The sequence below is a fragment of the Lynx rufus genome, unplaced genomic scaffold (genome assembly GCF_022079265.1).
Source record: "Lynx rufus isolate CCGP_SWC_20201006 ecotype Redwood Valley unplaced genomic scaffold, mLynRuf1.p SCAF_7, whole genome shotgun sequence".
NCBI classification, from domain to species: domain Eukaryota; kingdom Metazoa; phylum Chordata; class Mammalia; order Carnivora; family Felidae; genus Lynx; species Lynx rufus.
Window position 1 is genome coordinate 122,674,506 of NW_025814889.1, and position 144,179 is coordinate 122,818,684.

At 39.1% G+C, this 144,179-nt stretch overlaps 1 protein-coding gene across 3 annotated transcripts; it reads right to left on the reverse strand.

Annotated features, from left to right (window-relative positions):
• Positions 1-33,591: 33,591 nt before the first annotated feature.
• Positions 33,592-104,518, reverse strand: IGF1 (insulin like growth factor 1). 3 transcript variants are annotated; one of them, XM_047067124.1, is made up of 4 exons: positions 104,453-104,515; positions 99,673-99,829; positions 49,065-49,246; positions 33,592-33,651 (listed from the first exon to the last, which is right to left on the reverse strand). In XM_047067124.1, exons 1-4 carry the CDS (start codon positions 104,513-104,515, stop codon positions 33,592-33,594), a joined length of 462 nt encoding a protein of 153 aa, XP_046923080.1. The 3 variants fall into 3 exon arrangements, with proteins under 3 accessions (XP_046923080.1, XP_046923081.1, XP_046923082.1); XM_047067125.1 differs by lacking the exon at positions 104,453-104,515 and adding an exon at positions 102,521-102,535; XM_047067126.1 differs by lacking the exon at positions 33,592-33,651 and adding an exon at positions 47,396-47,557 and having other exon boundaries at positions 104,453-104,518.
• Between the last annotated feature and the right edge of the window lie 39,661 nt (positions 104,519-144,179).

A 144,179-nucleotide genomic window follows, 5' to 3' on the forward strand; every position in this document is an offset into this window, starting at 1 on the left:
ATGATGGAGATGTAAGAAGTTCATGAAGGGTCTTCCATACCAGATTGGGGAGTTTGGTTTTGATTTTATGGGTGATAGAGGTGGCTCCTACAAGCTCACATTTTTCTTTAGGTCTCACTAAACGGTGGTGGTAGAAAACAAGACCAAATCTGGTTTGGACACACTTTGTGTTGGGGGAAGGGATGTTCTCCTGGAAGCTTGTCTACATGAAGTGGCTCAGCTATGCCTTCAGGATGGCTGCACTTTCCCAGTACATGGGCACTGAGTATTCCTGTTAGCTTATTCAGAGATGCATCAGGCACCTATCTTGTGGCCATTGTTGAAAAATCCCTGTTTGTACCCCAGGTGGATTCTGAGCCTCAAGGAGACAAGACAGCAAGGAGATTGGTAGTGGGGGTTACACATTTTAGCCTCCATTAAGCTCAGAGGTTAGAGGTATAAGCTTCACCCAAGTCCCTGAGGTTCATGAGTAGAAATAAATGTGTGGATTATGGTACATTTAGAACACAGAGGAGTAGTTTTGGGGTGGATCAAATAGTATAGAAGCGGGAGAAAGTATAGGACAACAGCCAGTCACCATCCCAATCTGAGGTCCTGGGACCTTAGTGGTCACCTTGATCAAGATAGAATGAGATATTTTATGGGTACAGATGTTAAGGGAAAGGAAAGGAGGTCAGAAGTCCAGTACAGGAACCACCTGAGGGCCCTACCTAGTCATGCAGACCTCGGTGAAATCTCCTCCTCTTCTAGTCTCCTCAAATTTCCCCTTTCTCTCTTCTGTCTTCTCCATCTTTTCTCCTCTTCATTAACCCTCTGCATCCTCATTACCCACAGGGCTCCCAGGAACAACCAACAAAGCCCACCAGACTCAAGTTTTAAATGAGCCCAGGAGTCACACCCTTTGTTGAATCTTAGAGCTGAGAAAAATGTGGACAATTTTTGGTCCAACTCATTTAATTTGTGAAAGAAGAAAAGTGACTACCCAGAGAGGAGAAGATCACACAGATAGTCAGTGGTAGAAGTAAGGCAGATCACTGGGGTTTTATGTAAATTCTACACTTGAAACTAGTATTATACTGTATATTATCCAATTGAAATTGAGATAAAAACTTGAAAAAGAAACAAAACAAAACAAACAAACAAACAAACAAAAGACAGACCCACGTCTTTTGACTTTCTGAACCTGTGTCTACTGTACTAAGCTGTTATCACAATGGTGAATTCTTAGATTTTGCAAGCTTTTAGTGGGAAATTTTACATTCATCATGTGTGGTTCCTACAGCCATTTTATAAGGAGGCTACAACAATTAGTTCCTCATGTTTGTCAAGTCAACTGAAGAAGAAAACTACTTTGTTTAAAAACACAAGTTTTACCAGAAAGGAAGTACAAATTTACAAAATAGGGAATTTCAGGTTCATATAATTTTAGGTCAAGTGATCAGATTTTTTCATATAGTAGATTCTAGAATTATATCTTGACATCATTATTTAGAGTCCCAGAACCACTACCCTGGGACAGGGAAAGACTTTCATGGTTCTGTGGCTGAGCGCAGGAAAGGACATTATGTGGTTGATTACATTACTTTGGTCCTTTGACCTTTGTCTTGCTTCTTTTTCAAGTCTACTGAGCTTGTCTGCTGCTGCTGTCACAGTAGGATGTGGGAAATGAAATAATTGCTTCTCTACAAAGCAACACAGTGGTGCCTTTAGCTGTGGCCTTTTGGGACCTGGGAAGCCAATGTGGTGTCTGACTCAGTGCCTCATACATAGCAGGCACTCAGGTTATTTGCTGCACCAAGCTGAGATGATATCTGAAGCTTCACTGGATTACTATCAGGGCAACCTTGGACAAGTCATTTCCATTCTCCACGCTCACTCTTTGCTCCTACAAAACAGTAGATAAGAACCAGACACTTTCTGATGTTCCTTCTCACTCAGAGATTATATATACATATTGGCATCTCTTTCAAAAATCCCAGAAATTTGGACCAGGAATGACTTTGAAGGTCAATTAGCCCAACCCATACCATGTTCAAGGCAGAGCCAGACTATTCAAAGAAGTGAAGATTTGGCAACTTTGTGGTTTGTGTAATAGTGAAAGTCAGCCAAAAAGAACAATTCAGATTAAAAATTATTTGAGGGCCAGAATTACTCTAGTTTGCTCAATATCCATCAAGTCAATGAGAAATAGTTGAGTCGCTGCTTTGGTTTTCTTCCTTGTTTTACACTAATGTATAACTTATATATGGTAAAATGCACAAGTATTAAATGGACAGCTTGGTGAATTTTTACATACGTATCCATCCATGCAACTACTTCCCACATCAAAATATAGAACATTTCAACACCATGGGAAAGCTCTTTCATGCCTTTTTCCAGTTGTTGTCCTCTCTTAAGGAATTAGAGATCTAATTTCTACCACCACAGTCTGGTTTGGCCTGGTTTTGAACTTTATCTGAATTGAATCACACAGTATATAACCTATTATGTCTGACTTTCACTCAACATTACATCTGAGATTTATCTGTGTTGTTTCACGTGTCAGGAGGTTGTTTTATTTTCACTTGCGTGTATGAACTATATGACTATATCACATTGTATGACAATCATACAACTTAAGGATTTACTAGTGCAGAACATTAGCCACAGCCCAGGAGAAAAAGTCAGAAGATTCTAATCTTAATTTTACCACTAAACAGCTTTATAAACTTCTCTCTGCTCCCATTTTCCTCATTTGCTAATGAAGAGGTTGGGTTAAAGAATCACTAATAATTTTTCTAATTCTGAGGTTCCACAAATAGTATATGAATCACAGACTCATAAGGAATTGGAAGGTAGTCATAATCATATATCGGACTCATATCGAGAACTCGTATCAAAGAACCCATATCAAGAATGTGTAAGGGACGCCTATAAATCAATAAGCAAAAAAGAGACAACCCAACTAAAAACAGGAAATATGCTTACATACTTTGCGTGTGTGTGTGTGTGTGTGTTACTGTTGTTATGATGGAGGAGAAATTTGTTGAGTGGGAAATCTTGGGGTTCTATGACCATGTAATGAATGTATTCAGACACTCAAAACCATTTGGTCATTTACATGCCATTGAAGCTGATTTTTTTAAAAAAGTATCCTTTTGTACTGTTTTCTGTAAGGGAGGTACCATATTTAAATGAATGCATGAAATGTATATAAAAGGGCTTCATAAACTGTAAAGCTCTCTGAAAATGAAAAGCATTATTATTATTCCAGACATAATATGAATGCAGTTGACATCAACCTCCATTCATCCCAGTTGCAGGTGTAACAACCAACAAGGGTATTTTCCTTTGTTCCTTTGCCATGGCCATGGGAAAGTTTCTGAACCCAATACACAAATAACAGCTGTGATTTTAATTGAGACTTTTGAGTGGATAAGCAAGGTGTACACTGAACACATAGCAACAGATAGACTTTCACTTGTGCAGCCACATTATTATTTCCTCAGACTTTGAAAAGGGAAAGTTTTAACAGACCTCTTGGAAGTGACCCTTGTTTTTCCCCCCACCTGTTCGCAGTTACTGTCACAGAATGCGTCATCTCTCTCCCACGCACACAGTGGGAAAACAACTTTGCCATCCAGAGCAAAGAGAGTATTTTGCTGCGTCAGGGATATGAGAGTCTGCATATGGTTCACTATCCATTTCCCAATTAGGCTCCCTCCCTAGGCGCTGGAGTTTCCTGCCTGGAGAGCCTGCCTGGGATCCTTATCATTTCAGCAGAAATAAGTCATCATGAGAGGCCACTGCAAACCAGAATTTTGCCAGAATGCTTGTGGTCTCTGCCTTGCCCTTTTAAAAGATTTTGCAACTCTGTTCTCGCCTTAGAAGGGTGAGAAATTGTCCCAACAATGTAATCAACCCAGATTGGTCAACCAAAGGGAATTTGCTTGTTCGCTCACATTTGCTGCCTGTATCTTCTTGGATGAGGATATCCCCATGGCCCTGCCCCTTGACTAGGGTGACTAACTACTGGGTATTCTCTTTGGCATGGATGTGTTTTGGAATTTGTATTTATTTGCCCATTAATGTTTCCTCTATGATGGACTTAGCAGCTCTATAGTAACACACACACACACACACACACACACGCACACACACTAATAGCTGTAGACTGAAAAACATTTCAGAGTCCAGAAAACCTAGGTTTGAATCTTGGATTTGTCACCACACCTGGATTACCCTCAGTTGCTTCGTCTCTAAAATGGGGATGAAAATACCTTTCTTGTCCTCAGGATTTTTGTGAAGTCAGGAGAGGCAATGCTTGTACCCCTTCCTAGAGAGGTCTGGCCCACAGTAATTGCCTCATAAACAGTGGGTGAAATGATTATTCCATAGGTTGTGCAACTGGGACAGATTACCCAGTAGTGCAGGGAGGTGGCCAGCCCAAGTTTTGCAGTAAGTTAATGGCAGACTTAGGACAAAAGCTAAGGAAGGCCCAGAGCTGTTTTCCACTATGGAGCAAATCGGGCCATGTCCATGAATTGCTTCCGCAGATTTTGGGAGGAGGCATAATGAAACAAAAGAAAATGAAACAAAACACTTCAATGAAGTGAATTATTAAGCTTTGATGATTTCTTAAATTGAGTGGACTATGGTTGGCTGGCATGAAAGGGAGGTTTTTATTTTTATTTTTGTTTTTGAAATACTAGCCTCTCTTTATGTTTCAGCATTTTTTCCCTATTCAGCCAGAAGCATCTATATTGCTTTGAGGAGAGTTAGGATTGTTAGATAAAGAAAGCAAAAAGAAAGAAATTAACAAAATATGTTCATGCAGCCTACTACAGAAGCATAGATTTGAATGCCAAATCAAAGCTTTTTATTTGTAAGATGGAGGTTTTGTAGAGAAAAAAAACAAAAAACAAAAAACAAAACCTTGAGAATCCAAAGGAAAGGTCCTTAAGGAAGCAAGCTATAGAATCTATGACATCAAATTAGGTGACAAAGAAAATAAAGAGCCAGATTATTGCACCTCCTCTTTGGGCTAGCAAGTGGTGGTTGTCTGGCTAGAAAAGGGAGAGGAGAAGGGGTAAGATGAGTGTTGGGGTGAGCAGGTCTGACCTGAGGGGGCCACATGTAGGGGAGTTGGTGAGCATTGAGGGACAGGGCATGCCTTGCAGACTGTGCTTTCCCATTAAGCGGAGGGTTGTGTTAGCTGTTTCATCCTTTTTTTGTTGAGGACCTTCTGTAAACAGCTGCCTATATGTCATATGTGGGCTATCAGCAGAAGTGAAACCCTACAATGTCTCAAGATTTTGCTAAGCTCCATAAGAGCTACCTATATTTCTCATTTGGTGGCCAATGACACTAACAAATAACACAGCCACAGTTCTCTGAAGATGGGTGGAAATGTAGAGAGTAAGCCCCTAACACTCATCCTGGGTCACCAGCCATCTTCATTACTTAGGTTTAATGTTAATTTTAGAAGTTAACAGAGCATAGTGATTAAGAGTGTGTGCCTAATATCCTGGTTCTCTCCCCTTATTAGATGGGAATTTTTGAGAAAATTTACCAGACTCTCAACCCATTGGTTTCCTTGTCTGCCAGATGTCATAATCACAATGTCTGCTACATAGGTTTGCAGTGGTTAAATGAATTAATACACATGAAGGACCCACTCAGAATAATACCTGATACATAAAAGAGTCCACTAATTATTAGCTCCAGTTGTTCTTAGTATTTCTGTTCAGTCACACCAAGGCAAATGTGTGTGTGTGTGCATGTGTGTGTGTGGTGTGTCAGAGCTAACAAACTGACAGGTTTTTTTTTTTTACCGTAACCAAAAGGGAAGTTACATTTTCAGTGTGTCAACTTTCTAGGGTTACCGTTTGATTTTCTATTCATTTGTTTATATGTGCCTTCAAAAACTATTTACTGAGCCCCTTCTTTCTGACTGACAGGTACTGTGCAAGGTGGTGAAGATACAATGACATAAGAGAGACATATTTCCACCCTCATGTAGTTTGCAACCCCAAATAGTCTTTTCACATAGCTTCTTTCCCTTTATCTGATCTGGGGACACAGGACAATCTCCTGAGCATACTCCATAGTGCTGGCAATCTGGGGTCCTGTAGCAGGCCATAAAATGCATGGTATATGGGTTTAATAATGTCAAGGGAAATTTTCAGTTAATCCCTTGGACTGTGGGTACACTCAGGATTCAAAGGCCAGACCAAAATGGCATGAAGAGAAACAGAGAACTGGTAATTATCTGGTGAATTTGGGTCATGTGGAAAGCCAAACCAAATTACTTTAGCCAAGGAAAAAATTATTTTTTTTTTCTCTTCAGATGAATTGGTAGTTTTGGTAAGATCTTGCAGGGGTCTCCCTTCCCCTCTTTGCTTTATTCCAACAGATATTTCCTAGAAACCAGCAAATTGTGGGAAAGATATGAAGACAAGGACTTTGAGGGAAATGACAGCTGTCCATTATGGGGTGTTATTTTGGGAGCCCTGGTCTTTCCAGTGCATATACGGAAAATTGAAGCAAGGTTCTCAGTCATACTAAGTTGGCAGTGCTATCAAAAGCCAGTCAACTTTTAGGTGCTCTAATTTTGGACTAAATCCGACAACTTCTCTTGATTTGTGAAACAAATGTTTTGAGTTAGCTTTCTTTTAGTTCTAAATTGTATCATGCATTTGTATTTCTAAGGCAAAAGCAAATGCAGGGGATATACTTTAATTTTTATGTTTTGAGTCATTTATTATCCTTTTAATCGATTTCAATGCATTCCCCATCCAGGAAACGGTAATGGAAATTGCCTACTTCAACATGTAATCTATAAAATCTTGTTAAATAGTGTAATGAGAATTTGTCACTTTGTCACCTAGCTGACCTTTTCCAACCCTGAGACCCAAAGTGAAGTGACACCTTCCCCAATTCCGATGAAATGCCCACATATTTTAACTGTGTTCTTACCAAGAAAACCCTTCAGCCAAAATTTCAGCTAGTCCAAGTCAATTTTTAAGCAAAGTGCATAACCAGAAATTGGCACAAACATTTGTGTATCATCCTTTCCATATTCAAAAGCTGTCTGAGACTCATTTGATTAAGCATAAAAATAACTCTGCGAATGTCATTAGAAAGACTGATGAACATTCCATGTCTGGTCCCTTGAATTTGTATTCTGAAGATGCATTATTAAGTCACTGCTAAATAGTTTCTCTTGTAAGAACCTGATCATGCTCTCTAGAGTCTGAAGGAATTATTTCTATATTGAGTTTAGGAGGCTTAATTTTTCTATTTCCATTCAACAGAAAGGAAACAGCTGGTAAATTAGGGAAGGCCGTTACAGTTTATTTGGCTACGTAATCTCCTCTGGCTTCTTTGGTTAATAGAGCATCTTTATTCCAGCCGGGGCCCCCTCCCTGCCAAATCCCTTCATTAAACTGAGTTGTGATTAGAAAAGAATAAATGGCATTTTATTTTATATGTGGCTCCTTCCAAGCTTCATACTCCTCTTTAAGTTTTCCTCTTACACTACTTTTCCTTGGCCTTAAGCATTTCTTATCCCTGGCAGCTCTTCAACAGAGGATGTGCAAAGTTCTTGTCCAGTCTTATAGACTACTACTAAATGTAGCATCTCCTTGTCCCCTCCTTGGACTCAACTGTTATTCATTAATTTATTCATTCCACAAACAATTCTTACACACAAAATGGCCTTATGTACTTTAGACTCAAGCAGTCATCTGTGAGGATAACTTATTGGTGCAGACGTGGAAGTCCTCTTTCACTTGCTCAGATTCGTTTCTCTATCAGGTGGGGCAGTGGTGTGCTTCTTTCCAGAGTCAGGAAAGACCAAAGTATACCTTGCATGTATTAGAGTGTGTTCCAAATGTGGACAGATGTAGACTTGAAAAAATATCACTTGAGTTTGTCAAGAATGGAGTTTTAGGAGATAGCCTGAAGATGGCGGTATAGGAAGATCCTGAACTCCCCTCCCACAGACACAACAAAAGGACACCTACCTATGTGATGATTCCCTCTGAAAAACCAGCATCCTCACAACAGAAGATAGAAGGGCCATATGGAGATAAGGAGAGGCAGAGATGCAGTCTTGCTAAAAAAAACAAAAACAAAAAAAAAACCCACCTCTGGTGTGATGACCCACAATTGTGAAGGATCTCATAAATATGGAGCTTATCACTGAGGAGCCAAGGGTTTGTGCTCCACACCAAAACATCTGGCTTTGAAACCCAATAGGGCTTATGTTAAGGAGAACCAGAGGGTTGTCAGGAATGAACATTCTACTTTTAAATGAACATTCTACATTCTGAGTTCACATGCAGACTCATTCACCTTGGGACCTAGTGAAAAGGCAGCAGTTTGAAAAACACCTAGACCATGTGACAAAGGGATTAATTTGCTAATGTTAAAGCATCTGTTAGAAGGGCAGGAGCTTGTTAGAACTCTGGGGACTGAGGCACTGGCAGGTGCCATTTTTATATTTTCCCTCTAACCTGCTAGCATCATAGGGCAGGGAAGGGTGTTATTCCCATGGCCCTGCCAAAGCCACATATGTAGACCACACAGGGTATGCCCCTGGAGCACCTAGGTATGGTGGCCAGAGGGGATTCTCTTTCTGGGCCCCATGGATCTGAAACAATCAGAGGGACAGTTCCTGGTAGGTTGCCACTCCAGGGCGCCGCACATACAGCAGACCAAAACATATCCTTGTCTTCCTGTGAAAAAGGCCTATCTACTTGTCCTGGACCTTCAGCCTGAGGGGCAGACTCTAGGCTTACTACACATCTAGAGGCTCTTAAGGAACATAGACCAGAGGATACCATTTTTGTACTTTCTCTTGGCCTCACAGCAGCTCATCAGTACCTCCCGGAAAGGAGCTCATACACTTGTCTGGAGCCCTGATTTTTGCAACGTTGCCAAGGGGATACCCCCAGGTCACCTGGTTTGAAAGCCAGCAGGATTTACAATTGCAACCCCACAGGACTGTGTATGTTTACACATTTTTAAAGCTGCTTTCTGATGTTCTAGCTTCCAATCAGCCTAAAACTAGGTGGTGACCGAGATCCCTCCCTCTGGAACATTTGACACATCTCAACAATAGGGTTCTATCAAGAATAAATCAGGCTGCTTGGACAATAACAAAGGCTCAAGAGACAACCAAGAGCTAGGGCAAGGTTAAATAATGTTCATCTTCTATACAAGGTTACTACTTCAAGACTGGGAGAGATGTTTCACCTAATACATAAAAACAAACACTGAGAGTCAAGCAAAATGAGGTAACAGAGGAATATGTTGCACATGCATGATGAAAGAACAAAATAAAACTCCAGAAAAAGCCTTAATAAAATATAGATAAGTAATTTACTTGGTAAAGAGCTCAAATGGACATAAATATGCTCTCTGAACTTGAACTTGAACTTGAATATGCTCACTGAACTTAGACATAAATATGCTCACTGAATGGATGAACACAGAGTTTCAACAAAGAGAAAGTATAAGAAAGTACCAAACAGAAGTCACAGAACTGAAGAATACAATAATTATATAAAAAGCAGCAAGGGAAAAACAACTTGTTAGGTATAAGGGAACCCCCATAAGACTGTCAGCAGATTTCTCAGCAGAAACTTTGCAGGCCAGAAAGGAATGGCATGATATATTCAAAGTGCTGGAAAGAAAATACTTCCAACTAAGAATATTCTACCTGGCAAAGTGATCATTCAGAATTGAAGAAGAGATAAAGAGTTTTCCAGCTAAGTAAGAGCTAAGGGAGTTCATCACCTACTAAACTGCCTTTAGAAGAAATTATATAGTAAAGTTAATGGATCAATCAATTATAAAGCTAGTATGAAGGTTAAAAGATGAAATTAGAAAAATAACTATAGCTACAATACTTAAGAGATACATAAAATAAAATGTGACATCAAAAACATAAAACATAGAGGGTGGGAAGTAAAAATGTAGAGTTTTAGAATGCATTCAAATTTAATGCACTATCTATCTATCTATCTATCTATGCCTTGTGGTAACCATAAAAAAAAACCTATTGTAGATACACAGAAGGTAATGAGAAAGGAATCTAAGCGTAACACTATAGAAAAACCACAAGGAAAGAAAGCAAGAGAAAAAGAGAAGAACTATAACACAACTAGAAAATTAACAAAATGGCAGTAAGTAGTACATACCTACAATAATTATTTTAAATATAAATGGATGAAACTCTCCAATCAAAAGACATAGGGACGGAACTGTAAAAAAAAAAAACAAAAAAAAAACCCAAAGATCTATATGTGTACTGTCTACAGGAGATTCACTTCAGATGTAAGGACATGCAGAGACTGACAGTGAAGGAATGGAAAAAGATATTTCATGCAAATGGAAACCAAAGGGGACTGGAATAACTGTAGTTATATCAGACAAAATAGACTTTAAAACAAAGACTGTAATATAAGACAAAGATAGACATTACATAATGATAAAGGGGTCAATCCAACAAGAAGATAAAATTTACAAATTTTTATGCACTCAACATGAGAGCACCTAAATATATAAAGCAAATATTAACAGACTTAAAGGGGAAAATTGACAGTGATACAATAATAGGGGACTTTAATACCCAATTGACACCAATGGATAGGTTATTCAGATAGAAAATCAATGTCAGCCCTGAATGACACATTAGACAAGATGGACTTAATAGATATATGCAGAGCATTTTATCCAAAATCAGCAGAATATAACATTCTTCTCAAGTGCACATGGAACATTCTCCAGGATTGAACATGTATTAGGCCACAAAATAAGTCTCAAAAAATTTAAGAAGATTGAAATCATATCACACATTGTTTCTGACTACAATAGTAGGAAACTTACAAGAATAAAATGGAAAAAAACCCACAAATACATGGAGGTTAAACATGTGACTGAATAACCAATGGGTCAAAGAAGAAATCAAAGGAGAAATAAAGAGAAATAAAAATACCTTGAGACAATGAAAATGGAAATACAAGATACTAAAATCTGTGGGATGCAGCAAAAGCAGTTCTAAGAGGGAAGTTTATGGTGATACAGGCCTACCTCAAGAAACAAGAAAAATCTCAGATAAACAATTTAACTTTACACATAAAGGAACTAGAAAAAGAGGAAAAGTTAGTAGAAGGAAATAATAAATAAAGAGCAGAAATAAATTTAACGGAGACTAAAGAGATAATAGAAAAGATCAATGAAAGTAAGTTGTTTCTTTGAAAAGATAAACAAAATAGACTAATCTTTAGCTTGACTCATGAAGAAAAAAAAGTGCAAGGGTTCAAATAAATAAAATCAGAACTGAAAGAGGAGATGTTACAACTGATACCAAAGAAATACAAAGAATCTATAAACAAGTATATGATAACACATTGGACAACCTAGAAGAAATGGGTAAATTCTTAGAAACGTGGCACAAAAAAACAGACACATAGACCAATGGAATCAAATAGAAACCCCAGAATTAGACCCACAAATGTATGGCCAACTAATCTTTGACAAAGCAGGAAAGAACATCCAATGGAAAAAAGACAGTCTCTTTAACAAATGGTGCTGGGAGAACTGGACAGCAACATGCAGAAGATTGAAACTAGACCACTTTCTCACACCATTCACAAAAATAAACTCAAAATGGATAAAGGACCTGAATGTGAGACAGGAAACCATCAAAACCCTAGAGGAGAGCGCAGGAAAAGACCTCTCTGACCTCAGCCGTAGCAATTTCTTACTTGACACATCCCCAAAGGCAAGGGAATTAAAAGAAAAAATGAACTACTGGGACCTTATGAATATAAAAAGCTTCTGCACAGCAAAGGAAACAACCAACAAAACTAAAAGGCAACCAACGGAATGGGAAAAGATATTTGCAAATGACATATCGGACAAAGGGCTAGTATCCAAAATCTATAAAGAGCTCACCAAACTCCACACCCGAAAAACAAATAACCCAGTGAAGAAATGGGCAGAAAACATGAATAGACACTTCTCTAAAGAAGACATCTAGATGGCCAACAGGCACATGAAAAGATGCTCAACGTCGCTCCTCATCAGGGAAATACAAATCAAAACCACACTCAGATATCACCTCACGCCAGTCAGAGTGGCCAAAATGAACAAATCAGGAGACTATAGATGCTGGAGAGGATGTGAAGAAATGGGAACCCTCTTGCACTGTTGGTGGGAATGCAAATTGGTGCAGCCACTCTGGAAAACAGAATTAAAATAGACCTACCCTATGACCCAGCAATAGCACTGCTAGGAATTTACCCAAGGGATACAGGAGTACTGATGCATAGGGGCACTTGTACCCCAATGTTTATAGCAGCACTCTCAACAGTAGCCAAATTGTGGAAAGAGCCTAAATGTCCATCAACTGATGAATGTATAAAGAAATTGTGGTTTATATACACAATGGAGTACTACGTGGCAATGAGAAAGAATGAAATATGGCCCTTTGTAGCAACATGGATGGAATTGGAGAGTGTGATGCTAAGTGAAATAAGCCATACAGAGAAAGACAGATACCATATGGTTTCACTCTTCTGTGGATCCTGAGAAACTTAACAGGAACCCATGGGGGAGGGGAAGGAAAAAAAAAGAGGTTAGAGTGGGAGAGAGCCAAAGCATAAGAGACTGTTAAAAACTGAGAACAAACTGAGGGTTGATGGGGGGTGGGAGGGAGGGGAGGGTGGGTGATGGGTATTGAGGAGGACACCTTTTGGGATGAGCACTGGGTGTTGTATGGAAACCAATTTGACAATAAATTTCATATATTGGGAAAAAAATCCAGTAAAAAGCAAAAAATAAAATAAGATAGATAAATTCCTAGAAACGTATAGTCTTCCAAACTCATTTTATATGGCCAGAATTATCCTGATGCCAAAAGCAGAAAAAACATATCACAAAAACAAATTACAGACCAATATCCCTGATGCATATAGATGCACCACCACTCCCCCCCTCAACACAACAAAATATTACAAATGAAATTCAGCAATGCATTAAGAGGATCATTCATTACGATCAAGTGGGAGTTATTCCAGAGATGTCAGATGGTCCAACATTCACAAATCAATCAATGTGACATACAACATTAATGCAATAAAGGGTAAAAAACCAAATCATCATCTCAATGGATGTAGAAAGTCAGCATCCATTTATGATAAAAACTTTCAATGAAATGAATATACCGGAAATGTAACTAAACATAGTAAAGGTCACAAATGACAAGCCCAAAGCTAACATCAAACTCAACAGTGCAAAAACATTCAGCATTTGATCAGGAACAAGACAAAGATGCCCTCTCTCACCAGTTTTATTCAACCACTTTTATTCAAGTAGTAGCTGGAACAATTAGAATCTTAGGAGAAAGAAATGAAAGGTATTTAAATTGAAAAGGAAGAAGTAAAACTGTCACTATTTGTAGATGACATGATTTTACATACGGTTGACCTTCAACAATGCAGCATCTAAGGATGCTGACCCTCTGCACAGTTGAAAATCTGTGTATAACTTTTGACTCCCCCCAAATTTGACTTAATTCCTAATAGTCTAATGTTGACCAGAAGCCTTTCCAATAACATAGTTGATTAGCACATATTTTGTGTATGTATTGTATTACTGTATTCTTACAATAAAATAAGCTACAGAAAATGAACATGTTATTAAGAAAATCATAAGGAAAAGAAAATATATTTATAGTACTGTACTATATTGAGAAAAATCCATGTATAAGTGGATGCACAGAGTTCAAACCAATTTTGCTCAAGGGTCAACTGTATAGAAAATCCTAAAGCTCCACTAAAAACTTTTGAGCTAATAAACAAATTCAGTAAAGTTGCAGGGTACAAAATCAATATACAAAAATCTGTTGTGTTTTTATACACTAATAACAAACTATCAGAGAAATTAAAACAATTCCATTTATAATTGCAACAAAAAGAATAAAATACCTAGGAATAAATTTAACCAAGGAGGTGAAAAACCTATACACTGAAAACTGACATTGATAAAAGAAATTGAAGAAGACACAAATAAATGAAAAGATATTCCATGCCCATGGATTGGAAAAATTAATAGTTAAAATGTCCATATTATCCAAAGCAACCTACAGATTCAATGCAATCCTTATCAAAATTCCAATGACTTTTTTCACAGAAATATAACAAACATAAAATTTGTATGGAACCACAAAAGATCCCAAAAGACAAAGCAATCTTTATAAACAACAAAGCTGGAGGCATCACACTTTCTAATTTCAGACTATATTACAAAACTATAGTAATCAAAACAGTGTGGTGTTGGCATAAAAACAGACATATTTATCAATAGAACAGAACAGAAAGCCCAGAAATAAATGGATACATATATGGTCAATTAATTTATGACAAAGGAAGCAAAAATATTCAATGGGGAAAGGGCAATCCCTTCAATGAACAGTGTTGGAAAAACTAAACAGCCACATGCAAAGCATGAAACTATATCACTATCTTAAATCACACATAAAAATTAACTCAAAATGGATTAACAATTTCAGTGTAAGACATGAAACCATAATACTACAAGAAAACATAGGAGATAAATTCTTTGACATCAGTCTTAGAGATAATTTTTTGTATTTGACTCCCAAGGCATGGGCAACAAAAGCAAAAAATAAACAAATGGGAGCACACAAACTATAAAGCTTCTGCACAGTGAAGGAAATCATCAACAAAATCAAAAGGCAGCCTACTGAATGGAAGAAGGTATTTGCAAATCATATGTCCAATAAGGGGCTAATATCCAAAATATATAAAGAGCTTATACAATTCAATAACAAAACAAACCAACAATCTGATTAAGAAATAGGCAGAGGATTGATTAGACAGACACATGAAAAGATGCTCAACATCACTAATCATCAGAGAAATTCCAATCAAAACCACAATGAGATATCACCTCAGACCTGTTAGAATGGCTATTATCAAAAAGAAAAAAATAACAAGTGTTGGCAATGGTGTGGAGAAAAGGAAACCCTTGTGCACTGTTGGTGGCAATGTAAATTGGTATAGCCACTATGGAAAATAGTATGAAATTCCTTCAAAAAAATTAAAAATTGAAATATTATATGATTCAGCAATTCCATTCTGGGGTATTTATCTTAAAAAATGAAAACACTAATTTGAAAATATATATTCACTCCTACATTCATTGCAGCGTTATTTAGAATAGACAAGATATGGAGCCAACCTAAGTGCCCCTGGGTGAATGAATGGATAAAGAAGATGTAATGTATATATAATGGAATACTGTTCAGTCATACAAAAGAATGAAATCCTGCCATTTGTGACAGCATGGATGGACCTTGAGGGTATTATGTTAAGTGAAATATGCAAGACAGAGGAAGAGAAATACTGTATGATTTCACTTATATGTGGAATCTAAAAAGGAAAACACATGAACAAACAAAACTCATAGATACAGTGAACTCACTGGTGATTACCAGAGACGAGGGGGTTAGGGAATATGCAAAATGGATAAAGGGGATCTATAACCAAGCATACAAAAGGTACACACTTCAGTTATAAAATAAATAAGTCATGGGGATTTCATGTACAGCAGGGTTACTATAGTCAATAGTATTATATATTGCAAAGGTGCTGAAAGTGTATATTTTAAAAATCCTCATCACAAGAAAAACATTTTTTGGTAACTTTACATAATGACAGATGGTAACTAGACTTATTGTGGTGATGATTTTGCAATGTATATAAATATTGAATTAATATGTTGCACACCTCAAACTAATATGTTATATATCAATTACACTTCAATTTTAAAAATGGACACTTTAGAGTTCCAGTGTCTGAGAGTGCTGAACCAATTCGGGTAGAGCTTGAGGATTCTTTTTTTTTTTTTTCCTTTTTTTTTCTTTTTTTTTTTTTTTTAATTTTTTTTTTCAACGTTTTATTTATTTTTGGGACAGAGAGAGACAGAGCATGAACGGGGGAGGGGCAGAGAGAGAGGGAGACACAGAATCGGAAACAGGCTCCAGGCTCTGAGCCATCAGCCCAGAGCCTGACGCGGGGCTCGAACTCACGGACCGCGAGATCGTGACCTGGCTGAAGTCGGACGCTTAACCGACTGCGCCACCCAGGCGCCCCGAGCTTGAGGATTCTTATATGCAGCTGGCTTTTGCCCCACTGATGTGCAGGCCTAGAGTAATATCAGTAGTTATGGAACAGGAGGACATACTGGAGAAGCACCAGGAAGGCAGAATGCGAGGGCTTGATGGCTAAGGTGGCTCCAGGAATGAAGGAAAGAAGGATCAAAGATAACTCACTTATACCTATTGTTTCTCAGTTCATTCACAAAAACAAAAAGAATACTGCTCATTTAATTAACGGAGAAGCTTTCAGAACAGTTTTTTTTTTCTTTCAGAACAGCATTAACGAAGGAGCACCGAACAGTATTCTTCAAATGATTCTTTGATTTCAGAAAATAAATGCCTGATAGATTGCACACTTTTTGCTTAACTGTATGTTTACTGAAAGTTGAATGAAAGGAAAGCTTAATGCTATACATTTTCTCTGGTATATTTAACCTACAGTCACAAATGATTATATTGGCATATATTCTCAACTTCAAATAGACATTCTCTGCTAATACATTTCTCTACTAAGGTTGTCCTCCTACCTGCCACAAAAAATGTATTTTATACCTTTTGCTCCCACCTCAAACTTTGACCTCCTCCACTCCCCACATTGCCCTCACTTTTTTTTCATTATATGTGTTTCAGTTGTACAGCATTATAATTCAACCTCTGTTTACACTACAAAGTGATAACCCCAAGTCTATTTATCACCCATCACCCTGCAGTTGGCCCCCTTTGCCCCTTTGCCCACCCCCAACCCCTTTCCCTCTGATAAGCACTGGTCTGTTCTGTGTATGTATGAGTTTTGTTTGCTTACATGTTTGGATTTGGTTTTGGTTTTAGATTCCATACCATATGAGTGAAGTCATATGGTGTTTTTCTTCTTCTGACTTAACTCATTTAGCATAATACTCTTAAGTTCCATCCATGTTGTTGTAAATGGAAAGATTTCATTCTTTTTATGGTTACCTTGAATCCTCCTACTTCACAGGGAATGTAGACGTCATCAGACATGCACAACCCATTTCTTTTGCTACCGGATTTATAAACCTACCTGCAGTCGCACTGCTTTCTTCCCTTTTGCTACCCTTCAGGAAGTATCCCTTCTCTTATCAAATAACTTTTTTTTTCTGCAGGGGTCTGGATCTTATCCCTTCTAATCTTTTCAAGGAGTTTGTTCTTCAAGTTGTTCCTTTTCTCTATTTTAATCTTTGATCTTCACCTTTTTTACTGGGTCATTTCTCTTAACATACATACCTTCTCTAGTATCTTCCATTAAAAATAACTCTGGGGCCCACATTCCCATTGTGTCTCTGACACCTTCTTGATCAAAAGCTCTCTATATCTTTTTCTTCATTTCCTGACCTCTCATTAATTCTTTATTTTTGCCTTAATGTGTTGCTCTCTCTTGTCCAAAAATTAGTCAAGAAAAGCCACCAATATCTGCTATGATGCAAAAGTAGCCTGCTAAACATTTTATCACCTTTCAATGTAGTGGAACACTGATAGTCTCCTTGTAACATTTTGTTGACCTCACTCAGTGCACCTCAGTGTTCTGGCTCTCTATATTTGTGACTGAAGCTTCTCAGAACCCCCTTCCTTTACCCAAACTGAGTAATGTAGTTCTTTGGGGTTTAGTCCTGGGCCCTCCACTCTTCTCCATACTCTCTCCTTAGGTGTTCTTACCCATTTTCTTTTTCTAAATTGTCTTCCTTTTTTCCTCCCTCCTTCCCCCACCTCTCTTCCTATCTCCTTTTTTCCTATCTATCTATCTATCTATCTATCTAACATCTGTCTCCATAGAAAATGCACTGTTTTGTTTTCTATTGCATATATTATAGGCTACTTTAGATATAATTATAAATCTTAAAATTTTTTTAATGTTTATTTTTGGGAGAGAGAGAGAGAGAGAGCAGGGGAGGGGCAGAAAGAGAGGGAGACACAGGATCCTAAGCAGGCTCCAGGCTCCAGGGTGTCAGCACAGAGCCTGAAGTGGGGCTTGAACTCATGAACCACTAGATCATGACCTGAGCTGAAGTCAGATGCTTAACTGACTCAGCCATCCAGGTGCCCCTTGATATCATTCTAAATCTTTCTTTGGACACCTAATCATATAGTTTATAGAGATATAACCCATTTTTCAAAACGACATGGTAGTGTTCATTACTATGAATATATTCACAATTATTTAATCATTACCCCCCACCCCGGTCAACATTGATATTATTTACAGGTTTTTACTTTAATAAATAGTGGTGCATCAGATATCCTTGTGCTTTTCCCCATGCATACACTTGTGAGGACTTCTCTAGGGTAGTAAGTAGAATTGATAGAGGATATGGGCATTTTAAATTTTACTAATTACTGCCCACTCACCCTCCAATGAACTAGAATATACATCCACAAGTAGAATATGAGAATATGTTTTTCCACACTCTTGTCAATACTTGATATCACTAAACCTTAGAACTTTTACCAATATTATGAGTAAAAAATTCCATTTCACTGTGGCTTAGATTTTAATTTTTCTCACTATAAATGGGAGTGAGCACTCTTTTTCATATGACTATCAGCCATTTGTATGTTCACTTCCACAAGTTCTCTGTTCATATCTTTGCCTGATTTTATACTGGGTTATTTTTATTTTTATGTTGATTTATAGGAATTATGTGTAGATTCTGGGCAGTTTCTTCTGTTATGTATGTTCACGCTACTTAATATTCCTAAGCTCACTTTAGTCAATAGGTAATCATGAATACCTAATAGAGTTATTTTAAGGATTAATTGAGATAAGATATTTAAAGCCCTTCTTCCAATACCTGGCACATAGAATTCCTCAAGAAATGGTTGCTGCTGCTATTGTTTATATTTTAATTGTTTTTATTTTATATGTTTATAATAAATAATATATTATTATTGTTTATATATCTTATTATTATATTTTATTATTGTTTATTATATTTTTTCATCACAAAATCCTACCACATTTTCCTCAGGCCCCAGCTCAAGTTTTCATTCATTTATTCATACATCTCATGAATCTTTATTGAGGACCTTATATGTATCAGAAACTGTTGTAGGTGCTGGAGATACATCACTGAGGTCAACCAACAGTAAGCAAGCCAATACATAAGCATATGTATAATATAGAGCCAGTGGGAAGTGCTATGGGGCAGGGTAAGGGGATCAAAAGGCCAAGACAGGGTATGCTATTTTAGATCGAGGCCAGGGATGGCATCTTTTCTTTTTCAGTGAAAACTGTGTGAAGTAGGAAGATCCATGGGAATACCTGGGAGAAAGAGAAAGTACTTTGTTCATGTATTTGTTTATTTCCCATCTCACTCTTACTGTAATATACGACTATACTATACTATTACTATCATATAATGTTTTTTTCATGACTATATTCCCAGAATGGTACCTCTCACACATTAGAACTCAATGAATTCCTATGAGATGAAAGCCAAATCCCTGCCTTCAGAGAATCTACAATATGGTTGATGGACAAGTGTTACATAGAGGAAAAATAAACTAATGATGGATTAGTAGAGAATTAGATTCCTAATGAATGTATTGCTAATGAGGGGTTCAGGAGTTTAAAAGAGTGAAAAATCCAGGAAAATCCTGGCTTGAAATAGGCTAGAGAGACAGAATTTTAACATGGGCCACATGTTAAATGATGGCTAGCCTTTGGATATTTGGAAAAGAAGGGGGACACTTTCCAGGTAGGGTGAATGGTTTATGCAAAGGTGGGATACATGTCAAAAGTTTAGTTGTAGTAGATATTGGGAAAATTTAAGATATCAGATTGGACATTTGAGACATCAGTATGTAGTCACTGAGGTTTTTGAGAAGATATGCTAACTAGGATTTTTAGAATTTTATGTAAAATAGATTGGAGATGGGAGAACTTATAGGCAGTCATTGCAACTGTTCAGAAGGCAGTAGGTGTTGCACTATGGTGATGTCTTTGGTGATAGACAGAAAGAGAGATATGAAAGATGTTTGAATAAAGATCTCAGGGGGATTTTGTTTTGGACTAAATATTCATTGGATGGTAAAATGTGTTGCTAAGGACAACTCCAAGGTTCTTAACTTGGTTGACTGAGTGATGGTGCCATAGAAAAAAGTTCCAAATGGTAAATTCCTTTCAGGGGTAGGGGCTGAGAGAGGAAAGTGGGTAGAAGTCAAAGTGATGGAAGATATCCAAGTGGAAATTTCCAGTAAGACTTCAGATGACTAAGGGATTTAGAGAATGTAGTCTCGTTCCAAATATTTTTTTTCTTTTTGCCTATATAGAAAGTGTTTACTTTATGTGTTTCCCTGTGGCTCTGTTGATTACATTCTTATGTGTGGTTTGAAGCTCCTCTGCTTCAAACCTGTATTTGTTTTGGGCATGGTTGGAGTAGGGTGCTAATGAGCCCAAGGTCATGGGTTTGATCCCCAGAAGGGCCAGTTAGTTTCATGGAGAGGAAAACTGTGTTGTATGGTTCACAGACTTCACCCCTAATGCTGTCTACTTGTCTCTAAACTATGTAGCATTGGTCCCAAGGCAGGGGACATGAGAAAGTATGAGTGATTATGTGCAATTCATTAAAACTACTGGAAGAGTGGCTTCATGTGGGTTTATCTGGGTTGCTTCTTCAAGAAATTTTGTTTGCCTTTCTTCAGAGATCATATTTTCAGAGACAACGTCATGACCAAATGCACATGGAACAGTATTGTTTATGGCCACCCACATCTGTTTTACCACATTTATTTACTTCTCAGGTAAAAGGCAGTATGATGATCCAAGAATGTGTTGTTCAGTGCAAGTGTCTTCTTGGAAGTATTTGAATATTATCAGTCTGACTTTGGGAATTGGCTTACTAATATTGTACAAATAAACCCTGGAGAACATGAATGTGCCCAAAAGACTCTCTAAGCAAACCTTTTACTGACATATTTTCCTTATCTTATCAGGCTGCTCTAGCTTGCTGCATACTCTTACTGGGAAATACAAGTCTACACTCAGAATTCTTGCGAAATGATCATACGTGGATGCAGCATAGAATGTGCTGTGTTTAAATTTTTTTTTTCAACGTTTATTTATTTTTGGGACAGAGAGAGACAGAGCATGAACGGGGGAGGGGCAGAGAGAGAGGGAGACACAGAATCGGAAACAGGCTCCAGGCTCTGAGCCATCAGCCCAGAGCCCGACGCGGGGCTGGAACTCACGGACCGCGAGATCGTGACCTGGCTGAAGTCGGACGCTTAACCGACTGCGCCACCCAGGCGCCCCTAGAATGTGCTGTGTTTAAAAGAGTGACGGTGTTCATAGAACAACCTTTGGACAAACCCACAGAAGGCATCTTCTACATAAGTACAGAGTTGCCAAGATTTGCTGGGATAGCATCTGAAGTCTGCTTTTGTGGATACTGCATTTTCAAAAATCAATCCTAGAGGTTCTCAAATTGCTTTTCCAGTTGACTGATACACCCCTGGGTCCTGCAAGAGCAACCCAAAGAAGATTTGGAATAATGTTACACACATATTGAAAGATTCAAACTAAATCCTCAGTTTAAGAAGCACTTGAAAATAGGTTCACTTTTCTTTCAGGGACTCTTGTGTTTGCCACGTCAGGGATATTTCTATTTGACATTATGGAAAATTTGAAAGGCTGAGTGGTAAGAGACTAGACCATCAAATATTATTTAACAGGTTGCCAAAAATTACAGTGATGACTTAGAAGAATACGGCATGGAACAAATATGACTAAAAGTAAAAGGTAGAATAACTGAAGTTATATGCTGATGAATTCAGGAAAACTGATTAAAAAGTTATTGGTATTTAGGTTGTGCATAATGAAACACAAGGGACTTATTTGCATTGTTTTCTTGAACTTATAGTAAAAGAGTAGTTATTTTGATATTATATAGGGACAGCCTGAAAATACCATATAAGCTCTTAAAAATCATTATATGGAAAGTTTGTACCTCTGATGGCTGGGCTGGGCCAGGATGAATAAAAAGAAAGGATCAGTGACACAGCAAGAAAATGCTGGGCTCACATTTGTGATGCCAGGATTTTTAGGTTCAAACAGTTCTTTTCACTTGATTTTGCTGTCAGAATCAAATTAAGGAAAAAAGTGGTCACTTGGTCAGTGTCAGAAAAGTTGAGGCCTTGAACCAGAGCGTACATAGGAAAGGGTTTGACAAGCCAATGGAGAGAGTTCTACCTTGGGTATCTTAGGTCTTTAATTACCTCTCTCTCATGACTAATAAGAACAATGGAAGTAGAGATAATGAAGGAAATCGTACAAAAGTTAGGAATCACACTAAACAAGAGCTGATGAGCAGACCAATGCAGAACTGTGCCAGTGTTTTAATCTAGCCATAGAGAAATTGAAAAGATGAAAAGAAAAAATTAATACAAAGTGATGAGTTTCCATAAAGGTTAATTTATTAAATTTAAGAAACTTCTCTTTATTCTGAGATTATATCCATGATATTTAAATGCATTCCCTTGTAATTACAGAAAGATTCTTTTTAAATGTCCTTACTATGGTCAAATATATTTTTCTACCTTATGTCAATTTATACATTTATTTTTGGAAATTGCACTATTTTGAGAAATCTAGAAGTTTAGGGACTTGCATGATAATGTTCAATCCTCAAATACTAATATTAGGTAGACTATATTATTATTATTATTATTATTATTAATTTTTACAAAAGAGGAAACCGAGACTCACAGAAGTTGTTTTAATTTGTCCAAAGCAGCCAACTAGAAATGTCAGAACCACAACACAAACCCACATGTGCCTGATTTCGGTGCTCATGCTTCTTACCACCATGTTATCCCTGTGGGTATGAGTTAGGGTCCAGTGAGGGGAGCAGAAACCATTCTAGGTATTGTAAACAGAGGGTATTTAATACAGGTGATGGAAGAAATGAGTATCCAAGTAAGAAAGGGGAGTCAACCCAGAGATCAACATCAGGAAGTCACTACCATCATTGCAGACAGGAGGTGGTGCTCCCATCTAAGAAAAACCATCTGGGTGGGTCTAGGTCCCCTCTGGGCACAGGGTGCTACTCAGGGTGGGAGCAGGAACCATGGAGTACTTGCCATCAGTGCCAAAGATGCTACTTGAAACAGAGAGAGAAAATGGGGAAAACACCCCGGCTTCTTCCTTCCTCCTGCCTTGCTTCTTTTGTCACAGTGCCTCTTATTAGGCAAACCTAGTCAGCAACCAGGGAACACAGGGACAGGGAAATGTTCCTTGTGAAATAGCGAATGAAGGGAATGTTGGGAAATGGGTATGAGCGCAAACAGATAAACATTCTAGTGTAAAATATGTACCTTTTACTGTGGCTGTGAGGTCTAGAGATACCAGGAGAAACTTTTCAATATTAACAGTGTAAGAGAATTTATTTGGCATAGGAAGGGGATGGGAATGTTTCCATTCCCAAATGACCTTTAAAGCAGAGAGAGGCAAAAGAAATAAGAAGAGTATTTTGGTCTTGGGGTAACCCTGCCTTTGGGTATTTTAGGTTCTACGAGGGTGGCTGAAGTAGAAGTTCTGGGCCAAATAAAGTGGCAGAGCACAACCCTGGGTATGGTTTCTGCTTCTGATACTGTTGTCTCCTTCCTTCTTTACAGGAACAATTACTTTCTCCTCACTCTCTCTCAGAGATTTGAGGTTGGGAAGGACAGTCCCATAGTTGTTGGGTGGAATGATAGATTCAACCATAGTACTTATATAGAGACTTGCCATGAATAGAGATGATGACCACCCCACACCCCACTCCCCATTTCCATTTGGAGAGAGACTGTTACTACTGTTCCCTGAGAAAGAGGTTGGGAGCTAAGTAGGAGCCACTGAATTAAATAAACAAAGTAGAGCTAGGAAATTATAGGACAGTTACTCCATTTTTAACTTTCCTGGTAGTAGTCATTAAAAAGAGAAACCTCCTTTCTAGGCCACATTTCCTACCTTGCTTGAAATCCAAGGTCGAATTTTACTTCGGATGTGCTGCTGCAATTGTCTCAAATCCAATTTACATCTGTTTCTGTTTTTACTGATTGCTTTATTCTTTTCAAAATCATCTCATCCCATCACAGGGTGAAGGAAAGAACATTCAGAAACCAGATGTTATATTAACCATAACCATTATCCTTTATTGGATCCCAGAGAGATTTAATCTCTATCTATAAACAGGTGAGGAAGACACCAGCTTTCAGCTCAGCATTTATACTTTAAAGATGCCTCACTGAGAAGAGGGCAAACCCAGGGAGGATCCTAATTGGTATGTATAGCCCAGTGGTTCAGTTCTGTCAAACCCAAAGCTCCCCTTTATGGAACAAATATTTTATGATATACCCTTTAATGCCCCAAAGAGAAATTCATAGATAATGCTGACATATACAACTTCAACAAAAAACAAAATGTTGCCTGAACCATAATATAAAGGAGAACTAAAATGAAAATAGTTTATAATAGAATAACATGCATTACAAGATAGAAATGCTCAGGCACAACTCTATTAGAACACATAATGAAGTGGTCAGATGTTTACACTTATGTGGAGAATCATGAATGTGACAGCTGCAAGCAGACTGATCCGCTCAGAGAATGGAGACATTCAAATAGCACAATTAGCATTGTCATCAATGATGTTTTTTTTTTTTTCTAAAATAGTGGCAACACTGGGTAAAGTTCCAAATGAAATAAAGTACCACCTTCCTCTTAATTTACATGGTAATTACATTCCTGGAAAAAATCAGCTTATATTAAAGTTATGCAAAAATACTTTGAGCTTATGAATAAATTGGAGTTACAGTCTAGGCTTACGTGATTACAAATAGGTTTGTCATCTATGTGAAATGTCTGGAGTGCTAACCCCTGTCCAGCTAAATGCCAATAATGCCTTCCTCAATCATCATGACTGACAACCCCAAATGTCCTTACATGTTTCCAAAATGCCATTTGGGGCTAGCATTATACCCACTGGGAAGCCCTAGAGTGGTATAATTAAGGCCCTTTTGAAGGGCAGGGATATAAGAACATGTGTCTCATGAAACTCACCCCTTGAATCCACATTCTATGTCTATGAAGCCCCAATTCAACCATGTCCCTGGAGACCACACTGGCTGTGATAAGCTGTCAAGAGAACAATAGGCATATTGTTGCCAAAGTTCTTGGCGAGATTCTTCATCATCAGCTTCTAGTTTTACTTATGTGGGAATGGTTCATTTCTGGACTGTATAAGGACCTAAGTCATACCTCCTCATTGAGGAATCCCGAGATTGGCTTACCATGGGATGTTACAATCACTATATGAGGGACTATCAGGAAGTGACACTGCAGTGTGAATGAGCAGAGAAATGGCGACAGGTAGGGTTGAAGGCCCAGTTAGATATGTTGGTTATTGAGCAAAAATGCTTACTTATGTTCAGAATATAATATTCATAAATTATCACTCAAAGGTGCAATTAACTATATTTTTTCCTATAGCATGTAAAACCAAACTTTAACAAGAATGTATCTGTCAGTATATGGAACTGACCTTGGGTCTGGATTGAGGCATGAATGGCAAAATAGTAAAAACGCAGGTTTTGATGTCCTCAGTTCCAGATGCAAGCCCACCCTGCCTGTGACCTTCAGTAAGTTAAATAATGTCTTTGAGTTTCCATTTCTTCATGTGTAAAATAGGGTTCATAACAGTGCCTGACTCAGAATTTTTATAAGGACTAATGAGATAATAGAGGTAAACCACTTGGCATAGTGACTGACCCATAGTAAGTGCTCAGCAAATATTAATATTATTAATCAACAGTATTACCACTCTTACAGATCTTACAGGAAAGCAAAAATGTCATTTTAAAAAAGCAGCTGCAATTTTGCTCAGACGACCTTGAAGGAAGACAAAATTCCTCTTAGGGACAGAATTGCTCTTTTGTTTAGGAAAAATCACCTTTGGGGCATATTCAGTAATAAAAAGTGAGCAGGCCCTCCTCCCACTCCCACCAGGGGTGAAGCTGTGACGGGGAAGATTGCTCTGCATGAGAATGAAATAGAATGTCCTTGAAAGTTCTTTCTAAGGGAGAGTTTGAAGGATTGGATAGAAAGTAATTCCAGGCAGAGTTTGCTGAGGAGAGGAAGGGGTCTTACTAAAATGACAAGAGACACTTGAGCAGCCAGAGATTCCTTAATGGATTTTAGTGACAGTGATGTTTGACATTGGCAGCAGATTTCTGCCCCATGCTTAATTGCCTCCCACTTCATCATCCCCAGAGCCTTCAGTGAAAGGCGGTACCCACATTAGCCTAGTGTGAAGGAAGGGAGAAAAGTATTGTCTAGGGGGGAAGGTGGAGAGAAACAATGCGGTTAGAAGCTCATGGCCACTGGAAGCAAGATGCTGAGCACAAATAGGACAAGGAGGCCTGGAAAATGTCAGTGTCAAAGGAGAGCCGCAGAAACTCTGAGGGAGTCACAGAGTAACGGTGAGCTGCACGTGGGAAAATAATAAACTGGTATTGCTAGGAGTTTCTTAAAATAAGTACGAGACTCCTGAGCCTTTTAGACATTTAGGTAACTTTCCAAATAGTTCATGGGAGGTTTAAGAAAAGGCAAATAGAATGAAATGCTTTCATATAACAAGAGGGAAATTACTGATCTTTCCACTTTGTGCTTCCACAAATACTGCTATGAGTTTGATATTCAGTAAAGAGTTAGAAAAATTTATTGAAATAAAAACCCAATGCTGAGAGACCACATTCTCATGGAACCACACAATATTGGGAGTGTATTGAATGCTACTTGTAGGTGTGTCCTACATGATAGAAAATCTTTTCCCAGACCATTTGTGTCATGGATTATAACTCACTGTTGGGTTACAGTGAGTGGGGTCAGTTACTTAAACCTGCTTTATTGTTAATGCATATATTGTACAATTCATACATCTTTTACATAGTTTGTACAAGTTCTTTGAAACATTTATTGTTAAATATAATCTGTAAATTCTATAAGATATCTCCATCCTGGTATATGATTAGTTTTATTTTTCTGGGTAAATTTTTTTATTTGTTGCAGTGATTTAATTAATAAAAATGTTACATAACAATAGAATTCTTAAGGAATGACACATTACACCAACATTGTCCAAAAGAATTAATTAATCAAACATGATTCATTTTAATGTAATTACTAAAGAAAGATATATCATTTTATTATGACGCTCTAGCCATACATTTTTCCAAATATGGTTACTTAACAGTAAGTGTAAGATAACGATTCAGTTAGTTACAGTTTTAGAAGTCATTAGGATTGATATCCTCTGCCATAAGTGAATAATGATTTCAAATGCAATCAGAATTAATTTAATAAAAAATGCCTTTGAACTAAGACAGATATAATGAATGACCAATCATTATTTTCTTGTTCCAAAGTAGCAGGGAAAAATTCAGTGTCTGTAAGTGTCTTTATCACACCTGGTTTGTAGGTGTGAAAAAACAAACAAACATATGAATCAAAACACATGATATAATCCCAGTTCTCATAGTTCATTAACTCTCTTAGTAACAAGAGATCTGACATGGTACTTGGGGCCTTTATGTAAACTGAATACAAGCTGCATGGTGTTTGAAAGTTTTTAATATTTTGAATAGACATTTTAATGATACACAGACACAGATAAGAGATGTGAGTAGACAGTTTGAGGTTGCAGACTCCCTCCTGCAGTGTGTTTAGCAGCAGGTACAAGATAAATATCCAAACAAAATCAGATTAAGAGATTCACAGAAGTGACTTTGCACTGGGTAGGTAAAGGGGGCCAGTGGGTGGCTTGGAAGGGATTTTGAGTTTTGTTTTTATTTTTCCTACTTTTACATCAGTGTAGTTTGGGTAAAAGAAAATTAATATAATGTTTACTTTTAGGCTACAGTAGGCCTGGGCAATTAAAAAAAAGGGCAGATTCTAAGTCTTATGAAAGGTCATTTTGAAGGTGACAGGTGATTCAGCAAGGACTAAGTAGGAGAAACTATCTCCATCTTAAATCACATTTCAATTGGGCAGTAACATTTGGACTTTTGTGTTCTCCATTTTCAAATGAAAAAAAATTTTTTTCCCTTCAAAACCTTATCAATGACAGCTGAAGAATGGGGAGAAAGAAGGCCCATGTTTAAGATCAATGTGTAACCATAAATTAAGAGGGAACATGAGGAGTATTTATTTTTAAAGAGGTCCCTTTAATTCCAGGGTTTCAGCCTGGTCACCCCTTTATAAAATTTTGAGGGAGATACTAAATGAATGACTGGGAGGAATAGAAACAGTTTCAAAAACTCCCTGGGCCTCTGTCTTATCTATGAGAGGTTTCCCCAAAAAAGTATTGTTCCAGATAGGACTTGGTTATTTCAGTTGGTATCTTTATCCTGTACCATATGCACTTAAAGCTTCAGACAGTCTTCTCATATCCTTTTTTTTAAATAGAAATCACACACACAAAAAATACCTATGTATCAGTTTCTAATACCTAATAGGAAAGTCTTTTAGAATATTAAAATAGCAATAAGCAAATATGTACTATAAGATTAAACACTAGCATTGAAAACAAACAAACCAAAAACAAAGAATCAACTAAATTTTCTTCTTGTTTTTGCCCCCTCATATTCTGAACTTCATGATCATTGCAGGCAAGGGGCATAAAGAATTCTTGTATTAAAAAATCAGATTTATCTTTTGAAAATATTGTTGGGAAAGCACAGGTGATTTGAGTGGGAATGTTCTTTCTTATGAAAAGAGCCAAACAGGATCTGTCTCTAATAAATTAGTATACTCTTTTAAGATTAAAAATAGCAAAAACATTTTAAATAGTCTGATTATAGTTTCAACAAGTCAAACATACACTTCTATCTAGCCTATAGTTTTAAAGAGTCTATGTGGGTTTAACTTATCATCCCTCATTCCAATATAAAAAAAGAAAAGAAGAACCAAGTCATTTTTGAACATTAAGATATTCATAAAGACTGTATAAAGTAAAAAACAAAACAAAACAAAACAAAAAAACCCAAAACAAAAAAATCTTCACAGATTGTTAGCCATCTCTTTCAACGATTTCTCATAAATTCTTCTCTTTCCTTATCAGTAGATAACCCCCATCTCATAAGGAAATACTTTCCAACACTTCCCAATGAGATCAGTGATTGCTTTTTATGAGAGCTACTGCTCTTTGAGATGTTTAGATGAAGGGAGAATATCTTCTATAAACCAGTAAATGCCAAAGAATGACTTAAGGGGGATATGGCAGAAGCTATTTTTAGCAGATTTAATCTATGCATTTTTTCTCTTTGTTTTTATTTTCTCCACTTGCTGAATATCCGTTTTTAGAGCAGAGAGCACAAAAATCAATAAGTAACTTTATCATCTTTTGTTCTGCCAGTTGCCTGTAAGGTCCTCCCCGCCCTCCATTTATACTCTATGCTCTTGATTAAGGTATTTAGATTGGATAATATATTGCTAATTTTTCTGAGTTTGAGAGCCAGCAGAATAATGGAGGTTTCTAACTTAAGAAAAATGCCATCTTCTGCCTCCACACCCCCAAACTCACAATTTGGTGAACAGTACGCTACTTGTGAGTGATAAAAAGTTGAAAGGTGGTGGTGACTAGATCTAATGCTATTTTATTAAGCCATCTATCTATAGAATTGTTGTTTTCATACTTTAAAAAAATATGTCTATGCTTTCTTTTTTTTCTTTTTTTTCTCTTTTTTTTTTTTTTTTTTTAGTCAAGTACTTTCTTAAAGAAACAATAGCACCACATTGGCATAGCTGGCCAAACAATAAATGGGAAAGCAAAATGTGCTACATCTTCCATTCAAGCAGTCTCCCAAGTGCATAAACTAGTAACAGAAACCCTGGAGCCACAGTGCATGAGATGGTTTCATCTACATAAACATTGACATTCCAAGGAGGGGATGGATTCTCAAGGGAGGCCAGGCTTTTTTTTTTTTTTTTCAATAAGATTTTCCAAGGAAGTGATTTCTTCTGAGTATTCCATTGGACTCTTAGGATGAGCGTGTGTGTGTGTGTGTGTGTGTGTGTGTGTGTGTGTATACATACATGCACATGCATGTGTGTATGGAGGAGTGGGTATTGCAAATTTTTCTCTTATCTCTAGAAGAGTAGATTCTGATGTAAAGATACATTAACTTTTTCAGTGGAGCCTCCTCATCTTAAAGTCTTCAAAAGATACTGTTCTATTATTTGGGGAATTAGGAACAGAGATTTGATGTAGGTAATTCAGTATTGTCAGTTAAACTAGAACTAAGTCTGTTATTACCAATATTGACAGCTTTTTCATAAACATTTTGAAATTGCCTCATTTGAGAAATCAAAAGCAAAGCTTATAAAAGTTTTGACTTGTGAAATTTCAGGTGCTCCTTTCTATCAATCCTGTGTCATTCTGCTGTAGAGTATGGCATCAACTGACTTTTGAAGTTTTACATTGATTTGTCTTCTAGTTTTATTTCATTTTAAAATAAGATAGTTGAGTTAGTATAATTAGTTAATTTTTAATTCATTGATTTATGATATAAAGGAGAGGATTATATGTTGGAAAAATTAAGAAAGATAATATGACTTTGCACATTTAAGCTTTCCTCACTGGGGTATTTTTGGCTGTGAATAGAATTATTAAGTGAATCAAATAAGTCATAGACACTCTTAGAATTACCATATTCAACTGTGTCTGGAAACTCATAGGTCTGCAGAGGATTACAGGTAAAGTTTTGCTGGGAAACAGTAATTTTAGAAGGTATACATAAAGAACATGAAATAAAAACCAGAAGTGCCATTTTGGGAAGAGGGGTCAAGCACCTAATTCCATAGAACACATCTGTCTGGAAAATAGATGAAGGGCAAAAATGAGTTACAGTTTCTTTTACATTTGTCTGTAGTGATCAGAACATTGCTCAGCATGACAGAGGTGCTCAATTCAAATAATGCTGAGGGTCTGAGGGTTTAAACACTTTTTGGCTGAGCAGGGGTACCTGCTCTATAGGCCTTCTTTTGGGTATGTTTGAAGATCCAGGAAGTCAGACTTTTTCTGGTCTCTCAACCCTGAGGTGAACCAGTGGGATGAAAACTAAAGATGTTATTTTTGTTTTCTATGTACACTTTCTAAGAATAAAAGGGATACAATTTGCATGAAGTAATCAAGCCTGGTTGCTTTTCACCAAAAAGTTTGAAGGCAGATAAAAAGATCTAAATGATGGATGATTCATTGTTCTAATAAGAAAATCTTGATAAGTAGATGGGAAACATTTTCTAGGCCACCATGGGCCTGTCCTCTCTGTTGGATTTTCTTGATATCAATTTTCAGTTGAATGGATAAGATGCACCCACAGCGGGTCAGGGGTCACTTCTGTAAGCAGACATGAAGGAAAATTTCTAGTTTTGAAGGAAAATTTTGCCTCTCAACTAGCAACTCTAGTCAAGTATATTTTAACATAAATTAAAAAAATATATATGTATAAGTAAATACAGCTAAGGAAAAGCACAAATTTATTAAAGTAATTTTGTGATTTTTAAAAATTAGATATTATTTAAATATTTGAAATCTTAACTATTTGAAACCATTTTTTTAGATTGCCCAAAGAGAAAGAATAACTATATTGTTCAAAATGAATAAAGTATCATTTATAATATTGCAAAAAGTATTACCACATTACTAGTAACTGCCCGGAAGAGTCAGATGGAGTAGTTGCTGTTTCACTGGTGGAAATCTTTTTTTTTTTTTCCTTTTCCTGTCTCTCTTTTCACTTTGTATTCATAAATCCAAACGCAGAATTCAGATCAAATGTAAATCAGACATTTCTAAGTTATTTTGAAAAGTGTTTTAAAGGAGATGGAGCTGTTAGCTTTTAACAACTAGATAGTTGGATAGTTCATTGGATAGCTTCATTGACAAGAATGAGCATGTCAGGAGCATTTGGCTAATCAATTTTCTAGCTATATTGCGGATGGGCTGTTTATAGAATTCCTGGCATCCCAGCAACTCAAGGGCTCTGACCGTGTGCCCTCATAGCAACCCAGGAGAAAATCTGGAGCTTTATCTTTTTAATCCTCATACCACCCCTGTGAGGTAGGTAGATGGCATATTGCCCCCATTTTGTAGATGAGGAAACTGAGGCACAGAGAGGTGAAGTGACTTGCCCAAAGTCACACAGCGGTGAGTCCAAGACAGAGTTGGCAGATGTTTGTTTCTTCAGTGAGAAATAGAAACCAGGACGTTAAATTCCTAGCCTTCTGCGTTTTCCACTCCTCTCTAGACTCACCAATCAAATTTGCATCAGCGGACTTTGTGTCTTAAGTTTCTCTTGGAAGGCATAATTGCAGGAATTTTGCCTTCTTTCCCAAATGGATGGATTTTTAGTACCCTTCCCCTTTGTGTCATTTTTGGCTCCAGGCTTCTTTTGTTTTGCTTTCACCTTTTACCGTTTTGGCCAGACTCTTTCATATAACAAACTACAAAATAGCACCATTGTACTAAAAAACAGAGTTTTACATACTGTTTGTGATATATCTTGTATTCTTGATATGCTAAATTTACATAGTGCTCTATATGGAAAAAATAAAAAGAGAGAAATTACTAATCAGGTTGCATACTAACTCATCATTTGAAAGAAGTGTTGAGAGTTTGAGACTTTCTATGCTTAAAACATATGCCTAAAAATGATTGGCCTCAAAACTGCAACTACTTGCATTTTTTTAGCAAGATGTGGAAAAATAAAGCTTTGTGTCTAAAATAAATGCATCCAACTTATATTTGGTACAAATGCCACAGATGGAATCTTTTGGGTTAAAATCTTTTGGGTGTGCTACTTGACTGCTTGTTACTGCTCTTGAGGAGGCCAAATTTGGCAAATATAAAGATGATGAGGTGGGAGAGGGGTGAAGATAGACAAACAAGATTATCAGACACTGTAAAACAAACGGCCTGTGTTGCGTAGAAAGAAGTGCAAATAAAAAAAAATTAATAAACCACTTAGACAAGGCTGCTGAATGAATGGCTCCAGCAGCCAAGACTCAGAGACAAATTTAGTGCAACTGGATCTATACAACGCCCATGCATTTGTGGCTCTTGAGAGGCAGGGACTAAGAAATATATATATATATATATTTCTTTTTTTCTCTATAGAACATTATTGTTAAAGGATCAACAGCAATCTACCAACTCCAGGACCATTTTTGCAAGGTGCAAAGCTTTTAACAATCACTCTTAAAGACAATGTTGGAATGTTTACTTGCGTATTTCATTGGGGGGAAATGCCCATCTTTTGAAATGTCATCAAACTTATTTTTTGGTAGGTCTTCTGGTGTTTATCAGGTAACTCATACAGAGCAAAGGATCCTGCCGGTGGCATGTCATTCTTCACAATTCAGAACGGTCTTCCTACATTCTGTAGTTCTTGTTTCCCGCACTCCCTCTACTTGCGTTCTTCAAATGTACTTCCTAAAAATAAAGGAGAAAAAGTGACATTAACTTGAAGTTTTATGTACCCTACCCATCTATTTGTAACATGGGGTCTCAACCTTTCCTATTTTATGCCTCATCAGTCAATCTCATAGAGAGCTTGGGTCTGTTTTTTTTTTTCCTAAGAAAGAAGTGGATAAGCCTTTAGTTTTTAGTTTAGTCGAACCTCACTCAGGCTACTTTTATGTGCCCTTGGTGTCATGAGGACCACAAATTGCTTTATGAACACACAGAAATATGTTTCTATTCAACTGCTGCCATCACAGATTCGTTGACAGGTAGGAAATTCTGAAAAATTGAGAATTCTGGCCTGTGGCATCTTTCCCCGGTGAAAGAAAAAAAAAATTTAAAAAGGAACACGTTCTGGGGTCATCCTCTATTGTTTTATTGCCTTTTGTTCTATTTTAATTATTGTAAAAAGGAGACATTTCTTTTTCATTTTTATTTTTTTCTTCTTTGGACAGAGGGAAAGTTTTAGAAGTAGAAGATTGGGAGGTTTTATCATTGATTTAGAATCTATCAAATCACAGACATACTGAGCTGGGTTCAAATCTTGGCTCTTCCATGTTTAGTTATGTGTGAACTTGTGCAAATGGCAGTCTTTTGTGTCTCAATTTCATCTATAAACTGGCATAATAATAGTTCCTACCTGTAGGATTAAGAATTAAAGAATTAGGGGGGTGGGAGGGAGGGGAGGGTGGGTGATGGGCATTGAGGAGGGCACCTGTTGGGATGAGCACTGGGTATTGTATGGAAACCAATTTGACAATAAATTTCATATTAAAAAAAGAATTAAAGAATTAGTATTAGTATATAAGTAGACTTATAATAGTTCTGGCACATGGTAAGCACCATGTAAGTATCAGCTATTATTATTATTATTATTATTATTATTATTTACTCATTATTATTATTTTTTCATCTTCATTGGAAAGTCACCTTCCTGGACTAAAAACCCTGGTTCCTTGCTTTGGTGCTACCATTCACTTATTAGCAAACAATGCTGTTATCCAAGGAATATTGAGTTTTGCTTAAAATAGAAGCCCTAGAGAGACATGTTTGTCTGTTCACTGTTATATCCGTATGTCCAAAATATGCTTGGAATATTGCAGTTGCTCAATAAATAGCTAGAGAATTAATTAAATGGATGACCATAATGGACCCTGTAATAATGTGAAGAATGAAGTCATTATGCTTTTCCTATGGTTATTATTTTATCCATGAATATATTTAAATAGCAAAGTTTATTTAGACAAATCAGATGTGAATTAAATCCAGGAAGAAATGGCATTTGCATGCATAAACATAAGGTGCTTCTCCTCTTGGTTTCACCTCTAGCCAGGAGGACCTTAGAGGAGAACATAATGAATAGTTATTGGTACAAAGTGAGGTCAAGAATCCGCAGTATCCCTTTTCCCCAGAACATGCTTTCATCATGACCCAAAACAAGACTGCTTATTATGATGTCTGGAATCTCCAAATTCTTCCTCCTGGCTAAGGTAATGACCTCTCAATCCAATCATTCTTAGGAACTTAGAGGTCATTGTAAGGACCTTGGAGATTGCTCAGACCTGAGACCTGCAGAGTGTGAGAAGCTGGAACAAAATTAACTACAGTCTCTGGAAATAATATCTATTGGCTAAGGCCCATAGAGATTGGTAATTTTTCTTACACATATTTTCCAGCTCTACCTGGAACATTAGAGTTATCACCAAGTCCTTCAAAAAAACTAGTTAGCACTTTTTAGTTGGTGGTCAATATCCTGTACTGACTGAATAGAAGGAAGATAGCGTCATTGTATAAATATGTTTATTAAAATAACTAGCTCAGTGGCCATCGAAAAAAGCTTGTGGGAGGAAGTTTGGCATTTGTACAGGATAGCTTGAAATGCCATCTGTTTAAAATCCTGGCACTTTCCCCCAAATATCATACAACTTTACCAAGTCCATTTAATGTTCATATGTTGCTGTACAAAACATCTACTGTTAAGCTACCAGTAAGTTTGTATTTCTAATCTTACATGTTATTCTGCTTGCTTAGGAATTCTCCTGACAAATGGAAGAAAGACAAATGGGGCTACAGAGTAGGATCACTACTGTCCCAAACTCCTTGAAACATTTCTGTTCAATACTCAGTGGACCCTGCTGATGGTAGGTGGCTCCCAAAATGGCGATTATTAAGGATACCACTTCTCTACCAAACTGCTAGCCAAATAACAGGTCTAGAAATATACTAATTTGAGTTTGCCTTTTTTTCTGTTTAACAGGCATACCAGCTTGGAAAAGGTTTTTAAGAATCTGGATAATGCCCACATAGGAAAATGCTCAAGAATGAAACAGTAACAAATTAAAAGAAAGCCAAAGGAGGTGCTTAATCTCGAATCTTTCTTTCAAACCAAATTAATCCCAGATTTACAGAACAAAAAAATTCAGGTATCTTCTATATTTCCCTCTTCAGATTCATGAAGGCCACAGCAAAAAGGATTGAGTTTAGATTGGTCAATCATATAGAGCTTATCCTTTTCCCCAACAGAAAGATTCTTTTTCTTTTCTCTCAAAGTGGAGGTGTAAAGTGTCAGTCTGAGCACAGGGATACTCTGGCCCATTTCTTCTGGGTCTGTTTCGGCATTGCAGCAAAACCATGAGCAGAAACTCACTTGAGTAGAGCAGACATTGCTCCAAGTAGCATGGTTCCCATGCACAAACGCGTAAGGTGGAGGCCATTCAAAACCAGCTGGGATGTTGTCTGGTTTGCATTTGGCTCTCTTCCCAGGTTCTCACATGTGACTTCTTTGTTGCAGACAATGATGGTGACAAAACAAAAGCACTCAGGGATTTGGTCTCAGTCACATCTGTTGCTTTGCTCATTGTCTTAATTTAATTATGCTGGCCACCCTTGACAATGGGCAGCAAGTGGAGGCATGTTAGAAGCAGCCGGAGCTGGCACCCACTTTCAATGCACTTCTTGAGGGTTATGAAACTGTCCCACATTCAGCCAAGCAAAAACTTTTCACTTCAACAGCTTGTCCAAGACAAACAAACCAGCTGAAACTGTTTCTAGTATGCAACTAGACAGATTTTTGAAAGGAAAACAGTAGTGAGTAAATACTGTTTCCTATTGACACCAGGGAAGGTAAGATTATTTAAAAAAAAAAAAAAAAGTTGGTCCTCTAGCTCACTCAGGTTGGTTGAGGAAATTTATCACTCTGAAGGAAACCAACTCATCAGGGAATAGGTTTCAAGGTCCTAATATGCGATATACATTCTAACACATTATGTACCATGCACAGATATTTAGGAAGCAGAAAAATGCCCTGAAATGTTGCATGACATTCACATTCTCCCATTGTCTCTTGGCTCTTATCCTAGCTCCTAACTTTATAAAGGAAAACAATCCACAAACTTTTTGATTAAAAAGATCACTGAGAGCTAATAACAATGGCAGTAACAGTAACCTTGATTAACATTTGCAGACACATTATACTTTACACAGTGATCTCTAGTAAGGTGATATTATTTGCTTCAGTCCATTTATAATCTGAGGCTTGCTAACATTTGGTGACTTGCTTGAGGTCACATAAGAACAAATTGATAGACCTAGGATTAATAAGAAAACAATTTATTATTTAAATAAGATAATTTTATCACTTAGGGGCTGGGCACTATATTATGTATGTTAATTGCATATATTTTTCTTAATTCTTCTAGTTCTCTTGGGGATGGACACTATGTCTTGCCCATTTTACCATGAAGGAATCTGAATCTTAGAAAACTTGCCTAATTTTTTATAAGGAAGATGTGACCATGGTTGGGATTTGTACCAGTTCCCTCTGATTCTGGAGCTCATCAGTTAGCCACTCTACCATATTGCTTCCCCAAAAGATAAAACAATATTGGGTGTTTCAAAATCCAAATCTCTTTCCAATGACAATAACTGACAATGTTATGAGCTGCCCATGATCCCAGATGGTGGTAGATTCTTGTTTAAAGGGTAAGGCAAGACTCTAAACTCAGGGGTAGGGTGCCCTCCCTGACCACAAGTGTGAGTTGGGCCCCATGTCTATTATTATTGATAGAAATCTAGTAGCACAATATTCAATTAGTAAGAGTGAACCTTGTGGATATTATAAGCCCTTTTTTTGCTGCCTATCTTTATGAGATTTTGCCTGAGAAACAGTATCTAAAAGAAGGATGATAATAGTCTCTTTAAATTTCAGAAAGGAAGTAGTGATGTTTTCAATAGACTGTTTCCATCTCAACTACTCCAAACAAGTAAGTATTGTATGACATAAAGTCTAAGAAAAGCCTGGAGCCCTATAAAAAAAATGCTGGGAAGTTATTGTCCAGCATGGAATATCAGCAGCTATTGTATAGCATAAAGTCATAATTCAGCATTGACCTTTTGTTAAAAAGGGCAAAATGAGGAAAAAAGATCATATAATTGGAAAGATCACCCACATATCAGCTCTTTACCTGTTGAAAAAAACATGTTATAGCTATTTTGCTGGTTTGGCCTGGAGACACATGAAATTGTGGAGAGTGGTTTAAATATTTCAGTATCAACTTTGATATCTCTTTACTTCAGGGAATCACAAGTTCAAATTCCATGAGAGTTGGGTCAGCCTTTCATCTCTGGGAGCCAAGAGAGTAAGTGTCATGCAATCTACTCAGCGCTTTGGGGTGTGACTTTTAAAACCAAAGGACAAAGGTGCACATTCTGAGAGGCTGGTAGGATGGGTGCCTCTCTAGCAAAGTGAAAGGTATATAGACTGGACACAATGTCAGTCTGTTCAGACTATTATTTTTTTTTGGAAGTTACCTCATCCTACTTTTTCTGTGGTTATGATGGTAATGGCCATTTTTCCAATATTACCCTTTCCTCTAGCCATGGGGAATGGCCCAGAGCTGGCACCTCACCCAATGCCAAGACTGAGTTTGGTGGGGATAGAAGGTCACCCATTCCTGAGAAACACGAGATTCCTTTGTTGGCAAACTTTCGGTTCAAGGACTCCCTAGTGACTTTTCTGAACTTTTCCTTAGCCTGTATGGCAGTATAGGACACTTCCACCCAATGTTCTCTCTCCCTCCCCTTCTCCTTCACTTGGGGTCAGACTTGCATTGTGTTCTGAGGGCTTGCCCAGGCTTCCTCGTTCCTCCCCTATTTCCTTTCACACTGGTATTTTTCCTAATGAAATCCTACTCTTTTAGCCTAGTCTCATCTTGGTTTCCCCAAAGACCTAGGCTTACATACCTGGTATAGATCCCATCTCCCCACGTAGGAATTAAGGGACCTTTGACAATCACTATATTGCTCTCTCCTTCTCAGTTTCCTCTTCTGTAAAACGAAAGAGTGGGGTAAAGGCACCCACCTCATAATGTTGTTATGAGTGCATGTGTTTACCCTTACACATTTACCTGGCATAGTTGTGTGTGAGAAAGCCTACTATTTCAAGGGCCCTTGATTTTGATCTATTCTGTGAACTCATTTATTAGCAACATCAGTCTGCTCAGGCTTCTTTGCTATCAGAGTTTACTCTGCCTCTATCTTTGTTGGAGTATTGATGTGCTACAGAGTAATGTATGTGTTTGTTTCCCCACTGAAAAGTAAGCTCCTTGAGCACAAGTAGCGTGTCTCCTTCATCTCCCTACCCTCCCCATAGACATGGTGCTTTGAGCAAACATAGCAAACCAGGAAATTCTTGCTAAATTGTTTAAATTTTTCTGAAGAAGTAGCACAATAGAGTTCAGGCCAATAGCAACCCTTGCATGGCGTCCTACTTTTACTGTCCTCTTCACAAGGACAAAGAGCACAGAGCCCCTCCTGTCTTGCAACTCACAATTAGTAGGTTGTGGTACAAGAAATATCAATGGAAAAATGCAGAAAAGAGAGGGTGGTACATGGTTAACACAATGGAGTCCATTTTGAGTATAGATTCTGGTCTGGCCACTTGTTAGAGCAAGACTTTGGCAAGACTTTTAGCCTTACTCAGCCCAGGTTTTTACATCTATATAATGGGGATAATTTTAGTATTTACCCTACAGGCTAATGGTGAAGATTTACTGAAATAATTCACTATAAACCTTACCACAGGGCTTGTGCTTAATAAATACCAGGTGTTCTCACTGCCCACCCCCCATTTTTATAGTTATTGTTGTCAAAGAGCATCCCATGGCAGGGTGCTGTCCTTTCCCTGGCTGGAGAAAGGGAATCTACTTATTGGGTGCTCAGAGCTCCCTTGAGTGCTGGGATAGCAGATGTATACCTCTTTTTTTTTAGTGACTGGTGCATCCCTAGGAATCCCCGGGATTTAGGGAATTTATATTTGTCCCATAATTATTCACAGATTATCCTGATTTAGCAACTTTCTTACTCTTCAAAAGATACCACCTGACTCCATTTAAATATTTCTGTCTGTGATGTAAGAAATCACTACCAAAATTGTTTAAAAGCCTGGGAAAGAAATAAAAGGAAAAAAAAAGGCACTGAAGGGTATTTTCCCTCATTGGCAAGAGGTATTTACGTTGCCTTTAATAGTCTTGAAGGATGTTGTAAAACACTTCAGGGTTCAGTCTGCTTAGACTGTTGATTTTATGGGCAGCTTGTTTAGTTAGCTGTTTGTGTTTGTGTTACATTTTTAAATTAAAAAAAAAAAAGATTAAGCACACTATCTTTCCCAGAAGGAGTTGATTTTGGAATTGCTGAAAGGTTCAAATGTTGTGGTATTTTAAAAAGTGAAACACCAGATTCTAGCAATTTCACTGATATGTGCTAAAGATTCAGCACATTTTTACCTAAAAACTGGATTTGATTATTTTTTTCTCTCAAGCCTCCAAAATGCCATTGTTTCATCTGACATACAACTTATGCAGGGGTACTTACAGTGTTGTATGCAGTGATTTATCTTACAATGTTCTGAGGCCCAGGGTTGTACCTTTCAGTGTCATTTCAACACCATAGTGAAGAGTTCACAGAATCGGTAGGAAAGGGTGTTGTCCTCCTCCACTCATTCTTTGTGTGTGTGACACATCTGGGCAGAACACTCAAATGTTGTGTTCTAAATTTTCCTCCTCACTGAGTTGAGAGAAATTTTGGAAGTTTGGAAGGCTTGTCTGAACTTTTAGGATGAACAAAATAACACTATGACAAGTTAAAGTGATTTGCATCTGTTTGAGGTTGATGGGAGCCTTTCAGCATATAAAAGTAAACACACATGGTGCCAGACGGAGCTTTTCCAGGACAAAAACATGGCACAAGAACAATCATGAGTGTATAGTTTTTAGAAATCAGAATTGCTTCATTGTGCCATCATCACTTTTACCTCCATCCTAATATTCGTTTGAAGAAGGAAGCATGTCATTATTTACAGAAGGACAAGCCAGAGCATCCACTAGTGGCCTAAGTCAACCAATACTGACAAAGTAACAGTATGATGCTATATATTTATTGATTCATTTATACTTTTCTTATTTTCTAGTCCTGCAATGCCTCATGAAACTACTCAAGCATGCCACACTCACACCATGACATGAATATTGCATACCCTCCAAGTCTACAACAGTCCAACTGATTAGAAATTCTTGTCCAACCCTCAACCTGCCGTGGTCTTGAACCTAATCATTCGAAATTTTTGTTTTGCCATAACTGTGATCTATGGCTAAGAAAAGAGCACATCATATTTTCACAGATGGCAGAGATGGTTGGTCTTTGATTGCTTGACCTCCTGGAGCTGGCCAGACAGAAAGCCCCAGGCAAGCATTTATATATTTTACACAGAATTATATTAAAACTTTTGACATATGAATCCCATCTTGGAAGCCTGGGCCACTTGGTCAGTTTGGGTTTGATGTAAAATCTCTTGGTCCCTCATTGGGAACTTAGGTATTATTTTACCAGACAGAGGAGTTGCCATCATGTGCAGCCTTTCATAGGTCTTACTCTTAACATCCTACCTTCTTACAGAAATTCTGATCCTACCAGTTAGAGGAGCCAAGGAGGATGGTAGAAATGATTGCCACCTTCTTTCTAGACTGACAGTGACACATGCCTACTCAAATAAATGTATGTTCCTTTATTTGATCCAATGGGAACAAATGTGTATGCCCAAGTGAATTGAGGAGGTTAGACGTTTATGGTTACAGAAGGGGAACATGGTAGAAAAAGGCACTTAATAGTTTTTGCGAATACCCCCAATCTCTAATAGAAATAGGGGAAGAGAATGCTGGAACGAAGACAGGCTGGATGCAATGACTTTTGTGCTAAGTCAAGAATTGGACCTGAAAATTTCTATAGTTGCAAATTGGTTCTGTATGAAAGTTTCTGTTTTCTGATTTATAGAGTCACTCTCTTTCTCTATAGATCAGATTGGAAGTAGTTGAAATCCTTCCACCCTTAGGTACAACAGAAAGGTTGGGTTAGGTACAACATTCCTGCCCCCTCAGTAATGTTTCCTTTATTTCCTGAAAAATATTTAACTTAGTACTAAACCTGGGCCTTTGAGAAGACAAAGGGATAATGTGATTTCTCCTGAACGATGATTAGTTTTCCATAAGAATGTGCCTTCAGTGAAAGAAAAGCAAAGAAACTGCATTTATCTATACTTTTGGAAAGTGATTCACCCTAAATTCCTAGTGATTGAAACAATGCTAGAACACAAAACTATACAAACACACACGCACACACGCACGCACGCACGCACGCGAAGAAGGTAGAGAAAAGAATCCCTTTCTTCTCAAAGCTATTTTCTGTAGTTAATTACAGATTGTAAATTACCAGCAAGGGCATTTAAAATTAAAATTAGTTGGTTGTACCAATAAGCATTCTTATTTCTATCAAACTTCTATCAAACTTCCACTTTTTCAAAAGAGTTAGTTTCCTGACCAAAGGTCTTAAAACTGTAACCACATTAGTTAATAAAATAAAGCTAGGAATTTTCCAAAATGTTTTCTAGCTTTTGTTACTTATCTAGCAGTAGCCCATCAGATCTGTAATTGAGCTTCTAGTATATGGTGAGAACTTTCCTGGCTGCTCTCAAGAAGTATCAGATATGGACTCACAGGCCCATTGTCCCACATCGCACATAATTTCCCTGCTGTTCTCAATTTCTATTTCTCTCTTTTTGAGTTTAAATATAAGTCTGTCTTTCTAAGCAATCTCTTTTGGTTGGTGGATAAAAGTGAGGTAGCACTAAAGGCATAACAGAGCCCCATTAAAGATGAACCCCAATGTCAGGGAAAGGTGCTCAAATTTCAGTTAACACCCTGAGGATGGAGAAGCTGATTTTGACCTGGAAGTTTGGTAGCCATTGAGGAACATTTGCTAACCTCACCCGCTCCTTTAAAAATGGATTTGTCTTGCTTATTAGGTCAGTAAATACTGTCACTGATTTTCAAAGAAATCTGGTAGCTGGGCTTTCATTCATTTTGATGAGCATACAACCTGAGGAATTCTTCACTGAAAGAAAAGCCAAGAAACTCTATTTACCTATAATTTTGGAAAATGATTTACCCTAAATTCCTAACCTCATAAAAGGGCATTCTGCTGCTGCTTCACCTAAAACAGTTTATCTTCTTATTGCTACCAAAGGCTTCCACTTTAACTTCAAACTATCAACTTTGCCCTTGGATTAAAAGTCAACTCCATGTTACCTAGTAAATAGTGCAAAAGCCCTATTCCTTTCACATAGACAAGTAAAAAGAATAGACTTCATCTTTCCCCATGGATGTTAATATACTTAAGAAACTGCAAAATGTATTACTTAAGAAAACATTATTTCTTGGTGGTGGTTGGTGGGAGGGAGGTGGTCAAGGGGTGACGGGAGGGAGAAGGGTCTCTTTGAGGACTCTTTTTTTTTTTTTTGCTTCTTTTTCCACCCTTACATCCTAACAGCACGCACATTCGAAGCTGTATGAGCTTTTGTTTGTTTTCAAGAGATGTTTGAAAGAAGATCAAATGCCTGTGAAAGGCACTGGATCGGCAGCCCTAGAAACTGAAATGTCCCGGAAGCTGTGTGAGCCCGGAAATATCCCACATTTCTATTTACTTTGGCAATTTTACTTAAAACTAGTAAGAGCTGGAGTTCATGCTACAATTAAATTTTCCTCAGGCACCATGAAATGAAAACACATATTACATTTGATTTTAACTGGTTGAGAAAAATGGTGGTTTTTTGAAAGTTCATTCTGTGACCTTGAAGTAAAAGTTAGCAGTTCCTCACATGGGAGAGCTGAGCTTCCATTTAAGTTGGAATTATTCATAGCACTGGTGTTCTCTGGGTTGGAAGGGCACTTAGATCACTGAATTCCCTTCTATCATCTGCTTGGAACCCTACAATTCAGAAGTGCTGAAAATTCACCAGAAAATGCTGGCAAAGTTGGCCTCGAAGGTTTTGGTGATACAAGACTCATTTCCACATGAAGAGATCTGTTTCTTTTTCAGATGGCTCGAATTTTCAGAACTAGGTAAAATAATATTAACTAAAACTCTAATAGTGATTACTATGTGCCAGGTACCATTTTAAGCAATATAAAAGTTTGTGCACACACATTCACATACATAATCTCAATAAATTCTCACAACTGTAGGAGACAGATTCAATCAGCACCATCATTTGACAGATGAGTAAAATAAGGCACAGGTAAATGACATGATTTGCCCAAAGCCACACCACCAGTAAGTGAGAATCAGGATTTGAACCCAGGCAGTGTTCTTAGCCAGGTATTCTTAACTACTATGTTTTATTGCCTCTTCAGTCCTTATAACTCTCCTTCATGCCTAGTACAGAGGATGGCACATTGTAGGTGCTCAATAAAAATATTTTTCAACAAATTTATTTCAGGATCATGATTCCTTATATCTTCCCATTTGTTTTACACACAGTCAATTTGCCCTAAGAGAAACAGTAGAATTTTAAATGATGATCAATACTCTGCCTTCTTCAAGAAAGCAGCAAGGAGAGAGATAGGTACATAACATTCACTATAAAGTACTACTCAGACAGTTGCCACCTTTAGCAGTAGGTCCATGAATGATTTCAATTTAAGCTATAGAGGGAAGTTCTAAACAGGCAAGACTTGGGTCAGTGCAACTCTTTGCTCTCCTTTTTTTCCTGTGTCTTTGCCCTGCTATCCTATGCCAGGACAAGAGGAGTCATTTCATCTCAGCAATGCTACTCATTTTTATGGTCTTTCTCTTCCACTATTAAGCTGCATATAACAATTATTTGTCCGTCTATTTCATCCATCCATCCATCTAGCATTATATGCCATGGGTCACTAGGTGCTTAGTATTGATACTAGAAAGGAGGAGATGGAAAGACTACACTAGATGCTTCCTGTTTACCTCGTTCATATTATTCAGAAATCACATGTTAGGAATTCAAGATGATTGCTTTAGAGTTGATAAAACCCATTCTAAGAATAAGTGTATTATAAGCCATAGTGTGAGAGTTAAGCATTCTTTAACTAGAAAGTTCTATTCCTTTTTTTTTCTTTTAAAGTCTTTGCCTTACTTCTTTTGAATGAAGTTTATCATAGAGGATAATTAATAGCTTATCCAAAGCCTTGAGTCATAATTGACATTTACTCAGTCAACAGTGAAATAGGGAAGAGAAAATCTCTAAGGAACATTTCCATAGGACACAAATCATTAATTCTTCTGAGGAACTTGAAGAGCCATCTGTGTTTGCAGGCTACTCTCAGGTGGTAGTCACAGTAAATATTGGCTTATGCCTGAGGCTGGTTCCAAAGCATGGATGTCTTAGCAGAAGAACTCAGCATCTCCTGAATAAGGTGGCTGGCTAGATGGGCTTAGGCACCAGCCTAGCTTTTGTCATTTCAGATCAGCCAGCTTTTTGTAACCACAGCAGAAGTGGCTTGGCTCCCATTTGGGGCTTTGACATGCTTCTGACTGGACATTTTCCTCCTGGGCTAAGTCTTGGGCATGGCCTTATATGTTTTGTTATGTTATGTTATGTTATGTTATGTTATGTTATGTTATGTTATGTTATGTTATATTTATTATATAATCCTGGGTTTTCACTGGACCATAGAGGAAGAATGATCCTGAAGTAGAAATACAGCAGGGACATGAAGGACCAGGCAGAAAGTTTCCTTTATACCATGACATCTTCAAAGTAGGTTACTTGGATGAAATGCTTCACTTCTTGGTTTAGTCATCTTCTTACCCAAAGTCTCATTATTTGCTTGACTGACCACTTTTCTCTTATACCCTCTCTCAGCATTTATAATTCACAATTTGGATGATCTGGAGACTTTTTGCTTTATATCTATTAAGACTCTAACCCTACTAATTAAATCAGAGACGCTGAAGGAGAAGATTTACAAGACCTAAATTCTGTGATTCTACTTAGCTCTTTTTACCCTCAGGGAAATCCAACCCCTTGCTCTCATTCATGTTCTTCCTTCTGGTGGAAAAATATTGAATTAATGGAAGATTTCATCTGCCTATTTCTGCCCCATATTTTCCTTTTGGAATTCTTTCTTAGTCCATGTTGATTATGTGCTCTTCTCTGATGGCCAGAAGGAGGGCAGCTTAGAACTCAAGTACATCTTTACCCTTTTGTGGATCTCTGTATCGTTGTCTTTAAAATGAAAGGATTGAACCAACGAACTTCAGCTCTAAAGTAACACGGTCCTAGGGTTTCCATGGAACAGAAACTCATAGGATTTCATATATGAAAACCTAGATTTGTGCGTGTGTTTGTGTGTGTATGTGCGTGTGTGTGACAGAGACAGATAGACATACACACAGGTTTATAGGAGATAGAATCAGAAGGCAGTGATCAGACATGAGGAATCTGTTCTGGGCTGAATTGTGTCTCTCCTCAGCCATTCATATGTTAAAGTCCTGACTCCCAGTACCTAGAGTCCTGACTCCCAATACCTAAACTGTTTCCTATTTGGAGATCCGGTATTTACAGAGGTAATTTAGTTAAAATGAGGTCAACACCTTCACCTGGACTTTCAGCTTCCAGAAATGTGTGAACATATCTGTTGCCTAAGCCACCCAGTCTGTGGCGATTGTTATGGCAGCCCAAGCAGACCAATACATCTTTTATATCTGATTCCAAAGTGCAAAAAAAGAAAAGGTTCAATGACTCCTCTTGCAGGTTACCCCACAGGCCTCATAGGCCTTTAAGCAAATACTGGATGCCCTTTGGCCTCAACCTGGACTTGACTAAGAAATGCAGCCTCCAATGACACTGCAGGAAAGAAAATCTGGGAACTTCTATGACACAATTCAGTCTTGCTGAGAATTTTGGGCTAATATTTAACTCTGGACATATATTGACATGGGCAATTCTTCTATAATAGCTTCACACAAGATTTTAAAATACATGGAAAAGCCTTGAATTTTGTCTTAATTCTTTAACTCTCATTTGTTTTTGGGGGGAGGGGAATGTAGTGTCTTATTTGCCTTTTTTATAATTTTTGTTCTTTTTTCATTCTTGCCACTGTCTTTCTTTGGACTTCCTTGAGCATTACGTTTTTCTTTTCCATTGTCTCCATGTTTGTTATCCACATTCTACAACAGGTTACTTCTCTTCCTTCCATCACATTCATTATCTAGCTCCACCAGGCCTACTGTTCTTCATTCCTCTATAGCACTTCCCACTTTTCTTTATCGCTGTCTGCTTCTCTCTCATCGTCCTTGCCTCTGTCTGCTTAGTCCTTCTCTCCTCCATTTTCCTTTTTTGCCTCTGTGTTCAGTTTCTAGCTCCAGTCTCCCTTCTCTGCTCTTTCTTCTTTCCTTTCATCTGCTGACTTGCTTCCGTCCCCACCTTCTGCTCCCCTCCTGGGTGTTTCTTTGGCCCACCTTTCCTTCTCCTCTGAGACTTCGTTTTCTTGGTGGTAGATGGGGGATGATACTGTAAACATCACAAAAATAATTGCATTGAGAACAGGTGGTTCCCTTGGTGTCCCAGAAGACAGAGCCTTTGAGTCAGCCCAGAATGCCCGGGATCCATGTGGCACAGGAGACAGCACTGGTGCTGGAGGGATGTCTAGGCCTCAGTCACAAGAACCAAGCTTCTAGAACTTTGGGACTGATCTCTAATCCCCGCCCCCTCCCCAACTAGAAATTGAGAGGCACTGAGCCACCTAGGAAGAGAAAGAATTAACCTGTCTTTGTCCCCGCAAGCACACTTCTCAGCCACATTCTCCTGAGTTACTTCTGTGGTGCTTCCTCCCTGACTCACCCATTGGCTACTGTGTTCTCTCTGCACCAGACTGTGCCCAGTCCCTCTCCATCATTCAAGCTGGCTCCCTGGGGTCACATCTCTGCTAAGCTCCCTGGTCCTCCTCCAGGCTCAGCTGCAGTTTAGGACCAGGAAGCAGTAAATGTGTCATCGTGAACTTCTTGGTTTCTCTTCTTATGCTTTCTGCACAATGCTAGTTTGGCCTCCAAAGAGTAAAACCGCAGTTTTTTTTGTTTGGGTTTTTGGTTTTTGGTTTTTTAAATAGTACCCCCAAGGAGACCCTAATGAGAGCTTTTCTTTCCTTACTCACCCATCCTCACTTTATTTTTTTCTCCTTCACCTACCACCTGCTCTTTAGTTCTCATTCTTTCTACTTAGTTACTAGAATTTAATCACTTCTACTCATTTCTTCACCCATTCAACAAAATTTATCAAGTGGCTAATGTGTATTAGATGATTTATGTTGCTTTGGATGGCATAAATAGTACCTCTGAGGTTTGTTTGAAGTCTAGTTCATAGAAAAAGACATCTACAGATTTTGATCATTAGAAATTTCTAGGTGTTCTGAGAACCAAACAGAAATTTCTGTTTTTAATATATTTTTCTTTAATCAGGTTTGCCACTGAATGTGAGTTTCAAATACTTCCCATTTTAGCACAGTTTTTTTCTTTGCACCTTTGCAGAATACCAGGACTTGTAAAGTTATGTGCTTTGTTATTAATTTTAATTATGACAGACGCTAACACTTGTCCCACAGTTACTTTGTGCAGAACGTGAAAAGAATTGCATGTGTATTTATTAATTCTTAAAACGACCTGATGCAGTAGGTATTGTATCAGTTTTACCGATGAAACTAACACTTGGATAGGTTATGTTATTTGGCCACGGGCTCTCAGCTGGTGACTGGTGAAGCTAGGACTTCAGTTTTATCTGATACCAAAGCTCACATTTAGTGACTGTTCTCCATTGTCTTCCAGTATCAGACTGTCCAGAGCGGTGAAAAGGAGACTTTGCAATGTGGAGTGACCAAAGGGATGGACATCTGAGGTGAGAATGGTGGTTTTTTGACACCTGAAGCCAGGAGACTATGGGACATAGTTTCTGTTTAGTCTACCCACAGGCATAAGATACCTCAGTCTCTTGAGGATGTTGGATCCCTCCCCACCAGCTGGCTTACCTTTTGAGCCTTGGGCATGTCAGTGTGGCGCTGAGCACGGACTGAGCGGGCAGACTTGGCAGGCTTGAGGGGTGCACAGTACATCTCTAGCCGCCTCAGATCACAGCTCCGGAAGCAGCACTCATCCACGATGCCTGTCTGAGGTGCCCTCCGACTGCTGGAGCCATACCCCGTGGGCTTGTCTGTACAAATCAAACAGAGGGGCCTGGCTTTAGAGGGGAATCAGCTATCTTCACAGTTCCACCCAGCCCCTGGAGCCTCTCCTCTCCCCACACCTGGTCAACCTACACACCTCAACCTCTTCCTGAAGCTTCCCCAACAATTCCTGATCCCACAGATTCTTCTGGATCACAGTGTGTCTCTAGACTCTGCATTACACTCCTTAGCACTAACTCATGCACCATGCAGTTTATTTTTGTTAATTCTCAAGTTCTCAGAAGCCTGTAGTCAAGGATCTTATCTATGCCCAAACCCAGTCTTTCCTTATATATTCCCTTAGTTTGGAGGCTGCTAGGAATATTAATTAAAGGAAGATCATGTTTCAAGTTTTCTTCATCTTTTTAGCAAATTTGCATAGTTTTTATGCACAGGATGGCTCAAGTGTTTACTCTTTTGCTTAACTGCTTCCATTGTAACATCAAATTGAGTTTCAAAGGGCTCCTCATTTTACTGATGTTGCTTAAGGTCATTCATGCAGTAAGGGATGGAGCCAGGGCTCAAACTCAGATCTATTCCCTGCAAAGTTCAAGTTCCTCAGACAGCCCAGGAGATCTGTTGAGTAGCTATGGACAAGACACTTAAGCCTCCTGGGGCCTAGTTTACCCATTTGTAAAGTAGGTTTAATATATTCCTTATAAGGTTCTTTAAGGATTACGTGAAAAAATGCACTAAAGGTGCTTAGAACACCCCCTGACATATAGCAGGTCCTAAATAAATATTGGTTCACCTTCTCTGAGTATCCTTTTCCAGGATCTTATATGGTCTCTGAAGAAACAGCTTTTGTATTAACTGCATCCAGAAGCCTTGGAACTTGGAATTGGTAGCAATATTAGTGTTACAGGGCTTCCTCTCCTTTCACCCTAGAGAGACCAGAGCAATCAATTCTGTTTTCTTATAGAATAACTACTACACTGAGACAGAATGAACTAAGTGGCCATCTTTCATGTGATTCTAATTGCCCAGAGGGCATATGATGAATCAAATTTCTTTTGATATTTACAAATCAATTAGACCTCTTTACTTGGCAAGTAGGTTTTGGTTTAGTTTTATTTTGTTTTGTTTTGATTTGGACACACTTTTCCTGGCTCTACAACTAAAAGAGAGGGCAAAACAAGCTTACAGGAACTTAAAATGTACCTGAATTCTTTGTAAACTGTTTGTCACAGTAGAACTTCTGTTAAATCAAATATTGCTTATATACCAATAGATAAAACAGACAAAAGTGAAACTGTTCTGGCTTGGGCAAAGGCAGGGGGACAGGATCTTGGCTTTCTCTCCTCCCAAGGGAGGTAGGGGGCCTGGGTCTTCTGCACTGATATCCAGGCTTCATGGAAGAAAATTTGTGAACCACTGATCCAGAAGAATCCAACTCATCAATCTAGCATTTATTTGATCTTTATTCCTGACAGAGAAGATAATGTTATATTTTAAATAAAAAGTCTTAGGTTTGTATCATAATGACACCATTCTTCAGAATGGAGTTTTGAAAGTCAAAATCCTCATGTATATTTTGAACTCCCTCGTTAGGGAAGATCAGACCCATGGTAATGGCCTGCTACCAAACTAGTCTGGCTGCCTTGCTGCTTGAAGGGCCAACCATTCATGGCATCCTCTACAAACCCAAATGTTTTCCTGATGTTTGGCATAGGAGCCTGGGGATGCTTCCTCCCTGTAAGGCAGGTTTATTGTCATACTTAGGGCAGCTGGGGGGTAGTAACTCAGTGAGGGTTCATTTGTGGTCTCTTTGGGTGGGGTCTGCTTTCTTGCTTAGGGGCAAACCCTGTGGGCGCCTCATGGTTGAGAGGTTTGGGAGGGACCAGTCAGCTGGCCCCACATGAGGCCTCAGCAGTGCTTTCACTTGCCATTGGAGGATCTACCAGTGCAGAAGACTTGTTCTTCTTGCCAGCCGGGCCCTGGCAAGCTGAGACTTGACCAGTCCCTTGGGCAATGTAAACAATATTTTTTGTTTTTTGTTTTTATAATCTTTTCCTGGGAGTATAAATTAGAGGAAAGACACAAATGAGCTTACATGGTTCTTTGTAATTCACAAAGGACTTCTACATACTTCTTGCTAAGTGGTTATTTCAAGAGATTGAAGGGGTCAGCCAGTTGAGAGTAGCTGATACACTTTGGTTTTTCTCTTAGGGTGAAGGAGAAAGTGACTCAGCCTACTTGAGGTATCCCTGGTGTCCATCACGGGTAATGATTGCTCTTTGTCAAAAGTATACATTTCTTAATGAGACATAATTGGGATTCGTTTGTTGCATAATATAGAATAGTAATCTGATGCTTGGAGGTAGGGTGGTAAAGGTGATTCCAAAAACCTTCAAACTTGGCTAATTCAGAAACAACTGATTTCAAAATTCATCCTTGTGGGTTGAATATGGAGAGGGATAGGCTTTGCAATGCCTGGACCTCTTTAGCATTTCCATTTCACGCATCTCTAATATAATGTTCCTTCTAGAGGAAGACACCAACCTTAATCTTGGGAAGGCAGAAAACACTGTATGTATTGCATACTCCCTTCTTGGAGATTCTCAATAGCCATGAAACTCACCACAGTTCTATTTCCTCTTATGAAATAGAAAGTAATCATCAACATAGCAAAAATAATAACACATACTGGGCATGTGCTTTGTCACCTCTCTTAGCTGATCTCAGAGTTTGACATGGCTCAGTTCTATAAAATAGCTGTGCTTCTAGGTCAATGAATTTAGGAACAGAAATTTAGGACTTTTCTGTAATGCTCCATAAAGAAAATTGACCATATGTCCATATTTGTTTGGCTTTTTTTTTAAATGTTGTTGAAATGGTGGTATAAAAACTTGGATTTTTACCATAAATGTAACTACTGGTTGTCTTTAGCTACCATAATTCTAGAGAGATGATTTTCTTTGACTATTCATAATATTACAATGGACTAATTGTACTTCATTTGGAATATATGAATATAATAAGTGTTTAGTTATGACCTTTTGAAGTTTAATTCATCCTTTGAAGTATGCTATAGGCTTGATTTCTGGTTCTATATCAAGATATGTAACAAAAAACACATTTCTCACTAATTGAGAGGCCATAGTTGAGGGTCAAAGTTTTGTCTTTTATCTTTCAAATACCTCATATTACTTCTTTTCCTTTTTTAATTGAAGTATCATTGACATACACTATTATATTAGTTCCAGGTGTACAACATAGTGATTCAACATTATACATTATGAAATGATCATCATGATAAATCTAGCTATCATCTGTCACCATACAAAGTTTTACAATATTATTAACTATTACCTCTGTTGCACATTGCATCCCCGTTTCTCATTTATTTTATAACTGGAAGTTTGTACCTTTTAATCCCCTTCCCTATGTTGCCCATCCCTCACCCTCTCCCCTCTGGCAACTACCAGATTGTTTTCTGTATCTGTGAGTCAGTTTCTATTTTGATTTGTTTGTTCATTTGTTTTTTTAGATTCCACATATAAGTGAAATCGTATGTTATCTGTCTTTCTCAATCTAACTTATTTCACTTAGTGTGATACTTCTAGGTCCATTCGTGTTGTTACAAAGGGCAAAATTCCACTGTTTTTTTATGGTTGAGTCATATTCCATTGTATATACTATATACTACATCTTGTGTATTCATTCCTCTATTGATGGACACTTAGGTTGCTTCCATATCTTGCCCATTGTAAATAATGTTGCAGTGAACATAGAGGGGCATAAATCTTTTCAAATTAGCGTTTCATTCTTTTCAGATAAATACCCAGAAGGGGAATTGCTGGATTATATGAAAATTAAATTTTTAATTTTTTAAGAAACCTCCATACAGTTTTCCATAGTGGCTGTACCATTTTGCATTCCCACTACAAGTATACTCATATTGCTTTTTTTCTAACACCAAAGTAAAAGGGTGCCTGGGTGGCTCAGTCGGTTGAGTGTCCAACTCTTGACTTTGGCTCATGTCATGATCCCAGGGTCTTGGACTTGGATCCCAAGCCCCGTGTTGGGTTCCACGCTGAGCATGCAGCCTGCTTAAGATTCTCTCTCTCTCTCCCCCTCTGCCCCTTGCCCCCATTTGTGCTCTTTCTCTAAAAAACAAACAAAACAAAAAATAATGATATTTGTTGGTATGGTCAAAACTAGAAGTCTGAAACTATGTGGTTTACTAGAAAGGCAGTAAAATAATTTGCTCCAGTATAAATTTTGAGAAAAATAGGGATTTTTAAATGACATCTAAATTACAGCTATTGTTATTATGATTAATTTTTAAATGAGATGGAATGAATTGTTCTATCCTTACCTTTAAAAACTCATTAGTAGGGTGCTTGGGTGGCTCAGTTGGTTAAGCATCCCACTCTTGATTTTGGCTGAGGCCATGATCTCATGGTTTCATGAGTTTGTGCTCTAGCTCAGGCTCTGTACTGACCCTGCAGAGCCTGTTTGGGATTCTCTCTCTTTCTCTCTGCCCCTTCAAGCTCATGCTCTGTCTCTCTCAAAATAAATAAACTCAAAAAAAAAATAAAAGCTCCTCATTAGTAACTATGTAATTCTACTCCAGTGGGCAGAGTCAGAATTGGTAGGTGAACAGGAAACAATATTGCCTTAGTATAAGAAAAAAAACAGCAATTTATGTTCAAAAGTATTAAAAATGGGACAAACTTCTTTTAAAGGTAATGACCTTCCCATTTCTAGAAACAGTTAAGTAAAGGCTGTCTGAACACCTGCCAGAGATCCTAGGGGCATACTCCTGTATTGTACACAACATATGACTGCCATGGTCCTATTTCAAAGATTCTCTAACAAGTAAAGAAATGTAGGAGAAAACCCTTCTAGGCCAAATATTCAATATGGTTGGAAGCTACTTACATTATCTTCAAAAAACTGGTTCAAATATTTTTTAACTTAGAAAGCAAAAATATTTTTTCTATTTATCACTTGAGTTCCCCAAGAGTCTTAAAATATTTTTCTCCCTTGAAACTGCCACAAAACAAATAGAATAGAAAAGGGATAGACCTTTCTACAACTAGTATAGTCCCAGAGTTCTGTGGTACTGGTCACTTCATTAAGAAATGACCATCTACTCACTCAACCATTAGCATGAAGAGACAACGCATGTATAAAATTTCACAGAAGTTTTCTTGCTGACAGAATCTTGACATTGAAATTTTATATATTTATTTTATCAGTAGTTTTTCTCCAAAGCATGCACATCAAATATTGCTTAGCAGACAAGCTGGCCACCACCTAACCTAGGCTTTGACTGCTCTATGTGTAGACATAATGCATAGTCACAGTGCACTGCTGTATCTTGAAAGTTGGCCAACAGACAGAATTCCAATGGTTAAGCAGCTGGCTTCTATAATAATAGCACTTCCCTTTAAATAATGCATGGTCAGTGGAGTAATTCAATAATCTTCAGGGCAAACTTGCTAGTTACAAGGGTTTTGGGCAGAATTGTGGCATCATCAAAACCACACCAATTAGCTGAGTCTCACATTTTGTCATGGATGCAAGCAACTTGCTTCCCTCCATCTCTGAAGGAGAAGGTGTAATTCTGAGATTTAACTGGGGTCATCACTTCTAGAACAAAGAGTTCTAATTGTTCATTACTAGTAAAAATGGTACTACCTTTACTGTTGCTATATATGCTTGTGTTTCTTATAGGCTTCTCAGAATACAGTTGGGATGCTGTACCCAATTTTAATTTCCTTTGAAACTTCCCCTCTTCTTGAGAAAGCTTTACTTTAATTATTTCAACCCTATCAGTGGCAAGAGGAGACACTAATTTGAAGAATATGTATTTATTTTTTCTTAATTATTTTTAAATGTTTATTTACTTATTTTGAAAGAGACAGAGAGAGAGTGAAGGAGAGAGAGAGAGAATCCCAAGCAGGTCCCATACTCAGTGCAGAGCCTAACACAGGGCTCAATCCCACAAACCATGAGATTATGACTTGAGCTGAAATCAAGAGTCAGACACTTAACTGACTGAGCCACCCAAGAGCCCCAAGAATCAGTGTTTAAATAATGAAAAATGCAAACATTTTGCAAATAAAGAAATATCCAGTTCTGAAAAAACACCTTGCTACTTTTTGGGTTCTGAGGAATAAAACTATTCTTTAGAAATTGCTAATAGGAGTAGGTTCTAAAGTCAATCATATTTTGAAAGCAGAAAAAAATAAGTAAGACAATTCAAGCTGGCTATTCCTAGAAAATTCATGATTATGTGTTTGATAGAAAACACAGATGGGGTTATTAAGTAATAATAAACTACTTTCCATTTAACTTTGATTAACTGAAGATTGATCACAAAATTAAATACTATACTGAGAATCTACAGAAGCCAAAAAATTAGGTTTCTTACACCAGCTATTTATCCAAAACCTCCAGGCATGTTGACAATTTAGAGTAACTCAGAATGGTTAGTTTCTTAAGGCAACATTTCCCCATGGGCCATCTTGTCTCATAAAAAAAATCATTCAGTTGACATAATTTTGCATGGTATACTGTAGGAAAGTTGAGTAAAATATAAGTAATCTTAAAGTTGTCTCTATTTTAGCATTTTAATTGCTATTTTCATTTGTGGAAAAGTGAGAATCACTTCTCAATCCTTCCTACACATTTTATGGGTTTATATGGAAAACTGGACTCCTTTTGTGAATTCCTAATGTAAGGAAAATTGTAATAAGACTGTTTATTCAAACCCAACATGTAATACACTGATGGGTGAATTCATAGGATTTGCATTTAACTCAAGGCCTTTTGATGAGTCATTATTTTACCTTTTAAACAAATTCTGTAGAAATCACACTTGAATGAAAACAGTTATTGAGATATATGTCCCATTGTGCTTAGTAAAGATATGGAAAGAAGCTTTCACGACTGTAGGCCAGGCACATCATTATGCACTTAGAATAACATGGTATATACATACACGTGTATCAGGGAGTCAAGTGACTTACCATCATATCAAAGCTACTATAAAACACTTTGAAATTAAGATTGTTTTTGAAGAATTTTTTCTAAAATATATACCTATTGCTTGCCTTATATGTTGCTAGTGGACTCTATACATTTCTGCTTCCCTGCAGAAGGATCTTTCCAAGTAGGATTGACCTTTGGCATCTGTAAAAGTGAACGCTGAGAAAATGTCCTCTTGTCTATGAACTACATGTCATGAACTTTTCTGGAAAACCTATCACATTTTGGTATTGATTTCACTCTGGTTTATGTTAATTTTTAATTGCCAGTGTTTGCTGGTCCCAATACTTCTCAGTTGGACGAGGTCATCTTTTCTAGGAATCTTGGCCCTATTTGACCCACCTCTACCCCCACCACTCAGCACCTCTTTCTCAGGTACTAAATCCCCACAACCCCAAAAGATCAAAGTATTCTCATTACCCAATCAAGTGAATGTGTGTCTGTGGGTCTGAAAGGAATGAAACAGAGATCTATGGGGCTTCCCCTTTCTTTAAACCCTCCTTTTTTTTGGAAGCCTCAACTCAAGGACAGGTGTAAAAATAATGCGATTTAATTCGCCTCCATCTCTAAGATCAGGATGCTAAAGCACAAGGCCCAGGGACAAGAAAACTAGAGACTCAGAGAAGAAACATTACCGTTTTAGGACTCTGGATAAATGGTCCAACAGAGTGGGAAGCAACATGATGTATTGCTTTAGTCTGATACAATGCCCTGGAGGATGAGCGTCTTGCCAGGACAGCACAATTTACTAGCTTAGGTCTGATTCCAGGGCTTGGAGGAGATAGATGTAGCCAACAAAATTATACTTTGGCAAGAGAAATGCTTTGCTGGACAGAAATGTTGTCCTAAGGGAATGGTTTGGTTTATCAACGTCTAAGGTAAAAGATAATCAAATGCCAAGAGGTCATTTTTATGTTTGAATTACTTCAGTTGGGCCTGCTATATACGTTAGCTACCATTTTCTAGTTATGTAGTTTCAATTATTTAGAACATATTATGGGATTAGAGTATTATCTGCCAGTGACATCAGTCATACCAGTGAAGGAGACAATATGTGCACTGGCTAAAAGCACAGGTTTTGGAGTCAGACAGACCTGGATTCTGCCACTTATTCTACTGTTTACCTTGGGCAAGGCACCAAAATCTTCTAAGACTCAAAGGTTGTATGAAATGGACATATGTAAAAGAGTACACATCACTCCCAGGACTGATGGGAAGATCAAGCAATAATGTACGTAAAGTATTTTACACAATGTCTGGTACACAGTAAAGCCTAAAATAAATGTTAGCTATAATAGTAATTATTATTATGGAGTGGAGTTGAGTTGGATAACATAGCTAGCTGGGCAGGTATCCTCTTCCTCTCTTCCTCTTAAAAATGCATCTTTTCCAAAGTTTGGTTGAAAAAGATCCTTTCTAGATAAAGGAGGACTGTTCTCCATTAAAATAAATGAATCACTGTTCTTTTTAAAGGATATTCAAACTACATGCTGTATAGCCTGTTCTAAATAATTTTAATCTGGAATAGACACCCTCAGAATGGATCCTCATATCAAGTCAAACAAAGCAAAGTCATATGGGCTTTATCTTGACCTTTTGTTACCTTATATTTCTCCCCAACAGTTTTTCACTGTTAGCATCCACGTCCATCTGCTTATTTCAAAAACAGTGTTGCAAGGCATGAGATGGGTATGGGCAAAATAGATGATCACAAGTGGTTTCCCAATCACTTTCAACCAGCCTATGTATCTTTCTCTTTTTACTTTGCTTCATGCCTCGTCTCTTTCTTTTCTGTTCTTCCTCTATTTCTTCTCCCCTGCTATTGACAGCCACTGACGTTTTTACCACTGATGAATTTTAGCGCAAAAGTTGATGCTATGCAGACTTCACGGGAATTAGTGTTTAGTTCTCTCCCTGGAATGACTGAAAGTGGGGCTCCCTGTCCTGCCAACCACACTTTGGGAATAAGCAGTCAGCAAGTATACAGTGTCACCAGGCCCACTTAATCACTACTCCATCTTGGACCCATGCCTGAATGAGATGAAAACAGACAAGAGAAAGAATACGGAGGGACATTGAGGAATTGCATATATGGACTTCAGTTATCTCATTTTTTTTTTGAGAAAGGCTATGACGGAAATTGTAAGATGAGTCTGGCTCCAACCTGGAGATTGCAGCCATGCTACCAACATTATCTCCTACACTTGCATTGTTATTGTTCGTTTACTCTTTCAGATGTGAGAAGAGAGGCCTTGTAGGCAAAACATAAGGCACTGGTGAATAGAGGGTAACGCCTCTCTCTCGGGTGGCACAGAAAGATGAATCAGCCAAAAGGGTATTAAAACACATTCTCTTTATTTTTAGTTTCACTCTAAAGTCTATCATTTCTCTTTTCTTTGCAACTTGGCACCTGCCTTGCGTTCTCAGGGGCCCTGTTCCCTGTCAGTCTCCTCACTCAGGCCTCTGTGTTTTGCTCAGGGTGCATCTGGAGATTTTCCCAGGGGTGGGTGTGACACGGTCAGGATGGCAGGTGAAGGGGGGTGACAGCTGCCAGGGCAGTCTGGCGTGTCTGAAGGAGAGTGTTGGGAGGTGGAGGCCCCGTAAGAAGAGGCACTGGGCCTGCATCAGGGAGTGAGCTGTTGGAAGGCAGCCTCCACAGCAGCAGAGACAGCCCTTGGCATCACTGCAGAGAAGAAACAGCCAGAGTCAGCGACAGACTGAACACAGAGAAGAGGAGGGAGAGAAAAGGTGGTTAGGGCGTTACATGATATAAATAACTACACGGAGCTCACTTCAGTGCCAGTTGGGTTGTGTGTGATGTCCCTTTCATGCCGGTGTTGTGAACAGTGTTGTTCCTGAACTGAAAGGTCCTGGGAAGTGTTTCTGTAGCACCTAGAACCATGCCATATGCAGAGAGGGAATAAAAAGAAGGCAATGTGGTATACTGAAAACAACATTGGATTTTTGCCTCAGATCCTTTGTGCAAACTCACAAGTCACCCGAACTCTCTGAGGTTTAGTTTTCTCACATCGACAAAACAAAGTACTTATAGTATCAAGCGCTCCTTCTAACAGTATGACTCAGGGTTATCTGGATGGTTATGCTATCCACTTTTTAATCAATAATGTGTATATGGCATATCAGTGCTTCTCCCTAATAATAGGAAAATATATAGTGAAGAGAAGTTTGATGAGAGAACAAGGAGTTTCCTCTTCGTCAGGTTTAATTTTAGATGAAAATAAGATTTATAGGCCGAATTTAAGGAAAGCAGGGATCAGTGTTGAATTTGATGGAGGCAAATAGGGAATGTCCAACGTGGAGGTGGGTTTGAGTAAGAGGAGGGGACAAGACCATCTATGGGGATTGCAGAAGCCGGTTCAAGGAAGATACAGGTGTGAATTAGAAACAGGATAAGAAAGAGAGTCATTTATTGGAGCTATTGAAACAGTAGAAAGAACCAAACTATATTCTGAAAATCAGGGTCCTGAAGGCTTTGAGGAATAAGTGAGCCATGGCCTTCACTTATGTGGGCACTTGGAAATGAGGATTAGCGTGAAATCCTGGGCACCACCTTTGATCATTACCCTTCACGAAGCTGCATCTTCAAAAGATGGGTAAGTGACAAGCCCTAGGAAGGTTGCTAATGTTGTTGACTAAAGTGCTAAACATTGTAACCCTTGCTGTGGCTGATTTTTATTTCACTGGTTTCCTTGGTGTCTGTGAATAGTATATGAATCCTATATGATATTCAGTTCCTTCCAGGGAGACAGATACATAGTTTCCCTGGAAAATCCTAGCTACAACTACATGTTGTCTCATCTCTGATAAAGTGAACAGACTTCCAGACAGGTCATCATCTCTACTTTTGGTACCCAAGATCTGCCCAGAGCAAAATTACAAGATGACCATTGTAACATGTCTTTTCAAACATCACTCCCTTTTGTAGTAAAATAAACTAATGTTAAGGTTATTAAAGTTTAAAAATCTGTACAAGGAGTTCTCAAGAAAGTCATAGTATTTATCAAAATACCAAGCAGGTATGCAGACTGAGGCTGAATAATTTATTTAGAGTGATTATATTATTTCAGGAACTTTCGGCTAAAATCTGGACTCATGAGACCATCCTTTGTTTCTTTTTTTTTTTCTATTAAATTTCTATTAAACTGCTATATTTTCTCTCTCTTTTCTCTTAATTGATTGCTTAAACATGACCAAAAGACTTTAAGTGCTTTCCTCAAATTATTGTATTTTGTAATTTCATATATCTTTGGACATGATAGCAAACTTGAGGTCAACTAAAGAGGTTTCTTAGTAATCTGGCAATCACTAAACTGTTAGCTTTTAGCCACCCACTCATCCCAGCCTCCTTCCCCCAAGTATTTTTTTTTTTCTGAGTTGAAGAAGTAAATTATGAATAAGAAGAGAGAGAGAGGTGTGGTTAAGTTGTAGCTTATCTCCAAGATAAAAACTTTTCTTAATTGTATTTCATCTAAGACTGTTACCATGCCTACCTCTTCAAAACTTATTAATGCTATTTAACAAATATTATCAATGAAGAAAATTCTCTGTTTCTCTTATTTATTTTACTAAATTCAGCAAAGAAAAGTACTTTCATCTTGTGATATTGAGAAATCACCAAAGAGAAACCAAACTCTTTTATTTTTATTTTTTTCTCACATAGTCAAACATGCTGTGAATAACTACATCGCTCTGCTCTGGGACCCCACTCTGAAGCAATGGCCTCTTGGCCTTCTGGCCAGTCACTCACTTCCATGAATTTACTTTCTGAGAACTAAAGACAGTTGCCCCGGAAGTCATTTTTCAGTTTATCACAAAACCTTTGTCCATGGTTGGGGAATTAGTTAGCCTCATTAGGAACAAGGGACATGAGGGCTAATATAGCTGGGGAGGCTCCTTTGTGCAGGAACTCTGGGCCAGGAAAACTGCTTGTGGGACATTTTATTTCCCACAACACTTGCTTTCTGTCTGCTCTCTTTGGCTCAGATCTGGGTCTGGGAAGGTTGCATGGAGGCATTGCTTATGCTAATAATTTGGCATAATTAGCTCTGTCCTAACTCAAGCAGGAAGTGAGGGCCCAAGTTCAGAGGCTAAAAGATCTCTTCTGATGCATAGTCTTTTAGCAGGGTAGCCTCCATTCTCCCTTCCCAGCATTCCAGCAAGTACCTTCTTCCTTGCAACACTACACCAAGCCCCCCACATCTGTGGGAAAGGAGAATATCAAATCCTTTGACCACTTGATAGGTATGGTCTCTATAATCCCCACCATGTCGATTAGATGCATATTTGTATAAAAACTGCATGTATAAACCTTTAGGATGATGAGCAGAAATGATCCTCAAGGTTTTATAACAACTTTTGTATACTTGGGATGAGAGGAGAGAAGCAAAGCTTTTTGACTGAGTAGTAGGGTTTGTGATAAGAGAACTGTGAGTGCAAGTCACTGTTGATGACTTTTAAAGAAAAGAGTGATAGGTAAAGGTGGGCTGTTGGTTTAGAAACATTTTAATTACTTCTAAAGACTTGCTAACATTTATTTTTATTCTCAAACAACTTCTTGTCTTCTACCTCTTCTCCTCCTTTGCTTTTGGTTCAAGATGATACTCTGGTAAAGGTCACTTGTGAAGTCCTGATCTTCACATATCTTCTCCCTGAACCAGTGCTCCCACGGTCCACTGAGACCTGCCCTTGGCAGGCATTTCCTGCAGTCAGACTATGAATCGTCATAAATTCCTTGCATTCTTCACAACATCTGTGCCTTCTTTTGCCACATCTTTTTTTCCTGGTACTCAACAAGCCACAAATTACCCTGGACTTCTCTTTCCAGGCTGTTGATGTCTTAACACTCTCCTTTCAAACCAAATTCCTCTCTTGTCCTTGGCTGTGGCTCTTGGCTTCCCAGACTTCTCACCTCCTTCATCTGGGTTAGTCATCTGTGGTATCACCAGCAGTGTCTCTTTCTTCTAGCCTTCTATCTGGCCTAAAATTATGCATTTCTTCAAATGTCAGAGTTACTATGCAGACCATGCTACTTTGTTTGATGCTTGGGTAAACTCCCTGCACAATGATTTAAACACTGTAGTGCAGACAACCTCCTCACACAGCAAGAACACTTGACAAGACTCAAACCTAGAAATAATCATGAGCTAGTAAGAGAGAAGGAGCTATAATAAGACCCAAAGATATAACCAAATGAGGTTGGAAACTTTTCCATTAAACCCAAGTTTCTCTTGAGATTGAAAGGCAGCATTTAATTCTTTTGTTCATTTTATATTTAAACTTATTTCTTTGACATTTAGAACAATGGGGGACTTTTGCAATAAAACATTACCCATAGCTTCCCTTTGTTGAGTACTTTCTATTAAACTACTATAGTAAATATTACTTTTTATGTCTTTTTCCCATTTATGTCCTGGAGCAACTACTACATGGAATAGACATTATTACTATACCCACTTTACATCTGAGGAAATGGAGGTTTAACAAGGTTAAGTAACTTGACCCAAATCATGTGGCTAGATTCTTAAAGGCATGTAATGCTGACATCTATGAAGGATATGGGTGAGGCTGTCTATGTCAGCCAACCCCAAGGCTTGAGCACATGCAGTAGACAGTTTTATACTTGGTATTCCAGGAGTATCAGAAGGAATGCCATCCATGGCTTTTGCCCTTGAGAGAGAAGTCTGTGTAATCCTGCAGTTTGGGGCACAGCTGGGTATGGGATACTCACATCTCACCCAGTACACTGTGGTTCTTTCCAGTTGAGGAAGGGGCAGCAGCCAGACTATCCTGTTTCCAATTCTCTTGAATTGCCAAAGTTATAACAACTTTAGTAGAAATTGAAATAAAGAAATTTTACCCATACTCTTGGTATCTCCACAAATAATATTATCTTCATTTAAAATTTTTTTTTCTAGCTTTCAAAAAAATTTTTTTCTAGGCCTCACCCAGATGCACACATCATTTTGACATAGCTACAGTCACAGCCTAAATTTAATGCAGTATCGTGTTTTCTTCACTTAACATTATATTGCAAGCATTTTCCATATTGTTACATGATCTTCAGAATTATAATGTTAAAGCAGAAGAATGTTTTATTGAGTAGATTTTTCATCATTTATTTCTTTAACCATTTTCCTGTTACTAGACATTTAGGCTATATCCAGTTTTATCATTATTTTAACTCATGTAGCAGTGTTTTCATGCACATAACTTCCTACTCCTTGAGATAATTTATAAGAATAAATCCTCAGGAATGGAATTATTGAGTCAGAAGATATTGTCAGACAATCCAATTTTCATGAAAGCCCACAACTTTGCATAAAGACCAGAAGGGAAGTCCAAAGGATCAAAACAGAGAATTATATCCAGCTATTGTCTGAGGATTAGTAAAGACACCAGCCAAGGTGGAGCACAAACAGGAATCTTACCTGCATCCCATGAATTAGAATAAAAGAACCATTTCTGTTTTCAGTTACTAGTACAGTTTCCTCTGAAGGAAACATGGGGTGTAACCAAGACTTGGGCTTGGCATCCAAAGGTTTATTAAGTAGAAGTAAAACCAGGGAAAATGAAATTGATGACAAGACACACTGGTTCTCAATCTTCAAAACCACCAAGTATCTATGAGGTTTCTTCTCTCGGGTGGGGAGACAGCACCACACCCCACTGTATGGAGTGGAGGGATTTGTATTGTAAAGACAAAAGTCTCTCCTCCTGTTCTCCTTCTGAGTGCAAGGTCTCTGTGGAATGCCAGACTCTTGCCCAATCTACTTTTAGGGAGTAATATCCCTGACCATTGGCCTCCCCATCCAACCCAAAAGAGGAGTTTCTTTCAGGCACTTGTTAAATTTCTTGTCTGAAGACTTCATTCCCTCTAACCTCTCTGAAGGTAAAAAATGATTATTTATGCATCATAACTGGCACTTAACTATCTATTGGCCTTTATTTTCTGTTTTATGAGGACTGGCCCATTTTTGAAACTTGATTTGAAGCATCCGAGGGGCAGAAACTGTGTTTCATATCTCTGTGTCTAGAAGCACAGCACTGGGCACTAATCAGGGACCTCATAAATGTTTATTCATTAGTGAACTGGCAAGTCAGATGGACAAACAGTACACACAGAGATGTAATATGAAGATATTTTTACCTTGGTAAGAAGAAATCCAACATCAGGGCTAGTCTCTGTGTCTCTGTTTATTTTAACAAATATAGCAGTAAGTGTCTTTATTCACATAACTTTCTACTCCTTGAAATCATGTATAAGAATAAGTTATATTAATAAGGGGGATGATAATGGTATGTACCTCTATCAGATTGTGATGACTGAAGGCACCAGGAAAGCTTGGAACAGTGAGTGGCACAGAGTACCCTTAGCATTACTACTCATGGATTAATTGTGAGGCTGTGCAGTGAAGTCAGAGCACCAGAGCCAGTTTGCCTAAATTCAGATGCTGGCTCCACCATTTCTAACTGTGGGCATGGGTAAGTTACTTAACATCCCAGTTCTCATCCAAAAAGGGGGATGCAGAATGTACCCACCTCAAAGGGTATTTGATGAGTGCGTGAGTAAACATTTACCAAATGTTAGTTATAATTATTCAGCAAAAAGTCAATTAATGGCCATTATGTGCTTGAGCTCAGGGTTTAGAGTACTGATAAGGACAGAAGAGACACAGTCCCTGCCTGTGCCCTTCTCCCCACCCCTGCTTCCCATGAGCCTGCAGTTCATAATATTGGTTCAGCATTATTGATTTGTATAGCTAACTCTAGGGGTAACTGCATAGAGTGCTTGGCAGTTCACAAATCACATTCACACACATTCTGTCCTTCAGCCACTTCAACAACCCTATGTGGCAGATGGAATTGTCCCCATTTTCTGGATGAGAAAACTGAAAGTTTAAGTGATTTATGAATCTGAAATTTCCTTTGATTTCCAATGGTAAAACTTCTCCAGCAACAATTTGTCTCCACTAACCTCCATGCAAGGATGAATTTCAGGTTTATAAATCTGTGGGGGTTCCTGAAGCAGTCAGTGTGCAAAACATGACCAACATAACAGTATCTCCTAGAGGGTTGGTTAAAACAACATCACTAGGCCCCACCCTCAGAGTTTCTTTCAGTAGGTCTGAGGCAGTGCCTGAGAATGTGTATTTCCAATAAGTTCTCAGGTGATGCCCATGCCAATGCCTATATATGATGCAGACTTCCAATGGGTATATATAATATATGATTTAGTAGAACACTAGCAAGCAGGAAAGGGCCAATGAGGACAGGAGTTCTGGGAAAGACCTCTTACGCTTTAAAAACTCCTGAAATTGATATCTCTTTTGATAATTGCCTAATAAAGGTATCCATATGTTAGTCTGGTAGCAGGACCAGTTTTATTGCAAAAAGGAAAAAAAAAATCATAACCCTCAAAAGTAAGAAACTAAACTGAAACAAAAAACACATGTTGACCTTTTCCCCTTCCCTGCATTTTTTATTTGCACAGTCTGTGTCATTCTGACTTCCAGCTAGCACCTGAAGACAAGCCAGGTCGCAGGGAAGGAAATTAGAGCCTTAACAAATTCCCCGACCACATGGAAAGCTAGAAACACAGGGACGTCCTCTGATATTGAAAGCCACCTTTTCTAAGTACCAGGTTCAATTTATTTTTAGGCTTTCAAAATTGTCAGGTGGGTATTCAAGCCAATCTGCTCAATTGTAAAACTTGCTTCAGAAGACAGACTTCCCAAGGACCCAAATCTACTTTTTCTATGCCTTCACCCTTTATAACCTCCCAGGGTAATGCAGAGAAGCCAAAAAGATGGGGTGGGTTTTTGGCACACCTTCAGGACCACATCATCAAAACATCCTTTCATGGTTCATTCAAAACTCATGGCAAAGGAGAGTGAAAGGGAAATACGCCACTGATGATTGCCTATAGAACCAAGGTGGTTATATAAACCAGAGGACATTCAGTTTTGCAAAAAAAGAAAAATCTTAATTTGTTATTTGTCAGTCAGGCTACACATAATCATCAAATTTCTCAAGCAAGTGTCAGGATCAATCCTGCTGAGGAAACAGGGTTAATTAATCTAACTACCTTCATACAGAAGTGGCAGGAAGAGGGCAAATGCTGCTCTATTTCTTTTCCAAGCCCTTCTCATGAGAGTGTGTGTGAGGCTCTCATAGCTCTAAATCAAACGGTACCCTGCAGGCAGGAAATCCATATTGGGAGCATGGAGAGGAAAGCAGGAGCCACTGCTGGCTTGGCAGTTATAACCCTCCTCCAGGTCCCTGTTTCCATTTCCCTTTTAAAGAAGAAGTTGGGTTTTTAATAATTCCCTTTCTAGTCACTTCCTTCTCATTGCCTCGCTAGGTCATTTCAGTGCACGCTTTCTTCACAGATCTATTTCTGGAAAAGATCAGAGGGAAAATGATCTCATTCACTAATTGGGAAGCCAACCAGGTATCCCCAGGGTTGGCTGGTACTTCTTTGTTGGGGGGTCTCCTCACCCTCCCTGGATGTTTCTCAGGCAGCAGCCACCACAGGACCCTCTGAGGAGGTGACTAAAGGCATAGGGAAACTTATTAGCATCCGTGTGTACTGAGTACTCCGCCAAAGCTGAAGGAGTTTGGGAGGTGGTAGAACACCCAGTCTCAAAAAACTCACAGGCTAACCAAAAATATGAACCAAGAGGTCAGTGTGATTTGAGAGCAGAAACTTAGAATTTTAACACTGAACACGTCCTTAGAAATCTAGTCCGTGCACACATTTTTGTAGGAGGCCTGTGACCCCTCTGCATCATGTGTAATAATGTATATTTGTGGATTTTCCTGGAAAAAGGCTATTCAAGACACTCAAAAGACTCTCAAAAGGCTTCATGATCTAAGGAAATAAGAGAAGCACAGTCCCAGGCTCATGGAGAAGCTCATCTTGTTACCAAATCTTTCAGAAACATCCAAGGTTGACCTGCACACTGGGTGCTTATGATTTGGAATCATATCCCAAATGCCAAACCCTACATCAAAAGACAGCAAAGGATCCAGGACATCTCCTCAGCCTGGCATTTATCAAAGAATATTCTTTCTCAGAGTCCATGCAAAGAGCTTAGGGAACAGCTGTAAACATCCATTTGGAAGAGTCCTAATGTTCATCAACCTATTCAAGATTGTGAGAAACTCTACAGTGAAGAAATCTATGTGATGCTATTGAAGTCCATTCTCTCCACACTTAAGGGACCACTGGACCCTTGTTTTCCAGGTATGTCTATTAACTTCTTGTGGAACTAAGACACCTATATCCTGAAATTCCTTTCTTTTATATATTCTTTTGATTAAAGAACATGAAAGAGTCCTTTGGAACTATAAATAATTAACTAGGGAAAGTACATTATCAGCCATTAACATCCCAGCAAAAGTTAGTTCTGGGTCTGGGAGAAGAGACTATGAACAAGGTTGGATTGCTAGAGGGAATGGGTTCAGAAGAGCAGAACCCTGTGAGACTGTAAGGTCTTCAGAGTCCCCCTCCCTGCCTGGGGAGGTCTCTCCTAAGATAGCCACCACTCTGATGTCTATTGTCCCATTGTTTTCTTTCAGAACATTTATCAAGATTTGACAAAGTAGTGTTTATTTATTGGTTGACGAGTGTTTTGTCTCCCTCCTCCATTTTTCTTAGAATGTGAGATCCATAAAGGGAAGAGCCTTTTATGTCCTGTTCACTTCTATATGCCCTATACCCACCACGGGCCTGCAAAGAGTAGGTACTTTATAAATCCATTTTGTGTGCATTGTATGTACATGTTGCTGAATGGATGAAGAAATTATGATTTATCCATCAATGTATGCACAGTGCTTACCATGAGTGCTTGAAAAGATGTTTGTTGAATAGATGACTGGAAAGGGGTTACTACATTGTTTTTCATGCTCAAACCATGCTTATGGGTATTGGAAGAAAATTGAGACTCCTTCCTCAATGAAATAATAGACTAGAATGTTTTTTCAGATTGCACTAAATCAGGAAAAGGTCTTCAAATATTAGAAGGTAAGGTTAGAATTTAAAGTGACCTGGGGCACCTGGGTGGCTCAGTTGGATAAGTGTCTGACTCTTCATTTCAGCTCAGGTCATGATCTCACGGTTCATGAGACCTAGCCCCACATTGGGCTCTGTGCTGACAGCATGCAGCTTGGTTGACATTCTCTTTTTTCCCCCTCTTTCTGTCCCTCCCTTGCTCCCTCTCTCTCTCAAAATAAATAAAATAAACTAGAAAAAAATAATTTAAAGTGACCTTTAACAATGTAGAATGGGGGAGGTCATTAAAAGCAGGAAGATGTTTAAACGGACAAAAATGGGCTCCAACTGGCAGAGACAAGTACTATAGCAAAATAGCTGTGGGCCCCAAGTCAGCAGGAAAGTACTACAACAAAATTGTAATATGAGGCAGGCGTATGTTGAGAATTATGAAATGAAAGCCTAGAGAGTAATCCTTCTACAAAACTTGGCATTGCTGAGGTTTTAATTAGAGTGGGAACTCAGATTTCATCCTCCTATTTTAAGACTCATTTGGAGAAGCTGGAAAGAATCCAGCTAGGAGTAAAAACAAAAAAAGATTAACTGGGTGGAAAATGGAGTTAATATTTACCCCCCCCCCCCAAAAGGGCTAATAGATGACTTAATTACCACTCCCAGGTGTAAGAAGGGTTATTATTACACACAATATTCTTCCTCATCTCCACTGAGGACTAGACAAGGGTAAACAAACTAGTGCTATACTGAAAGTGTTTCCACTTAAATACCAGGAAGAATTTCTTGATTGTGAGGGGGAAACATGTTGATCCGGGGCGCTGTGGGAAGCTGCCCTCAAGATCTTTAAATGCAGGATGACAACCATCTGCCTTGGAAGGCTTAGATAGAGACAGGGGACTGGACCCAAGGACCTCTTGGATTTCCTTCCATCTTTGATTTTGTGTTCAGAATCACAGCCGCTAAGCACCCTCATTTGACAGTAGTCCTCCATTCCCGTCATAAGACAGACCCTGCACTGTCAAAATCCAAATGGCTTCCCCTGGGAGGAGCTCGACTGTTCTCTTCTGAATGGGAAGGAAACTGATAGTGTTGCTTCAGCTGCTTCCCCTCTCCAGCCCCCACAGAGAAAGGCCAGTTCTTGTCCTGATGGGCCTCCCCAAATACTGGAATGGGCCTGCTCTCCATCTTGTGTGGGATTAGAAAATGTGGATCCAGTTGGAGACAGCTGATACCTCCAAGAACCCAGGAACATCAGAGTTGCAAGGCATTTCAGAGCTAATTCAGACCAATCTCTTTGCTGCTCAAGTGAGGACACTGAGATATTTTCTTTTTTTAATTTTTTAAAAATGTTTATTTATTTTTGAGAGAGACAGAGACAGAATGCGAGTGGGTTGGGGCAGAGAGAGAGGGAGGCAAAGAATCTGAAGCAGGCTTCAGGCACAGAGCCTGACACGGGGCTCGAACTCACGAGCTGTGAGATCATGACCTGAGCCAAAGTAGGACACTCAACCAACCGACTGAACCACCCAGGTGCCCCAGAACACTGAGATCTTGAAAGATTAAATGACTCCCTTCAGGTCACATAGCCAATTCTTTCTGCATGGGACTAACATCCACACCCTCTGGCTCCTTATTTTACCCTGTCTCCTCACTGCCTGTGTATGTACTTTAATTGGAAAGAACATTTTTAATCAGGTAAAATGTTTAAAAGCAAAGCTTTGGTAGCTGAACTGTAGCTGAAAAAATGAGCAAAGAAGAACAGAAATTCTACTAGTGGGTTATGGATACCTGGCATCACTATTCAGCATGAGTGGACAAGGATAACGCTCCTGGACTCTCTAGAAGGTCAATTTCCCCATATATAAGTGAGGAATTTGGACCAGGAACATTTTAAGGCCTATTCCAACTGCAATGTTATGATGCTGTAATTTTAAATTTTACTTAAAAAATAACAATGAATAAAAACTCAGTTTCTGGTCTGAAGAAACGGTTTTTTGGGGAGATGATGCTCAATTCTTGTGAGACTCCAAAATGGGAATTCTATTTCTTCATTTTTATTTTAATTTTTTTTAATGTTTATTTATTCTTGAGACAGAGACAGAGCATGAACAGGGAAGGGGCAGAGAGAGAGGGAGACACAGAATATGAAACAGGCTCCAGGCTCTGAGCTGTCAGCACAGAGCCCAACGCAGGGCTCAAACCCATGAACTGTGACATAATGACCAGAGCCAAAGTCGGACGCCCAACCGACTGAGCCACCCAGGTGCCCCTCTTCCTTTTTATTTAAAAAAATAACTTAATATTTAAATATTGGAGTGACAGTGATCACACTTTGGCTACCATGTTTAAAAGGAAACTTCCAAACCTGTTTCTTTGGGCTGCCATCTCTCTGAGCTTTGAACCAGCACCAATAATGAGCCATGGGAATTGTCTTGACTATGGCTATGAATCAGTATCTCTAAAACCAAAGTCAACATCTATGTCATTGACCAAGTTCAAATATTCCTCTGGACTTATCCAGGTCTGCACCATCATCCTCTTGCTTATCTAGACTCAAAATTTTACAGTCACCTTTGTTTACTTGTTATTCCTTTCCCCCTTTATCCAGGCAAGCAATGTATTGCATCAAGTTTCTTTCTTCTTCTTCTTCCCCCTCCACCTCCTCATCCTTCTCTTCTTCCTCCTTCATTCTTTCCTCTTCTTCTTCTTCTTCTTCTTCTTCTTCTTCTTCTTCTTCAAGTTTATTTATTTGTTGAGAGAGAGGGGGGCTGTGGAAGGGCAGGGAGAGAGGGAGAGAGAGAATGCCAAGCAGACTCCACACCCACAGCATGGAGCCTGATGAAGGGCTCAAACTCAAACAGTGGGATCATAACCTGAGCTGAAACCAAGAGTTGGATGCTTAACTAACTGAGCCACCAGATACCCCTCAAATCTTTTTTATCATAGCTCTCAGGGCTCCCACAAAATTTCAGGCACTCACGACTTTCCTGTCTCCATGTTTTCCTATCCTTGATTCATCTTTTAGATGAACTATGGAAGACGCAGCAGGTGACAGAGTATGACAGTTTCAAGAGTGACAATAGGAATGGAAAATAGTGGAGAAGAAAACTGTGGAATGAACTAAGGAGAAGCATGATGCCCCAAATATTCAGAGCTTTGGAGAAGTGCATGGACTTCCCGTGAAATGTGGAAAGGGGTTCTAAGCCATTTTATGTAGATAGTGGATAAAAGTGTGACCCTAGCATACCAGAAAACCTGGGGGCATCTGATTTATACATACACTATCTCATTTAATTCTTACAACAATCCTATGAGATGGACACCATTATTATCCTTATCTTACAGTTGAAAATACTAATCCTTAGAAAAGTCTATTAATATCTCAAGATCACCCACCTATTAAGTGGCCAAGCCATGATTGAAACTCCTGTCTGCCCAAGCACCAAATAGTTCTATTACAATACTTTTCAATTTGAAGGGCAAGTTCCTGCCTTGATAGAAAACAATAGGAGGAGCTTAGTGCATCTTGGAGCATCTTCTAAGAGGAAAATAAAGCTCCGTATACCTCTTAACCCATTTACTTGATATAGCAGAGTGGACAGTGCCAAAGAGGTATGTATTCCTTACCCTTTTCCAGAGTGACTTTCCACAATAGTTTGCTTGACCTGATAAACAGTGAAGTCAAAATGAATACTCTTTGTATTCTAAAAATCCCACTACTCCCTTCATCATTTTAAGCTCCTTTCTGATCTCTGCTGATTCTAATTGTCATCTCTTCCAGTGCGAGAACTTTATTAATTGCTTTTGTCTTGTTTGACACCATGCAACAAAGACAGAAAGGAAAGGACAACTAAGGATAAAAGCATTCTCTTGAGCAGCCATTCATTGCTCTAACACATCTGGCTAATGGATAGGGTGTGAAATTGTTCAAGAAATACCACCACTGGGAGCTTTGTTAATGTTTTCACACCCAACTTGGTCTAAAGCCTGGAACAGAGAATGCAGAGTCTTATGTGTGGAGAGAATGATGATAATAATAATAAATGTGAGCAATAATAAATGTCTACTGTGTACCAGGCACTGTGCTATGCACACCAGTCATCTCACATCATCCTATAGGAACCTAAGTGGGAGGTATTATTCCCATGTTTAATAGCATGGGAAAAGGTTCAGAGGTCACACAGCTGATTAAGTGATGCTGCCAGAATTGGCATCTGGATCTGGCCGACACAAGATCACACTTTGATTTTGTAGTGCATAGGTGAGCACCTAAGTGATAGGACTTAAGGAGCTCTGTGGGTGGTCCTTTTGGCAGGAATTCCTTCTCATTGCCCAATACCTACTCTCCCTCTTTCCATGGTACTGGAAACATTCATTTTCAGCTGAGTATATTCCCCAGCCTCCCTTGAAACTAAGTGTGACCATTTACTTAAATTCTAGACAATGGGATATAAGTTACAGTGTCACAAGACAGCTTCTGGATACTTCCTAAAAAGACAACCAGTATGTATCCTTTGCTTTTAAAAATATTCCTGCTGGCAAGAATGTTGTTCTAAGATGCTCCATCAGCTATCTTGGGCTATGTAGAGGAGGGCCACAGTGTAAACATAGTGACACAAAATTAGAAGTAGCCTGGATACCTGAGCTACTCTGTTCAGCTGGTAGTTCAGCAGCCCTGAACTATGTATCTTGGGACTTCTATGTGGGAGAGAAACAAACTTCCATGTTGGTTAAGCCAGTGTAACCCTGGAAGTCTGTTACTTGCGCAGAATCTTAATGATAACCACTTCTTGAAAGAGCAAAGTTTGCTGAAGGTCACACTGGCTTGTTATTGGTGCCTCTAATGACCCTATTATGGCTTTGTCTCATTGGATTAGGAGATATTTATACAGAGCTTCTGGGAAGGAAGGTAACATATCACTCAGGGTTTATGAATGGAGTAGGAGGAGGCATAAAATAGGCAAGCTTGAGATTCTTATAATTCTGTTGCAGGCCTTGCTAGGTGGGGGGGGGGGGGTTCGGAATGAAAGGGGCAGAGCAGAGTTAGGGCCTCCCTTGCTCTTGACTATATGGAAGAGGCCCAATTTATATTTTATGTACTTAACAGTTTAGTTCAGGACTGTTCTTTTCTAGGAAATTCACCCAAATCTGTGATTACACAGAGCAAAAGTTCAGGTTACATCAGCATTGGGTTAACGGTGATGATGACACCTTTGTATCAGCAATACTAGACTGAAACAGGAGAGTGAGGCTCAGATAAGTAAAGCATTCTCCTAATACTGCCTTAACTTCACAGGGGAAGTGGGGAACACCCTCTATGAGCAGTTGTACATTGATTTATTCATTCATAAATTCATTCAACAAACTTATACACTGTCTACTATGTGTTAAGCATACTTTCTATGGATTAAATATTAAGAGAACATTAAGGAAATTTAAACCTATGGTGACAAAATAATTTCTAATGTCGATACTCTTCCTGTAGAACTAAGATAGAATTCCATTTAAAAACAAGTCACTTTAAAAAGCAAACAAAACTTTTTGTTACCTGCCATTTTTAAGATGCACTATCTTAAGTGTTATAGAGTATGACAGATAGTTGGGCAAGGCAAAGCCCTAGCTTTCAAGGAGTTTATGACCCAGCAGGGGATGAGATAACCCATAAACAACCATAATACAAAGCAGAATTAGGCTAAGTGCCTTAGCAGGTACAAGGTACAAGGAAGGTTCAGAGAAAGCCCTGCTGAGTCACTGAGGGGTGACTTCCATCTATGAGAGATGACCATTTCGTGGATTGGTATAACACCCCATTGCTAGGATTTTCTGTTTGCAGAAGAGGGGCACAATAAGGTTGAGGAGGATTTCAGCAGAGTCCTTTTGTCAGGATGTTGAAGAAGAGATTGCTTTCTGAGCAGAGGGATTTTGAGTTTGAAGGTTTTTTGCAGCCCTATAATTCTACAGTCCCTCTGTCTCCATTCTTGACAGAAACTCTTACCCTCTGGACTACCAAGGGTTTCTAAGTCTTGACATATTGCTGAGTCTCGTCACTATGGTAGAAGTGAATTACAAACATGGATAGGCACGGAGACCTATGAGGGATTACACCTCATGGGTTCTCCTTTACCTCTCCAGTAGATGTAGGGTAGAGAGAGGGGTAAGGGAGAGAGAGAGCAAAAGGAAGTGCTCAACCACATTAAATGTGAAGTCACAAGACGAAGTCTTAAAAAAGCATTCAGTAAAGTGATAAGTTGTTCTGAACTGAGAAAATCCATCCAGAGTGTATCTGTTTTACAAGTGTGGATTTTCACATAGTGTTTTCTCTAAAGAGGAAGCACTCTTTTCCAGGGCTCTTATATTATTTCCCTATCACTCTTTCCCTCACTAAATTTCATGCTTTTCTTGCCCAGTTCACTCATTTGCTGCTTAAAGCTAAAAATCTCCTTATTTTTATACAACTCTCATAGAAATTGCTCCATTACAGAGTAAGAGAGCAACACAAAGAGCTAAGTGAACTATTTTGGCTGTGACAGGAACCGTGTTTGCCTTTTGGCACTGCTTTCTGACTTTCTTTGTGAAGTCTCTCTTGCTCTGATGGCCCCAGCAGCTTTCTGCATGAACAGAAACACAGACACCAGGCAATGCTCCACTTGGAGACAAATGGACTCCCAATAGCTCTGGGACTAAATTAGACCTGATAAAACACTGCTTTTCTGGAATTCTCAATCTCTTTTCACTGCCCCCCCCCCATTTAAAAGCCAGAGTTTTCAACCATCTCATTTAGAGATTATGATTTTTCCTTTGTGTTGGCAAATACAGATAAAGGACACACTGGCTCTTCTTTCGAATTCTTTTGGTGCACTTAAACAAGTTCTCTGCTATTTTTGATTTTATTTTCTCAAGATCTACATGCTGTTTATCAGTATTTTATCCTTATATCTAGGCATCTAATTTTGATTCATTCCTGTCATTCTAATAAGACTCCAGTAACACCTTGGGTAGGTTTTCAGAAGAGTCTTGGATCATTTCTCCTAAACTTCTATTAATTATGGGATTTGGGATATAGGGATACAGAATCTCAGAGGTTCAACCTTGAATGAAGTTTCAGATGATCTTGTTATTGCAGGTTAGTCTGTGATAGTGTCAGAGGAGAACAAGGAAGAGGATTTTGGAAAACCAGAAAGGCTACTGGTGAGAAAAATAGCAATGTCAAAATATGCATTCTAATGTCATATCAAGTGAGTCAGTTTCATATCTAATTTGATATGATTTTATTAATGATTCTCCACATTAGATCTGTCTTGTATATTCCTAGAATTCTTCTAGGTAAACAAATTGGCTCCTTGATTGGCATTAAACTCATCCATGAAGTTGTATCAAAACCTGTGACTTCCATAGATTTTATCAAGGACCAGAGACCATTGCTCTCCCTTGCACAGAGCACTTGAATATTTCCTGAACAAATAATTTGAGACCTATCCAGTGTTTCTTATCATTTTCTACTTTGTTTGCTTACACAGAGTGGGTAAAAAATTTCCGGGAAGCTGGCACTTCTAGAAGCTTGAGACCAAGGTACCAATACTAGGCCCATGGACATTTTATGGTTTCCTTTTCTTAACGCCTCAGGAACTGTGGGCCTTCCCAGGACAAGAGACTCCAGACTCCAGTGTACCTGGAATATCCCAACATTTTCAGGAAAACAGAGGGGGAACAATGAGTCTGACTCCTGATGGGAGCAAACTAGTCACACAATTTAAGCTGGCTCCTTTGATTGTCTGGGATAAGAAGATGAAAGATCCAGAGCCCAAACTGAAGTTAACAGTGAGGCTTCCTTGACACAAGGAATCTAAACCAGTGCCTGTAACAGTGGGTGTGCAACAATGCCTGCTATAGAAGGCAACAATAAGAAGAAAAGCTAAGAAGAAAATGGGAGATTTAAAAATATTCCAACAGTTGGGAAGAAAAGAAAGGTTGGGGAATGTACTGTATAGTTCTCCTCCTAGACAACTGCAGGGCATAAGGGCCTCACCACTCCTTGTTTACCTTTAGCACTGGCCATCCGTACTTTTCTAGCTAAATTCTAAGTGCTTAAGGCAAGAACCCTGTCAGTTTGGTTCAGCACTAAATCCCCAACACCTGCCACAGAGCCTGGCGTATAATAGATGCTCAGCAAATAACTGTGCACTTATCCATCACCTTTCAGCACTCAATTTTGCCGATCTATAACGCTCAATCTGTGTAGCGTTGGTCTTGACAATTAGATAATTGTAGGCAATTCCACATGCTCGTCTGACATCCTTTCAAAGGCATCACACTGTGCTTACTTGTTGTTATTGACTCCCTGAGCTTGGGGGTAATGAATGACAAACATTAAAAGGATACTTTTTAAAAAAGGTAAGACATTCTCTTCCTATCGGATAGCCTCACCTATGGGAGAAAGAAATCTTCCATGCCGTTAAAAAGTTGGGTGAAAGAGAGAGAGCTTGGACTGGAATCTGCCCGAGCAACCTGGCCCTCAGTGATATCTAAGCAGCAAAGCAATTTGAGGATATGGGCCGTAAAAAGAAAACAGCACCTGCCTTGCTGAGCAGTCTAGTCTGGAAATTGCTGGGTTAGCAACACGTCGCACCCTGTGAAAACTTGTGACTTCAATGTGAAAAAGAGAGGTTTTAATTAAATTGGGTGTTTTTGAGTCTCCCGCAGGGAGTTGGGATTTGGGGGTTGAGAAGCTGAGAACTTTATTAGGATAAAGGGAACCTTCTCAGAAATTCTGGAACCCCACAGCCTTTTGTGAGATACTTCATCCACGTGTGGCCATGCTTTAGCCTTTAAAAGCACTGTTGGAATTAGCATTCTTTTGCAGCCAAGCAGGGCCAACCCTGGAATGGTATTTTTGGTCTGTGGCCTGGGATTGTCCACATTGTGCTTTTCCAAATGGTTTTTGATGGGCTGTAGGATTTCAGGAGTGGAAGAGTTCTCTGTAGGGCTCAGGATTTCTTAGTGTTGTTGTTGTTGTTGTTGTTGTTGTTGTTGTTGTTTTGAATTTGGAAAGATGATCTTAACGAGGTATGTGGGATTAGGGGACATATCTCCACGCTTCATCCAGTGGACTGTGATATTCAATTCAATTCAGGCTATGTTAATTGAGCACTTTCCACATGTAAAGTACTATCTCAGGGTCTAAGGATATAAAGGGGAATATGATGACAATTCTGGCCTGAAGGAGTTTGTAAATGAGCACGTACTTAACTGTAATATAAGTAAGATGATAAAAATTACTGTAGATACAAATAAAGGGGAACCTCAAGTAGGGAAAGACAAATTCTTACTGATAGAGTGGAAGAGGTCTCATTAAAGAAGGAATATATGAACTTGCCCTTAGAGGCTAGCCAGTATTTTCATAGCTACGGAAGAGGGGATGGAAGAAAAAGCAAAGAATAAAGTCATGCTATGAGCAGTATGCTGAAAGTCTACCAGGTACAATGGGTGCTGCGGTCAGCTGCCTGAATTAAAACCATGGTTTTGTCCCACTTAGAAGCTATGTGCCTTTATACACATTGTATCTTTCTCTGTGCCTCACGTTAAAGTGAGGATATTGATAGTACATACTTTATAGCTCTTTGTATCAGTGCTTTGAACAGTACCATGCATATAATAAGTGCTGGGAAAGTGCTAGTTATTATTATTCTTCAATACAAATGTTTCTCCAGCCTATCTCTTTTGGGCTTATTTTGCACTACTCTCCACGAGCACTCTACCCCAACAACTGGCTGGATAGCATATGCACCGGCAAAGATGCCCTATATTTTGGCATTTATATGCTTTTCCATTAAGTTGTTTTCTCTGCTCAGAATTTCTCCATCTTTCAAAAGCCTATCTATTTAAAGCCTATCTTAAGCACCAGACGTGACTTCTAAACAAATGTGAATATACTTATTTCACTTCACAGGCATTGTGGAAAATTTTTGGAAGCTCCCTTTCTGAAACTTCCCATTAACCAAGGCTACTACTGACATTCTGGAGTGATTCATGAGGTCTTCAGAATGTCAGGGTTTTCCCTAGAGGGGAGTGCATGTACCAGGGGGAAGAACAGATTCAACTCTGCTGTTCCTAGATTTCCCTGAAAGAAGACAGCAACACGGAAGGAACAAGATAAAGCTAGTCACTTGAACATAGTAATGTTTCACTTAACTCAGTCTGAAGGCCATTGCCACTTTTGTGAATAAGACAAGACTCAGAACTCTTCATGAAGCTCCCAAGAATATTCTGGACCAACCAGCCTATTTAAGAATGGAGAAGGGTCTCATCTCCTCATTTTTGAAAATTATTTCATAGATTGAGCTATAGGAGTGATTCAAGGGGATGAGGATAGAAGATTTCCCCATCAAAGAGTCAACAGAGTCAGTGGCCAGCACTGGAGGTAGAGTCAGGCTGTTGGACTGAGAGGTCCCTTTCAGAAAGGGAGCTTCCAAAAATTTGGGAGGTGGAATCCCAAATACTTGATTGGTAATGCAAGGCCAAGTGGAAAGAAGCCTTTCCTATTTTCTGTTGACCTATCAGTCTGGGAACAAATGGATAAACCCAGTCTCATGTTTCCACATCCTACTGTGTCAGAGCCCACCATAATGCAGTGCTCGGCAGAGAAGTTCAGGACTGAACATGCAAAACCTACAGCTTCTTTCCATTCATCTCTCTCATGCCTGAAGATTCTTGGCTGAGAGTGTGGGGGAAGGGAATGAAAAAAAGGGAGGACATGGCCCGAGCCACCCACTGTGCCATTCCCGAGTTTTGATTAAAGAAGAAAATATTGGCTCTGACATTCTCCATTTGCAAGATCCAAATGTATTTTGACTTTTTAAAAGAACCACAGGCTCAGGTTTCACGGCAATGATCCTGCTCAGAACTTCTGACTCAAAACCTAAAGCAGCTCGACTTCTCAGTAGTTGAATGCACAGCAAATGCAGTTAGTAAAGTGACATTGCAATGGCTGTGAGTTGCACAACAGCATGATGTCAGCCTTCTGATGAGAGCTGGGCTGTTGAGCAATGCCACTTGGAAGAGAGAGGTCACACGCAGAAACCTGTCCAACAGTTCTAAGAATTTTATATCTTTAAAAATATTCAATATATTTCTTTATGTGTTGGGGCCCAGCCCTTCCAAATCCCTGATTAGTGTTTTTCCAGAAATCTCCCTTGAATCTTGGGTCAGGCAGTGAATTTCCAGTTGACAAGCTAAGTTCATTTTAAAATATCCTACAGTGAAACCAGAAGAGGGCATTTAAAGTGGGGACAAGGGGCGCCTGGGTGGCGCAGTCGGTTAAGCGACCGACTTCAGCCAGGTCACGATCTCGCGGTCCGTGAGTTCGAGCCCCGCGTCAGGCTCTGGGCTGATGGCTCGGAGCCTGGAGCCTGTTTCCGATTCTGTGTCTCCCTCTCTCTCTGCCCCTCCCCCGTTCATGCTCTGTCTCTCTCTGTCCCAAAAATAAATAAACGTTAAAGTGGGGACAAATTTCCCAGAAAGGCCCCTGCTCACTGCATCTGCCCTCTCCTCCCAATTACCCCACCTATAGCCTCTTTCTTAATGCTGAGTCTGGGGCAGCTGAGATCAAGAGTCTCCATGGAGCAAGGTAGGTTAGACTCAGGTAAGATTTTTCACTCCCTCATCCCAGTGGGCAGGAGACATACATTCCATTGCATTCCATCGTGCCTGGTACAGCAGCACCCTGCTGCTCCCTCCGCAAATCCTCGTCCCAGGATGAACCTAGCAGACGGCTTGGATGGGAAGCTGCCACTTTTCTCCCTGGCCCTGGGAAGAGATGAGTCATGAACATGAGCAAAGGAGAAAGAGTTGGCTAACCAGATCTAAAGAGTTGGGATCCCTCTGGATATTGCTCCCTCTAGAATGAAAGAAAAATGGCTGCAAGTCTGACAAGTGCTCAGTAGCAAGAGCCTATGGGATATGGCCCTTCCTCTATAGCTCTTTTACTCTGGTCCCTTAGGTCATTGTGCTAATATTTGTTTGCTAAGGACCCACAATTTGGTATAGAATTTGCTTCACGAAAAGGCAAACATTTGTAATAGGGCATGAAGACCATCTTAGGAGCCTCTGAGGAGAGTTTTACCTCTTTTGAATTTCTAACACAGATATTCAATTTATTCCATTTTTTTCAATTTAAAAAGCAGTGTGCATGTGTGTGTGTGTGTATGTGTGTGTATTCTAATCTAGAAGGTAAGGAGAGATACTGAGGAGGTGATGAAATATGAATAAATGTACTTCAAAGAATAAAATCTGGATTCTAAACACAAATGTCTTCATTTAGGGAAAATCAGAGAAAATACCTCAGGGAGGAAAAGGTATCAAATCTAATTGTTAGCATGTAATAATATTTTGTCAGTTTTTCCCTCATTTCTGTTCAACTACAGACTTTCAGCTAGAACTAATCTTCTAATCAAAAGGGAACAAATCTATTTATAATTGACATAAATGATAGTCCTATTTATAGTTCTCTTTGGTGTTCCATGTTTCTCTGTGGGAGATTTTCCCTGAAACAAAAGCCTACTTTTTCAAGCAACTGTGTTCCAGGGACAGCCTTGATCATTTCTGTTGCCCGAGAGATATATTTAATTAACCTCTTATCCCTACTCATGGGATAGTGGAATATGGGAAGCACTGACCAATAATATAGCTACTCCTACTTTGCCCTTGTAATGCCAACAAAAAAACGCATGCGACCCAAAAAGAGATGGCTGTCCTCAACCTCTGGAGGAAGATGACTGAATGTCATCTTGGCTAACCCAATTGTAACTTAGAATGTACTCTGACCTAGCAGTCCATCAATTCAAACAACACCTCATTCAGTTTATCTCTAGAAACCTGTAGCTGGCCTTGATTCCCTGAAAACTTTGTGATGCCTCCATGGGTATTATCTCACCTGAAACTCACAAAAACCCCTTTCTGGAGTCAGAACAGGGCTGACTATACCCCTTTTATAAACAAGACAATTACCTAAAGGCACCCAACTTATAACTAGCAAAGCCAAGTCTCCTCAGGTGTTCAAGTCTCCTTATTTTATAATCAGAGCCTCTTTTGACACCTAACGTTGACCCTTTGGTATACATACATACATACATACATACATACATACATACATATTATTCAAATATACCTGGACACTCACAGTTGAATTTCTGTTTAATTTGGAAAAATATCTGTTTTGAAGAATCCTTGTGCTGAAAGAAAAGGAGCCAATGATGCCCATGTTCTCTGTGTCAGATCCTGTTTGGACTGGGAGATACAGAAAATCAGATGGGAGGAGAGCCTCATGACTCCAGGTAAGATTTGGATACATCACTGAACTTGAGTTGGAAAGATTGGTCTGGCAACTTCACAAAGGGAGGGAGTTTTTCATGAACTTTCCATCAGCTCAAAGCCAAGGCAGCTTGTTCACCCAGTATTTCTTGCCTCTTTCAAGCAACAGAGCACATCCGTACCTCTACCTAGTTAAGGATCCAGGCAGACAGAAGGTACATGAAAGTGACAAAGTCCACCTTCCTTTTAAACAACCATGGAAAACTTTACAAAACTGTATGTAGAGAGAGGAGAATGAAAATTCTCAGTGTTCATTTGGAAATTTAGTAAACATGTTTGACATCTGCCATGTCTAGCAGGAATAAAAAAAAGAATGCCATTTTTATATTTTATTATTTATTTTAATGCTGTCAGTTTACTTTGATGATAATTCCTACACATGGGTAAGGGTTACATTCTCAACCAGACTGAAGGTAACTTGAGGCAGGCTTTTATGTCATACCTTGAGAATATGGTTAGTTGTCCCTACTTGCTTTCTTGTTTTAGCTTTCTCTTGATTTCTAGCACTATCCTGGGTGCATATTAGTCCATAAAACATTGCTGAATTGAATTATATTTTAGAAGAGTGACTTTCTTCTTTTTAGTTCATATTTTACAACTGATCATTCTGATTCAAAATCCATGAAGTTGGATCCATTTCTGGAACCACTGAATTCTGACTCCATAAGCTTGCAACTTATTGATGGCCCTTCTCCCAGGGCAAACAGGAATAAAAGTGCATTTCTGGGCACTCAGTAACTCTGGAAATGGACACTTTTGAATGCAGTGTGCAGAGTTCTTTCTGTTTCATTTTTTTCTGGGGTATTTGTGCTCTACCTGGCGCTGGCTCAGCTCACTGTTTCAGCTGGGCCCCCAGGAATAGACTGACTCCTGTAATTCTGACAAAGTTGAGCATACTAAAGGGTTTGCTGACACTCCTTGTGAGACATGCAATAAGGATTTAATCTGAAGATCACAGCCAGCTTCCAACAAAAAGGATCATGTTCTGTTTACCTAAATTCCCTCAGTAGTTTCCTTTAGATACAGCATTTCTCACTCCCTACTTGAAAATGCTTAAAAGTCCATGGAGGCCTTCCGACTCAGCCATGTCTGCATTTCAAATGAGTTACTACCTTCTTATGGGCACACACAACTAATATAGGCCTGGAAGGCCAAAGAAAAATGGATGGCTTAACTCCATGCAGACATTGACTATGTTGTATACAAGGGAGTATGTGGGATTTTACAGCAGATTAATAAAACAGCTCTCACCTTCAAGGAACTTACAGCCAACCAGATGGTATAAAGCACAAACACTCACCAAAAAACACAATATAGAATAGATGATAAGAGTTGTAAGAGTAATATTATTGCTATTCAAAGGAAAGAGACTTGACATCTAGTAGAAGATTTTTCAGAGGAGGTGACATGTGAAAAAACAGGAGGAAAATCCAGGAAAATAATATATGTAGTAGGAAATCATCTAGGTTAGATGTTGGAATATGTAGGGAGCATTTGTAAACTCAAATGCCTACAAAAGCCAAGAAAATCATGTAAAGGAGTGAGTGGGCCACAGTAATGCAATAGAGAATGGTGAAGACTTTGGTGCCAATGTAGAAGTCAGAGTTATTTATATTGACAGATAATTCAAAGTTTTGTAAAAACACTGCATTTGCCAAACAAAATACTCCTGAAGTTTGGATACAATTTACAGACTGCCAGTTTGTGAGCTATGCTGTAGGGAAATGTTAGGAAATATAGTTGAAAAGTTAGGTAGAGGTCTTATATAAAATGCCTTACTGTCAAGTTGGGGAGTTTGGATTCAATTTACTTAGCCATGGATGGTCACTGAAGTTGTTTAGAAAAGGGATAAAGTGATTAGAACTGTGCTTTAGAAAGATTAATTTCATGGGTGGGATGGCTGGTGTCAAGCAATATTGGACACAGAATGATCATTGAGGAGGCTGTTGCAATAGTTTTGGTGAGTGATGAGGAGGACCTAAATAGTGATGGGAATGGAAGGAAGGACACATGTGTAATCTTCCAGTGAATTGGTAACAGCTGTTCTGGATCTTGGTGCAAAACAAACTACAATGCTACAACTCACTTTGTCTGAAGAGTTGGGTCTGATGGTCTCCATTGTCCTAAACACTCTGAGTGATTGCGTAACTCATCCATTGCATTGGCTGGGAACCTGGTCTTTCCTGCTTTACAAGGTCACTGGCCAAAAACTCCACTTACTCTTGAAGAAATATCCCTTTGATGATCTCTAAATTATTGAATGTTGAATTTTTCATATTTGGGTTCTTCCTTCACCAGGAGGACTTGATTGTCTTTTAAATTTTACCTGAACTATACCTTTTCTATGTTTGAGAAGAACTATGAAGTGCCTTAAATAAAAATTTTGTGCCTTATTCATATGAATCAGCAGTGGCTGGCCTAATGCATGGGTGATGGTACAAAGGCAATAAGTGAATGTTGTGTTGAATAAAAAAGAAAGTTGTGTTAAGAGATCTTGCATATCTGGGGTAGGAAAGGCATTTGTCCATGTATGCTAAGGCCAGGTTGGTATATAGATGAATAAAGCAAGCTTGTAAGGCCCTGTGGTGAGCTGGAGGGATACATATCCCACCTAAAAAGCTCTAGCCAATAGCTGCTACTCAGGAATGCTGGCCAGCAATGCTAGATCACCTAACTTTTCAAGAGGAGCTTTTAATCTTTGTTTTTATTTTAAATCTCTTGGTGTTTATAATTCCAAAACTTAGAAAGTATATTGGCTGGAGAAAACAAAACAGTTTTGAGCTAGATTCAGGTGGGATTGGAATAGGGCACCATTTTGTGACATCTGCTCTAAAGTAACTCCATGAGGGTAGTAGGTATGCTTTACATTCCTTTCAATCATTAGTGTTTTGCTAACCAGAAGGCACTCAATGGATGGTGTAGACTGGAATAAGACAGGGGAGAGATATTTCTATCTGACCCAAGCTTGGGGTTTAAGATTGATATTTAATGGGTCCTCATGCACCAGTGTGAAACCTCTTTCAAGGCATAGTTTCATCCTCCCTTGGGTATTGCTTAACACAGAGCAGATACTTAGTCAATGCTATAATTAAATTGGTTAGTACATAATTTTACTTCTATACATTTTACTGAAGCTCTGAATAAAAGTAATGAAAGAAGAATGCTAATAAAGAAACAATAATAGCTTTATATCCAGTTGGATTTCTTAAAGGATTTTAGAGATTTCCATGAAACAATAGTAAATATTAGTTTTGGAAAAAGTCTTAGTATCTTAAATTTTTTTTTTAATGTTTATTTATTTTGGGGACAGAGAGAGACAGAGCATGAATGGGGGAGGGGCAGAGAGAGAGGGAGACACAGAATCGGAAGCAGGCTCCAGGCTCTGAGCCATCAGCCCAGAGCCTGACGCGGGGCTCGAACTCACGGACCGCGAGATCGTGACCTGGCTGAAGTCGGACGCTTAACCGACTGCGCCACCCAGGCGCCCCCTTTTTTTTTTTTTTTTAATTTTTTTTTTTTTAAAGTCTTAGTATCTTATCAACATTCTTTCAATGGGTATAGTGCTAAGTAAGGGTTATTGCATTAAAATGCTGTGGATTAAGTCTGAACAAATAAAATATATAATTGTTAGCTAAGTCCAATACCACCAATCCTAGAATTGAACGCAATCAAGAGGTGACAGTTATTTAAAGTTTAAGGAAAATGAATATGAAAAAAAATGTGAAAACTGTGTCTATGACTTATTCCCGCCTCCCCCCCTCCCCCCCCCCGCTGGCTCCCCCCCAGAAAACTGTGAAAAGAGATCACAGTGATCCCATTTCAGTAGTGGAATGTCATGGTTCATCTTAATAGTATTGTTCCAATAGAAACAGGTTTTGAGACTCATGAGACTATTCACCAAATTTACCAAGTTATTTAGTGATAAACCTATGAGTAAATCCAAGATTCCCTAACTTCCTAATTCAAAGCTCTCCCCCATTTTTCTAGTGTCATTCAAGGAAAATAAGTTATAAAACTGGTCTTCTATCACTTTTACCTGCCCTGCTGTGGGATAAGATCTTTCTGAAGAAACATGTCCTTTAGATATCTAGACCTTCATTAAAGTTCAGGCTGGGGAGCTTGCCGAGTTCCAGAATGGATCTAGTGAAGGCTTTCAACTGGGGAGCCAACTGCCTCTTTGAAAAGCAGTTTTAAAGTTTACCCTTCATCTTCCAATAGGAGATAGAAACCCACTTTTCTTAGCTCAAAACCATTTCTTTTAAATCTTGATAACAAACCTAATGGATCTGATCAACCCAGAGTCATAAGAAATAATATTAGAACCTGGCTGAGCATGACAAAGGAAGCAATTTGATATGAGTAAAACACACATTTGTCCACTCAATGCAATTAGAAATATTTTTTTTTAAGGACTCTTGCTTGGCTGTTCTTATAAAATGTAACTATTGAAAAAGAAGCTGGCAAGATCTTAAGGACTGGATCTCAGTTCCTGGCCCCAGTGATGGGTTTGGAAATTGCAGCCACAGCAATTAGGAGTTCCAATTTCCAGTTCACAGAAGGTCAGGCCTTGGGGTTATCCTTGGAGCAGTTCTATACTTCCCCTGAGGAAAGGCTCCATTGACCTAAGGAATCAGGGACTTAATACTGTTCAATCAGTATATATATTGTTAATGATCACAAGCATGTTTGGCCCCAACAACATTTTTCAAAACTTCAGTGGAAGTTCAGCCCTGACTAGTTGGTGTTCTCTTTCTTCAGAGATGAGTCACTAATCAACATGTACCTGTTATTTCCTGTGATTCCCTAGACCAGGGCCCTTTGAATCCTAACGTGCATGCAAATCTCCTGGGTATCTGGTTACAAGTGCAGATTTTGTTTTAATTAGTCTGGAGTAGGGCCCCTGATTCTGCATTTCAAACAAGCTATCAGGTTGCTTTGAGTAAGTAGTAAGGTTCTGTATCTGTCTTCATACGCTAAGCTATATTTTTACTATGTGACATGTGTGCCCCTTAGAACATTTGTTAGTCAAACCAAATTTCCCTATCATAAACAAGAGACTACTTGCCACAAATCACTTTCCATGGTCTTCAATAACATCTGGTTTCTTCTAAGAGATAGACTTCTCTGTTTTTTATTATTGCTTTTGTGTTTTTTTGTGGGGTGGGATTTGAAATCATATATATTGAAAGAAATCAGTTACCTGCTGAATGACTTTAAGACAGTAAGTGATCAATGCCTACTTCAGAATCAGCCAGAAGTCCTTCCATGTCTTCAGCTTATGCAGGCCAGTGTTTCCATGCAATGTTACTGAACCCTTGTCTGGCTTCTCTGGTAAGGAAGATTTCCACAATTGCATGCAAAGCACTAGTAATCTACAGAATGCCAGCCGGATTTGTGGCACTAATACCTTTTATAAGTCTTAAGATTCAAATGACTCAGGGCTCATAGACTATCTTAAGGTAAGTCTGAAATGATGCTTATTGTGTGAGTATGTCATTGATCTCCTCAGAATCTGTCCCCAAATATCTATTCCATAGTGGGAGGCAAGAATCAGCAGAAAAGAAGGAATCTTTGGAAAGCCAAAAACTATCTCTATACCAAATTGAGAGAGTGGAATTATAAGGTGAATGCAATTAACTGGCAGTCACGTCTATGCCGAAAACATAATCATCCCTTTAATAAGGAACATTTGCCGTGCTTGACAAACTCACAGTGAAACGGTTGGATCCATAGGAAGGAACATGCTGAAAATGGTTTCAATATGATCCTGTTTTTTCACTCAATAACCATTGATTGAGGGTGTCCAGCCAAAAACAATGAGAAAATGAGCCAACAATAGTCTTGCCCTTTGACCATATTAGATATAGTTGCAGCTGAAATTTGTTATATGTTTCAGTAATAACAAAGCATCCATATGGAACAAATATTTGGCAGTATGGCAGCTGATGAAACCAGGAAAAATTAGACAAATTATCAATCGCTCGCTCCCAAATTACCCCAAAAAGAAATTAGATCCATTTTCAGTAGCTTTGCTTTCAAATTTCTTCATTCCATGAGTCACCACGACCTTCTGCCAAACTAAATATGTCTATGAACGGCTGGAAACTTTAATGGAAAGAAACATAAAACTCAAAATACGTAGGAAAATTTAAGCTTCTTCATGGAAGACCTTCATGGAAGACTAGCAAGTCAGGAATGTGGAGACAGAAATAATGTATTGACAGTGCCTTTTGTTTTGGGTAGCTTCTGAGTTAACATGCAATACAAATGCATAAACTAGGCAACCAACTGACATGACTTTAAATTAAAAGTATCTCTAAAAAGAAATGAGCTCGTCACTTTTTTTCTTTTAGGCCTCCAATTCATCAAACTACTAGGGTCTATGAAGATCCATAGTCCTGTAGTCAGGTTGATCAGATTTGAGATAAAGAGACTTGATGATGTTATCCAAAGGGTGGTAGTAGTTGGAAAAAATGTTTTCTTGTTGGTTAAGGGCTCAGATTTTCAAATACTATTCTAATGCATTACAACAGAAGAATGACATAGCAGTTCTGAGTTGTTAATGCTACCTTCATGTGGGTTTTTCAAGGTTAAGTTCAAAGCATCTTCCTGTGTAAAAAAACCCCTAGACTGAGCAAGGTGACTGAATTGCAGTCCCAGCCTTCCCACCAGTGTACTTTGTGACCTGATGCACATTGTTTTCTTCTGGATCTCATTTCATCTGGGAAGTGAGTGCACTGGACCAGATTGCTCTCTGCAGTTCTTTCTAGCTCTCCGATTCTTCAATTATACTTTGGCAAATAAAAACTACTTGTAGAGTTCTCTGAGGGCTGGTACTCCAGCTGTTTTACCCACCTTGGGGGCTTATTTGCCAGGGATTTACCTTTTGTTACCTGCCTGCCCGTGGCTACCATCGCTCCTTTTAGTATGGATACCTCAGATGAAATAGAGAGGAACTAAATAGAGGTCTGTTTTCAAAGCCATTTCCACAGGTAGAATCTTTTTGTGAATGCTCCTATTGTAGACCTCGAAAACTCTCTGTTGACTAGAATTAGCCTACTGTTGAGCAAGGAGAAATTTTTACTGGGGCAATAGTGAATGTGTCCTAAGAGATGATACCTCAAATAGATTTTTAGTTCTATATCTTAAATCTCAGATCCTTAATGGTGGCAGCAGCAGATGGGGGTATATTCTGGGGACTGGTAGAAGGAAATAGTTGTTGGAATGACTTTGTTAACATCAAGTCAAGGAGTTTTAAGTGCCCAATATTGGATGGTGTGGAGGACAGGAAAAAAAGTAAAACTTTGTTTTTCTAAAAGAGCTCAAAATAGAATGAAAATTCACAGCAGTGGTAACCAGTACTTGATTATGAGGTTCAAAAGTGTCTTTGCTAAGTCAAATATTATGTATCTGAGAGCTGTTGGATTTGAAGCCTCTGGGATAGAAGAAACACGTGCAGTTGGTCACTGGACTGCATGGTGATAAAACTCACAATTCTGATTTCATCAAAGCCATGCTCAAACAAAAAAATTCAATTCCCCTAAGTCAGGCTATGATAAGGAAGCTGTTACAATGGGCAACCTGAGAGTGCAAAGATACTTTTCTGATTAGTGAGTACATTCCCTCTGCTGAACACCGCATTTTGAGGCTAAGCAGAAATAACCAATAGCTGACTTGGGAGAATGGAAATCTCTTGCCTACATGTGATACCTCAGTGCCTACAAAACCACCTTGTGGAGACAGACTTTTTAAGCAAGCTTAGCGTGGTAAAGTGATAGGCTCTGTCTCTTTCCTGTTCCCTGCAACGAGGACATAACAGTAATACTGGGTGAGCATTCTGAAAATACATTAATTAACTCTTGGGTGGTCTAAATGTAAAGTGATATAGAAGTGAACAGAAGATACCAACATACTTTTCTTTCTAATTAATAAGGTTGAGGTGATACACTGCCAAATTAACTTGTCTAGATTATAATTATTGCAGAACAATTGAACTAATGGGTCAATGTCATTAATAATTGAAGTTGAACCACTAAACTAATTTGTGGTGGTGATTAGAGGGACAAGGCAAAGCATTTAATTCAATCAATTATAGCAACATGTTTGGATGACCCCTTAGGTTTTCCAAACCCTTCTATAGTTGAGCCTCAAAAGAACTCTGAGGTATAATATTTTAATTCCCACTTTACTAATGAGGAATGTAAGACACAAGGATATTAACTAACTGCTCCAAAGGGGAGAAATGCTGTTAAGTAGGGGAGCTGGGTGAGGCCCAAATGTGGAACTTCTGATTTCCAGTGTCCTCTCTTTCTGTTTTCTGCTGGGGCTGTTTCTTGGCAATAAAATGCCTCTGATGATATTCAGATAGGAAAGACACAAGAAGGGAAGAGAAAAATCATGGCCACCATATCTGAACCAGGCCTTTTCAACTGTGGGACATTGACAGCTTATTTGTTATATGACTAAGAAGTGAATGGCCATAAATATTGAGGTCAAAGATAACTAGCTTATCTAGTTATCTTTTGCTCCAGGTGGTCATAATCATACTTCGAAGCACAAAGTTTTGCTTTACACCATTTCTGCCTTCCTTTCCTGCGTTACTAAAATAAACGAATTCCACAGCTATAAGACAAGAAGGAGCACCTACAAATACCTTCTAGATAGCCTATAGGAAGAGCTTTTTATTTTCAGGGAAAGACTTTTGAAACCACAATGAGTCTTTTCATTGTTACTCTGGGTAATGGAACATAGACTTCTGATTAACCAGTGACTGACAATTACTTTCTGTGTTAGTTTCACTAATGGCTTTCTCATCTCTAACTGCTTCTCTTCTAGAGACCTCTAGTCCAGTAGTGCTCAACTAGGGGTGATTCCACACTACCCCTCACCCCCCAGCCCACCGCCGGAGACATCTGGCAATGTCTGGAGATATTTTGATTGTCACAACTGGGAGGAAGGACACTGGCATCCAGAAGGTAGGAGCCATGTGTGGTGCTAAAGATTCACAATGCACAGAGCAGCCCTCCTTCCCCAACAAAAAAAATATCTGGCTCAAAATGTCAATAGTGCTTAGGTTGAGAAATTCTTTTGCCAATGGCACTGCTCACGGAGGCAAGTGGGGAGTATAAGAATGAAGTAGGATTTAAAAACAGGCCACTTGGTCTCACAAAGGAGCTGGGGCAGGGGGCAGCGAGAAAGGAGGCCAAAATCTACAGTGTCCTCAAATCAGTTTAATCCAGAATTCTAACTCTTGGTGCTCCTTTCCCCAGTTTCATAGATTATCAGGAGTTGGCTGCTTGTGGGTTGGCTCAGTGTGGACTTTCTTAATCACTTGCTTCTGATGAAAGACCATTTCACCAGGGTAAATGGCACAGAGGTAGTACCATCTTCCCAGCAATATTCACAGAATTGAGTCTATGACTAACAAATTTTCAAAGTTTAAAAAGACCCCTTCAACAGCCTTTTTAGTACCTCATAAAGACCACAGATTAAAGAAGAAAGTCTGAAGAGATTCATAGAGTATTTGCTTGGAAGTCTGCAAAAAAATCAGGTGTAAATTTCTTTTGGCCTAGGGCCGTCAGAGAAATCTCCAGAAAAAAAAGCTGATCCAACAACTCGTCAGACTGTTTCAGATTTTCCAGGAGCACAGCTTTGCTAAGTCATTCCAAAGCAGTTCTACCCAAGTTGACATTGGAGAGAGTGACCAAAGAGTCAGAATAATATAATATACAATAATAGTCTAAATTATGACCTTAAGTGGAGTGGAATGCCCAAAGCATCTGCAGGTTTTGTGTAATGTATAAGAAACAGGCAGGGAATTATTTTAGTTTGTGAAAATTTCTACAGCAAGGGAACAAAAGTGTTAACTTTCAGATGAGTTTGTTGGAATGAGAGCCACCAAGATCTACATTCATTTGGGTGAGCTTGATTGGAGGCCCCTCCTGGCCATTTTAATTTACCAGGTAATTTTGATATAGGCATGGTTCATTGCTTCTAAAGGCCAAACACTGCATTAGAATCAGAAAACAGAATCAACAGTATCTTTTTCTATTTCTGTCTATTAGCAGTGTGACCTTGGACACATCACTTCTCTCTGAGTTTAAATCTTTTTTAAATATTTATTCATTTTTGAGAGAGAGAGAGAGAGAGAGAGAGAGAGAGAGAGAGAGAGAGAGAGAGAAAATCCAAGGCAGGCTCCAGGCTCTGAGCTGTCAGCACAGAGACTGATGTGGGGCTGGAACTCATGAACTACAAGATCATGACCTGAGCCGAAGTCGGACACTCAACTGACTAAGCCACCCAGGCGCCCCTCTCTGAATTTCATTCTTGATGTTTGACTATTTCTCAAGGCTTTCCAAGCTTGTAGCAGTCTTTAATTTTACTTCCTTTGAACAATCAGGTAGTTTTAAGAGGGAGATATTAGAGAGATGTATGCTTAATCAATAATCAGTTTTTTGCATGTCTTCCCAGGGGCGTCCCCATACCCCCCCTTTTTTTTTTGGCATGGAAACCATTATCCTGTAGTATGCCTGAGCATTAAATGCAAAAGGTTTTAATTTAAAAGACTGTGTGGTCTCTACTGGTTGCACAATTTCTCTTTGTATCCGTACTGCTGCTGATCAAATATTGCAAAGCCATTAATTACCTTAGGACAAATGCAGAGGACCACATGCAAAAGTTCTGGCCAACTGCATAAAGCAATATGCCAGATATAAAGTAAGTGAAGGGTTTTTCTTGGTATTTAAGGTTCAGTGAAAAAGTAAGAGGGGCAGCTATGCCAAGAATGAAAAGCCAGAGCTTGCCAAGTGCTTCTTTAAGTGGCTTTAGCCAATGTGAGACTAAACAATGCATTAAATAGGCATACAACTTACTACGGTTCAGGAATTGCATGTCAAATAACAGCTCTTTGCTGTTTTAAACATGATCTCACATGTAGATAAAGACAAACAAAATGCTGTGTTGTCATCTTCTTAGTCTAACAGCTAATAAGGCCTGAGGATTTGAACTTTCCAGGCAACCAAAAGTAATTCTTTGTGATGTAAGAGCTTGCTGATGTTTCACAGAGAGGTGTAGGATGGAACTTTGCCAGAGCAGCAGCTCAGTGCAAAAACGATTTTTTGCCACCATGGTTGTCAAAGACGTCTGGCTGCATAAAAGAGCAAAGGCTTTGTAGTCCATTATTGAGAACAATGAAAAATGTACTTGAGAGAGATCTTGTGCCTGTTTTCAGTGTGTCGGATTCTTTGTTGCAGGCTGTGAAATGGGAAGGAAGGTTGCTAGAGGGATAGTCATCTCTTAACAGAGGCCCTGAGGAATGCTGGCATGGAACATGATGTCTGGACAAGGTATATGGAGGCCCAGGGAATTTGAAGAATGCCAAAACTCTCTTCTGGATCTAAAATGCCTAACCTACCAGCCACTTAAGATACGAGATATCCAAAACCAATGGTCTTCAAAAAGCTGGTTGAGTGATACCTGCACAGGTGGAAGCCTTTCATCCAAACCCAAGCCTGCTCTCATAACTCCTTCCATGGCCAAATTGGACAAGCCTCTACCTGCCTGGCACACTGGATTATGGAACCTTATGACCACCTCTCCTTTACCACATCTCTCTCATAATACCCAGAGAAAGATTTCTGGTCCAAATAAACAGCCCTTCTTCAACCAGTCTTTGAGAAAAAGCAACAGAACTAACAGCTGCAAGAAATGAGGCACCTGAAGTTTGCTGGAAGAGAATGAAGAGAACTTGAAGTTGGCCAGAGGAGATGTCCCCCCCCCCCACCACCAGATCATACTACATATCCTGGTGCTCACAGGTGAGCTGCAGTGTTCTGTCTGAATGGGGTCCAGTCTCTGAAGGCTCTTGAACAGCAGTAGCCTCCAATCAAAGATTTTGTTGTGCACCCTGAGGAAATTCTACTAGTATTTCCTAATTTTTCCTACAAGAGAAACTGTAGGGTTATCACATGAATATCTCCCTCATGCCTCCTTCCAAAGAAGTTTTCAGAATAAATTCGGTTACCCAGGGGTTTCTGCTCCTTATCTCTCGGAAGAGGACTGGGATTTTTGGAAGCATCTCCCTATGCTATCACACGTTGGGCCTCTAAACAATGTAAATGGCCAAATGAATATGCTTCTTGGAGACAAGAGACCTTAGCTTTGGTTCTGGATCCAGCCAGTGAGGTAAATCACAAAGTCTCAGTGTCTTATGTTTCTCATTTATTCAGTGAAGCCATAATTCTTGCATTCCAGGGGTAAAACCAAACAAAGTGAGAAAACTCATGCAACTGGATTTTGAAAAAGTAAATGTACTATTCAAACACAAGACATTCTTCTTGTTACTGGTACTGCTATATACCAATTATTACTAATAACAGGTGTTATCAGTTGTCCCTAAGGAGAGAAAATGAGTGTATAACTTATTGGGCTGTGCAGATTCCTCAACCTTTGCAATAGACTCTGCAACAGATCCCAGAAAAGAATAAATAAATATAATTGCTAACATATGGATGTGCTTACTATGTGCCAGGCAGTATTCTAAGTCAATATGTTCTAATACATTAACTCATTTAATCCTAACACCACTTCTATGAGGTAGGCCCCCATTTTACAGATGAGAAAATTGAGGAACAGATGTTAAGTAGTTTGCTCAGGGCCACACACCAAGTAAATTAGAATTCAAACTCTAAATTTTTGTCAATAGAGACCAGGATCTTAGTCTCGAACCCTTCACTTTTCTGCTTCCCATAATTCTCCATCAGGAAGATAAACCCAAAGAACATTAAAAATGTCAGAAAAATGCAAATTAGTTTCTTATTTTGCATAGATACTATCACTTTTTAAGTGGTCCTTTGGTTGCATAGACTGGTCCTCTTGGGCATATTTAGAGTAGTAGCAAGCACTTCAGGTCAATGTAAAAACTCTTTGCTTTTCTTTAAGAATACCTGTGACTTATTAGCTTAGTGGTGCTAATGAGGCCAGGGCCATAGGTCAAACCCCACATGTGCCAATTAATTTCAAAGCTTTTCTCTTTGAAAAGCTTTTCCACAGCCAGTGACTGTACCCTTAACTTTGACCAGCTGTCATACAAATGCATGACTGGCAGTCCAAGGGGTACCAAAACAAGGAATACAAATGGTGTAGCCCAAACCCAGCCCCATTCAAAGCAATGCTAATAGTATGTATCTTTGAATGCCCCAAACTATACACTTCCTTCTTTAGTTGGAAAGACAGTATCAATAGGCTGGCAAAAGGTGGCTGGTCAAGGTTTAGAAGCCTATAGATTCTTCTTGTCCCCTCAAATGTAATCAAGTGCAACTTAAAACTGACCTACTCACTTGTTCTCACATTCAAGAGAGTAAGAATATGTAAAGATGAGACCTGTGAGCTAGTCCTTCCTTGCAAAGAAAGATGGCTATCTGCTTTCATGAGGTGTGTGCTCCTTTGGCCAGATGACCCTCATGTATTTGGTCATGTCTGAACTTTTATTCTATCCCTGAGGGGTTGAAGCTCACCTTAAAACAAAACAAAACAAAACAAAACAAAACAAAACAAAACAAAACAAAGAAGCTGGCTACTCTTTCATTAAGTAGGTGGAATCGCCTATCTTTAGGGGCAAACAGAAACTCTGTAGAGAAGATAAAGGACACTAATGTACTTTGGCCACTACTTAAATCCAAGGTTCTTCTTTCTTGAATAGCACCCAATCCTTGATAATTACAATCTGGACTATGAGTCCATTAAAGTTAGAAGAAGTCATTTGCTTTAACAAAATCCCCTTGTTTTATAGACAAGGACATTTTGACCCAGGAAGTTTAAATGCCTGCCAAAGTCATACAGCTAATGAATGACAGGTCTGGGAGCAGTTTTCTGAGCACTATATTTCAAATGAAAGAAGCCTGAGTTAATAATAATACCTAGATCTAGGAAGGTTGTTGCAATCAATAACAATGAAATTCATTACAAAGTTTCACTTAAAGCAGTATGTTTTAATACATGAAGAATGCCTTTAGTTTATTCAGACCCGTTCTTAATAACTATGCATTGGAAGTATGTTTTACAAAAGCCATAAATCTGGAATAGCTGAAAGGGTATCCAACTTTTTTTTCTAATTGATTTACTTCTCCTTTTTCCCAGACCGCCGAGGTAAAGCATATACACTTTATTTAAGGGACTGTTTATAGACTCTTAAAACTAAAAAGGACCCCCGAAACTTGCTTTCTTTTGGTTGCTCTTAATTGAAGCCATCCAAGATGGTTGGTTGTCTGTCAATTTTTTAAGTATCTCCAAAGAGAGAAATTCCACGAGCCCCTAAAGTACACGTTAAAATGGTTAATCACCATGACTGTCAAAAAATTATATCCATGGCAAGCTTAACTTCTATTTCAGTTGAAGCTCTTTTCCTCTTGCTATGTTTCATGCAAAATGAGGTTATAACAAGCCCTCCTCTATGAGGGCTCCATCAATCTGGCAAGATAATAGCTAGCTCTTTCCCAATGTGCCACCTCATTATGCTACCATTTTCCTCATAGGACGGTGAGAGCACAAGACTGGCTGATACCTTCTCTTACTATGATACATAGGGAAGAATTAGTAATTAGCTGTTCATTGGAACTTTCATTTCATAAAATGTCTGGGGAAGCTGCATTAATTATAGAGGAACTGTTCCACTTATGCTGGGAAAATATTCACAAAACAGATAATCTAGAAGGATGCTTCCACTGTGCTGTAGTGGAACTTGTGCTTGTAGACAAAGATGAGCTCATTCACACACTGGGTCAGTCAATACAAAGTCAACATTAAAAACTTTTTTTATATTCAGAACTGTTCTTTTCTAATAGGTTGAGAAAATTCCCCTTGTTAAAAATTCGGGCCAAGCAAAAAGATAAATATGGAGGCAATTTTCTTTTAGATGTTTGAATTTCAAACTAAGATCAGAAACTGCCTTCCACTATTAAAAAATAACAAGAACAACAAAACTATACTTTCAAAATGGATTTGACACAGCTTAAAATAAAAAGCACAGCCACAGTAAAACTTTGAAAATAAGGATAAAAACAATGATAAGAGTCAATTGACAGGGGATAGAGGTGGGGAAGACTGATTTCCTCTAAAAAGTATCTCAAAGACTGTAAATGCTTAAAGCTGACTTCTACACACACTAAATCTCAGCGGACAAAAAGGAAACTCAATAAAATTTGTTGACAACAGTTAATGCCTGTTAGAATAATTGGCTTAGACACAAACCAGACCATCAGTGTAGCTTGGGGATGACCAAAATGCAGTCTCTAAGACATTGTTAGTATACACTGTATTCAGTTGAATAAAAGAAAAATAGTTTTATCCAATAGCTAGATATATAGGAGGTATAAATTGTCCAAAGTACTTGACAAACCTAATTCTTTAAGGTTCTGAAGACTGAGATCCCAAATAAGTAATTCCATTCCATTCAATTGGATTCAATTACATTCAATTCAAGCTTGTCAGTTCAATAATCAAATACGAGCCTTTACTATATCAGCCAGGCATAGGGCTAGCTACTAGGATTCAATGGTAAATAAATATAGTCTTTGGCATCAAGAAGCCCATTGAGAGGGTAGATCATGGCTAGGTGATTTCAAATGGGACAAAGTCTTCAGGAAAAGCATAAAGGACTATAATCTATTCTTCTATGATTGTGTTTCTCATATGACATTTGATAATAGTTACATGCAGTTTTGAAACATCCTGATCAGACTATGAGTTTCTTGAAAACAAAGTCAATCTCTCATTCATTTCTAGGCATCTTATTCATGCCTAGTACAGTATCTCACATATAGCACATGCTCCATCAATGTTTTGAATTAAAGCTAACTTCTCTTTGGCAAAAGAGATTGTCCAGTTGACTAGAAAGTTAACAAGAATACTTTTGTTCATGAGGTTCTGCGTCAGACAAAAAATTTATATAAGTCATAGAATTCTATTAGGCAGAATTTATGAAACATAGAGTCTCAATGGCAATGCTGACAATAATCACAATTTATGAAACCACTTTCTATCCAAAGTTATACTTCAAACATTAAGAGTGCCTATATATAAACTTTCCCTTTCAAGTTATTAAAATGGAGTTTAAAAACATCTGCTAAAATTTGATCATTGTAGTAACAATAAAAGAACCTTTTCAGTGGCTTGAAATTGGTTTCCATCTTAGTTGTCCCATACTCTTAACTGTCTGTGTGCACATGTATCGGTATTATATGATTATGTGGGACCAAATCATTATTTCTGTTCCCATTTTCATCATCTAATTCAAATATCAGAGGCACAGAATGATCCAGTTTCCATGCACTGTGCATGGAAATCCTGGAGCACATCATGTCAAACAAGACAATTCAGCTTGGCACATAACAGAAGACAATTGTGGGCTTGGCAATCACCTTGATCCTTGGATCAAAGGAAATTTTGCAAATGGATTATCAAGGGGGAAAATCTCTTGAGCATAATAAGTGGAATTACTTATTCATTTTTTATATGTGGATCAGTAGCAGCAAAATAAAGAGTAATGACAACCCACCATTGGGTGATGTTGATGTAACACATTTGCCTTTCACTGGATATTTCAAAGGTAAAACAGGTCTGCTATTTTAAAAGTACCCACCCAATGAACTCATTCTTCTGCACTACAACAGAGAACCAGATAGAATTGCTTTGTTGGGAGAAAAATACCTGAATTCACTCTATTGAAGCATTAGCTGGAAACAGAGAGGGGGAATTTACTCATTCAAGTATAGAAAGCACTTCTCATTCTCTGTTTTAGTTGTTTAAAGACTATTTGTTGCCAAATCTGTGATGAGTACCCATCAGTCCTCCACCAGCCTCTCCTTTTCCATCTCCCCGACTCATCACAGACTGCTATATTCAGGACCCTTCCCCTAGTCTGTCTCCCTCTCTCTCTCTCTCTCTCTCTCTCTCTCACACACACACACACACACACACAAGCACACACCACCTTCCCCAGGAAGAAGATGAGAGAGACTTGAAGTCTGTGAGTCATCAGAGGAGCTATTCAAAGCTTAGTGGGCAACTGAGGTAAGCTGTCTACACTCGAGTGATAATGAACCTCTAAGAATGATTCATGCTCACTGAGGACCTGAACATCAGTTTCCTGGAACTCTCTAAAATTCCAAACAATTATATAGAATGAGCAATTGGCTTTAAATCTTTCACTGTCCTATAATGTACAATTTGATAGGTACCTCTGAGGTAGATTCTTTAAGTGATCAGTTCCCCCAGGCAACATTGAGTTATATTTGTGTTTATTATTTGGAAACATGGAGTTGGCTGTCTATTTTTTATTGACTGTCAACATTTTAATCACCTGAGATCTACTTATGGGATAAGTAACCCCACACTTGTCAGAAACCCTTTTCCAGATGGAGAGTCCCAGAGAAAAGCTAAGTCAAAGGAAGGCAATAACCAAAAAAATCAAGGTCAATTTGCATAGAGGACAAATTAATATGGCATTTGAGTTTGCATTTAGAGACTGTCTTTGTATTTGCAAATGTGCCTTTGAGTGAAGTTCACCTTCTGTTCCTGGTGATTTCATATTGCGTGGAGACATCTGGGATGTGCCCCCTTAATTCTTTCTCCAAGTCCCCCTTACTATTTTACTCCAAATTACCTAGCACTTGTTTCCATATGTTTATATGTGCACCCACAGATCTTGAGACAAAAAAAATGCAATCCTCTAGGCTCCATCTTGTCCCATCCTTTCACTGAAAGGAAAGGAATAGTGAGGGTAGAGCACAATAGATTTGGGAAAGCTCTCAGCAGGAAGTAGTTAAAAGACAAACTGCTAAGGAGGAAAATTCCATCCTAAATCTGCAAAACCTGCCACAGCCCTGTTGAAACACTAGGCTTACTTTAAGGTGAAGAATCTCAGAGGCTGAGGACGGCTGCCAGCCATGGGCAGTCATTCAGTTATTCACACACTCCCTGCGGTTGTAAATCCACAGAGCAGTGAGAGGGAGGGCTACTTACTGAAATAAAAACCCCTGTCTCCACACACGAACTGAAGAGCGTCCACCAACTCAGCCCCACAGAGCGTCTCTGGTCCAGCTGTGGCGGAGCTGGTGAAGGTGAGCAAGCACAGGCCCAGATAGAAGAGATGAGAGGGGGACATGATGTGCATCTTTACCTGCCAAAAACACAGAAGAATGGTCATGTTTCCTCCCTGGTCCTTGCAAGGGCAGTGTGGGTGAGGCAAAGGTACATTGCCCCCCTGCCCCTCCCCTCACACACACATTCTGTTACTGCCATTAGTCAGAACTACCCTGCACAAAAGTGCATCAGAGTGCATGGCAGACCATAGGGTGGTGTGGATGGATCATGTCTTGGCATCAAACAACCTGTGTTTAATCCCCTTGCCACCGTGGACTTTTTCCGAACCCCTTCTTTACAGATTCCTATTACAATTCAATGAGATAAAACATCTAGAAACATTTACTATGTAAATAAAAAATGCTATTATTGCAGTAGAATCCCACACCACTCAGAGATCCTGGTAAACCTTCTGAATTTTCAAAGGTTAAACTATGCTCAGTCCAGATTTGGGGCCAAATACGTTTTATTAATTTAAATTCTCTAAAGATTGGCCATTCAAAGATGACATATGCATTCGTTATGGACCAGAATATTAAGTTAACTAGAACAGCATTCCCCAGCTACTTATTAAAAAGAATTTACCGTGGATAAAAAAGGACTTGTGAAAATACTGTATGTCGTTATAGGGTGGGTTTTTTTTTTAATTTTTCACTTAATGAGAGAGAGAAAGAGAGAAACAGAGACAGAGAGAAGCACAAAGAGAGAAACTTTTTACCTAGGGAATATCAGTAGTTAACACAACCACAAGTGGAAGTGAAAATATGAACAGAAACTGGAGAAATACGAGGATTTAGGAATGAAATTGGCTCATGCTAAGTAGACCCTTCACCTTCTGTATTCTAATGCCCTCTGTGTCAAGTGCACTATCAAATCAACGTATGTGTAGATACTGCCTTCCAAGAACAGGGCATTAAGATCAAAACCTGCAAAAGACTTCTTTTTTTTTTCTTTTTTTTTTTTTTTGTCACAGGAATTGTGACTTCATGTCTCAGAGGGACTTATGTGTCACTGTATCCATTTTACAGCAAAATATACCAAGGGACCCCTGGTTGACTTATTTAGCCAATAATAGAAGCCAAATGGCAGCCTTGCATAAAGCAAGATTTCTGTGGCTCAAGGCTCCATCCACTCTCAGAGTAGTAGTGATCACTAACTTTCCCACATTGCTACTTGTGGCACAAAGATGTGGTTTCTTCCAGGAAGACTCCCAAGGCAAGTAGCTTCACCTCTTTCAGATGCATTTACTTTCAGTGGCCTTGGATGAGTCACTGACAGGATGTAAGCGAGGGACCCTGTCAAAAGGGTCATGGAGTTACGCTGGAAGTGATCATTATAAAAAGAGGCTTTTCTGAACCTCACAGTAGAGGCTGGTCCATTCAACCCCATCCCTTTTGGAGGAACAGACTCCATCATTTGTCCTCCTTGCCCTCCATGAACTCTCAACTTAATGGCTCTCTACATCAGTGGCAGACTTTACTCCATCATTCTAATTGAGATTTCCATTTTTGTGGCCAGAACTTCAGCTCAGAAATTGGGAAAAAACCTTAAACCCCTGACTCTTGTTAACACAACGTAAATATTTAGTTAATGCTTGTAAAACAGTTTAAGATGAAAAGTGCCCTCTGTTTGCAGATCATCATAAATAATGACCATAAAATAGAAGAGAAGGTAAACACCCAACCGAACATCTCTTCCATTTTCTCAGGAGGATCTCTGCCTGGAAGCCCTCTGCCACCACATAGCCAAAGCCACCAGGACTGCTGGGCACAGGTCATCAGCCAATCTGCATTGGTCTTAGTTATAAAATAATTGGTGGGGGCTTTCCCCTTCAATACTTCCAGTGGAAATCTCAACAATTCCAACCCAACTAGACTTCACTGCCTTTTTCAAAAGAGCAAACTCCAAACTGATCTTACAGAACATACCCCACACTCTGGCAATGGGCCAGTTTTAGATGTATGCTAGTCTACCTGTCTCACTTCTCCATCTCTCCCTTCTTTGTTGAGTTTATAGTAATGCCGAGGGCCAAGCACCTGCAACTGTAGATGCCTTGAAGTTCTTTAGTTTTCGTGAAATCCAGGGAAAGAGGTAGCCTTAGTGAATTGAGAACTTCGGGAGATGTCAAAACTGTATTTGCCATAGTTATTTCTGGTATCACACATATAAGCCCAACAATACCTATAGATCACTAACATTTAAGAATTTGAGATTGATTTTATATAGACTTTTCTTTTTCCTTTTCTTTTTTGCTGAGTTATATTGTTAGATAAATATCAGCACTTTTATCTCTAGGACAGGATAGAACCTCTACTGCATTTTCCTTTAGTTCAGAGAACAGTCCAGTACACCCACAGAGAACCAGAGAATTTTATCACATCATGTTCCCCTAAAAGAAAACAATAACAAACTCGCTTAGGAGTTAAAAGTTTGAAACAAGTGGCCCCATATGTTCATCCTTTTCTTGGTCTTTTATTTTGCCAAACACAAAAGAAACAGAAAGGAAAGATACAGAGAGAAAGGAAAGAAGAACCAGAAAGAGAAGGAGAGAAAAAAAAGGGGGAAAAACATCAGAACACTGTTTCTCAAAAATCATTCACATTTTCAAAATTTAAAAGACCTTTCTTTTTATCTTAAATAAATGGAATATCAATTGATTCCAGATGTCTGGGCTACAACGAAAATGCCCAGCAAAATTTCAGGGCAATAGTCATAAGAAAATACTCACTGTAGGTGTAACCATTTTTGTTTGTTCCAGATCTTTTACAGCAGGTCAGGGTGGGTATTATGAGGCTGATGTGAATAGAAAACAGGACTTAAAAACATGTGCTGCTTTGTGGGTGGGGCTTGTGAAAGCATCTAGTTACATTTGGACACCCAGGCAGGTATGCTATTAGCCTGGGTAAACTGCCTTTTGTCCATTCAAACAATGAACAAATTGCACAGCTGGGATTTGAGTCAATCTTTTCCTCCCAATCAAGGCACCAATTTCCATTGTGTGCCTATTGTAGCCACCCTGAACAGTGACCCAAGCTCCAGTCTTCTGCCTTACCCTCTTCCCTCTGACTCAAACACTTACAAATATCTTGAGACTCAGTACAATCAAGTTGTGAATGCTGCCTCTAGGCAGGACACCTTTACTTACTGAATTATGTTTGAAGGACCACACGGCTTCCTCAAACCACTTACTGCTCCAGGAATGGGGGGAAAGCAATAACTTATTGCTAGCTTTACTTCTGAAAAGTTCATCTGGAGACAGTTTTCTAAACTTGTAATTAATGCAGAATAACACTCAACAACCTCTTTTATGAATATCTAAGTAGGGAGACAAAAGCCCTAGCTGTAAGATCGCGTGATCTATCTATCTATCTACACACATATATATACACATATATATATATATATGGATACACACACACACACACACACATATATATATATATATATATATATATGCACACACACACATACATGCATATACATATAGAGAGACTTCATTTCTTTTAAAAGCAAAGTACCCATCATGTGGCTTTGTATCTTGAGGGTAGCAGAATCAGGTGCCTGACAAAGCCGTATCCCTAACTCCTAAGCCACTTACTTGACTAAGAAAAGTCCTAGTGGTGGAGTATTTGAAAGCAGCGAATGAATGCTGTACTAAGTGCAGGGACGTTTTATGAATTGAGCTCTTAGGCAATTGCATCGAGAAGCCAGTGACAGCGGCTTAAAAGTGCTTGCAAATTGGAAAAACACAAGTCTTGAAGGATATAATTTTGCTGAGAATGGAAACTTGAACTAGGGCCAGTGATTGGAAACGAGAAGTTGGCATTAACAACAGCAGCCAAATTTACCTAAAGAGACTTTACAACACCGAGTATAAAATCAGAGTGTTACAACACGAAACCCTAAGTCCAAACTTCGCCCATGATAGTCCTCTTCAAAAGAGAAAACTTAGACATGCAGTTGCTAGAAAGTTTTCCCTCTCCGTATATACAGTATGCATTTGTTTAAATTATACGAATATGCGAGGTCAGCAAGAATTGTCAAGGAGTTCTTTTTCGGAAGAGCAAATTAAACTTCACTCTAACTTTGACTCTCTGGGCATAAGTGCAGAGAGTTCTGGGACCTTAGCTCCAAAGATCATATTTAAAAGCTTTAATATCATCTAACAGATAACTCTTCGTATGTGCCTTGTAATAAAAAGTCCAGTCCTGACAAGTTACACACACACACACACACACACACACACACATACATACACACACACATACACACACATACACACACGAACATGGTCTTAAAAATAAAACATCTGCACCTGCAAAAAAAATCCAAAAGTTCATATCCATGCTCTACAGTCTTTAACCATAGACAGGATTTAAAGGAATCTTCTATAAGGACACCACTGAAGCCCTGCAGAAGTGGAGGATTTAGCACAAGTACCTTGCAATAGTTTCTACTCATACAGATATCTGTGCAAAGGCATCCATCTCCCGGAGCTATTTTTTCAGATCCCACAGAAATGCATATTCAGCAATTTATAAATAACTCCCAGTTCCGAAACAATGAAAATTCTAAAGTGAATAACATTTCTAGGCAGAAGCAAACAGTACACAATTTAAAGAAAATTCCCCAATGACTTTAAAGAGTAAGAAATATTTACCTTCAAGAAATCACAAAAGCAGCACTTAAATAATTGGGTTGGAAGACTGCTGATTTTTCCCATTGCTTCTGAAGTGCAAAGTCTGGAAATGAATTGCTTAGCAGGAATAATGAGGCAAAAAGAAATCCAGAGAGATGGGAGATGTTGAGAGCAATGTCACATTTCAATTTTGAGGACTTTATTCCATTGCGCAGGCTCTATCTGCTCTGAATTTAGCAGTGACAGTGAGATTTAGCAAACAGAAGAGGGATTTAGAGAAAATCCTCACATTTATCTACAAAACACAGACACTGTAGACAGGAAACAGCTGGGGGAACATTTGCCTTCTCTCTCTCTCCCTCTTCTGGCAAAGTTATCGAGTAAGGACTTTTTTGGGCATGGTGACAAATAACATCATACCTTTGCATTTTAAAACTAGAGCACAGAAGCATTTTTTTCCCTTAAAAGAATGTGTGTTAGTGACAGGGTTAGCAGACATTAAAATACTGATGCTGCCATAGAAAATAAGGATCTGTTCTCTGATTAACTTTCTGCTGGGCAGGGAGACACATCTGCTAATACACCTTACCAGTATTAAAGGAACATACGATGGAGGATGGGCAAACGTTTTTATATTCTAGAGCAAATGCAAAATTAAAAGACAGAAATGAAGAAAAAAAAACAGCTCGAGCAAACCCTATAATTTTAACCCTGAAATGACCAGGGTAAACTAGGTTGGAAGATAGCACTGGGGTGACCCCTTGTCCTAGTTGCCAAGCAAGGGGAATGATCTCATTTCCTAGAACCTAGAAAAGGGGCAGGCAGCATTGCAATTGGCTCCCTTTAGGACACTGTCTCATGCTTTTTGCCCACAACAGGGCAAAGACTTTGCTGAGCTGTAAAGCCAATTGAAAAAATAAAATCTTTTTCTTCCTTTCTCCGCTAGGCTTCCTATCAACCCCCCAGGGGAAGGGCACCTGAGGGGCAAACTATTTTTCCATTGTTCGTGTTTTTCTGCATAACTTGAACCTGTGTGTGTGTGTGTGTGTGTGTGTGTGTGTGTGAATGTGTGTGTGTGTGTGTGTGTGTTTTCTTTCTCCAATGTTTGTGTATTCTAAATAACAGCAGCTGGCTAGCAATACCCTCTCAAGGGTTATGATGTCATTTAAATCCCTCAACTGGATGAGTGGCCGGCAACATGGTCCAAGCCAGCTGTTTTGCTATTTATAATGTATACTTGCCTTTGCCATTGAGAATCAAGTTCTGATCTTTTGTCAATACAGTTTGTACCAATTGCTCTTTGGTTTTGTGAGATAGTAGATAAGAAAGTAGAGTATGAAATAAGGTTGCAAAAGCCCAGATCAGACATAACACTTTCCCTAGATGTCTATCTAGGCATGGTTTCCCGGGGTTGGTGGAAATAACCTGGACCTTGCGTTTCTCTCTCGTGATTCTCAGGGGCCTCGATGGGTCTGACGCAACAACTAAAACAGAGGTCTGCTCCAAACCCTAGTCTGGACCTTTATGGTGTCCTGTGGCCAGAAATTTGTTTGCAGAGGTGAGTGTCCTCAAAGGAAAACCTGGTTGGTTTTGCAAGGGGGTTGGGTTTGGTCAAGTCTTCTGTGTAGTTAATAACTCGTGGCAATGTTTACCTTCCAGAAAGAAAAACTGGAAATCTGGAGTCATGCTGTTTGGATGGTGCATTATATTCAGCATCATTTAGTGAGTGTCTACTGTGTGCCCAGCTGCATGAATTGCAGTCAAGGCCCCCACGGGGCTTTCAGCTGAGTGGCAGAGCCAGAGAGGAAAATGTCACTGTCATGTGGCGGGTATGTGCTCTTGTAAAAATACAAACAGTACACACCAAGAGGGAGTAAAAAATTCTCTAGAAAGATGGGGAAGTGAAACTCTTTGGAAATCCAGAATGAGGGATGTGTCACGAGAGGGTTTGGGGTACAACGTTGGGAAGTTTCAGTGGATTTGATGTGACCTGAAGAGTGTATACAAATACACATCAGCGGGAGGTGGCCTGGTAGGCAGCTGCAGGTGTGTGGGCAATTCCTGTCCTAAAGAATAACTCAGATCTTCCTTTAATGAGCTCCCCTCTGTGCACTTAATTTATGACATGATTTACCAAAAATCCTTTCTGCAGCCTTTGTGGATCATGCCCTTTGTAAAAAACAAAGCCCACCCTTTCGTGGACATTGATGATATAGATTGTATTGAGCCAAACAGCTGTACCTATTTCCCAGGTAGAAAGAACTGCATTTTCTAAGCGTGCAGTCAGGTCTTGGCTGGAGTCTCGGTGCTGAGTGCCTTGCTCCACCACTAGACACCTTCACAGGTGAAGGCCAGGACGTTCCAACTGCAGTGTTAGCACATTTTAATCTTTCCAAGATGTCCTAGAGGCTCACTGCATTTCTCCAAGGCCGTAACCCAGTCTGATGTACTCTCTCGGCATATGCATTGTGCACAGATCACCTTATCCCCAACCATTTCGTGTGAAAGGCTGTTTGGGACACAGGACACATATTGTTCCGTCAGACGCTGTGCTCCTGCGATATCGACACACTGACTCACAGTCTCTTGGTTTTATAACCCCAATTACCCTTAAAGGATAATTGGGTTTTAATTTATGTCCCAGTTTTTATGTCACAATCAAAGAAAACTGAAATTTCAGTGAGTCGTAATTATCATCAGCTGTGCTGTGGAAACATTCCGATGTGAGCTCTCAGTTTCCAATAGGGAAAGCAATTTCCTGAAGTGATTATTGTATACTTCGATGTGGAGAATGGTCTGTATTTCTGGGTAGGGTGAGCCAGCAATGGAGCGGGGCAATAATTCCTAGAGAAATGGAATTTCTTTGCTAATTCCACGAGTCAATATGAAAGTGAAAGGGCAATAAATGTGCCACATGATTACCTTTTAATAACTGAGGGCTGTACCTGTTTAGGAAAAAAAGAAATGAAATGTATCTATTACCAGACAGTCCAAGGTGGTAGTAAATCTGATCCTAGGAAAAGTTCAGATCATGAAGTCCCATGGGGAGAGAAACATACGGGGTCATTCTAAAATTACTGAATGATTATGTAGTCTCCTGTCTGGAACAATCTGACAGTTAGGTATGGGAACTGTGTGCCACCAAAATAGCTAACTGCAAGGATGTGCTCATCATGAGAACATCCACTCCTGGAAATTCAGAGATTCACAGTTTCACCTTTTGCATGTGTAATGCCTATGGGATATAAATAACTCTCCCCTAGAGCCGGCTTCTTGAGTAGCGTATTTGCATAAAGCTGCAGCCTCAGAAGACTTCTGACACCTCTCTTTAAACAAACAAACAAAAAAGTTGTTCATCTCCTTAAAGAGCAGGCTGATGGAAATTCACACAACGCAGTGGGCAAGGCCCAGTCTTCACTCTTTTTTCTCAAAACATGTTCCCAGCGTTCCCCGGGTCAACTGCAGAGGAACTCACCCCAAAGGCAATTTCGTATCCACGTACAATAGGGCATATTTACAATTTATTTCATTGATGGCTTTGCTGACTCCCAAGAAATGCTCAGGATGGATATTTAGAGGGAAGGGGACTTTGGGATCAGAGGAACAGTGAGGTGTAAGGTTCTAGGGCCACCTACCAGGCAAAGAAGGTAGGGAACTCTTGGATGTATGTCTTAGACCATGATTTATTGGGACGGTTACTCTGGAAGCGTATTCTGCAATGTTTGAAATCAAACGTTTGTCAGTTCAGAATGTAAAACTCAGAGAAGAAGGCTGGACCTCAAAAATACAACATGCTGCTGAACGAGGGCACCAATGTCAGCTCCGAAAGATCTGCTCAGAAGGAGCTGTGTTATTCTTTAGGACGATCTTTAGCTCAAATGAACTGCTTTAAATCCTTAGAGGAGCATTTTCCCCACAGCTAGGGAAAACGGTAATAGCGAGAAGAGATCTTCTCACTAAATAAATCAGTGCTTTCTTTTCAACATCAAACTTGGATCCCATTTCTTCTAAAATGTCAAAAGGGCAAATGCTGAAAACAGTCAGAAGCAAAACTGTTGTGGTTTGGGGAGCAAAAGAATTCTTCGTAATGGCAGACAAGGAGTCACTGCGTGGGGCGGGGATGTCTTGGTGCAGTGAGAGAACCCGAGGGCTCCACAATTGCCCCAAGTTAAACAGAAAGTGGGGAAAGGAGACACCAATTCCAAACTTCAGCGGAAGTACCCACATACGCACTTTCTTTTGGAATCGAAAAATGTGCGCGCCGCCTAGTGGCCTGCAGGGAAAGTGCCAGGGCAATCTTCGTGGTTAATGTGTGGAGTTTGGGAGGAGTGGGGCGTTTTGAAAATCTCCGGATTCAAATAGACTTTAAGCTGCACTAATCTTTAATCTTTTCATCTTTTTGAAATAAATAAGCTGGGTCTTTGATTCGCTGTAGTTTTAAAAAGGGGAAGAGAGCTAAGGGGAGAGAAAGATGATAAACTTAGCGAGGGCACACATGTCTTTCCCGTGACTGCAGTCCCAATGCTGAGCTCCTGGTATGGGTTCAGAACATTTTGTTGATTTAATGAAAGTCCGGAAAATAAGTGATGATAAAGGTAAACTATTTCACGTGAAAACTATAATAAATTCTCTTGCGGGTGAATAAGAAAAATGAAGGGGGGGGCATCGATGGATAGAAAAGTGACTTACTTGTTTAATGAAACAAATTTAGGTGCTTGTAAGTGGATCTCAAATCCACTCTTCCTGTCTGCTCTATGCTCATCACCGTTCAAAATAAGGGCTTTTACACTGATGGTCAAAGACAGGGCATTAAAGAGTCACACAAGTGTGGGTGTAGTTTTATTGTCAATTCTTTCTACCCTAAGTTTACCAGGGAGAAAATCTCAGTTTTGGTACCAGCCTGCCTTCACTGCCTCTTTAACATTTCCTAATCTTCCTGTCTGATTACAACAAACAAACAAACAAACAAACAAACAAAAATGGACCTTAAGCCCAAAGGCTTTGCGTGCAGCGGTTTTATCCAGAATTTAAAAGTATTATTTTGTTTTCATGGAGTTTATTTTTAAGGATAACTTCTTTTTAGGGCAATTGATGCTGATTTTGAAATAGATTTTTTAAATCTCAGATTCTGTCAGAATCTAACTTAGCATCTAACTTTTAAAAAATCAATTTAAGAAAAAAAATTAAGTAAGTAGATAATATAGGTGGCCAACAGTTATGACCAAAAAACAAATGTGTAATTAATATTTGAATATCTGATGTTTGAAAATCACTGCGGTAGACTCTGCCATGTGTTGGGGAAAAAAAGTTCATAGCCACAATGAAAAAGTATGGAACAAAGACCCTGCATGTAAAAAATGCTACCATATAAATGTATTGATTACGTTTCTTAATAATTTAAATACCCTTTAAACTCACATTCATTTTTATTCCAGTCTTTCATAGAGCTTAGAGATGTTGAAAAAGGAGTGAATAGCATTTGAGTTAGGTCTTGAGGCATGAGTTCACTTCCAAGATGAAAAAAAAAAAACAGTAAAGGCTATTCTGGGCAGAAGGAACAGCTTGGACAAAGTTATATATGAATGAAGAGGTTCCCATTGTTGGGGGGATGTGGGGGGATGAGGCTGTAGCTATGCTCTCAGACTTCTGCACTGTGGAAACCCTTTTGTCTTCTTTCACCATCAGTAGTCCTTGCTTGGCTACAAGACTGGAAAATAGTCTTAATTCTCTCATGATACAAAGATTTGTATGTAGCTGAATCTGTGATTACCTCTGGGAATAGCATTGTGCCTCAAGGTAAATATGCAAGAACAAACCTGGGTTACATTATAACATAGGTCAATTTGAGCAGTGCTAGGTGAGAAAGACTGAGGTATCTATTGGTCACCCAATGGTCTTGCCAGAGCTTCCATTTGGAAAGATTAAATTGTGTGTATACTTTGGTAAGTAGGTTTTAATGGAAAAATGAAATAATTATATTTGATAAAGATTTTTCACAATAAGTCAGAAAGGTCTTATTTCTGGTGAGACCTGAATTTGCTATAAAAACCGGTTCATGAGAGCATCCCACTCTTTATGTGGGTCAATCAGGGAAGTTTTGTTGTTCTCTTTGAGAGCATGGGGTGAAAGGAGGCTATGGACACCTTACAGGCAGGGATTCAGATATGCCTATAACACACTTTGCTATTTTTCACAACACCTGCTAAAGGCCTCAGCTTCTTCCAGAACTCAACATAAATATTTAAACCCAGTTGTATTGATCAGAGTTCTCCAGAGAAACAGAACCAATAGGATCTCTCTCTCTCTCTCTCTCTCAATGTATTTTAAGGAATTGGTACATATGAATGTGAAGGCTTAGCAAGTCCAAAATCTGCAGGATAGGCCAGCAGGTTGGAGACTCAGGGAAGAGTTGCAGTTTGAATCCAAAGGTGGTCTGCTGGTAGAATTCCCTCTTCTTCCGTGGAGGCCTTCACCTAATTGGATGAGGCCTACCCACTTTATGGAGGGTAATCTGCTTTTACTCAAAGTATACTGATTTAAATATTAATATCATCTAAAAATTACCTTCACAGGGGCGCCTGGGTGACTCAGTCAGTTGAGTGTCCAACTCTCAGTTTCGGCTCAGGTCATGATCTCACGGCTGGTGGGTTCGAGCCCTGCATTTGGCTCTGCACTGACAGTGTGGAGCCTGCTTGGGATTCTCTCTTCTTCTCTCTCTGCCCTTCCTGCACATTCTCTGTCTCTCTCAAAATACATAAATAAACTTAAAAATAATAAAAGTTCAAAAATAAAAAATTAACTTCACAAAACATCTAGAATGTGACCAAATATATGGCTACTGTGGCTTAGCCAAGCTGACATATATATTAATATCACACCACTGGTTCCCCAAAGGTACATTCACTAGTCCTCCCTCACTAAAATTGAACAATAATAATTGTCTTTTCCTGGCAGAAAAGAAAACTCAAGTTAATGGATTATATTTCCCAATTCTAAGTTTTCTTCCTATACATTTTTCTTAAACCTTTGGCTCCTGCACTCACTGTTCCCCGATTATTGATAAAAGGAAGTCACAGGGCACTTGCCTTGTCCATGTCATTATATTTTATGAAGATACTTCTCACTGGTGACAAAAAACAATAACAGTTTTTTTTCCCTACCACTAATGGGAACAAATATACATAACACACATACACACACACTCACACAACTCTAACGTATGCACACAATAACACTCAAACATCAGTGCTTAGTTTCTCTAGATAATAAGTGTATTCATTCTCTTATTTTAAAACTAGCTGTTTCGATCACTGGAGCGAAGTTTCAGGCCTATGGTGGTGTTTGGGTAGGATGATGTCTTGCCTTTTTGCAAAATGGGAGAGAGATTTCCCACATGCTTCTGCCTCCAGAGACTGACTCCATGCCTGGCTTTTTGGGGCTGATGCTCTTTTCAGATTCAGGAAGACAAGTGGTATTTTAACTTTCTTCTTAATACTTTCCTGCATTTTCCAATTATTATTATTATTGTTATTTTATATTCAGCAGGTATTACTTTTATAGTCAATAAAAGTCTCAAAAATTTTATTGAAAATGTCATCTGTCCTTAGTATTGACTGAATAGGAGCATATATGCATTTGTGTTTGAGAAGATGTGTATCTAGTAACTTGGTTTACCTCTGCAAATCTTTTGGACTTCTGTGATTACTATCTTGGTCTTGGCTTACTTATGTGATGTGGATACACACTCACTCATCAAACCTCACCCTCATTCTTCCACCTTCCTTTATAACGTCTGAAAAGCTCAGCCTCTTCCTCTCAATTTTCCCAGCATTGTTTTAGATTGGATTAATGAATTCCTGGATTATTGCATGGGCTCCTAACAAGTCTTCCCTCATGTCATTCTAGCCAATTCTGGTTTCTAGAATCATCCTTCTCAAATGCCATGTTCATGTGTTTCACATTGCCTCAGAGTCCCTTGGCCACATCTAAGTCTCTCTCCTCCCATTCAAAACACCCCCTTTCCCAGTAGCCTCCTCTCTTGATAATGCTCATCATGGCTTCTTCATAACCTGTTGTTGTTCACTAGCATATCCCTAGTCCCAGCATAGTGCTTGCTTTTTAATAGGCTCTCAGTATATATTTGTTAATTAACAATGACAATAACTACTGGTATTATTAAGTATATATTATATTCAGTTGTTTATTTCATATTACTTTAATTGTATCACTTAATTCTCACATATCCCAATGAAATACTCTATTACCATTTTCATGTCAAAATGCCTGGCACACTTCTTAGAACATAATCAGATTCTCAAAAGTATTTGTTGGATGAATGAAGAGAAAATTGAGCTAGGAGAACATAATGATTTGCCTAATGTCCCATGGTTGGTAAATTACAGAGCCAGGACTCAAATTCAGGCTAGTCTACTATATAACATGACATGGTTTATACATCTTTAGTAGATGGATGATCCTTTCAGTATTTTGTTGTATAATCCCTCCATCCCCCATTGTACAATATTCTACTTTCTTTGCTGCTCAGTAAAAGGATAATTAATTCTAAACATGAATTTAGAATAATTGTAATAGTAATTTCTAAAATAGCCAGCCTGAAGAGCTCAGAGATGAGCTCTTAGGGTGGAGTCTGGTTACAGCCAGGTTTGGAGCATATTAAGAGAAACTAACAAAGAAAGATTATGCTTACTTCCAGCCTGAGCTGCTGCCTCAGAAGCATAGAGAAGAAAACAACTCCCCACAGAATTTTCACTACAGTATGTTGTGTCTAATAAAACAAAACAAGTAACCAAATAAATAGACAATTACTCTCAAGAAGCAAAAGGTACAAGAGCCCAAGCCAAAAGCTCAGGCAGAGCTTGCCTCAGACAGGAGGCTTATACTCTCCTGATTACAGTAAGAACAGAGTGTAGATTTTCTGGGATGTACATGTGGGCAGCTGCAGTAAAGCAACTCACACCGCCAAACATCTATCTACTGAATTCTACTCTGATTTATATGAACTTGTTCCAATGAGACATTAAGATCTTAACATTTCCTATTTGATGGTAATTTATGCTCAACTTCTTAGACTCTTAGACATTAGGGCAAACTCAATTTTTGGTGTCTGTACTTCTTAAGGTTGGGAAACAGCTACAGGTTGTCCTGGGATGGATAACATAGCAAATCCCTCTCAACCTGCCTTAGAACCAGTACAGGTTGAGGGTTCTCAGAAAGCTATTTCTTTTCCTGTCTGGAAATTCCCAAATGGACCTCAGGATAGATTAGGAACAGCTCCTAATTTTTTGCTGACTTTTCTTCGATTTAAGGTAGGTTGCTTTGACCAGACTGTATGTTCACTAATTAGTATTTTGGCCTTTCGTTCCCAGTTACTCTTTGTGTTTGTTTCCATACCCCTTTCTTTCCATTCTTTTACTGGCTAATGAATACTAGCTGAACTAGTTCCCTTTAATCAACTGCTCTCTGGCTTTCCTTTTCTGATTCTTCACAAGGAAGATGGTGACTTCAGAGTTGGATCTTGCTGGGGCTAGATCACTGCCAATCCAACTGGCAGCCTCCTTCCCTGCTTGGGTTCCCATCAAGGTAGCAATCCCATATCCTGGAGTAGCTAGCTTCTCTGCAAGGTGCCAAGGTTGTTAAACTCACTCCACTACTTTGGAAAGCAAGAGACATCCAGAGGCATTTGTAGCATTTGCAGTGTTTGAAGAGAGGCTGGGGCTGCTAAGTGAGGGCATCTGTTTTTCCCAAGCGGCTATCGAGGTCAAGTTTTCCAACATCTGAACTTTTCCTACCCACTCACTTGTGGATTTTTCAGATAAAGCATGTGTTGTCAAACAACAGTCAATATGCCAGTGTTGCATCCATGGATAGCCTCAGTGGGGCAAGGGACTCTTGTGATCCAAACCTAACCAACTCTTAAGACCCAAACACAAAATAGACAAGGCATAAAACCCAAAGTTCCTGGGGAATGAAGGGGATTTTTTTCAGTGGGAGAGAAGAACCAAGAACAAATGCTAAGTGTAGTCAGGAATAACCAGACAATAGCAATTGTCAGCATTTAGCATCAGTGATGATAAATTTGCATTTTTGCAGGTTATAAATAACAATTCCACAGGATCTTCATTGAGCCCTTTTGAAAAATTTTGCCGGCAATCATGTCCCGAACATGCCAAACCCAGGGCTGTGTTATCCTACACAAGAGGGATTTTCTTTGTGAAAGGTAAGTCATTTCTGAAACATATGACTAGAAGATCCAATTCATCATTTAGGGCATACCAGCTACTCACACTGAAGCTGGGGTCATCCCAAACTGGAGAAAACTTCATTCTCCTGAAACTACTCAATTATGCTGCCTGGAGAATACATTCACATAGCTCAGTGCTAAGTAATTTGGTTAAGTCCAGAAAATGGGCAGGAAATGCCAGGGCTGGGCTGACATGGGTGCCCTGAATTACAGCATCACTTTGAATGAGACTATTATTTACTTCTTAAAGTAAATATCATGTGACAAAATCAGCCTTATACAAACCAGCTGAAGTGTGTGATGTAACCATGTTAACACGTTTTTATAGTCCTGGAAGAACGCAATAGGATTGGGTCTATCAGTAATCATGTAAAGAAGCTGAGTATACATTCCAGATGTTCATTATGTCCCAATCATCTGCTGGGAGCAGAGTGGAGGCTTTCTCCTTGCCCAGGAAGTCTGATTTTAGTAACTGAGACAGAGAAACACTTGAAATATGATACGTGTGGAATTATAATGCTAAATCCCATAGTTCCAGTTAAGTAAGTGTACGTGTGCAAAACAAAACAAACACGTAAAAAGCAGTGGGGAGAAAGAGAAAAAGAAAAGAAAGAGCAAGCAAAGGCAATACTGAAGGACCTTTCCATCTGAGATCTTTCTTTTTCACTTTAGTCTCATGGTGCCATGCTCATTGCTACTGTCAAACAGACTTTTGCCGGAAATTTCTAGGGACAAGGAATGCAAATGCAGATAGAGATCACCTTGACTGTATCACTGAGTATCCAAACTTTGTAAAATCAGACCTTTCAGTGTCCTGCACTGTCAGAACAAGAGGCTTCTATTTGTTGTGTTGCTTACATTTCAGAATGTCCTCCAAAAGGAGACATTCTAAGCAACCCCTAAAGAGTCATCTTAAGAAGAATTTAGATTTGGGACACATGGGCGGCTCAGTCTGTTAAGCATCCAGCTCTTGATTTTGGCTCAGGTCATGATCTCGTGGTTTGTGAGTTCAAGCCCCGCGTTGGGCTTTGTGGTGACAGCAAGGAACCAGCATGGGATTCTCTCTCTCCCTCTCTCTCTGGCCCTCCTCAGCTTCTGCACTTTCTCTCAAAATGAATAAATAAACATTAAAAAATAAAAGAAGTATTTAGATTCTTTGTAGATATCTACTTTACAATGTTCTCTATCCTGGAGGGTAATGTATTGAATCACACCAGCTTTTTATTTTGAAGTTATTATAAATCAGTACAACTTCCAAGCCCTTTACAAATAAGCCTAAACGTACCTTTGCAAACAAAAGTACCTCTTGTTCCATAACTCATCTGTCCATCGGACCAAATTAGACTGCTTACTATACTCTAGACATGTGTTGCCCCATTTGTACCTTCTGCTCCTACTAAAGTCATTTTCATCCTTACCTCAACCTCAGCACATTTGGCTTGAAAATTCTGGCATGTTTTCCACCTATCCTTCCTTAATCCTCCTGCCATTTCTTCCACGCCCTCCTCACCCCTGCACTGGCTAGAAGTGATGATTCATCCCTGTAAACTCCCATATCACTTGTTCATGCCCTTCTCCTCTTGTATGCATTTGTATAGGCATACAGACACTTATTTGTATATTTATTCCTTCATTCATAAGATAGTCATTGAGCATAATAGGCAACATGGTAAGAAGTAGAAATACAATCTATATTCTTCTAGCTGCAGTCTTCTATCCAGTACCTGGGTTAATTGATTGTGTCACTGACCCACTTTGAAAAAAGGCCTCCTAGGGCACCTTTTGGGATGAGCACTGGGTGTTGTATGGAAACCAATTTGTCAATAAACTTCATATAAAAAAAAAAATTAAGACAAAGAAAAAAAAAAAAAAAGAAAAAAGGCCTCCTAGAAACACAAAGGGAAAGTGTGCTGTGGGCACTAACTGTGGGCTTTAACTAAACAACATGAACCCAAAGTAACTTTTTTTTTTTAAATGCAGGTAGAAAATAGGTTAGACTTAAGAGATGGTAAATAATTTATATTTGAAATAAGATTAAAAATGTAAGAATCTAGAAGTAGTTCTTTAAAAGAAATTACCTGTTATGATAATCATGGTTAAAGGACCAATAATAAAAACTAAAATCTCGAGTTGCTTAAACTTTTTAGCTGGCAGAATAAGCTTAGTACGAAGAGTTGAATCAAAGTTTCCTCATTTAAAGTTGTAGTTTGTATAAATTGAAACAAATATTCAAAGGTTCTTGAAAAATGAGCAAGCAAATGGATTAACAGTTAACTTATCTAAATGGCACAGATAAAGATTTGACTGTGTTTTACTGTATTTGCCATGGGCTGGATAAGGTTTTGTCATGCATTCCTGGTGACGTTACTTGAACACAGTAAGTCTTCCAAAGCCACCTCTGTAGTCTGAAGTCTCCACAGAGCATACAACTCTCCAGTGTAGATATTTGTATCCCAGTTGGTACCCTCCTAACCATTACCCCCAGTCCAAATCCCCAAGCTCTAAGACCAGGGAGCTCAAAATCAACCATTCTGAACCACATTCTCTTTTTGTGTTGGCATCATGCTTGTGAGTGCTGCCACATGAGGTCAGTTTCTGATTCTAGAGAGGGAGCAGTTATGGTTCTAATTGAAAGCAGTGAGCATTCATGGAACTTCTACTATGTGTCCCACTCCATTAGTTGGCACCAGGAGGACACAGAGAAATGCATGACATGATCTATGACTTGGAGGAGCTAGCTCTTTTGATTTAAGAGACACTAAACACACAAAAAAATTAGAGATGATATAGCCATGAAGTATTAAATTGAACATGTGATGATGAATTCCTAGATTATGTGATTATTGGTATGTATTTATTGCTATGGTCAGCAGAGAGGGGAGAATGGGCCCTTGACCTTGGCTAGCAATCATACTTCATTTCCTTTATCTGTTCACTCACCTCCTCTTATAGATGGTGGTTTTCATTTTCTCTCATCTCTCAAATTCTCTACCACCTCTACCACCATCCTCACTCTTAGTTGAAGACCTTACTTCCTGTTTCATCAAAAAGATAGAAGCATCAAAAGAGACTTCCTACAACCTTCTCCCATAGTATTCTTTTGTCCACCCATTTTTTTGTAGCCACATACTGTGGCTTTCCCACTAGCAGATGTACATGCCCATGCTCCTAGTTGAGACTGATCACCTTTGCCTTCCCTCTTGCCTGTTCAAGGACCTCACTCTAGAAATTCTTCCCTTCTCTCCTGTATTCTCAATTAGTCCTCCCTCCTGCATCATTCTCACTAGCACATAAATGTGCTTGCCCTTCTCCCATCTTGATTCTACCTTCCCATCCAGCTGCCAGCTCATCTCTCTCTCTCCTTTTACCTTTCTGTTGTTGGACTTTTCCCTACTGAATTAAAAATGTGTATATTGTTATAGGGAGTAGGGGAAATCACAGTGTTATCAGTGGTAAGAATTCCTAAAGGTCTGATTCCAACTGAATAGAAATAATCTTTTCTTTAGGAAAAAAAAGCACTTCTTAAAAGTAGGTAGAGTAAAAAGAAAATTGGAATAAAAGGAAGGGCTTTGTATTGCAGTGTGACTTCATAGCCAATATCCTAGCAAGTGGGTTAATGTCCACAGGCCTCAGTTCCTTCATGCAGCTATGATTTCTTGGAATACATAAACATTTAGAACACAAATCATTGGTGAATTAGATACTGCTTCTTATGTTACTGAATTATAATTATGATAATTTTAGTTTATTGGCAGAAAATAATTTAATCTGGGGCACCTGGGTGGCTCGGTTGAGCGTCCAACTTCGGCTCAGGTCATGATCTCGCGGTCTGTGAGTTCGAGCCCTGCATCAGGCTCTGTGCTGACAGCTCAGAGCCTGAAGCCTGCTTCCGATTCTGTGTTTCCCTCTCTCTCTGCCACTTCCCCACTCAAGCTCTGTCTCTCTCTCTCTGTGAAAAATAAATAAACATTAAAAAAAAAAGGAAATAATTTTATCTAGTTCACAGAACTGAACCAAAATTGTGTTAGATGTAGGTGGAAAGCTATTTGAGAAAACTCATAGAAAATCAGAAGCTGCAATAGACAAAGCTTAATTGGTAAATTGCCGAGAAAGTTTCTAAAACACAATCTGTAGACATCTAGAAGAAGCACATGAACCACTCATTAGTACATATGGACTCTCAGCCTCAAAGACAGGAAAGCCAACGTCATCTTTTCATCTTACTACTGAGTATGTGGAAACTTAGATGGCAAATACAGAAAACCATAACAACCTTCCCTCTTCGTGACTAAACCTTATTACTTGACATCATAGAAGAAACTATAGAAATGCAAAGCCAACACTTAAAATAAATACTATGCATATCCTTGTGGAGGGGTGGAGGAGGAGTGATAGCAAGGAAAAGCACATATTTGCTATCAGTGCTTAATGTACCATGTTTCAAGACAAGAATCAGAAGTACAATATTGAGAGACTCATGGTATTTTAGTATTGGAAGGGACCTTAGAAACCACAAGTCCACCTGACTATTCATTTGATATCTTACTGAAATGGAGAATGGGAGATCTGATGAGGGATAATGTACAGAATAATGAAGTACAGTGATCTCAACTGGGCAACAGAACAAGAAAGAAGAAATGTATCTTTGCTATATATGTTCACTAATATGGCACTTTGTGGAAGAGGTAGGTGAATAAATAGAATGGCCTCTTGGACACATTGATGGGCACTTGCCTGGGAAAAAGATTTCTTCTAGATTTGTGTGCCTCAGAAAAGAGAGGCAACACTAAAAGAAAGGAAGTTTAGACATAGATTTTTGGGTGGATAGGCCAAGCTTCAAGATGGTCTAGGTTGGGACATAGAAGCATTGAGTTGGAAAGAGTAAATAACCCCAAATTAAGTGTCACAGAACTTGATACAAGACCTGGATTTAAATCCCAGAAGTATTGCCAAGTAGTTCTATGACCTTGGATATTTACTCATTCTCTCTGAGCTTTTCTATCTATAATCCCAGGTTGAAGCAGACTGAGACTTAAATCCCAGCAGCATCATTAACTGCTGGTATGAATTTGGGCTAGTTATTTATTCTCTGGAAAACTACTTACCTATAAAATTAGGATATGGATACATACTTCATGGATTGAACACACAAAAAGTGCTAGTAAAGTAGATGTTGTTAGTGTGAGAATGTTTATATACATTGAGTACGAACCACTAACATAAAGTTTTCCAATTTGGAACCTATTTTGTGCTATCTGTATACAGAGTTTCCCGATGGCCTCTCTTTAGTAGAAAAATTGGGTCAAGGTCAAGGTGACCTGTTTCAAACCAATTTGGATGTTCTCAAATTTATTTAAGCCTTGATAGATAAGCTAGCTAATATGAATGATTGCAATGTCCATAGGAAATATCACCTACTATAAAATTTACTATCGCTGTCATTAATCCACAGTGGACACCTAATAGCTATCCAAAAGAATTTCAGATTCTGAAATTTCATTCAAACTGAAAATAGTCACATTGATCTCTCTGTCATATCTGTTAGCTTTAATTTAGAAAGACATTACATTAAGTATTAGTGTTTATCTTATTTTGCTGATTTGTTTATTTTTGATGATTTGATGATTAGCATTTATCTTATTTTGATGATTTGAGTAGCAACTGTAATTTTTGTTCTGCCATGTTAACTCTCTAGACAGTTAGCTGAGGTGAAGTGGAGGAACATACATAAATATGGATCAGAGGAGGCAAGATGTAAAGGCCCAAATCCCTTCCCTCCATATACTTAAGGAAAACAGCTTCACTTAGAAGTACAAACAGTCCCTGTAAAGGTTCCAGTTTATGCAGAGGTTAATAGGAATTGCTTTGGGGTTCCTTAAAAGGCTAACAGAGCTTCTCGTGCTTTTTAGCAAGACCATGTTGCTTTCCAACACTTCCCACCTCATTAATGAAAACTGCTTCAGAGACCAGTCACAGAAAGGAGACTACAACCAGAGCTGGTTACTAACTTCCCTCTAAAAGACTACGTAGACTAACCCCATCATGTTTTTGATCCTTGTTTACATTTCAGGTCACATCTGATAATATTCTTTATCCTGCTCTACACGTTCCTTAATCTGACTTAGTCTTCTGTATTCCTTCCCCAAACTCTTCAACTATGCTCTTTGGAACTCATGACATGTCATCAGCAAAATCCCCCATTTCTTCATCTTTTGCTTCCCCTTTTTACTCTAACTGAAACCCATCTGTCTCTTGAGGACAGCAATTTTTTCTAGTCTTCTCTTGAAACTTTTATTTTTTCATGTTATATTTCATAAACAGCAGGGTCTGGAAATGATGGATAGATGTCCTTTTTATTCCCCATGACAATTTTCTGATTTTGCTCTTTCTTTCCCAAGCTACTCTACTTCCAGCTCCTGGGGAGCACAAGCTATCAGAATATGCCACCTTCTATCCCACCTTATTGCTATTATCCATTGTCTTCCTAGTCATTCCCTTTCATTCATTGAAGATTTGATGTCTGGATCATTGTCTTTCCTTCCATCATTGTTCTTGTAACCATTCTTGAGGACTATAGCATCCATATGAACAATGCATCTGATAATGTGGTCTTTGAACTCCTTGGCTTCCTTGCATCCAATCATCTGTTCCTCCACTCTGTCTCAGCTATCACCCACCTTCCACATGCACACACTATACCCTAGAGATTTCTATTTCAATTACTACTCTCTTGGGTATCTCAGTTGGTAGAGCATCAGATGTTTAATCCGAGGGTTCAGGGTTCAAGTTTATGTTTGGGGGTTTGTGGCTTTTGCCACTTACTTAGGTGACCAAGTATTATTCCTCAAAATTCCAATGCAAAAGCATGCTTTCACTTTAAATTTTGAATTCAATTTAAATTGAATTCAATCCATTTTCCATTGTTTTCAGAATATGTTAGATAAACATGTTCTCAGGGAAGAAAAAAAAGAATCATCTCCAAAATCCCTATTCCAAGTATACCTACCACTGCCTGCATACCATCTTCTATCTTTCCAGTTTACTTCTTTCAGTACTCTTCCTCTAACCATTCTTAACCCCAATGGGATATCCAATCCTTTGATTCTACCATATTTCCCTGTCTTATTCCCTCATGCCCTTGCTTCCCTCTCTACCAATTTAGGTTCCATGACCTGGCACTTTAATCCATCCCTATGTGTATATATACCTTGTCCATCCCTCCTCCCACCATATTTGTCAGGCAAAAACCCCAACTCTAAATCTCTGTTGATTCCCTAGCTGCACCTTATCAGTTGAATGTGGCTAACAAAAACACATAATCAGGCTGAACAGCCTCACATTAGATTTTTTTCCCCTAAAACATCAAATCAACCTACAGTACAGTAGGTTGTACTGCTTGGAAATCTAAGACCTTTCCAGAAATAATGTGAAGAATATTGAGGAAGGGGACAATACTACAAACAAGAAGACTGGGTAGGATTCAGATGAAAGAATCAGAAAAGAGATGGTGGGCCATGAACTAGAGAAATAGTCACAGGAATGTTGGTTAGAGAATATTTTCCAAAAACATTTAGGAAGCAGAATTTGCAAGATTTGGTGAGTGAAACTTGACTTGGGAAATTAGATAATCAGTTTGGCTCATATCATGAACCATCAGGTAGAAGCTAGAGATAATGGACAAATGAAGTCATTCTAGATTTAAGATTTTACCCAGAGTATTTCATTGGATGATTGGAGGGGACTTCATAGGAAGGTTATTGTTCATAGGAAGTTGTTCATTTCTGTTGTTCATAGGTTGTTGTTCATTTCTTTACACTTCATCTTTCAACAAACTTCCTACCTAAGACTTCTCAAAAATAGTCTTTGTAGTTTCTCTCCATTCCTGTTTGTGAGGCTTCCATTCTACTATCCTTTGTTATTTATAACTTCCAGTTTGAAGGGATGAAGACAAGATATTGATCCCTAATAATTAAAAAAAAATCATGCATTTAAAAAGGAAAAACAATTCAAAGAAAACTGAGTAAGAACTTCAAAGTAGGGCATATGCTAATTTCAGTTTGGGAATTTTAATTTTCCTATTAAGTGATAGGGTCAATAGGCAATTGATTATAATTGTTAAAGATGTAGACCTGGGAATTGTATCTATTGTTTTTACCCACTTAGAATTCATTATTCCTTCTGTTAACAACATCCTGATATTTTCTGGGAAGTTACCCCTGTCCCTCTCAGCAGCTTACCACTCTCCACTCCCTTATCTTCCTATGCTTATCTTCCTTTGTTTGTTTCTTTTATTTGTTTATTGACTATATCTCCCTCTGTAATATAAGCTCCATGAGCCTAGGGACTTTGACTCTATTGGTCATTATTGCATTCCTAGAACAAAGAACTGGGCACATAGTAAGTGCTCAATGTATGTTAAATAAACACCAGTTTTTTTGAGGTTGACCTCACTCCTGCCTCCAGAAATGGTGGTATGACTCAGGATTAACAAGTAATCATATTACTTTGTTGGAGACAATGATTGGTTTAGGATGGGCACATAAACCAATATGGCCCTGGAACTGAAAGCATGTATTTTTGGAGCTTTAAGGGACCACATAGAGGGACGTGGACTAGAAGCAAAACCAAGTTGGATGGAAGCAGAGTTAAGAGAGAAAGAGAATGAGGCCAAATCCTCATAACATTATTTAAGATCCTGGGGCAAGACAAACATGTTACATGAACCAATAAATTCTATCTTTTGTTTAACATTGTTCAACATCACTTAAGTTGAATTGCATTTTCTGCCATTTATAACCTAGAGTCCTGACTAATGCTGGTTGTAACTGAAGTATTGTAAATAGATTACATCACATGGGCAGGACAGATAGTGAGATAATAGAGCACCAGGAAAAACCGTATTTATGGATGAATGGAAGAAGGAGACTAAAAAGAATAGCTTAAAATGTAAAAGAAGAAACAGTACTATCTAGCTCACAGAAATTAAGTGAAGAAGGAATCTTGGAAAGGAAGAGGAAAGGTTAGAAGTATTAAACTCAGAGTCACCTAGAAGGCTTGCTGAAACACAGATTGCTGGGCCCCACCCCAGCATTTCTAATTCAGTAAGTCTTGAGTGGAGCCCAAGAGTTTAAATCTCTCAAGAGTTCCCAGGTGATGTATGTATGTATGTATGTATGTATGTATTGATTGATTGATTGCTTGCTGGTCTGGGGACCACCTTTGAGAACCACTGCTATGGAGATTTTGAAGAAGGTTGAAATGTGAAAAGAGTTTATTCGACTTGAAAATATGGAAAAGGAGAACAGTACATGTGTTTGTGGTGGGTGGATGAAGATGCAGGGAGTTTGGAGTGATGGGGAGGTGGAGGAAAGGCAGTGAGGATAGGCAATTATTTCAAGGCATAAAATTATCAAAGAAATTAGAGAGGGAGCGAGTTTGAGGGAATGACCCAAAAAGCACCTCTTAATTAAAGTTGGGAAAGATCTGGGTATGTTTATTTGCTAAAAACAAAGGTCTGTAGTGAAGCCTTGGGAAAATGAAGATACAAGAGGTATAGGAGGTGAGCCCTAGAGTAATGAGTTGGAGGAGACCAGAGAAATAGGTGAGGTCCTTGAGTCCTCTCAGTAATCGAGAGCAGAAGATGCAGCAGATATGGAGAGATTTGTGGATGGAGGAGCCCATGTTTGGATTGCCCAGTTTTTCCCCTTAAAATAGGAAAAAGTTTCATGTGCTTAGATTAAGGCAAAAGGTAGAAGCTCAGGGGGGTTAAAGAGAAAGGAAAAGGTTTAAAATAGCTGCTGAGAGAAATGGGGGAAAGTTGACTGTGGGCAAGCATCAGGTCATATTCAGAGCAACCAGGGCTCAGCTGTGGTTGGAGTCCATGATTTTAGAATGGAGCTACTTCTTCCCAGCAAAGCTTGGCAGCCTGGTTTAGGAGCAGAGAAGGCAGACTGTGGCATTTGTCCAGAATAGGGGTGACTTTCCTTCTTGTTCTTTTAAGAACAATAATACCTCCATTAATTAGTGCTCTGGGAATAAAGTTCTTTACTATTAAAACAGGCAGTCTGAAAAACAAAAACATGTCCATAAATCACGAAAGCAGAACACTTGTAGCTGTATGACAGAATTGCTTGCTTACTACACAGTTTCTTTTTGTACTGGACCAGACCCTAGTCTCGATCACCATGTGAAATCTCTGAAGAATATCTTCTGTCCTAGGTCCCTTTGACCTACTTCAAAGGTCTGACATCTCCTGTTCTCTTCAATCCCATCCATCTACAAACCTGGGGAGGATTTGATAATCAGTCTTGTTGCTGCTGATAACAGATTTTTGGAATCCCTCACTTGTGTGTTTCTTTAGTCAAGATTATGCATTTTCAATGCTTTTCCTCTGACTGTGGAATAATATTGGACTTCCTTTTCTTAGAAGCAATTTAAGTGTCAACTTAAAGGAGGAGGAATACAGGCAATGGAGGTACGTCTGATCTGTAGTGCTTCATATTGTATCCAGGGGCCAGCTAAGTGCCTGAAACATAGAGAATACTCAAGAAGTATCTATTGAACAAATGAACACATGAATAAAAAACCAATAAAACAGATAGTGAGTTGGAGTGGGGATGGAATTGAAATGGGGATGGGATCAGAGATTGTTTGTGGAGGTGCAAATTATCACAAATTTTGTGGAGGGTACTTTTAAATTGTGTTTCCTCAGAAGTAAGCTCTGAGACAAAGATTTGAGAGCAAGTAGTTTACTTAGTAGGCGATCCCATGTAGCACGGGTAAAGGCGAGGGAAGGGAAGGAAGCCAATAAAAGGGTACGTTAATGAGAGGGCTATCATTGTGGATAGCTGAGGCTCAGTTCCACTACAGACCTCAGTATAGAGATGTTCCCTGCCAATGGGTGAAGAAAGTGGGGGCATTTATTTGTCATTGACTGAAGACTTCTCTTTGGTATGTTCAGTTCCCAGCTTTTCTGGCCTACCCGAGAGCACTCAAAACACACTTTGACAGCCAGGGAAATCCCTCAGACAAAGCCGTGCAGGTGCTTGTAGTAGGAAGCCATTAGTGACTAAGGAAAGGGTATGGTGGAGCATCGGAAACAAAGGGCCTGTATGGCACTATATTTCAAAAATTTAAATGCTCATACCCTTCCGTGCAATATTTCCAATTCTATAAATTTATGCACTTGATAAATGCATACAACTGCACAAATACATACACATATACACACAATATTCACTGCCTAATTATTTGTAGTAGCAAAATTTTGGACACAGTTTCAATGTCTATCAATGTAAGAGACTGATTAAACAAATTATTGCCAACCATATATTGGAATCCTATGTGGCTGCTAAATAAATAAGAAGGTTCTATCTGTACGGATACAGAAAGATCATCAATGTGTATTATTAGTATAGAAAAGCAATATTAGGGGCGCCTGGGTGGCGCAGTCGGTTAGGCGTCCGACTTCAGCCAGGTCACGATCTCGCGGTCCGTGAGTTCGAGCCCCGCGTCGGGCTCTGGGCGGATGGCTCAGAGCCTGGAGCCTGTTTCCGATTCTGTGTCTCCCTCTCTCTCTGCCCCTCCCCCGTTCATGCTCTGTCTCTCTCTGTCGCAAAAATAAATAAACGTTGAAAAAAAAATTAAAAAAAAAAAAAAGAAAAGCAATATTAATCATGGCTTGAATAATATGCTACCATATGTGTAAAAATGTGTGTATGTATGTGTGTATATGTGTGTGTGTGTGTGTGTGTGTGTGTGTGTATATATAATATCACTGGAAGGATGTAGAAGAAACTGCACACAGTAATTCCCCTAACATGGAAATTGAGAAGAATGAGAGACAAGATAGACAAGGTGAAAGAGAAAAACATTATTTTTACTATAGTATGTTGTATTGTGTAATTTTTTTAATATGCTCAAGTAGGACCTATTTTAAGAAATTAAAATGTTAAGTGAATTGGGGTAGTTGTGTATGTATGTGTGTATGTGTAGATTGTAGTTAATGAAAAAAAATAGAAACTTTTCTTCCTATTTCCATTCCCACCTTCTAATCTTAAGGGAATTGAATATGAAAGGATTCCAGCAATTTTCTTGAACTCTTAGATGTCCTAATGCTGAGATTATTCTGCTCCCAGCCAATCATGAAAATGACCTCCTCCATACTTTTGCTGTTGCACTGTTCTCAGGTCTCTGCTTTCCTGTGAACCAAAGAAACAATGGCTAATAACTTTTTAAGGTAAACACAAACAACAAATAAGTTCTGGCACAAGCTGGACTAGATATTCTTGATAAGACATTGCCAGCAGAAATGTTCTCATCCTTGAGGAAAGTCCCTCGAGTGGTCCTGACACTCTGGGGCAGGGAAATCACTCCTTAGGGGTGCCCAGAATGTCTCAACACTTGGCTGGGCAGTGGCATGTCACAGAAGTGGCTAATACAGATCTTCATTTTGATCTCATTTGGTGCTTTCTCTGAAGTGCTGGGGCTGGAGGAACTAATTTTCCCTAAGAAAACTGGTGACCTATTGCTGTTTCTTCTGCCTTCTCAGCCTCTCCATGGAAGAGAGGATTAATCAGCTAATTGCTCAGTTTAATCAGTCCAGACAGTCACATTTAACATTGACTGCCCAGATTAGATGGTTTAATCTTTGGCAGGGAGTTGGGGAAGAGGTACAGAATTCCCATTTTTCTTAGTCGGCACCACTGAAGAATAATAAAGATCTTAATTTCACATCTGGATCATTGCTACAGCAAACCTTAAATGCTCTTTCTGTCTCCAGTGTTGCCATTTTAAAAATTATCTTCCAAGATGTGACCATTGTAATCTTTCTAGAATGTGGGTATAACTGTGATGATCCATTTCTTGAAACCCTTCAGTGGAAGCCTATTTTCCTATAAAGTAAAATACATTCCACTAAGCAGGGTACTCACAGTCTCTCATGGTCCAGCCCATGCCAACTTCTATAGCTATATCACTTACCAGTTCCCATCCTTTTGTATTTTCAGCAGTGCCAATGGATCCCTATATGCTGCTCGTGTTCTGCCATATTTCAAAGCACAGAGACACTGTCCCTGGTCCTTTAGGTTCTCATGGACCCATTAGAATCCTTCTGTCTCATAGTACTTATAACACTGTATTGTAATTCCATGTTTGTCTACATCCTTTATTAGATGGCAAGCTTTTCTAGATAAAGGCAGTCTCTTATTTTTATATTCCCATGTAGTAGGTAATCACTAAAAGTTACTTACATAGACTAACTTCTCTCTACCCTATTTCCATCAAGTGCCTGTGCTTGAATGCCTTCAGCTTGTGTCCTTTGTAGACATCTCATTCTATTTTCATGATGGATAAGAATAGTGTTACAGGTTGGGTTCCTCAAGAAAAATATTCTGAAATGGAGATTTGCATGCAGGAAGTTTTGGTGGAGGTTTCTCAGGATCTGCACCTGTGGAGGAAGTGAAAGAAGCAGATTGGGAAGAGAGAGAAGCTGTGCTGTGGCACAGCAGCAGGAAGGCCTTAGTTGACCTCAGAGAGTTCTGAAGCTGGGGCAGCCCTTCAGAGTTGGCCCAGGTCAGGGGAAGGAGGCCGAGCTTTCATGTCTCTACATCAACCAGATGTTGGATGCAGGCTGCTCCTGGAGAGAGCCATGACCTTAGGCAAGGTGTCTCTTTTCAGCCAAGGGCAATTACAGTAGGGACCTGAGAATTGAGAGCCATTGGTGAGCAACATACGCAGCACTTGAGTGAATACGCCTTTCTTTCCTGCAGGGAAATCTGGGCAGTGCAGATCCTGCATCAACTCTGTATCAACTGCAAATGTGGACTCTGGAGTTAGAATACCTGTGTTCAAGTGTGAGCTCCACCATTTGTTAAGTGTTCCAGTTATCTGTCACTATGTGACAGACTTAAAACATAATAATGTGTTGGCTTAAAACATAATGGCTTAAAAACAATCATCATTTATTTATGGCATAAATCTGCAATTTGGGTAAGGTTCAGTGGCTCATCTCTCTTTTGCACGGTATCAGCTGGGGGTGGCACATTTAAGGTTGGAAGACCTACTTCCAAGATGGCTTATTTACATGGCTGACAATTTCAACAGAGACCTCTCCATCTGAGATCTTGGGCTGTCTTGTAGCTTGGTGGTTGAATTCCAAGGATGAGTAGTTCAAGATAACTGGGCAAAAGCTGTATTATCTTTTACGACCTAGCCTCAGAAGGCACAGAGTATCACATTTTGATAGAGGAGTGCCATCCCCTTCTCCCAGAACCCCAAATCTCATCTCGTTATGGCATCAAGTACAGTCATTTGAGTATTTATTCTGATGACTTGTGACTAGAGAAGCAAATTATCTGCTCTTCTCATAGCCAACATATAATTTGGGATAAGCATTAAATAACCTGACAGACGTTGTCTTTCAGAGAGAGGGAAAATAAGAAACACACAACTGTTTGGGGCTATAATAATTTTGGAATCCAGCCAGACACATATGTTAGTCCTTGATTAGGGCTCATCCTACTCTCTAGAATGGTTCTCCACAGCTTTTGGTTCTCTACCTTCTAACTCTTGGTTCCATCTTCTGAATTATCCTTTATTATGCATAAACAGTAGACTGTTTGCAGCTGAGTAATTTTCTTAGTCCATATCCCAGTCCAAAAGTCTTTTAATTTTATATAGTCTTTGTCCCTTTCAACCTAAATTGGTAGTGCTTCCACCAGAAAAATTATTTTAAAAACACTGTGGGTTTTCTATGCATCATATTGATCTTTACCCATTAGACAAAAGTTATACCCACAAACCTATTTCAGACCTTTAAATATTTGGCCCCCTGTGAGTCGACTGGATGACATTGCCTTTAAGATTCTTGGAAACCCTATTATTTAATGGAGATCATTGGTGATCTATGCCCCTCATATTCTTAGAAGTCCTTTTATCAAGGTCTCTGAGGCACCAGGTTAAATTTTTCTGAAGCCCTAACAAAAGGATTTATAGTTACACCCTGTATTTAACCATCTTTCCCTTGAAGCCATTTATAGATTTGAAAATCTTGGAAAGGCTAGGAATGAGACAGTTTTATTTTCAAACCCTGCAAATCCTGGCTTATCTGTACACAATAGTTTGTTCTTTAGCTAATTTGTCTCCTCTCACATTTTATCATAGATAGTGAGAAGAAGCAAGGTGGCTTTTTCCAATATTTTTGGAAATCCCTTTAGCTAAGTCATCAAATTCACTAGGTACATTTCCTATTGGCCATGTTACCCTAGGTGACTGACTTGTCAAATTTTCTGCCACTACACAATATGGATACCCTTTCCTCTAGCTTCAAAATAACATTGAATTCACTTTTTTTTTTATACCTTCTTAAGGCCTTTTGGCTTTCACTATCTTCAAGGCCTTTTAGATTTCTGCCCACTGTTCAATCCCAAAGCTGGTATGGTGTATTTTACTTTTTCCTCCCGTTCCCAGTACCAAATGTTATCAATTGCTCCATGATATACCATTCCAAACTTACAGATTAGAGTAAAAGCAATAATTTATTTAGTTCATGAATCTTCAACCTGCACAGCACTCAGCAGGAACATTTCATCTCTGATCCTCGCAGCCGGGGTGGTCCATCTATTGTTGGATGATGCACTTCCAAGATGGCTTAATCCCATGACTGATAATTTGGTGCTAACTGCCAATTTCTCTCCATGTGGGTTTTATCACAAGGAGACCTTGCGCTTCTCACAGCATAGTGTCTAGGTTACAAAGGCAAGTGTCCCAAGAGAACCAGATGGAAGCTGTATCACTGTTTATGAACTTGTCTCAAAAGACACATTGTGCCATCATGCCGTAGTCATAATTTTGCCCAGAGTTAAAGGTAAGAAATATGGACCCCACCTCTTGATGAAAGGATGTCAAAGTCTCATTGTATGAACAGCATGTGCAATGGGAGACGTTGTTATGACCATATTTGAAAAATATGCATACCATAGGCATACTATGTAACCTCTCTGTGCCTTAGTATATTCTAAAATTGTAGTACCTGCAGTTGTTCTGACTAGCACAGAGTGGAGAGAACTTGCCTTCTCCTTTTATCCTTCATATCAGGGTTCTACAAACTATAGCCCAGGGTCAAATCTGGCCCACTGCCTGTTTTTGTTGATAAACTTTTATTGGAACACAGTCACACTCACTCATTTATGTATTAACTATGGCTTCTTTCACATTATAATGGCAGAGTCTAGCAGTTGCAACAGACACTGTATGGTCTGCAAAGACTAAAATATTTACCATTTTAGAGAAAAAAGTTTTCCAATGCCTCCTTTACATCCTACTTAGTCATAGAAAATGGGAACTGAGAGTCACCAGACAGATAATCTTGAGCACACTCTGTTCTGTGGATGAGGTTGTTGAGACTAATAGAGGATTAAGTGACTAGTTAGAAGTAGAGGAACGCCTATATTTTGCTATTTACTGTATACCTTGTTAATGTGCTTATAAATATTTTGCAAACATTCTCTCATCTAACAGGAAGGTCTTATTTTCATTCTCAATTTATACCTAAGGAAAGTGAGACTCAGGTTAAGTAATTTGTCTGATTATACATGGGCAGAGCTGGAATTCCAACCCAGGTCCTCCTGACTTCAGAACCTGTGCTCTTAACTACTGAAGCACCTTTTCTGAGAGTGCAGCTTGCATTCTACTTGCCTCAGAACCCCCAGTCTGAGACCCATTGCACCCAGTATAGCACACATATGCTATACTCAAGATTCTCAATCTTGACTTTACTTTGGAATTATCTGAGGAAGTAGTTAAATATACATATGCCTGCTAAAAATATAAACCTGATCTTACTCCATTTGGGTTGGCATAACGAAATACCACAGACTAGGTGGCCTAAAAACAACAGGAATTTATTCTTCACAGTCCTGGAGGCTGGAAGTCCAACCACAAGGTCCTGGCATAGTTGGGTGAGGGACCTCTTACCAGGCTGCAGACTTCTCATTGTGTCCTCACATTGTGGAAGAGGCAGGAGATCTCTCTCAGATGTCTTTCATAAGGGCACTAATCCCATTTACAAGGGTGCCACCCTCATGACCTAATTACTTCCTAAAGGCCTCTCTTCCTAATACTATCACCTGAGGTGTTAGGATCTCAATGTATAAATTCTGAGGGGAAACAAACATTCAGGTCATAGCTGACCTACAGATTGAGTAAATCTATAGTAGCATTTCTATTTTTAACAAATTTCTTTGGTGATTCTAATGCTCAGTTAGGGTTGAGAACCATTATTCTATACCCACTAGAACAAGATACTCCTAACTCTTATTTAGGAGTTAAATGGACAGGTGTTTTCGTTGTTGTTGTTGTTGTTGTTGTTGTTGTTGTTCAATTCACATCTTTCCATCATCACCTCCCCCTTATGCTATCCTTACCATTGTGGCCACAAAGAGACCACAAGAAAGGCAGTTTATGAGAGCTGTACCAAACTCTGGAGGGCTTTAATGCAATGACAAGAAGGAAGGCACATCTTTTTCCAACTGACCTGACTCTTCCTCCCAAGGCAAGTTCTCCTCTGAGGCATGGGTGATGGCCACCCAAATCCTCACTCTGGAGCTGCAGAGAATTAGACTAAGAAAGGAAAAGTGAGAAAACTTAGAAGAGGAAAAAGTGGCAGTTTCTATGAGCTGGGGAGCAGCTTCTGGCCCAGCACTATGATGTGGGGCTTTTTGCATTCAGTTTTTTTCTGCCTTCAATCTTAAGCATATTTTCAGAGGATCTAAAAATGAAATAGAAATGCAAACGGCACCTCTAACCAGTAAAAGTCAAAGAAACTAGCAACTTTTTAAGTCACTATTACACTCATGAGCTCATTTGAACCTTGGAACTTTGAAATAGTACAACAATTATATTTCCATTTTACGTATGGAAGTTTGATTTTATTTATAGGAGATGTGATTTCTACATGTATCACAGAAGTTTGGTAAGCTGCACCATTGGGAGGGTAGGAATTTAATCCCTGCTCATCAGGCACAAGACTGACAAGAGAGAAGCTTTCTAATTAAGATTCTCACATTCATAAATAATTTAAAGCATTACTATTATCCTAGGAAGTGGCTTCTGAAAAATTATACATTCTTTTGATGTGGGAAGAGATGTTTTCTTTCCCTTTTTGCTCACTTAACCTGTTACAAAACTTCATAGTGTTTTGCAAAATTTGACAGTCCTTTGGATTTTTAAAAAAGTTATTTTGTAAACTAAATGTTAAATGAGGCCTCCAACTCCCATAACTATGCATGTTGCCATGGAGTGATAAACTATCCTGGTTTGTCCAGGACTGAGGGTCTCCTGGGGCATGGGACTATGACTGCTAAACTAGGAAAGTCCTAGGCAAACTTGGATGAGTTGGGACAAGTCAGCCTACTGACTGCCTCAACTTGGGTACAGAACATAGCTATTTCATGGACCTCCCAAAAAAACACATCTATTCACCAATGTTTCATGACTAACATTTCTCATCTCTTTCCTCTTTCCTCATCCTTACCTTTTTAAGGAAAAGATACATTTCTCTCCTCTTGTGGAGAGAGGTTCTGCCCCCTTCCTAAAGCCTTGGCACCAACCATTTCATGACCCCATGGCCTCAACTTCCAGTCCAAGTAAGCTTATCATAACATTCCTTGAAGCAAACACTGTGCTCTCTCCTTCAGTGGAATGCTGGCGGACACAGTTTTCATCTTGTTTCATTACTGATTTTTATACTCCACCTTGTTCCAGATGGATAGTTTTGTGATGGGTCTTTCCAATCTGTGGTAATCTTTCCCCATTCATCATATGAACCCCAATATACTTTCTACATAGTGTCATATGTACGGACATGACTAGCTCTGTAGCCTAAGACAAGTCACTTGACTCCTCTGAGTAGATGCCTCATCTAAGAAAGGGAACAAAACAAATTGATTTTGAAGATTCCTTTATGCCCTGAAATTCCATTGTATTATTATTCACTGAGTCTAATGCAACTGGTCAAGGAAATCTTTTATATGTCTCCTGGAAAACTTACAACATCCTCTAAACATGTAACGATATAGAACAGGGAAATGTCAACAGGGTTGATCCTCAAATCTTTCATAGACATAAATGGCTATTTATATCCCCATCATTCTCAGAAGTCCGTGCTCTCTGCTCTACAACCCTATGGGGCAGTGCTATTTGAAGAGTTGTTTTTAAATCAACTACTTAGAAACAAAAGGATGCATCCTTTCACCCACCTCCTAATTTTGCAAGCATTGTAAGTATTTTATGTGGGTTGCAGAAAATTTAGAAAATATACAAAATCACAGAGGGTGACAAAAACCACCAATAATCCCTTCATGTAGATGTAACCGCTGTTAAACCTTTGGTGTATTTATTAAAAATAAGTAAATGAAATAAACATTGTTCTATGTTGTTTTATAGTCAGCTTTATTCCCTTAGCAACAGATGACACTTTCTCATTTCATCGTGAAATGTCTGGTGGCTCATTGTATTCCATTTTATGGGAAGCTATACTTGATTTAATTAAGTTTCTGGGTAGATATTGAGGGGTTCCCCTCCAATGTGTTATAAACAAACATCTAATGTATTATTTTCCCACCAGGTATTCTTAATGGTGAATTTCTAGATCACAAGTTATACACATTTCTGGGGTTTTAATATGGACTGTCAAATTGTCTTCCAAAAAGTATTCTGAATTTATACTTTCCCTAGCAGGACATAAGAGTGGTGGCTCTTCTTTGCAGCTTTGTTAACAATTAGTCGTGACCAATGATCACGTTGGCCAAGGACTTTGGGCAAAGTCCAGTGTGACAGCCAAACTCTGATATTGCTCTTTGATATTAGTGTGTTTATAAAACATCCAAAAATAGAACAGGAAAGCAAACAGCAACATTGATCATTTGGGGTCAGAGTCATCCACTGAGTATTGGAGCATGTAAACATACATCAGGGACTCTTCACCTGGTGTCTATGAACCTTACCCCAGACTTTTTTAAGTGTGTGCTCCAACTGTACAAACCTATCAAAAATAGAGGCTGTGGCTGCTACGAGGAAATCTGAGAATATATAAAGTGTTTATGAAAAAAAGGAGAAATGAAGGGTATGTTCCCGTAGTGAGTACACTTGTTGTATGGATCAACTGATTTCATTTTCAAAGTATAGTGTGGGTATTTCTTATACCCATTTTATCAATGAGAAAAATCAGAACTCAGAGTCTGAAACTTCTCCCATGGTCATGCAGCTAATTAAGAACAGATATGGGACCCTAAAGCAGTGCTGTTTCTGTTGTAACACAAAGATCTTCCTAGAAAGGAAGAATAAGGCTAGGATTAAACATGAAGTATGAAGATAATGTTAGGTTAAAGGCATAGTGACTAGTGCACATAGGACTTGAATGCATTTGTGCTGAGGAATCGAATGAATGACCAATATTTCCTTCTTATCCTTGGCTTCAAGTGTTCCTAAGCAATGACAAAGGGGTTGGGAGGCTTTCTCTTCCACAGAATTTTTTGGTCTCAGACTTCACCCTTTAATTATGGTCCATATTTTCTTCACTCCAAGTTAGTCTAAAACAGCTGACAATAGCTTTGTGTGCCATGACTGGGTAGAAGAGGCATGTGGGAAATGTTTTAGGCTGACTGATAAGAACCTTCTTTTTTGTTTTTTGGTAGGTAGCATACTGGCAATTTCATGCAGTTCAACTTAATAGTTCAAATCTGCAATGTTGATGTTTCTTTTTATTCTAAGTGTTTATGAGAGAAACAGGCCCACTTCGTCTTCCTTTTCAAGACCTTGGGGACACCCTTTCCATCTTCCATAGAGGAGAAGCAAGACAAGTTTGCTTGCTCTTGGTGTAATAGTACTTAAGACGGCCCACCATTCTGGTGTTGGCTGCTTTGGTCAAGATTTGGTGAGAGGCTTTGATGGGGGAGTGGAGATAGATCCAGTTGAGACCCACCAGGTCAGCAGCAGCATGGCCCAAGCACAGGGATAGGGATAAGGACCAGGCTCTAACTCCTGTGATCGGGGGAGAGTGGATAAAGAATAAGGCAGAGGGAGAAGCAGGGAGAAAAAGGCAGAGTCTATGTATGACCTGAGGAATAATGTGGATATTTAGGTGAAGGAATAAGCCACAACCTTAGGAGTTAGACCTCAGGCCCAAAGTGGGAGCAGGCTTCACATGAGGGAAATTAGATGTGAGATCCAAGCAAATCAGGGCTCTTTCAGCATTTCCTACAGTCTGGTTCTGAGGGGAGCCATAGTGCATCAAAAGGCTTAGCTGTATACTGCGTTGAGGCCCAGGATAGGGGAGCAGCCAGGCTGATGTAAGGATTTAGGCATTCTGCATTCACAAGTTATAAAGGTTTGCCTTAATTCATTCACCTAGTAAACAGTTATTCAATTTATTTTCTGTTTTCAGCACTGTTCTAGTTGTTGAGAATAGAATGGTAAAAATACAAATTCTCTGTCTTCATGGATCTTCTGTTTTGATGGAGAAGAGGTATAGTCAACAAGGGAAAATATAAATAAAATAAAATGATGATGGTGTTATGAAGTAAATACCCACAGTGATGGAACATAAGTAAATACCCCCAGTGCTGGAACACCAGGAGGAGGGAGGCCTATTTTAAGTAGGGTTTTCCCAGGGCGATTGATTAGAGGCCACCCTTAGGAAGATCTGTGGGGGAACAGGCCAGGCAGAAGGGAAAGCAGGTACAAAAGTCCTTGGGTGGGAACAGGCTTCAGGTTCTAGGGTCAGGGAAATGAAGAGGCCAGTGAAGGAGAAGAGAAGCTAAGAGAAGAGGCTGGAGAGATGGATATGAGGTAGGCTAGATAGGAATTTGGGGGTCCCAGCTAGGAGTTTGGGCTTTATTCTAAAGCACAATGGAAGGACATTGGAGGGTTTTCAGTGGTGGAATGACATGACCAGAATTGCATTTGAAAAATTTCACCCTGGCTGCTCTCTGCAAATTGTAGAGGGGCATCAGAGTATCCAGGTAAGAGACTTCAGAGCCCTGTGGGGGAATCAAAGCCAGTCCTTGACCCTTGGGAGAGCTCCCAGAAAAGGCATTTTGCAAAGGATTACACTGCTTTTTTACAAGTATCTAAAATTTATATTGAGATGGAATCATGGACAGAATCTATTAACAGCTACTTGGCTTTCTTTTATGAAGATGTATGTAGAAACTAATGTTTGGAAAAGTGCCCAAAAAGTTCATGCATCTTTTAATTAAATTAAGTAATTATTCATTCATTCATTTTTGTCTTTCTTTGATATAACAAATATTTAGTAGTCTTTGCTCTGTGCCATCTGCCCAAGGAGGTCAATGGAGAATAAATAGATAAGCTCTCTTCCCTCCTGTGGCTTGTGGTCTACTCTAGGAAGTTTTCATGGCCTACTAAGTTCTTTACGAACTGAGCCACATGGAAGGATGGAGAAGAAAGAGTTCTCTCAGGAGTGGGAACTTGATATATATTGGTTGACAAACCAATGATGTTGAACAAATCCTTAAGCTTCTTTGGTACTATTTCTTCCTTCAAACAGAGGAGAAAAGCTGGGTAGGGGGGGTCATAAATTCAAAGTGGCTTCTTTAAGTATTGAAATTCTATCATGGAGAAGTTGGATAGAAGATCAGGGTGGCATCACCTAAGTAACCTTAACATCACTAAAAGGACAATCAGACATTACTAGCCTCCTGAAAGGCACCATACAACATATGTCACACCCCCCGTGAATTCTTCTTGCCAAAAAATTGGACAATCGTCCAAGTCTGGTCAAGCTTCTGATTCTACCCACCAGCTTTCAGGAAATAATGGGATTGAGGGGCATACCAAATCCTTCCCAGGGAGTGAGAATATAACCAGCCAAATTTAACATGGACAATTCTATGGACAAATGACCTGGTTTCTTTAACAAATAAATGGCACAAAATGGTGCCGGGTTTGGGGTAAGAGGGCACTATTAGATTAAAGGAAATTTATCTTAATAATATCATATTAATTTCATTAAGGATGAAAATGGTACTGGATTTTGCTACAGAAAAAAAAGTCCTTAGTGTTTTTCACGCTGCAACATGAGTGAACTTTGAAGAAATTATGTTAAGTAAAATAAGCCAGACACAAAAGGACAAATATCATATGATTCCACTGAAACTAGGATCTAGAGGAGTCCAACTCATAAGGACAGAGAGTAGAGTGGTGGTTGTCACGGGTTGAGTGAAGGGAGAACGGGGAGTTACTGTTTAATGGGAACAGAGTTTCAGTTTGGGAATATGAGAAAAGTTCTAGGAATGGGTGGTGGTGATGGCTGCACAAGAATGTGGATGTTCCTAATACCACTGAACTGTATGCTTAAAGATGGTTAAAATAGTAAATCTTGTGTCGTGTTTATTTTACCATCGCAACAAAAAAAAGTCCTCAGGTGTTAGAGATAAATTCTGGATTAGTCACAGGTGAATAATACGACAGCTGGGATTTGCTTTAAAATAACCGGATAGAGGGGGATGCCTGGGTGGCTCAGTTGGTTAAGAGTCTGACTTCAGGGGCGCCTGGGTGGCTCAGTCGGCTAAGCGTCTGACTTCGCTCAAGTCATGATCTCGAGGTCCGTGAGTTCAAGCCCTGCGTCGGGCTCTGTGCTGACAGCTCAGAGCCTGGAGCCTGTTTCAGATTCTGTGTCTCCCTCTCTCTCTGACCCTCCCCCATTCATGCTCTGTCTCTCTCTGTCTCAAAAGTAAAAAATAAACGTTAAAAAAAATTGAAAAAAAAAAAAAGAGTCTGAATTCAGCTCAGGTCATGATCTCACCATTCCTGAGTACAAGCCCCACATCGAGCTCTCTGCTGTCAGTGTGGAGCCTGCTTGGGAGTCTCTGTCCCCCTCTTTCTCTGCCTCTCTCTCTCTCTTTCAAAAATAAGTAAAACATTAAAAATAAATAATAAATAATTTAAATAAATTATAATAAATATAAATAAATTTAAAATAAATTTAAATAAATATAATAAATAAAAAAAATAAATAATAAATAAATAATAATAAATAAAAATAAATAATCTCAGAAAACAAAACAAACGAAACCCTGGAGGACAGAGAGGAAGCAGAACTAGGAAACTGTATGTAATTGCTGAAGTTGAGAGATGGGTAATGGGGGGTCAGTCACACTGCACCTTTGCTTTTATGTGTGTTAATCACTTGATAATATAAAGTTTAAGGTGCATCTATCATGTTTTGGTATGTTGAGTTTAATTTTCTGAGATGCTCTGAGCATTTAAACTCTTTTTAGAGGCCTCAAAAAAAATTCCCTTCAGTCTCTAGGTGCCCGGAGCTGTCATAGTATGAAATTGAGCATGAAATAAGCCCAAGCTTGAGGAGGTCACTGAGGCTGCTTTATAATGAGAAATCCCCTCCTGTGTTATACTTGATACCCCTGCCGACCTTGTCAGATTGTAGGGGAGAATAAACGAAATTGTATATATCAGCGTGGCTTATTGCTGCCTCCAACTTAGAATCATTAGGGAGCTTTTTAAAATACTAATGCTCAGCCCCCACCCCAAACCAATTGAGCTAGAGTCTCTGAGGGTGGGCACCAGGGAGCAGTAGTTTTAAAAAGCTCCCTCTGTGATTCTCATGTGCATTCAAGGTTAGGAACCACCATGAACCACCCTGTACCTAGCTGGTGCTCACAAAATGCTGATTGAAAATGAATCTGGAACTACTTACCTAGTATGCTCTGTTTCAGTCATTTGATAAAGCCTTTTATGGAAAAGAATTTATGTGCAACCTTTTTTCCCTCCCACCCAGGAGATCCAACTTCCAGAGGCTATGAACTTATTTCTTGAGCCTTTACTAGAGCAGGCACACTTATGCCCAAGAGAGTATCGTGGTGGCTGTTAGCAAGAGCCTGGAAAGATAAGAACAGTTTCAAAAAATGTTTTTGGGGCATCACAAAAACCCCATTGTAACACAACACTCTTTGGAATAACATTAAAGAAAAGTGAATTATGCCCGTTTATCAAAGGGAAAATGAAAGCCCCTTGGACACGAATTTTATTTTGAAGCTGAAGCCTTTAATCAAATTGACAATAAAAGATATGGTCCTTCTATGAACTGAGGAATGATAAGCAGCCATTTGCAATCTCAATATGTGGCTGCTGGAATTTAACTCTATGTTTCACCTCTGATGTGTTGAGAATGGACAGATTTTCCCAACGGAGAGAGAAATGAGTCCTTACTCAGTTAACTGCACGAGCACAGAGTGTAAACAACTCCACATATCTTCCCTCCCTCACCTCTGCACCTTGGAATTTGGAGAGAATATTCACAGGGCAGTCACTTCAAACAAACTGACCCCAAAAATGCTCTAAACTTTCATTGCAAATAACTCTTCCATGAAGTGACAGAGTAAGTGATCCTAAACCTGAAGTGTGTGTGTGCTGTGGGGGAGGGGCATCTTTTTCTTTTTTCAGAGCCAACCAGAGTTAAGCAGTAGAGGAGCAGTGTTGTCAGATTTAATAAATATAAAGTGCAGAAAGCCCGGTTAAATTTGAATTTGAAACTTTGTAAGTTTATTTATTTATTTTGAAGCAGGCGGGCGTGAGTGGGGGAGGGGCAGAGAGAGAGGGGGAGAGAGAGTCCCAAGCAGGTCCCGCACTGTCAGCATGGAGCCAGACACAGGGCTCGAACCCACAAACTGTGAGCTGAACCCATGACCTGAGCTGAGACCAAGAGTTGGACGCTTAACCAAGTGAGCAACCCAGGTGCCCCAAATTTGAATTTCGGATAAATATTTGCAAATATTGCTCAGAATATACTAACACTAAACAACATTCAGGTTTTATTTGAAATGCAACTTAAACTGGGCATCCTATATTTTATCCGGCAACCCTACAGGGAAGAAAAGCGAAGTCTTTTCAGATGTGAAGTCTAAACATCTTGCTCCAAGATGCCCAGGATATCTAGTCAGTAAATGTCCAAGAATATGGGCCAGGAAGGTGATATTGACAGCCAGTATAAGGAAGTCAGTGTATCAGTTATCAAATGCTACATAACCTATCACTCCAAAATCATGTGGTTCAAAATAATAATCATACATTGTTAGTGCTTTTGCAAGTTGGCTGTGGTTTTTTCATCTGGAATGGACTTGGGTGAGCAAATCTGCCTGTAAATGTAATCTTTGGTTAGATAGGGATAACTCCATTCAGGCTATTGCAGATTGGAAGGCTCTCACATATCTCTTATCCTCTTCTAGGAACCAGTGATAACAAAGTGTAAACAGAAATATGTGAGCCCTTTTTAAAAAATTTTTCTTAAAATGTTTATCTTTTTGAGAGAGAGACAGAGTGTGAGCAGGGGAGGGGCAGAGAGAGAGGAAGACACAGAATCTGAAGCAGGTTCCAGGCTCTGAGCTGTCAGCACAGAGCCCCGTGCAGGGCTTGAACTCGTGAATCGAGAGATCATGACCTTAGCTGAAGTCAGACACTTAACCGACTGAGTCACCTTGGCGAGAAATATGTGAGCCCTTTTAAGGCCTAAGCTTCGAACTGGCTCATTGTTATTTCTGCCCATATGCCATGGGCCAAAGCAAATCATGTGGCCAGACTCAAAAATCAAAAGGTAGGGAAGCCCACTGCCCCCATGAAGAGGCCATGAAAGGCTGTGAATGTAGGAGTGAAGACCTGGGACTGGTGATTCAATCGACTACAGGCAGGCGTGGGGAAAGTGAGACTCAGGAGAAGGAAGTGAAGTCCCTGGTAGCTTCGGAGCTAAAGAGGACTCAGACACAGGGGGAGAGGGAAGCAGGAGGTCAGTTACTGTGAAACGGGGCTTCACGGGTCAGAGAGACCCAGATATAAGGCCTATTTATTCCAATACATCCATGTTTGCCTAGAAAAGTCCTCATGAACTGAGGTGAGACTGAGTGTGAAGGTGGGGCTTTAATGGTCTCAGTTGTGGAAGTTTGAGGCTGAGCATAAGGTTTGATGTTCTCTTAAATGTTATCCACAACTCACATGTACTCCTTGCTGTCTTGCATTAATTACTCCTTTGGCTGAAGGGACAACACATTAAGACCATTAGAAAAACAACAACTAATTTGCATCAATCAGTGTTGTAATCATTACTTTTCCCATTCCAGTAAGAGAAATCCAACTTAAACTAGCTGAAGCTATAAAGGGAAATTATTAACATAACTAAAAAGATGGGACACTAGCTTCAGGCAGGGCTGGATCCAGGTGCTCAGATGATGTGAATAGGATTCTGTGTCTTTCCATCCCTAGGTTCTGTGTTGGCATCATGCTGAGGCAAGCTGTTGCTTCATGATGCCACAATGGTTGCTGAAAACTCCAGATTTACTTTATCAAGTTGGCACCCCAGGCAGAAAGAGCGTTCTTCTTTTCATTTATTTCAGTGAAAATCCTGGAATTGAATTTTAGGCTTAATGTGGGTCAAATGTCCACCTCTGAACCAATCCGAATGACCAGGATTCTGATTTGCTAGACCTGGGTGTCCAAACCCGGATCATGAGGTTTGGTCAGCCCCACCTAAACCACATGGACTGAATGGGAGAGGGAAAATGGAAGTATGATAAAAGGTGAGAAATGGGTGCTGGGTAGGCAACAAAGCTACAGACGTCTCCACCCAATGGCTCCCTGTTTTCCTTAGAGTAAAAGATCGTACAGCATCTGCTTTTCCTAACTCATTCCCTCATCTCCTACCACTCTCTCCATTCCATTCTACTTTAGCTTTACTGGGTATCCTGCTCACACATAAGCATTCAAGGAGCATGTGGTCTTAAGGACTCTAGGCCACCTGTTTGGTCACTTTCTTACTGAGACCTATGCTAAACCCTTAATGTTAATAGCAGTCTGACCTTCTATCACTTCCAATCTCTCTTACCCTGACTTACTCTTTTTTCCCTTTTTCATAGCACTTCTGATACTATATAACTTAAGTTTTTTATCATGTTTATCATTTACTCACTATCTCCACTTTCACTCCTGCCTCTCTTCATACCTCCATAGAGTATCAGCTGCATGAGGACAAATTTCTTTGTATCATGGACTAAAATATCGCAAGTACCAACGGTAATAATTGATGCTCAATAAATATGTGTGGAATGAATGAATGGACCTAATATAGTTTCCAAGAGATGCTAAGTATCAGGTTAATTTGATAGGAGAGGAGGAATTTGTCAGGGTTGCAAATCTGTGGCAATCCAACTGTATAACTCCCCAGTTATGTACCCATGACAGAAACATGGTTTTTTCATAAGGTCTTCCTCTTGAATCTGGACAAGGCCCACCAGGAAGGCTCTATCAATCAGTGGAGGGTGTCCAGATATTAATATTTTAGTCTTTCACACAAGTTGGAACTTGGGGTATCAGCGCAGGGGTGATACAAACTGAGAGTGCCAGATGCTTGTCTGGTGGTGGTGGTGGCTGGGGGGTGGAGTTTGATGAAAGTGCTAGATGCCATCAAGGTGGAGGTGATGGGCATTGAAAGGGAGATAGAGCTATGTCTAAAGCAAGACTAGATCTTTATATATCATACCTCATCTTGGAGGGAACAATCTGAGTTACCTAGCTCAAAATCAAAGGGTGGATTATGGGGGGCGCCTGGGTGGCGCAGTCGGTTAAGCGTCCGACTTCAGCCAGGTCACGATCTCGCGGTCCGTGAGTTTGAGCCCCGCGTCGGGCTCTGGGCTGATGGCTCAGAGCCTGGAGCCTGTTTCCGATTCTGTGTCTCCCTCTCTCTCTGCCCCTCCCCCGTTCATGCTCTGTCTCTCTCTGTCCCAAAAATAAAAAAAATAAAAAAAAAAAAAAGGGTGGATTATGTGCTCATGGCATGTATATACTCATGAGGCATCTAAATATATTTTTGTTTTTACCAGCTGGTCAATTCTCTTCACTATTGACTAGGGCATCTCTCAAAGTCCCTGCCCTGTTGCCAATATCATGAAATCCTCCAGGTGTGGGCTTGGAGCTTTCACCCCATTTTCTTGAGCCATTACCTGCTCAGGAAATTATCTTTCTCAGACAGGAGCAGCATTGGCTGGGCTCTAGGGAGATCCAGTGCCTGCTGCCCAATTTCCATTTGGTTTTCTTCCTTTTTTCCTCCCTCTCTCCCTCCCTCTCTCTATCTCTATCTCTTTCTTTATTTCTTGAGAGAGAGAGAGACTCTCTCATGACTGTGAGATAATGACCTGAGCCAAAATCAAGAGTCAGATGCTTAACTGACTGAGCTACCCAGGTGCCCCTCCATTTGATTTTCTAAGGAGGAAATGTTTGTTACTCGCTAATACTTAGGTCGATGCTATTGAGGAATATAATAGAGAGATGGAGAGTGAACTAGGATTCATAGTGAGTGGGAATGTGTGCCTCTTCTGGACAGAACAAGCATTTGGAATAGAACACATTTGGAAGGCCCTATTTGAAAGGTTATTTCTTGGGGCTTTTCTGAGAGAGCTGCACTTT

Coding starts and splice junctions, on each gene's coding strand:
- IGF1 (XM_047067126.1), bottom strand. CDS start 104,515: ATGGGAAAAATCAGCAGTCTTCCAACCCAATTATTTAAGTGCTGCTTT. Junction 99,830..104,452: donor GCTTTTGTGATTTCTTGAAG/GTAAATATTTCT, acceptor TGTTTTTGGCAG/GTAAAGATGCACATCATGTC. Junction 47,558..49,064: donor ACATGCCCAAGGCTCAAAAG/GTAAGCCAGCTG, acceptor TGATGTTTACAG/TATCATCCCCCATCTACCAC.